Source organism: Myotis myotis, unplaced genomic scaffold, assembly GCF_014108235.1.
Source record: "Myotis myotis isolate mMyoMyo1 unplaced genomic scaffold, mMyoMyo1.p scaffold_m19_p_19, whole genome shotgun sequence".
Taxonomy (NCBI): domain Eukaryota; kingdom Metazoa; phylum Chordata; class Mammalia; order Chiroptera; family Vespertilionidae; genus Myotis; species Myotis myotis.
The window spans coordinates 37,102,088-37,240,054 of record NW_023416323.1 but is presented as its reverse complement, the minus strand read 5'-3'; the positions used below and the strand labels follow the sequence as shown (position 1 = coordinate 37,240,054).

The following is a 137,967-nucleotide window of genomic DNA, read 5'->3' as shown; positions in this document are numbered from 1 at the left end:
AAGCCTGTCTGTTAAGTCCCTAACAAGGGAACAGATGGGACGGCCCCCCTGGGCACACGCAAACAAGGCTGGCAACGAGGGTGACGCTCCCCGATCTTACCCTCTTACCCGCACACTGGCAGCCTCCTCAGCCCCACCTCAGCGCCTCCCTGCCAGTTCACTCCCTCTCTCCCGGCCCCCTGGATCCAAGACCCTCCCAAGTGGGAGGCCCAAGTGGTCTGCTTCATCCTGTAAAGTCTGGTCTGGGGCCCGCTCCCTGGCACTGGCCCCCATCAGCCCTGCCTCACCCGGGCTCTGTCAGTCAGAGATGGGTCTCCATGGCCTGCCCGGGGGCTACCTTGCCCGCCGCCCCCCCCCCCCCCCCCCCCCAGCAAGGACCAGCTCCACAGAGTCCCCTCCAAGACGACAGCAGGCTGGCCCCGGCTGTGGGGCCACAGCATGGAAGGCCCCTTCCAGAGCACACGACAAGGGAACACCAGCCCCGGGGTTCCCTCACAGCAGCCCGCAGGGGGGCACAGCCAGGAGCCTGAATCCAGCTGGATGGGTAGCTTGGGCAAGCCACGTCACATCTCTGTGCCTCAGTTTCCCCGTTAGTAAAAAAACAACAAGGATATACCACCTACTTTTTTTGTTGTTAATCCTCACATGAGGATATTTTTCCATTGATTTTTAGAGAGAGTGGAAGGGAGACAGAGAGAGAAACATCGATGTGAGAGAGACACACCAATTGGTTGCCTCCCGCACGCACTCCGGGCTGGGATCAAGCCTGCAACTGAGGTACATGCCCTTGACCGGAATTGAACCCGGGACCCTTCAATCTGAGGGCCGATGCTCTATCCACTCTGCCGAACCAGCCAGGGCAAACCCACCTGCTTTAAATGAGAAAATAAATCCACCAGGCTCCTGCCCGCCCACTTTGGAACCAGAGCTTCTGCCTCGGAAATCGGGGCCGTTTTCATTTCAAGAGCTGCCGCCCAGCCAAAGGCTGCGGAACCACCATCACCACCCATCACCCACCTGCCCAGGGCGGGCCTCTCCTTCCTGGCGCCACCAGCTACCTTCCCAGCGGCATCCGCTCAGTGACTGGGTTGCCACGCTCTCAGGAGCACCCCTGCCGTGTCTGTCCATAGGCCCACACCTGACCCTAGAACCAGACCCACAGAAATACCAGCAGACGAGCAACCTTCCATGGGAAGCCTGGGTGGCAAAGGGCAAGGGCAAGTACAGCAAAGGGGATTGGGGAGGGAGGGAGGGGGGAGAGCCAACAGACGGACCACAGATTTGACAGGCGATGGGATCAGGTGGGGCAGTGGGGGGCCTGGAAGCAGCCGGGCCCCAGAGGGAATGCATGGTTTAAGCTGGAGAAATGGCCCCAGGTGAGCTGTGCAGGCCAGGAACTGCCGTCTGGGGCCACTTCCCCTTGTCTCCTGAGCCCCCACCGGCTCGGCCTCTCACCAGCCTGCAGCAGAGAAGGTCTGTTCTGAGCACCCAGAGAGGCTAGGCAGGGTGACCAGCAGCCCCCTCACCACTGCAGGGGGAACAAGGGCCCCCATGTCCCGTCCCAGCTGAGACAGCACCAACCCTGCCCCCCTTCACAGAGAGCAGGGCTGAGCCGGCCCTCTCCCCAGGAAAGGGCAGGTGTCCTGTGGGAGGGGGCAGGGGGACTCTGTGGTGCCCAGCAGAGGGAGGGCCGGGGCTCCCCTGCCCAGCTGCCCCATGGGGCAGCTTCCCTAAGCACCCCCTCTGAGCACCTGGATTCTGCCCGGAGGCTTTGGCTCCAGAACAAACGCTACGCCTGCTGTTGGCAACCAATGACAGAGCAGCGGTGCTGCCTGCCTGGCTGGGCCTCCCACCCGTGAGAGATGGGATCTTATCAGGGCTTGAGGACATCCCTACCTGGACACCTGGCTCCCGGTTGTCTCACTCTCTCCACCCCGCCACAGAGACCCCGTGGGCAGGATTCTCACCAGCACCAGGTCTGGCCCTCTCTCCCAGAGTGTGATTTATATCGGATCCAGGAGGGGTCCCCCTTCTGCCTCCCTCCGCCCCCTCCCCTCCCCCTGCAAATTCCCACAAGGAACCAACATCTAAAACACTGCAGGCCTCATCCAAAGGTGGGTGACAAAGAGATCGAACACCCAGATGGGCAGAGGAACCATGGGACGGGGGACATCTGAACAGTCCTGTCTCCTGGCCCTTAAGTTAGAAAAGTGATGTTGTTTCCACACCAGCCGGACGCTCTGCTCTCCCCTGGTCCCCGCCCACCCCACCCTTGTCTCCCCCTGCGCTGGCCTTTCTTCTTCTTTTTAATTTTTATTGATTTCAGAGAGGAAGAGAGAGGAGAAAGGAAGGGAGAGGGAGAGATAGAAACATCAACGATGAGAGAGGATCACTGATCGCTGCCTCCTGCATGCCCCCGTACTGGGGATGGAGCCTGCAACCCCGCATGTGCCCTTGACCGGAATCGAACCTGGGACCCTTCAGTTCGCAGGCCGATGCTCTATCCACTGAACCAAACCGGGCAGGGCCCTGGCCTTTTTTCTTTCTCAACCTGCCTAACTCCTGCCCACACAGAACACTGCTGCTGTTCCCTGCCTACAACACTGTTCCCTCAGATGATCCCAAGTTCATTCTGCCACTTCATTCAGGTCTCAACTCAAAGGTCGCCCCTTCGAGAGGCCTTCCCTGACCACCCTGGCCACAGGAGCCCCGCCAGTCAGCCTCTGTCACAACATCCGGTTTCACTGCCCACACTACGCGCATCATGGAAGGATTTTCTTGTTCCTTCAACAGCTCATTGGCTCCTCGACGGCTCAGGCTCCTAGACCGCCCTCGAATGTCTGCTCCCTGAGGCCTTGTTCTGTCTGGTGAACAGCTCCATCCCAGCACCTAGCTAGGATGGTGCCTAGTGTGGAGTGGGAGCTGGATATCTGGGAACCGAAAGCAGGCTTCTCTCCAGGACTTGTCGCCTGCTCGTCCTGTCGCCCGCTACCCCCTGGCCGGATCCGCTCACCGTCCACAGGTGTAACTTCCAGGGTGTGAGGGGCCCCACCTCCCTGGACCCCAGGGCTTCCCCAGTGCCCATGGTCATGGCCAGCAAACTGTTGCTGCTGGGGAAGCAGCAGGGCACCAGACCCACAGCTGGTTCAACGCTGCCTGGGGGAGGAAACGCTGCTGACACTGGCCAGGCCTGGCTGGGAGCCTCTCCCCACCCCTCCAGCAGGGTGGCTGGGTGAGGTCATGACCAGCCCTGCTGTCCTGCCTGCCGGGAGGGAAGGGCTGGAAGTAGCCAGCTTCCACGCACAGAGAGGCAAGCGGCTGGCCAGGAGGGGGCACAGCTCTGGGACCCACCCCTGGTGGGGGGACAGGAATGGCTGCATGGAGGCCCTGCTCTGCTCACATCACCCAGGTGCCCAGACTCCACCCCTGTCCCTCTGCAGTGACAGAAAGCACTGGACTGGAAGCAGGGCCTTGGCGGTCCTGGGGGAGGTGGACAGGAACCCCTAGGGCCAGGGGAGAAAGGTTCAAGGACAGCAGACAGCTGGCCAAGAGGTTAAGTTGTAGGTGGGCAGTGGGGACAGGTGAAGGTGGGCAGTGGGGGCGGGGGCAGCGGAGGTGGGGGTGGTCAGTGTGGGGGCAGGGGAGGTAGAGAAAAGTATCCTGGGATTTGGGGGAGCTGAGAGAGCAGGAAAGTGGGGTGCAGAAAGTGGGGGCTGCCTGGCCTGGGTTATGCCCCTGGGGGGACAGCAGACCTGAGGGCAGGGAGCAGAGGGTCTGGGCTACTCGGATGGGTGTATGTGGGGTAGGGGTGAGATCAGGACGAACCCGGGCCCTCTGCAGAGGGGGAGCTCAGGGTAAGTTTCTAGGGCCTGGGTTGACTTTGGGGGAGCAGGTCCCAGAGCTCCCCGCCCTCTGCCTCCGAATAGGAAGGGCTCCTGGGCCCCCCCTCCCCGCCTCGCGCCCCTAGTTACCTGGGAGCCGCGGCCCGGGCCGGGGGCGCTTGCAGGGCGTCACGGCGGGGCCGGCGGTGGCGGCGGGGCGGCGGCGCCGGGCTCCGGGCGGAGACGGCAAGGAGGCGCGGCCGCCCGGCTGGGCTCCGGCGGGGACTAGGGTGCGCTCCCCCTGCGCCCCGCCCCGCCCCTACCCAGCGCCGGCCCTGCCCACGCCCCGCCCACGCCCCGGGGCCGGCCCCGCCCCGCCCCGCCCCCGCCGTATTCCTCTGAGCCGCAGGGCACTCGCCGCCGACCTCCCTCCACCCCCTCCCCGCGCGCCTCCGCGACCCACACGTCGCCCTCGGTGCCGGGCTCAGCCCACCACCCCTCTCTGGGCCCCAAATCCCGATCTCACAGCGCCTCTCAGCCCCTGGAAGCTGAACTCCACATCAGCTCCCCGCCCCCCAATTTCATCTCCCAGCCTGTTCAGGACTCGCACCCCCCCATTGCTGCCCTACCCCCTACAGGACTCCCTGGACCCTCACAGCCCAGTTGCCCCCAGGGCCCCCAGGGACCTCCTTAGCGCGCCGCTCGGGGCGCCCCCACTACACCCACCCCTCACACACGTAGTAGCATCAGCGCCTCCATCTGATGCCAGCTCCCCTAGAGGTGGGCCATCAGCCCCTCCTTGCCTCCCCCAGAGCTCCCATTCTGCCCCCCCCCCACCCCAGACTTTGCAGGGTCCAAACCCCATTCCCCTTGGTCACCCCCCCCCCCGCCCACTTCGTCACCCCCCACACACACACACACTCGCTCACCTCACTGCCCCTCCAGTCCCTGCAGGTGCTGGGTCACTGCCCAACGGGCTCGCACAGCCCAGGCGGGATGGGGAAGTCACATGGGCCTCTCCTGGGGGGAATGCCTCACCTCCTAGTTTCCAGCCTGCGCCCTCTTACACCCGCCTTCTCACAGTGACGTCCTGGGCCGGAGACACCACATCACCTGAAACTGGTTAGAAATGCGAGCTCCGGGCCCAGCCCAGCTATGACGTCAGACTGGGAGCAGCACCTGTTTTCCAAAGCCCCCAGGTGTCTCCCATGCCCGCTCACCGCTGCTTCAGACCAACCGCGCAGGACAAAACCATTGTCCAGGTTGCTCAGAGGGGCAGGTCTGACGCTGCCAGGGTCCCAGAACCTCAGCATCACCCATGGGGTCCAGGCCCCTGCCCCTGAGACCTGGGCCTCCTCCTTGCTCAGGGAGCTGCTTCTTAGGGAGCTGCTTCTCTTCCCCCCAATTTCCCTGGATGGTCCCCGTGACCATGAGGGGAGCCCCACGGACTCCTGGAGGCTTCCTGTCCTGGGCCTGAGCTCAGCAGCCCCAGACTTCCGGGGGAGGAGGAGGTGGCCGCCCCAGTCCCTGCGCCTAAGCTGGCCTGGATCTCGACCTCCTGACCTCCCCAGGCCTCTTCCAAACTTGACCCCACCTGCTTTGCTTCAAACCACAGCCCATAAAGCCCCCAGCACTTGATCCATCAAAGAAAACTGTTTCGCCACCAGGAACCTCTGGAGGAATTTTGGCCATCCCAACACACACACACCCCCCAAAAAACTGTTCTCAATAAAAAGTTACCTTCTCTAGAGCGGCGTTTCCCAAACTTCTTCACTCTCTCATTCTCATATTATTGTTCAAGCCACTCTCCGTCTGTCCTATAGGCACCTAAATTTTTTTTTCATTAAACTTTTTGAGGTATTTGTAGATTCCCATGCAATTATAAGATAGGATACAAAGCATAGAGGGGATAAAGGGTGATGGGAAAAATAAAATGAAAAAAAAATTATATATATATATATATATATATATATATATATATATATATATATATTACAGAGAAATTCTGTGTACCCGTTCTAGTCCCTCCAGTGGTCACACGTCGCAAAACCAGAGTACAATATCACAGCCCAGATATTGACATTGAAACGGTCAAGATATTGAACATTTTCATCACCACAAAGTTGCCCTTTTACATCCACACCCACTTCCCTCCCACTCTCACACCTCCTTAACCTCTGGCAGCCGCTACTCATTTGTAACATCGATGTGGCCGTTGGTAACATTTTCTCAAATGTTATAAAATTGGAGTCATAAGTGTGTAATCTTTGGGGGCTTCGCTTTTCTGCACTCAGCATAATTCTTTGGCGGTTCACCCCAGGTGTCACATGTATCAATTGTTCATTCCTTTCCCTGCCGAGAAGTAGTCCATGGTATGGATGTGCCACAGTGTGTCTATTTGTACACCCATCGAAGGACATCTGGGTTGTTTCCGCTTTGGGGCTATTATGAGTAAAACTGCTATAAACACTCAAGTACAGGTTTTTATGGGAACATAGGTCTTGACTGCCTAGGACAGTTACCGGGTCCTATGGTCATTGCATGTTTCGTGAAAAAACTGCCAAGTTGTTTTTCCAGAGTGGCCATACCATTTTACATACCCACCAGGAATGGATGAGCGATCTAGTTTCTTCACACCCTCGCCCGTATTTGTTATTGTCACTACATTCCCGCCCCCCCCCCCCAGCCTTTCTGATCAGCATGTGGTGATATCCCTTGGTGGTTTTAACTGGCATATCCCTAATGGCTAATGATGATGTTGAGCATCCTTTTGTGTGCTAATGTGCCACAGGTATATCTTCTTCAGGGCAATATTTCTTCATGTCTTTTGCCCATGTCCTAATCTGAGTACAGTATTTGCTTTTTCACTATTGAGTTTTGAGAGTTCTTTGTCTATTCTAGATACGAGTCCTTTTTCAGATATACGGTTTACAAACGTTTTCTCCCAGTCCGTAGCTTAGTTTTTCATCCACCTAACAAGGTCTTCCACTAAGCAGAAGTTTTTCATTTCAATGAAGTTCAAATGATCAATTTTTCCTTTTATGGATTGGGCTTTCGATGCCATGTGTACGAATTCTTTGCCCACACCTTGATCCTACAGATTTTCTCCTATGTTTTATTCTAAAAGTTCTATAGTTTTATGTTTTGTATTTAAAGCCTGTGATCCCTTTGGAGTTACACTTTGTCTGAGGTGTGAGGTGTGAGGCTTGGGTTGGTGTTGTGTTTTTTTGTTTTGTTTTGTTTCTTTTTGTTTTGCCTGTGGATGTGCAATTGTTCCAGCACCATTTGTTGTAACGTCCCCCTTTCTCCCATTGAAATGCTTGTGCAGCTTTGTCAAAAGTCATTTGGGTCTGCCCTAGCCGGTTGGCTCAGTGGATAGAACGTCGGCTTGTGGACTAAAGGGTCCTGGGTTCGATTCCGGTCAAGGGCACATGCCCAGGTTTCGGGCTCAATCCCCAGTGGGGGCATGCAGGAGGCAGCCAATCCATGATTCGCTCTCATCATTGATGTTTCTAGCTCTCTCTCCCTCTCCCTTCCTCTTTGAAATAAAAATATATTTTTTAAAAAAATCACTTGGGTCTATTTTGGGTTCTCTGCTCTGTTCCATTGATCTATGTGTCTATCCTCTGCTAAAAGCACACGGTCTTGGTTGTAAGTTATGAAATCAGGTAAAATGACCCCTCCCACCTTATGCTTTTTCAAAATCGTTTTAGCTAGTTTAGTTCTGTTGCCTTTCCATTTACATTTTAGAATCATCAATATACTTAGAAAATCTTGGTAGGACTCCAATAGAAATTACATTAGACTTATTTACCAGTTTGAAGAGAATTGACATTTTTACTATTTGAGTCTTTGATTTCTTTCATCAGTGTGAATGTAGTTTCATGCAAGTCCTACAGACGTTTTGCTAGATGTATACCCAAGAATTTAACATCAATTTTGGCAAATTTAAATGCTATTATATTTTTAACTTTGCTATGCATGTGTACATTGCTAGTGTATAGAAATGAATGTTTTTGTATGTTTATCTTGTACTTTGCAACCTTGCTGAACTCTTATTAGTTCTAGGAGTTTGGGGATTTGGGAGTAGATTCCTTGAGATTTTCTACATAGATAATCATGTCATCTAGAGTTTTTTTCTTCCTTTCCTATCTGTATGTATTTTAGTTGCTTTTCTTGCCTTATTGCAGTGGCTAGAGCTTTCAGCACTATCTATACTAATAAAAGGGTAATATGCTAAATAGACTGGGAGACCTTCTGGGAGACCTTCCAGATGTTCTTCCAGACAAAGCCATGGTGGCGTGGCCAAGCCAGAGGCGGTTAGGGGCGGGCGATCAGGCCAGGAGGGGAGGGCAGTTGGGGGTGATCAGGACGGCGGAGGTGGGAGAGCAGTTGGAGGAGGGTGGGCCAGCAGGGGAGGGCAGTTGGAGATGATCAGGCCGGCAAGGGGAGCAGTTAGGCGTCAATCAGGCTGGCAGGGGAGTGGTTAGGGGGTGATCAGGCTGGCAGGCAGAAGTGGTTAGGGGCAATCAGGCAGGCAGGCAGGTGAGCGGTTGGGAGCCAGCAGTCCTGGATTGTGAGAGGGATGCTGATAGGAGAGGGTGCAGGCCGGACTGAGGGACTCCCCACTACCTCAAACTCAGTGCACGAATTTCATGCACCGGGCCACTAGTGTTGAATAAAAGCAGTAAGAACTGACATACTTGCCTTGTTCTTGATCATAGGGGAAAAGCATTCCGTTTCTTGAGTGGAGTGTTCTATCAATACCAATTACACCACCTGTTACCTGGTGGGGTTGTTGAGTTCTCCTATATTTTTGGTGATTACCTAGTTGTTCTATCAATAGTTAAGAGAGGGGGGTTGATCCTTCCAACCATGATTGTAAATTTGTCCATTTCTCCTGCAGTTCTAACAGTTTTTTGTTTCACATATATTGTAGTTCTGCTGGTTGGTGCATACACAGTTAGGATTGCGATGTCTTCTTGATAGATTGTCCTTTTATTATTATATACTATCCCTCTCTGTCTCTGTAATTTTCTTTCCTCTGAAGTCTAGTCACTCCTGCTTTCCTTTAGTGCTTGATTAATGCTTATATGATATATCTTTTTCCATTCTTTGATTTTTAACCTACCTGTATCATTATATCTGAAGTGAATCATTTGGAGATAACATATAGGTGTTTTTTTTTCCTTTTTTTTCCCATATAGGTTTTTTTTTTTTTTTAATGTCATGCTTTTTAAACCCAATCTGCCAATATCTATCTTTTACTTGGTATATTTAGACCATTTGCAATGACTATAATTCTTGACATGGCAGAGTTTCAATCTACCTTTTATTTTTTGTTTTCTGTTTGTTCTCTGTTTTTCATTTCTGTGCTTTCTTTTTTCTGCCTTCCTGTAAGCTACCTAAACATTTCTTGGAATTCCATTTGATTTACCTATTTTGGTTTTTAGTGCATCTATTTGTATAGCTTTTTAGTGGTTGCTCTCGGTATTACATTATGTCTATATAACTTTTCACAGTCTACTGGAGTGATAATTTTGCCAGTTTGAGTGAAGTAGAGAAATCTTACCTCCCTTTAGGTCTCTTTGCCTTCCCAAATTGATAATATAATTGTCTTTAAGATTCGCTCTCTATACATTTAGAACCACATCAGATAGTATGGTCATCTTTGCTTTAACTATGGAACATAATTTAGAGAATTCAAGAGGAGAAAGCAAGCCTATTGTATTTAACCATATTTTCACTTCCCATGTTCTTTCACCTCTTCTAATGTTCCATGGCTCCTTTTATAGTTTCCTGTGTTTGTAGAATTTCTTTTAGTCATTTTTTAAGAGTACATTCTCTTAGTTTTCCTTCATCTGAAAACTTCTACATTGGCCCTTCATTCCCGAAGAACATTTTCACTGAGTGTGGAAAAGAACTGTCAGCATTTTTAAAATATTGTCTCACTTCCTTCTGGCCTCCATGGTCTCTGATACGAAGTCTGCCATTATTGAAATTGTTTCTCCCCTATATGTAAGGTGTTGTTTTTCTCTGGTTGCTTTCAATGCTTTTCTCTTTATCTTCCGTTCTCAGAAGTTTAATTATAATGTGTCTTGGAGTGGATCTCTTTGGGTTGTCTTCTTTGGGATTTACTCAACTTCTCGGATCTGTAGCTTTACATCTTCTATCACATGTGGGAAGTGTTCAGCCATTACTTCAAGTACTTTTCCAGCCCTGCCCTCTTTCCCCTCTCCTTCAAGGACTCTGGTGACACAAACAATAGATCTTTTGTTATAGTCTCACAAGTCCCTGAAGCTCTTCGAGTCCTCCCACCTCCCACCCCTACCTGCCTCCCTATTACCTCCAGTCTATTTTCTCTCTGTTGTTCAAACTGGACAATTTCTATTGTTCCATCTTCCAGTTCACTGACTCTTTCCTCTATCTTCTTTATTCTGCTATCGAGCCTGCCCGCTGAGCTTTCAATTTCAGTGATTGTATTTTTGAGTTCTAAAATTTCCATTTGGTTCTCTTTACACCTCCTGTGTGTTTGCTGAGGCTTTGTTTTCATTTGCTTTGTAATTGCTCACTGAAGCATTTTTACCATGGCTGGTTTAAACTCTTGGTCAGAGAACTCTAACATCTCTGCCATCCCCATGTTGGAATCCATTGGTTGTCATTTTTTCATTCAATTTGAGGTCTTTCTGATTCTTGATATGAGTGGTTTTTCAAAATCTGGACATTTTCCTATCATGAGACTCCAGGTCTTGTTTAAGCCTTCTGTTTGGTACTGCACCAGCAGGGGCAGGGGGGCACACCTGGTTACAGCCGGGGGAGGGAGAAGTCCAGGCTTTCTCCGTGGCCTCTGCTGACACCTGGTAGGGGCAGCCTCATCCCTACGGGGCAGGGGTGTTCTCTGCTGACTCCACAGTGGGGGTGGCCTCATTGCCCACATTGCCTGACTCTCCGTTAGACCCCCTCTGACACCCCCGCTGTAACGGTATTTCCCAAGCCCCAGCCACGCAGCCACTCCTGTGCTATTATTTGCTCAATATATTTCTTCTTTAAATCACCTCACATGTTTTTTCTATTTGCCTCGAGAACGAGCCACATAAATAAAACACCTTGAAAATAAAATAAATGCATGACACGTGTGCTGGCGAATATTGCTCGCCCGAAAAGCTCTAAGGCTTTTGTTAAAAAGGAGTTGAACCCTGACCGGTTTGTCTCAGCGGATAGAGCGTCGGCCTGCGGACTCAAGGGTCCCAGGTTCGATTCCGATCAAGGGCATGTACCTTGGTTGAGGGCACATCCCCAGTGGGGAGTGTGCAGGAGGCAGCTGATCAATGTTCCTCTCTCACTGATGTTTCTAACTCTCTATCCCTCTCCCTTCCTCTCTGTAAAAAAATCAATAAAATATATTTAAAAAAAAAAAAGGCGTTGAGCAAGTGTTAGAGAGGTGCTACGCCCACACTGCCACCTGGCTGAGGCTCTCTCCTTAAGAACGGGGTCAGAGGTTGGGAAGAAAAATGAGTAGGGAATCGCTTTCTCACAGTTCGCCCCATGTCCGTCCGGACCATTTTGTGGAGTGTGACCTGCACCATTCTACTGACCATGGTGGTGGTGGTGTGAGCCCATTCTTGGGGAAACACCGTTCTAGCCTATTGAACCTCACGGTAGCAATCCAGGGTAGCCATCACAACCCCCATTTCACAGATAGAAAAACTGAGGCAAGTAGCAGAATCTGTCCACGATGATGCAGCCATGCCAGGACTTGAAGAGGAGACTGTGGAACCTCTGTTTCTTGGGGCCTTGACATAACCTAGAAGGACAGGGATCCCCAGTCCATGTCCATCCCCACAGGGCCTCCTGCAAGGTCCTCACTCCCCCCACCTCCCTCCCCTGCTCTTCACAGAGCAGAGTCCCTGGGATCCCAGGTAAAGAATCCCAGGCAACCCCACCCCATCACAGCCATCAAACTGGTGGATTCTTTTCAATGGCTGTTGGTGAGAAGTTGGCGAGAGCCCAGGGCCCCTCCGCTGCACGGAGCACCGAGATCTGGGCCCGTTTGTCCATTAGGATGAGGCCCTGAACTGTCTCCCTCCCCCCAGCTCAACAGTGACACAAACCAGCCTCCAGGGAACCTTCACATCAAAGGACTGACCCTGAGCGGGTGCAGAGGAAGGAGATGGGGCCCTCTTGCTCCCTCTGCTTCCTCCAGAGGCGGCTGGGGACGGGGAGATTTCCGAGGGATGCAGAGAGCAGCTCTCAGGAAGGTGGGGCACCCCAGCCCCGGCACCTCCCAGGGCACGGTGCTCTCTGGGCTGCTGTCCTGAGCGCAAGTGTGATGTGTGCTACGCGAACAGCAGGCCTGGCGAGTGTTCCCTGGACAGGCATGCCAGCCAGCAGCCTTCCCTCCGTCGCCGACTCACTGATTCAGTCAACAAACATCTGAGCACTGCTCTGTGCCCAGGCACTGAGCGCTGGGGACACCGTGGTTGACAAGAGCAACCTGTGCCCTTGAGTTCACGGGCTAGTGACAGTGACAGGCATCGGCCTAAGAACCCCACAGCTGCAGGTGCAACTGTGGAAAGGGCAGCGAGGGCCGCCAGGTGCTGGAAGAGGCCGGGGAGGTCTGACCTGTCTGGGAAGCCAATGGAGGAGGAAGTGACTCTTAAGGTGAAAGCAAATGGGAGAGTTACCCCAGTGGAGACTGGAGGGAGAGTGCTGTGAGTCAGCGGGTGCAAAGGCCCTGTGGCAGGAGGGCCTGCGCTGTGAGAGAGCGAGTGTGGGAGGAGGCCAGAGCGGCTGGAAAGCAGAGGGAAGAGGGGACGCGAAGTGCTCAGGGAGGCTGCCCACGAAGAGACTTGAAGGCCAGTTCAAGGGTTTGGTCTCCTTCCTGAGGGACGGGGAGCTAATCAACCATTTGGTTTTAAACAGGAAACGGGAAAGAATCCAATTAGCATTTTTTAAAAATCCTTCAGGCTGCCCTTAGAGAATAGATGGAGGGCCTCAGTGGGCTTGTGGGGAGCCAGGCAGGAAGGGAAGGTGAGTCTTACAGGAGGGAGCTGGTGGGGCTGGGGTAGGGAGGGGGCTGGTGGCAGGGGCAGATCTGAGAGGGCCTCCGAATGTCAAGTGTCCCTGCTCCCCGGCGATTGGCTGCTGGGAGCTGGGAGGGTCGGGGATAAGAAAGAAGCAAGACAATGACCCTGAGACTCACATTATGGCTTCGATTCCTCCACATGTAGCGAGAGAAAGCCCAGCCCACCACCTATACCACATTCAGATCTGACTTCTCACTCCCCCTCTTCTGTCTGAAGGTCAGGCCAGCCTCCCCCTGGAGAAACACACCCTCGTTTCATCATTTATTTAACCAGCCCCGACCGCTGGCCATGTAGCTGTCTCGTTCTTGCCTTTGTAAACCGTACCACGATGGGCACTTGTGTGGCTAAATATTTGCACCCACACTTAAGCATTGCAGACTTCCTTAGGACCGCCTTCTAGGAGGGATCTGTCTTTGTTTCAGCTGCATCTTGCCAAGGGGATCTCTGCCCCCGCTGCCCTCAGAGGCGGTGCTTGGAGGGAGCAAACCTCCCCAGAGCCCAGAAGGTCAAAGCCGTGCACCTTCCATATCCGCTGCCTGAAAAACAGCCTATTGACCGAAGGCACTAGGAACCCCCGGATCATGGACATGAGTTTGTGCCTCGTTTGCTCTGCGGTGCCCATCCTTCCACTGGAGTGGCACTTGTCTAGGGGAGACACAGGGATTTGAGGACCACCCTGCCTCCCCAGGATCTGAAATGCCTGGAGCAGTCATCCCCCCCTACCCCCTAAGCTGTTCATCCCCTGTGCTGCCCAACCCCCACCCCCCCCAACCCTGCATCAGGGAGGAGAGCCAGGGGAGTTTCTGAACTGGGGGACTGACCATGGTTAAAGGCGGGGCGCAGTCCTGGGGCCCACCCTGTGGCCATTTCCTGAGGCTGGTCGGTCCCTTGACAATGAAACCCACTTACTATGGGGCCTGGTGCATTAAATGAAAATGTGGGACCCCCTTTAAAAACTATTAATAATTTCTTGTGGTGGGGGAGGCAGAGGAGGGTAGGTGGAGGTGGAAGATGGCATAGAGCAGTGGTTCTCAACCTTCTGGCCCTTTAAATACAGTTCCTCATGTGATCCAACCATAAAATTATTTTCGTTGCTACTTCCTAACTGTAATGTTGCTACTGTTACGAATCGTAATGTAAATATCTGATATGCAGGATGGTCTTAGGCGACCCCTGTGAAAGGGTCGTTCGACCGCCAAAGGGGTCGCAACCCACAGGTTGAGAACCGCTGGCATAGGAGGATAAATGGTGATGGGAAAAATGAAATGAAATTTTAAAAATTATTAATTCCTTCTAGGTGGCAACAATACAGCATCACACCCAGTGCGGAGCCCTGTGAGCCCACAGGCCCCATGCCCAGGAGGCCCGCGCCTGCCTGGCCAGCCTCTCCCTCCCAGAAAAGAGGCCCCAGGAGCATGGGGTGGCAGAGAGACAGCGAGGGAGGCCAGCTCACGGGCAAGACACCTATGAAAGGGCCCAGGGCCAGGCAGCCGAGGCTGAGCCCATTTTCGCTGCCGCTGCTGCCGCCAGGGACCCTCTGGGGCTCCGTGGAAGCTGGCTGGCTGTCAGGCTGATGCAGTGGACGGAGGGGTGGCGGAGACACAGACGCAGCCCGGACCTGCAGACAGGTGCACGCAGAACACCCAGGCTTTGCAGCAGAGCGTGGAGCTGACTCAGAGCTGTCGGGGAGGGAGGGAGGGAGGAGAAAAGACGTGGCCAGGTCACCTTGGGGAGGGCTGGGTGGGCATCGATTTGAGGGCTGCCACACAGCCAGGAGAGGGAGCCTAGACGTCCCGGTTCTGCACTCACAGCCGCCCCTGGAGATGGGCCAGTGTCACCCCCCTGCACAGATGAGGAAACCGAGGCCCAGAGAGGGAAAGTGGCAGAACCCAGAGCTCCCGACTCCCACTCACCAGCACTCCCTGGTCCACTTCCAGCAGCCAGATCCGGATATGGACAGAGCGGGAACAGACGCCTGGAATAGTGGGCGACTGGCCTTTAGTGGGGCGGGGGGCGAGGGGCGGGGCCCAGGGGTCCCAATTCCCTGGGGGGGGGCTCTACCTCACAGCAGTTGCCCCTTGGAGCCCTCCCCTCCTGCTCCTCCAAACTCCACAAAGGCTGTCCCCTGGGGCGGGCATGTGTGTGACAAGCCTGGTCTCAGGCCACAGCCCCTCTCCTGGTCCTGGGCGGCCCCCAGGTGTTTGTCCCTGGCGCCTTGGTTGCCCTTTTGGAAGCAGCCCTTCCACTCTATCTGGGTTTGATTGTCCATAAAAAAATTAATGGTCCCGGTGAATAAAGCAGCATAACAACAGAGGAAGGCTTTTTAGACAATCAATTAAAAGCCTAGCAGAGGGATTATCTCACTGAAATATCAATTTTTAATAGAGCCGCATCTCTGAGTTTCCTCTCAAAAAACCTGGCATAGTCCACTTGCCTGCCCTGGGTTATAACTTTACCTCTTGTTGCCTTTGACCGACCTGAGCCTGCGGACTGGCCTTGGGCGTGAGAGGGGGGGGCGTGGAAGGTCATTCCTTCATTTGTTCATCTACTCGCTCATCGTGCATTCATTCACCAGATGTGTAGCGAGCTCCTGTTAGGTGTCAGGCATAGGTGCTGGGGGCACCAAGGTGACCACAAAGGACCACATTCTAGCCTTCAGGGGACTTGCAGGCTAGCCAGGGAGCGGAAAGCCAGCCCCAGCCAGGTGGGTAAGTCGGTAATTACACCGGGAGAAGCCAGCCATCTGGAACCATCCATGTCAAGGGACCAAGCGGAGGTTCATGGGTGTGTTACATGCAAAGCACAGAAGCCTTGGGTGTAGTGGTTACCAGCATCCGCGCAGGAGAGCGGGCGGTGGAGGCCCTGGTTCAGATCTGCTTCTTAGCTGCTCTGAGACCTCAGGATGCGGCTAAGGGTCTCAAGCTTGGTTTTCTCACCTGGAATCACCTCACTGGCTGTCATGAGCATCAAAGGAAGTAACAGGCAGACAGCCTGGCGTAGCATCTCTTTGCTCTCTCTGACTCTACCCTCACTGCTTGGCAGCTTCCTCAGTTTACCCCTCAGGGACTGGGCAATCAGATAAACTTGATCTGATAGAGTAGTCTCACCGGCCAGATTCCCAAGGGATTTCGTTACAGACCTAACTCCCGTCTGTCAGTCGCTGGGGTGGGTTGGTGGGGAGGGGAGGGTGGTCCAGGAACAAAGGGGCCTTTGGTCTCCCAGGGGTACCCCCAAGCCCCACCCCATCCTGGAATGACGATACCTGGGCCACTGGGCGAGTGATCAGGCGGAGGTTTCTGTTATTGGACTGAGAGCTGGGGGAGCTGAGTGTGGCTGAGGGGAGTGGTCCACGCGGGCAGAGTTAGATCCTGGACAAGGATCCCCCCTCCAGCGTGGGCGGTGCGCTTCTCCTGGTCTCCACACAGACATGGCAGGCGACCTTGACGAGAGTGGACAAACAATACTGCTGGCTGCTGACGCCCATGCTGTGGGCTTGACAAGTGTCCTTTCTAATCGTCGCGGCACCGTGTGACACAGGTGGAAACTGAGGCTCAGGAGGCGGAGCTTCTTGCCTGGTTGGGGGTGCAGGAGAATCTGCACCTGTTTGGCTGCTCTCTCTCTTGAGTTATTATAATGAAGGTCAAAGGCGTGAAGGAGTAAGACCTTCTTTGAAGGATTGGGCTTCCCAGGAGAGGGTGGCTGGGTGCCCTTGGAGGAGCTACTTTGCTCAGTGGGCCTCAGTGTACTCACCTAGGAAATGGGTCCCCTCCTCCTACCTGCCCAGGTGGGCGTGGGCTGAAAGGGCCTTGGGGAGTGCCCTGCAGGGAAGGGGGCTGAGGACAGCGTCTGTCTGCACCAGCTCACTCTTCTCTCCCTCCCTCCTGTGAACATACGGAGACCTGCTCTGAGCCGGCTCAGGCCCGGGCCGAGGACTGTCTCCGAGAGCACGTGGCCTTTGCAGCCGTCCTGATTCGATGCTGGCCCTGTCATTTACTGGCCGGTCCCTTTCCTCTCTGGGCCTTGGTTTCCCCACCTTGTTGTCCACCTCCTGGGTCACTGTGACGATGACAATGAAAGGCACCACCGAGGGGACCCGGGCTCTGAAGGCTCCGCTCCTTCCCGGGGATCCCAGAGTCCTGGAGGCGCCTAGACGTCCAGAGGGAGCCTAGACTGCTCTCAGGCGAGGAGCCACACGGTCATTGTGAAGCCATCACCCAATCTGACCACGGCTGCTCTGGCCCAGGGCAGGTACAAGGCGGTGCTGGGAAAGCCAGTCCCAGCCAGTGGGGGAGGGAGAGACGCCGACAGGGTAGCCAGGGGCTGTGCACTGTATCCTAGATCAGCAGGGACCTGAGACCACGGCCGCTTGGGGAACGTGCTTAAGAGTGAATCTGGAGCACTCCACGCACCGGATGTGGAGGAGGCTGTGTTTGCCCAGCAGTGGGAGCCCCGGCTGGTTCCTCAGTGGGGGAGGGGCGGCCAGGATGCTCCTCTGACGTGGGGGAAGCCTGGGAAATGGGAAAACCGGAGGAGGCCTCGTGTTTACACCTCTTCAGGCCCCCTCCCCAGGGGCCGGGGGGAGTCTGAGCACCGTGGAGGGCGCCCCCAGAGCATCTGGGCCTGGGGGCCGCCAGGACTGGGAGGCTTTCCAGGGAGCCTGGGCTCTACTGGGAGGCGCCCGCCTGGGGCCTGGGAGGCAGCTGGCATCGCCTAACCCTGCAATTAGCAGCTGAGGAGGCTGGTGGGTGGTGGTGGTGGTGGTGGCGGTAGAGTGTGTGGGGGGCGGGCTGACAGCTACAGCTGGTGCCGCCTCAGCCTCCGGCCCCCTCACTCACTGCCCCAGAGCGGAGGGGTGCCCGCGTGGCTGTGGGGCCCCAGGCACAGGGCACTGAGGTCTTGGGAGGGGATGCAGAGCATAAGGAAAGCCAGAAAAATAACAGTAACAGTAAAGTCATATTATTGGATGTGGGTTTGGACAAGCCGGTTGCTTTTGTTCCCATTTAACAGATCAGGAAACAACAGCCTAGAGAGTTACAGGGGCTTGCTAGAAAGCTCACAGCCCATCAGGAAGCAGCTGGGTCTAGAAGCCAGGCTTGTCTGGAAGGCTGGGGCACAAGGGGCTCACTCTTGGGTACGGGTTTGAGGCAGGGAACCCCAGGGCTGGGCAAAAACCACCTCAGCTGGAGAGCTGGGGAGGCCAAGCCTTTAGAACAGATTCCAGGGCCCTGAGCTTCAGGCTGCAGGGGGAGGAGGGGCAGGATCTGGCCGAGCCGGTTCTCCAGCCTGTCCAGGCACCTGAGGAGGCGGAGGCGGGACCGGCTACCCCCGGGCTACTGTGGCTTTCTTGGAAGGCTTAGCTGACCAGCAGAAAGACCCAACAGAACCAGTCCAGCAGGTATTGCAGTGGGACTGGGGTGGGGAGCGGGGAGGGGAAGTCCGGGGTGGGGGTGGTTCTGGCTTTAACCTTTTACCATCCCATCCATCCATCCATCCATCCATCCATCCATCCATCCATCCATCCATCCATCTTTCTTTCCTTCCTTTTAGGATGCCCACTAGGCCCAGGGCACTGTGCTGGCTGCCGAGGGGAGTTTTTGCCCCATAGGACAGAGCATCTGGTGGGGCCGGAGAAGCAGACAAGTGACAACCCACTAATGCTCTCAGAATGAAGTGAACTTCGAAGGGCTGGTGGGACCCTGGTGGGGGAGGGGCCATCAGGCTGGCAGTGAGGAAGCTCATCTTGGCTGCAGGGCCCTGGAGGGGGGCTGGAGTGGCACCGCGTGGGGCCTGGCCTTGGAGGGGCATCGTGAGGAGTGAGGGTCTGGCCTGCGGCAGCTGAGCTAGAATGAGGGTGTCGCCACTCACCAGCTGTGTGGCCCTGGGGTCGTCACTCGCTCCTTGGAGCCTCTGCATCCTCAGTGGGAACTGAGGATGGCAGTGCCTGCCTCACGGGTAGGAAAGCCCATGGCATGGCTTGGGACCTTAGCGGCCGTCCCCGAGTGGTGACGAGGAACCTGTCAGAGTTCTGAGGGCACGAGTGACACGTTTCCTCACCTGTGCACAGAGGAAAAACACTCGCAGGCCTCCAGGGGCCAGGCAGTCACAGAAATGAGGTGGGTGTAGGGTGAGGCTGCAGAGCCTGGTGGGGACCGCGGCCCACGGGGTAACTCTGTGCCCAGGGCAGGGGGCGCCCGCCGCTCAGCCCCGCAGCTGTGTCCGTGCGGGAGTGTGAGCTCAGTGCCTCCAAGACGCTGCCTTCTCAAGAGAAAGAAAGCTCTATTTTTATGAGAAAATCCCATGACTAATATTAGCGATGCATTCGTTTCTACAGCATCGTGCGAGCCAAAGCTGCCACTTCTGTTGGCAGATGCCGCCCCCACCACCATGACCACAGGGAGGGGAGACCTGCGCAGGGAGGTAGCCCGCAGTCCAGGCCCGGACCATCTTGCAGCCCTTTGTCTGTGGCTGCCTCCCCTTGAGTCTTGGGTTTCCCTTGGATAAAGGAGGTGGGAGGCCAGACCCCCTCCTCACTGACATTCTCCGGAGCCGCCCCGCCCACAAGCAGGGGCTGGAATGGGGCCCCTGCTCAACACTATCTCGCTGGAGGTGCCAGGGAGTCTGGGGGAGCCAGCCGCTGGTCTGCTCTGTGTCTGGGAATGGCATGTCTGCCCGGGGGCCTGGGGGGGGGGGGGGCGGCTCTCAGGGCTGCTGTCAGTGAGGGCCTGGTTCCTAGCTCCCAGGGGTCAGAGGGCAGCATTTTCCAGCCTCTTCTGGGGCCCACTTCCTGTTTGGCAGAGAAAACAGAAAGACCCCTGGCAAGAAATGGTCTTCTTCCCGCAGCCCCTTTTCCGATAGCCCTGGCTTATGGGGAAAGACCCACTGGGGGGGATCCCCATGGCTGGGTGTCCCCAACTCCATCCACTCCCCTTGGAGCACAGGAGGGGACAGGGGCCTCCCTGTCATGACAGCAACCGCCACCTCAGGCATCGCTAGTTTAGGCCTGGTAACAGGCCAATACTCAATGCCCGGATTTATGACCCCCAGCTGGGCTCCTGGGCCTGCTTCTCCCCGCCTGTCAGCCCCCAAGGCTCATGGCTTCCAATGGTTGTGGCCTCAGGGGTCCCTCAAAATCCTTGGATGCTGCTCCCCACCCCTAGCAGGGAGCCCAGCCTCTCCTTGCACACCCCTGACACAGGGAACTCACCACCTCCCGCCTGCTAGCACAATTCTGACGGAGCCTCCGGTCGCAGAAATCAGGCACCGGGGCTTCTCTAAAGGGTCTCATCACGGGCAGGTGTCTTGAATGCCACCTCGATTTGCCAAGGTTCAGAACTGTGTGCTGCTGTGTTAATAACAGTTCCCACCAGGTTTAATGTAGGTCTGTTGGTTACAGAGGACTTAGAGATTAAGTATCCAAAATAAAATTAAAATTACCTATAATTTCACTACCTAGAGCAGGGCCGGGGAAAAGATAAAAGGATTTCTTATTTCTGGTGTTTACACTTACTTCTGGGTAAACTACCAGTCACCTGAACTTCATCCCTCCCAGCTGGCATATCCCTTCTCTCCAGGGCATACCTTCGAGTCCTTCAATAACAACGAACGTTTACTGAGCTCCAGATGAACCCACCTGATTCTCAGGATAGCTCTGTGAGACATCGGATTTACAGACAGAGAAACTGAGGCTCAGAGAGGGCAAGGAACTTCCCCAGAGTTGCACAGCCAGGAAGGGGCAGAGCTGAGATTTGAATCCATCGATGCCAGACTTAAGTCTCCTCTTCTCCAGAGAACACGTGCACCATCCTGTCTCCTTCCCCTCATAGGAGCTGGATCCCGGACCATTCCGCAGCTCAGATGCTCATTCGTTCATTCTTTCTCACATTCATGCACTCATTCATTCATGCACTCATTAAGTCACTTGATCTTTCTGAACTTACGTTCGGTGCCAAGTGTAGGCCGATGCTGTCCCCCACACCGCCTGCCCAGATCTCAGGCCTCCACCCCAAGAACCTCAACTCATTTATTATTACAAAAGACTGGGTTTATCACATTGTACTATGAACAGTTCCCGTCCAGCCCCCAAGGCTCAGAGAGGCAGCCTGGGTTGGGGACCCAATGACCCTCTCTTGACACCCCATCCGCCCTCCATGGAAGTCCTGGCAGGTGGGGGAGCCTAGACCAGGCCTTGGGGCGGTATAGTGTTTATAGCACCAGGCATATATATAAAAATATATCTATATATATAAACATAGGCCGTGGCTTCCCTTGGTAGGGGTGCTCCCAGGGTGAGGACAGGTAGCTGCATCAGTGAGTGGCCGGTCAGCCCGAGCACCCAGGGGGGCTGTGGCCTTGGGCCAGTCCTGCCAGCCCTGGAGCTCTAGGCCACCTGGATCTGTAGGTCCTCGTCCTCGTCCAGGTCGCTGGCTCCATCCCCGGCCTCCTCAGGGCCAAAGCGAGCGCTGCGGATCTTTCCAAAGAGGGGGGCGTTCTGCTGCTGCCTTCGGAGCCTGGGGGGTGACAGCGGGGTCAGGGTGTGGGATTCATCCCACCTCCACTGCCAGGCACCAGGTTGGGCCTTTTACAAACATTACCTCATTACACCCTCCTCCCAGAGGTCCCTGAAAAGACAGGAGGTGCTATTATCACCTCCATTTTACAGACAAAGAAACCGAGGCAGGTGAGTAATTTGCTCAGAGTAATTTGCGAGCGGGGGTGGGGGTGGGGGTGGGCTGGGGGCTGGGAGAGGTGAGCGGCTGCCCAAGGTCACGCTGCTGGGAGTCCAACCCCAGCCCGGCTCTAAAGACCACAGGGGGGCCTGGAGGGGGGTGGTGTCTCAGCCCCCTACATCCCCAGTGTCTACGAGAAAGCGCCCCACCCCAGTTCCTCTCACATTAAAGTTCCAAAGCCAACATGTACCAGGCGAACCTGGGCCCTGGGAAGAGCTGCAGAGGCGGCGATACCCATCCCCCCGCAGAGTGGCTGCCTGGCGGCATCTTACAGGAAACATGAATTATTAACACGGCGGGAGGGGCGCAGCCAGGGGCCTCCATTACGGCGCTGTGATTTAGTGCGCCGTCCCCGGAACATTAAAGCACGAAAAGTTGGAAAAGAAAATGAAGCAGCGGTCCTGGGCGGCCGCGCCCTCCCCATGGAAGCACTTGAGAGGCTGGGCAGCGCCTGCCTGTCCATTTTGGGAGTTTATGGCTCCCGGAGAATGCGGCCAAGGCGGCGGGAGAGCCCTGGGGCCAGGCGGCCTTTTACGGGGTGCGTGCTGGGGCGGGGGAGTGGGCAGCGCTGGCCAGACACAGCCAGAGGGACCTGGACTCATGCCTGGGCCCCGGCCCAACACTTGAGAGGTCACATCCCAAGCAGAAGGGGGAACTGAGGCTTGGTTGGCCACGTCACCCGGCTGTTAGGCCTGGCTCCACAGGCTGTACCCTTCCCAGAAACTCCGCACACAGCAGCACATAGTAGGCGCTTAGTACATAAGGGCTCAGATGGCAGATGGCCAAGGGTGGGGGTGTGGCTGTGGAAGGGCCGACCCTCTTGGGCCTTAGTTTCCTCATCTGCCGACCCCCTAGAAAAAAGATCTCCCCCTTCCCGTCTTACAGGGGCTCGATTCTTGCAGCACAGTATCTGACCCACGATGAGCGCCCCCACCCAGGAGCCACAGTAACAGCAGCAGCTGGCAGTTGTCCAGCTTTCATGATGCGCCAGGCACTTTTACAAACACACACCAGCTCCTTTCATTCTAACAACCAAGAGGTAAGAGCTGCCATCGTCCCCATTTTACAGATGCGGAAACTGACACAGAGAGGGTCAGTCAGTGCCCCAGGATCACACAGCGAGGAGGGACAGGGCCAGGATGCCCACCACCCAGGCAGCCTGGCTGCAGAGCCCAGGCTCCCTCTAGTCCATGAAATAAGAGGAGGGGAGTAAGGGCCTGCCCGGGGCCCAGCCCAGGAAGAGTGGGTCAGGGTTGTGGTTATGAGGCGCCCCAGGTAGGGGGCTTGTGAAGTGGGGAGGGCTTGGACCTGGTGCTCTCTGATATCTTATGGCTCTAAGGGGTGTCAGAGAGAGGGTGCTGGGATAGGGGAGTTGGGGGAGAAAGGCAGAATGTGCCGGCGGGTTCCCCAGACCCTGTGGTCTGTCTGAGGACTCGGGCCCATCATCAGGCTGGGGGTCCTCCAGGTCCTCTCATCCCAGCTGGCCTGGGGTCCACCCAGCCCAGGACCCTGAGGGCTGCTTGTTTGTCTTGTCAGTGGCTTCTCAGGCCCATGGGCCCTACCTATTACCCCACCTTGGCCCTGACCTGTTTGGCCACCCTTCCTGCTCTCTGGCTACAGGAGACAATTCCAGGGTCCCAGCTGGTCTCACTTCCTGCTCTCACTCCCCTTCCCTGGTTTCCTGGCCCGGCCCTTCCTGCCTGGAGGGGACAGGATTTTGGCCCCAGGGAGCCCGGCCCTCTTCCTTCTCCCCCTTCTCCTCTAGCTGAGCTCGGACCCTGCCCCGGAGGGGAGGAGGGGGGCGGGTTTCCTTTAGCTGGAAGTCTTTCTGCCCTGCTTCTGTGCCCTGGCCAGGAATCCTCTCCCTGATGGAGCCCCATCCCCCCAGGGGTGCACGTGGGGACCCACCTGGACTGCACGTGCTCTAGCTGCACCTGCAGGTTCTCGCTCTGCTCCGTCTGCTCGTCCAGCGACCGCTGCAGCTTCCGTGCCTGGTTGTGGGCCTCGTCCAGCTGGGGGGCGAGCAGGGCCAACAGCATGGGGTCACCTTGGCTGGGCCAGCCTGGCCTGCCTCCTGCCATTCACCCGTGGGGATGTTCTTCCTGGAGAGCAGGCCCTGTCCTCTGAGGCCTAGACCAAGGCCCACCTCCTCCAGGGAAGCATCCCTTGTGCTCCTCTCCACCCCTGTTGCCCCTCCCTCCTAAGCCCTCCCCTCCTCCCATACTCCACGCTACTGGCCCACCCATCAACCCACCTACCCATCTACCCTCATCCATCTGTCCATGTGACCATTCACCCATGGAACTATCCATCTGCCCATGAAGATACCACTTACCCACTCACCATTCATTAATCTACTTAGCCACCCCTTCACCTTGCCTGTCCACGTGTCCTTCCATTCTCCCAGACACACCTATCTCTCCATCTCTCCATCCTACTGTCCTTCTTTCCCTGTCCATTCATTCTTCCTCCCACGGATCCAGTCAGTGGTCTATCCATCTTTCCACTGTCATCCATCTTTGCATATACTCACCCATCATCCATCGATCCACCCAATCACCCAGCAGACATCTGTTGCCACATCTCATCCATCCATCCTTCCTCCCGCCTTCTCCCTCTCCCATTCATCTGTCCACCTGGTCCCTCATCCATCTGTTCATCCATTCCTGGAGTGATCCTTCTGTCTTTCCATTTAACCACCTACAGTCTACCCACTCATCCACCAATTAATCTATTCAACCTCTCATCAACCTCATCTGTCCATTTTTCTTCCCACCCTCCTACCCACACACCAATCTACCATCCATGCATCCATCCCCCACCCACCCTCTCTACCCTGTGCACATCCTGAGAGTCAGGCTCATGCCGCGCGCCGGGGACTCAGCATGGAGTGACACTCCTACCGTAGCTGGCTGTCTGGAGGCCGCCCTCTGGGCCCCAGCGGTGCTCACCTCGTCCTCAGCCTGGGCCAGCTCCTTCTTGAGCTCCTCCACCCGCAGCCGCAGCTTCTTCACCTCCGCCTCGTGCTGCTCCACCCGCCGGTTGGCATGTGCCAATTCTGCCACCTTCTCCTGGAACTGTTTCTTCAGCTTGCCATGCACGTGCTTCAGGTCTGCCAGCTCCTGCAGGGAGCAGAGGTGAGGGGAGGGCTCAGTGTCCGAGGGCACCGTGTCAGGCAGGTCTAGGGGTGCTGGTGTCCCCTCTCCCCAGAATCTCTCCACCTGGTGTCTGAAATACCAGCACTAGAGGTTTGGCTGGGTAGCTGGAGGCTAGAGGTGCCATCCAGTGAGGTGAGAAGGTCTGGGTGGGTGACTCAGTGGCTCCATGTTGCACGTGTAACTTTGAGGTGCCCAATGGGAATGACATGGGAAGTCCAGCAGGCTATTGGAGCTGAGTCAGGTTTTTGGGGAGGGATGAGGTCTGGAGTCTTCGGTGCAAACATTTGTTGCATAAATAGAAGGGCTGTTGAGAGGATTGGACAAAAAGGGCTGTTGACATGATGGACAAAAAGCACTGGCGTAGGGCCTACAGTAGGTGCTCAATAAATGCAGGTCTGCAGTGATCACTGAGCCTGACCCAGAGTGGGTGCCCAGGAGGAGCAGCTTCTGTCCTTAGTTGTCACTTCAGGGGTCCCCGGGTCCCTGTGGGCCGACACTGGACACACAGTAGGGTCTCTGCCCTGGCTGGATGGGGAGGCAGGGCCACCCCGGTCCTGGCCACGCCACCCACTGCCCCACCTTGTTCTTCTCGAAGAGTGCAGCCTGGCTGGCCCGCAGGTCGCAGTCCAGTGCGCTGGCTGTCTGGCGCCGCCGGCGGGCCAGGGCCTCCTCCAGGTCCCCGACCTGCGCCCGCAGCTTCTTGTTCTCCCGCTCCAGGCCCAGCTTCTCGGTCTCCAGCCGCTCGCGGCGACCCCACTCGGCTGCATTCTCTGCCTGCAGCCGCTCCATCTGGAACAGGGCAGGACAGGGTGAGGGTCCCTGGGGAAGGGGCACGGAAGGGCCGGAGCTGGCCTCCCCCCACCCCCCACTCCTCCTGGAGTCATTTCTGGCTCCAGGAAGCAGGTCCAGATGCAGTGGCTATAATTAACCTGGGCTATTTCACGTGTGCAGGATGTGAGGGCACTTCTGGTCTCTGTGTGGGAGAGGAACTGCCCCCTGCAGATTAGGGTACCCCCTGGGGTGTGCCTGGACCCCTTAGAGCACAGGCCTCTTTCAAGGGCCCCTGGACCCCCAGCCCTCCCAGGTCCTGGGCAGAGGCCCCACCTCGCCCCTCAGCTCAGCCATCTTCCTGTCCATGCTGGACCTCGCCCCCAGCTCGTCCTCCAGGTCTTCGGACATGCGGCCCAGCTCGTCCTGGTGAGCCTCCTTCAGGATGCTGAGCTGCGGGAAACAGCCCAGCCTGGTTACGTGACCAGCACCCAGAACCAGCTCTGAGAGTGGGCACTGGTGAGAAGTGCCCAGCAAAGAGGTGGTACCCAAATGGGCCACCGGGTGTGCAGAACGGACCTTGAATCTGACCACTTGTAGGAAATGACATCTCTCATTTCCTACCTCATTACCATCTAGCCCCCCAGTCTCCCCTCCTAGCCCCTCATCAACCCATTTTCCACAATAGTCGCCTAGCGCAGTGGTTGGCAAACCGCGGCTCGCGAGCCACATGCGGCTCTCTGGCCCCTTGAGTGTGGCTCTTCCACAAAATACCGACTTCTGCGCATGGGCCACGAAGTTTCAATCGCACTGTATGTGCGCGCCCGCACGTGGTATTTTGTGGAAGAGCCACACTCAAGGGGCCAAAGAGCCGCATGTGGCTCGCGAGCCGCGGTTTGGCGCCCACGGGCCTAGAGTGAGCTTTTAAGAAGATAAATACAATCATGTCCCCATCCCGGGTTCCTTAGGGTAAGGACTGACCCCTCCCTACGGTCTCACAAAGCCCTCCCACCTCTTTCCTTTAGTTCATTGTGTGGCCTCCTTTCTAAGCCTCAAATACACCCTGTCCACCCCAGGGCCTTTGCACATGTGGCTCCCTCTGCCTCATACACTTTTTCTGAGGTATTTTGCCGCACGGACTCTTCTCATTCTCAGGCTTTGGCCTAAATGCCCCCTGCTCAGGGAGGCCTCTGTCCTCCCCACCTGCAGGGGGTGCCTCCTCCACTTGCCACCCTCCCTGCCCCACCAGAATGGGAGCTTGGGAGGACAGAGAGTTGTCTGTCCACCTCTGTACCCCTGTATGGCCTTGGCGTGGGGGAGCCCTCCATGGACACTGGCTGAACACAGTCTGCGTGTGGGGGCAGGGTTGGCCGCATCAGAAAACCCTGGGGCGCTTTGACATCGTGCAGAGTCGCTATTGACAGCAGTAAAAGCCAACAAAATACCGCGCCGTGCCTGTGAGGACAGGGATGGCCTTGCATACATATGGTGAGGGAAAGAAGTCAGATGCAAAAGCGAATCTTTGTAAGTAATCTGTGAGACTGCCCGTTTGTGTTTTATTCACTTTCCGCAAGTGATCACACTTCACAATTTGGGAAAATTAAGAAGACAGATTCCTAAACCCAAGTCCCAAAGATGATGATCCAGGAGGATGAGGGTGGGTCTGGGAATCTATTTTAGAAGCTTCCCTAAGGCCAGGGTCCCTTCCCGGGCAGATGCAGGCCCTGAGGTCTGTGGTCCTCCCGCCTTCGGAAACGCAGCCGATCCAGCCAGCTTTCTCGGGGTGGCTGTGCCCCCTGGTGGCCGTGGGGGCCTGCACAGGAGGTGGGAAGGGCTGCCTGCTCTGAGTCCGCCGTCCTGTGCTGGTGAAGCTGAGTCCCCTTTCTGCTGGCTGGAGCCTCAGTTTCCTCACTTATGAAATGGGGACAGCCGCCTGACAGCCACGAGGCTTCAGTGAGACCTCACACACAGTAGGCACCCACTGAATGCACCATCGGACGCCGCCCCTTCGTCCTGGTCTACCAAGCTCTCCTTGCAACCTCACCTCTCACTGGCTCATTTTCTGGACAACGTTAGGCTTGTTCTGGCCTCAGGACCTTTGCATTTGCTGTGCCTTCTGCTAGGAACTTTGCTCTCGTATCTTCTCAGGGTGGCTTCTTCTAATCCTCTTAGGTCTTGCCTCAAACGTCACCTTCTTAGGCCTTTCCTGACCCACCACCTCATCCTTATACTGCTTTGACTACTTCATAGCTCATTAATGTATCTGCCTGGTTCCTGCCAGTCCTCCCCTGATCCTCTTCCTCAAGACAGGGACATTGCCCACCTCGGCACTCAGAACAGTGCGTGGCCGGTGCTTGACAATCAATGAATTCCCTTCTTTTATGCACTCCCACTGCTGAAATTCAACAGCACAATGCTGCTTCCTCCAGGAAGCCCTCCCTGGTCTCCAAGACTCACTTGCTTGAGCATCTCCTGCTTGGTCTTGCTCAGCTCCTCATACTTTATCTTCCACTGGCTGAGTTCCCCCTCCAGCTTCTCAATGTTTCTGCTCAGTGCCAGTTTATCCCTGGGGAGGGGAGAGAGAGAGGCAGACATGAGGATGAGCCCACCGGCGCCCTCTGCTCAGAGTCCTCCTATGCACTCTGCACCTGCAGAACCCATGGCCAAAGTCCTTGCCTTGGCATTCAAGATCCTGGCATCCCACACTGAGGCAGGCACCTCGTTTTGGATTTCTCCTGGAACTATACCCCTCCCACGAGTGCATGGTGTGAGGAGGTGGCCAGGCCTCCATGGCCCTGGCCACCCCTGGCAGATGCCTCCCTCTCCCTGGGCCCCAGGATCATTTGCCAAATAGGATCCCGGCTTCTGTTTCAAGTACTGTGGTTCCCGGCAAGGCTTGGCTTGAAAACGTGGTTCTGCAGTTAGAAAAGCTGGAAAACACTGTCCAATGGCCCTCAGATCTAGGGGTCCCCTCTTGTCATCATCACTGGGTGGGATTCCCAAGTTCTCCCATGACCCTGTGCAGGAATGAGGCGCCATGGTAACAAGCACTGTGCCTGGCTCCAGCACATAGTTAGTGCTCAACCAACAGCTGCACTTACCGTTACTCAGCACACTGCGCTTCCCCATCCCACACCACGCCCGGCTCCCTTTCTGAGGGTCTAATATTTCGCGACTCGAACACAGTGTTCTGAGAGGAGACAATGCCACCCTCTAAGAGGCATGTTAGAAACCCACGGGGATGTTTTTCATTGTCACGATGACAGGGTCATTTAGTGGGCAGGGACCAGGGGTACCTGATACCTGGCAGTGCCCAGGACATCCTGCCCATCCAGGAATTACGCTGCATCTGGTAATGTGTACATGACATCCTGGAGGTAAAAAGGATCTCGAACCTCACTCTGATTTGCATATTACATATTATTTCAATTAATCTATATATATAAAAGCCTAAACGACCGTGATGACCTGCTGGTAGCTATGACGCATACTGACCACCAGGGGGCAGACGCTCAATGCAGGAGCTGCCCCCTGGTGGTCAGTGCACTCCCACAGCCAACCTTCCGCGACCCCTCCCCGCCAGCCTGCTGGCTCCAGTCGCCCCAGTTGGGACTGGGCGAGACAGCCCCAATTGCCCGGATAGCTGGCCAGGCTGAGGGACCCCACCTGTGCACGAATTTGTGCACCAGGCCTCTAGTAATAATAATAATAAAATAGAAAACTAGCATGGGGTCCTTGGGCAGAGCACACTGTTCTAATGCTGCAGGATTCAAGCCCAAATAGAACCACTCCCCTTCGGCGAGTCTCACGCTCTGTGACACTGATGTTCATGCTGTGGTGCTGGGGGTGCCGGCCCACCCCCCTGGCACCTGCCTGCCCACCCGCTGGCACCTGCCGGCCCACCCCCTGGCACCTGCCTGCCCCAGCACTCACTCTCGTTCCTTGAGCAGCACCTTCTGGGACTCATCCAGCCGCAGTCGTAGGGCAGTCAACTTGGAGGCCTCCTCCTCCATGGCAGCTGTGTCCTCCCAGGGCAGCCGGCTGCGCTCCTGGCGGCCTGAGCTGCCCCGTGGGCCCCCGGTCCCCGCACTGCGTGTCTCCCAGCAGCCCTCGGGCTCCTCTGGTCTGCTCTTCAGCAGGTTCTCCACCAGCTCCAGCTCCTGCGGGGACCAAGGAGGAACAGTGGCAGCTGAGTCCTCTTGGCCTCTCCCAGGCCCTGGGTCTGGAATCAGCCTGGTGGGTAAGCTTGGGCAAGTCACACAGCCCTTCTGGGCCCCACATCCCTGTTTTGTAGCCTGCCCCTGCATCCTAGAAAGGGGGGGACACAGCCTCCTCTGGGCCTCCCCTTTCTCCTGGAACTGCACAAGAGTCGGCCACTAGGGTTCCCTGCATCCTGGAAGATTTCCCAGGAGAGGTAGTGAGCTCCCTGTCACTGTAAGCATGCAAACATATGTTGGGACATTGGTGTGGATCAGTGTAGAAGCAGGGGATTCCTACAACGAACAGGAACTAAATTCTTTCTAAAGGAATTCTGGCTTTAAGGTCCCATTTTTCAGGTGCAAACACGAAGGCACTGCAAGACAGGTGACATGGTAGAGATGCACAGTAAGGCGGCCCTGTGAGCAGAACTGGCTCCCAGACAGGAAGCGGTGAGGCATTATTAACCCAATGCCAATCCCCTCTCCCCTCTGTCCCCCTGTCCTTCCCTGTCCACCCCCAAGGCCTGCCTTGGCCACAAACCCCAGATACCCTGTTCCAGCCTGCCTTCCCCAAGGCCCCTCCAGACGAGGGGGCCACTCCCTTCCCTGTCTGGCTCTCCGTGTCACTACTGGACTGGGACAGTGGCTCCGAGGACTCCCCAAGGACTGAGATTCTCCTCCTGTATCTCGGAGTCTGGGGGGTGGGTGGGCCTCAGGTGCCACCTGGTCCAAAGCCCTATGTCACAAACAGGGAAACAGGGAGGGAAGGGACTTGTTCTGGTCTCAGAGCAAAGCGGCTGGGCTGGCAAACAAACTCAGGCTGCAACCCAGGGCTCTCCCCGCCGCACCTGCCACCTCCTGGGCTGTGACTGACAACCAGGACAAGGACAGGACAGGAGGAGACCTGAGGCTGGCTGGCAGGGGCTGTCATGGGCTGCCCCACAGCAGAGCAATGACTGCCGCCCCCAAACACCAGGCAAGCCCGGGGAAGAGGTAGCAGGGCCCACTCCAGCCTACAGGGGTGAAGGGAGCTGGGCAGGGGAGGGAGGGGACTTGGCAGGGGAGGAAAGGGGTAACCAGAATCTTAGCTAGAGTCTGGGATGGAGCTAGAAGCAACCCCAGCCTGGACTCTGTCCCTAGATGGCCGCTGGTGACAGGCTTGCTGGCTCAGGGGGACGCTGCCCTCCACACCCACCATCAACGCTCCAGCCATACTGATTATTACCATGGACTCTGGAGTTCACCTGGGTTCAATTCCCCAGCAACTTGCCTCCAGCTGGGAGACATTGGGACTTAACCTCTCCGCCTCGGTGTGGTCCTCCATAAAGCAAACACCTCCGGGGGTTGCTGTGAGAATGAACTAGATCAGTGATGGTGAACCTATGACACGCGAACTCATTTTTTTGGTTGATTTTTCTTTGTTAAATGGCATTTAAATATATAAAATAAATATCAAAAATATAAGTCTTTGTTTTACTATGGTTGCAAATATCAAAAAAATTTCTATATGTGACACGGCACCAAAGTTAGGGTTTTTCAAAATGCTGACACGGGAGCTCAAAAGGTTCGCCATCACTGAACTAGATGATGCACACAGAGCTGAGCCTCCGGGTAGGTGCCCATTGACTGACAGGAGCTGTTGCTGCCAGTTCCCCGATGCACCAGGTGCGCCACTGCCACACCTGGAGGGACTACCTGTCTTCACTTTTCACAGCCAATTCCTCTGCATCCTTTTAGTGACTTAGTCTCAGTTTAAACGGGACCGCTTTCGGGAGAGCCTGATCCGGGACTCTTCCATGTTCCTAGTGCCTCCCAGCCCCCCCACCCCTCGGCTTTAATTGGTGCTTGTGTTTACCTCTCCCCCCAAATTCAAGTTGAACGAATGAATGGGCTCAGCTCTGCTACTGATGGATGCCTTCCAGGCAAGTACTTAGTTAGATCCTACTCTGGCTCAAATGGGCTGATTCCCTGGTGCTGCTGACCACTCAGGTGTGGGAGTGGAGGGACCACCAGAACCCAGGACTCTGCCCCAGGGGTCTCGGGAACGGAGGTGACTGGAGACCCCCCCGCCCCCCAGGGTCAACCCACAGGAGTGAAACCTCTTAGGGCACCAGGCCCTCACCATTCCTGGCTCTGGGCCGGGCAGCCTCCACTTCTGCCCACATCAGCCAGCCCCTCCCACTTTCGGACCCAAAGGGCTTGAGCCCCGCCCGGCAGCTCCGCCTCCTCCACACACCTGGCTGCTCTGGGGCCTCTCGGACCCCACGTCTCGCACCGGCTCGTGCTCCCGCTCGGGCTCCGTCTCGGGTCCGTCGGGCGTCGGGTCGGCGGCTCCGCGGGCGCCCCGCAGCCGCGCCAGCTCCCGGCCCCGCGCCTCGCACTCGCCCTGCGCCTCCTGGCGCTCGCGGCGGGCGCCCGCCAGCTCCTTGGTGAGCGCGTCCAGGCGCTGGCGCAGCTGGCGCACTTCCTCGCGCGCGCGGTTGCGCTCGGCGCGCACCTTGCTCCACTTCTCCCGCCAGTTGGCCGTGCAGTCCGACCACCAGCGCATGGTCTTCTCCATCTGCGCCGCCCGCGCGCGCGCCTCCTCCAGCTCCCGCAGGCGCAGCTCCTCCCGGCTCTCCCAGTCCCCGTCGGCGAGCAGCGCGGGCGCCGGCGGCAGCGCCAGCGCGGGGGACGGGCCCGGGGAGGGCGTGCCGCTGGGCGGCGTGGGCGGCAGCGAGTCCACCGGCCCCATGCGCTCGGGTGACGGGCTGCCGAGGATGGTCAGAAGGCTGCCTTTGGACAGCTGCGGGGACTCGGCCAGCCGGGGGCTCGGCCCGTGGCTCATGGTGCAAGCGGGCTGGTGGGCCCCGGACTTGAACTTGGGCTGGACTCAGGGGCAGCGAGGGGGACGTCCGGCAGCTGCGATACCACTGTGCATGATGACACCGCTACCCCCTGCTCTCCTGGCCACCGGGTGGGGGGTGCCTCCTGGGACCTGTGGGAGGGTGCACCGTTAGTAGACTGTGGCACCGCCTGTCCTCATCCATAACAGCAGCCATGGGGAGGGCATAACCGGCAGAGAGAACAGCGCGGCAAAGGCAGGGGGAGAGGAAATGGTGGAAGAACCCTGTGAGGCTGGAATGGTGAGCAAGGGCCTGCAGCCGCTTTCTCACTGGTCTCCAGACTCCCTGCTTTAGTCCCTTCAACCTGCTGTAGTGGCAGCTGATCTGCAGTATTGATCTGCTGTCCCTGACCTTCAGGTCCCCTCTGACACACTGAGCAACTACTACTCCCCCATCGCCATCCCGAACACAGCATGCTTCCATGCTGGCCCTCCTGCCTCTTCCTACATTGGGCCAACTCTTCTCATCCTTAAAACTTATCTGAGATATCACCTCAGGTCAGGTGATCGACCCCTGACCCCTGCCTGCTCCCCATTCTCACCCCAGCCTGTGAGTTTGCTGAGGCCAGAAGCTGGTACCTGGCCAATGTTTTAGTCTTAGCACATGATGACAATGACATTTGTGGAGGGCCCACTTACAGGCCAGGTACCATGCCTTATGCGAATTATCTCATTTATTTATCTCAACAGACTCGAGAGAAGTGACTGACATTTACTGAAGAGGAGAGGAAGGCTCCACAAGGTTAAGACCCAGAGCTGACAGATATGGTATCTGGGAGTCCAAATGCAATCTCTGGGGAGGTGTCGGGCTCTGCAGTTCATAGGCCACATCCCCTTTAAAATAAATCAGACACATGGCCCTCCCTGTCCATAACCTGCCACATTCTCCCTCCAGGTGGCCTCCTTCTGACCACCTCCGGCAGGAGACATCGTGACCTTCCTTCCCCGCTCAGCTAGCCTGTCCCTCACCCCACCCCTAAGGCCCACCCTGATCTCTATCCCTTCCTTTTCAGAGCGACCAATCGGAGCACTTCTCAACCCTGGCTGGTCCCCACACTGCCTGCCAACCCTGCGTCCCCTCTTCCAGTCTCCAACCCCCTCACTCTTGGCAGGTGATTGAATGTCAGTGAAAAGGTAAGCCACCAGATTGGCATTCCCTCCCTGCCCGCCCCAAGCCCCCAGGTCCTCTCTTCTCTGTCCCTAACAGGATAGTTGCTTTAAATGCAGTCTCCGGGCCCCACCCCTAGAGAGTCAAGTTCAGTAGATAGGAGGCTGGGAATTGTATTTTAATAGTCCAAGTTTAGGACATTTGGGTATTTGTGATGCCTTGTCACCGCCCATGATCCATACACACAAATGTATACGTCTCAACCCCAGTAATATCTGCACAAAGTCATGCACCCAGACACAACCATGCAGGTGAGGTTCCATTTCCCAGAATGCCACTGACTCCCCAAAGGACCCCTGGCAGGCTGAGTGCCCTCTCTGTGACTCAGTCTCTCCTCCTGTGCAATGAGGTAGCTGGCTGTGACCCCATGAGTGTTCACAGACAGCTGTGCACACCCAGGCACATTGGCAGGTACCGTCCATCCCCCATCCCATACACCCAGACACAGATACAAAGACACACAGGCAGGCACGTGCACACTCAGAGATGGACCCGATGCACGCACAGCTCTACGGATGCACAGAGAGATGCTCACCTGTAGAGAGTCCCGGACACGCGTGAAGGCATACACATGCCAACACACGGATGGATACACACAGAGACAGGCAAAGACACTCACTGTTAAGTGGATGCACACACTCACACACACACACAAACATGCATACGGACACTCACTCTCCTCTCCCCATTTTCCTGGCCAGACTCCACGTGGAGAAGCTCTTGGAAAAGAAAAACAATGTGAGAGCCTGCGGGGGAGGGGAAGGCGGCAGGAAATCCAAGTGCCAGCCAGGCAGCCTGGGCTGTGCTAGAAATGGGGGATGGAGGCGGGTAGGGGGTCCTGGGGCCCAGGCCCTCTCTGCTGGGCCCTTCCTGTAGCCCCTAAACTGAGAGGGTAACAGGGAGGAGGCCACTGCCACACCCTCTCTGCCTCTGGGCGGGGCCAGGCCTGGCACGGGCTCGGCAGGGAGGGGGTGGCCTGCTCCTTCCAGGAATCCCAAGCCTGTCGCAAAAGGGGCAGGGCGGCGCCACCCAGGCCCCTAATGGCTTCCAGGCGCCCACGCTAAAGGCAGGGGTGAGCTTCAGGCTCAGCTCCTGTGCCCCTTTTTGGCAACCTGGTCTGGCCCTTCCTGGAGGCTGGGGGAGGAGGAAGGACAGCAGCGGGGACAGAGGGGATCTGAACAGCCAGCCCTCCTGCTCTTCTTCCAGTGGCCCCCGGAGGGTGCATATGCCCACGTGTGGGAAGGAGTGGGGGCCCGGGTCCCAAGGTTGGTTTTCTGGAGAAACCCATCCCCTAGCCCACCAGGAACCCTGCACACCCACAAATTCAACCGGACCCTGCGAAGCAACGCACCCCTCTCCTCACCCCCCACCACCCCTCTCACATAACACAGCCTTGGGGACAAAAGCCCACAGAGTCCCTGGTAACGCGCACACTCACACACAACACAGGTCCAGCTTGGCTACGGAGACAGGCGGCCCTGCCCGCTGCCCTTACCCTCCAGGCTCAGTGTCTCCTTCCCATCGCTGTGCCTTTATGGGTGCAGGGTGGCTTCCTGAGCCCCCCAGGAAGCAGGTCCAGGAGGTTCCAGCCACTGCAGACCACAGGGACACTTCCTCACTCCACCTTCCCCTCTCCTGCCTCCCACCAGCCAGGTGGCTCTATTCCTGCTCTAACCCTCAGACTCTGAACGCCCCCGCCCCCAAATCCTTCAAGCTCAATCCCCTCACCCTCAGGAAATGCCTTGACCTTCCCAGCCCCACCGCCTGCCCAGGGAGCACAGCCCTACAACCCTCCACCGCCAGAGCTGGCCAGCTGCCCCTTGCAGCTCAGGCCTCCGCCCACCCAGGCGGGACTCTTGTGCCACCCAGAGCTTCTAGGACAGGCCCGGCATTGAGGACTGGCTTCAATTTGGCTGGGAGGGTGGAGAGCAGAGGCTGAACTGTAACCTGCGTACCCTTAGCTGGGCAACAGGGCTGAGTGGGACCCAGAGCTCCCCAACCCCAGCCCTCAGCCATCCTCACTGCTCCAGACAGCTGCTGGCCACACTCTAGAACGGAAGCAAGAATGCTTTCACATGATACTTGCTTCAGGCTAGGCCCTCATCAGGTTTGTCTACAGGAAGTGATCAGTGGTTCCTGCTGCCTGTGGACTGGTCTGGAACATCTCTCCCTTGTTTCTCCACCAGCAAACTCCTACACATCCTTCAAGACCCACCTTCAGTTTCCACTCCTCTGGGACGGCTTCCCTGACCTCGTAACAGATTATGTTAATGATCCCAAAGCACTGGCGCCTCCCTGTTTTTCAGCAATGGCCACATTGTGAAGTCCACAAGGGCACCTTGGTCTTGCGGGCTGTCAGCACAGGGCCCTGCCAACAGCAGATGCTGCATTAATGCTTCCCGGGCTATGGACGAAAGATGGACAGGTAGGAGTCCCCTTGCGACCAGGGGGAGTTGAGTCATTCTAAGGATCAGGAGTCACTTTGTGGCAGGCTCCGAGACAGGTGGGTGCCTGAGCCTGTCTGTGGCCAAGGTCAGGGTCAGAGGTCATCTTATGGCCAAGTCAGTGGTCAAGCCTCTTACCTGAAGAAGCCGAATAGGCCCATAGAGGGACAACATTGTGTTTTGTCCTAAGCATGTTTAGATGACTCTCAATATCCAATGAGGGGAGTGAGCCATGCTGAAGCCTGGATGGGGGCCAGCTGGGGGGACTAGGGGTGTGCCTGGTGGCCCAACTCCTCCCTCCAGCTCAGAAACCCCCTATGTCCCCCCAGAACCTTTCAGGTGGCGCTATGGGGCTGGCCCAGGGCCACAGGCCTGGCTGTGGGCAGGGAGCAGAGCCCAGCAGGAAACCGCAGAGGACAGCCTGATTGGATAAGTGCAGGGTCCCAGGCTGGTCAGCCACAAATTGTGGGCACCTGTCTCTCTGACCTGCTGCCTGGGCTCCAGCCACTGGACCTCCAGGAGAGGATGGAGGGAGGCAAGCGGAACCTGAGCCCTGGCATGGGCACCCTTGGACTGTCTCAGATACCCCCATCTCAGACGGAGGAGCCACAAAGATAGGCCGGGTCACTAACTATAACATTTCTTTACAAATGGCCCCTCTGAGTCCGAGGGGAGCAGCTACTCCCCACATCTACAGAGGACCAGCAGCAAAGTAGTGTGTGTGTGTGTGGGGGGGGGGGGGGCGGGGGGCGTTGGGGCACCTCTACAATGGGGTCCTCATGCATCTGGCCAAGCGGTCAACCATAGCTGGTATGGAAGAGGGTGGGAGCCCTCGGTGGGAGTCTCAGCAGCTCCTCGATCTATTCATGTTTGCAGAGAAGACATCCCTCGAGTCCCACTCTGCCACCGCTATGCTGTGTGACATCTGCAAGTCCCTATCCTCTCTGGGCCGGGCTTCTTACCCGAACGATGGGGCAGGGCGCTAACCAGATTCCTAGAAGTTCTGTCCAACAAGTGGGCAGACCTTGTGCCAACTTGAACCAATCCAACGCCACAGCCCTGAACAACCCTCACTCAAGACAGAAGCCGAAGCCCAGAAGGGGAGCTGGCTGGTCGGACATCCCCGTGGGCACATCAGAGCGGCGGGCAACCGGGGCCCCCTCCTTTTTCCTGGCCCTTAGCCGTCGCCCCACCTGCCCCGGCTCCCTACGGAAACCCGCTTTCCGCCTTTCCCCGGCCTGAATGCCCACTTCCTCGCCCCGTCCAGGACCAGGGCAGGGCCGCCCCGCACCCCCTAGCGGCGGGCGGAGGGGGCTCCCGGCCGCGCGGCGCTGTCCCGCCCACCACACCGCGAGGTCCCCATTGGCAGCCGGGCGAGGGGACCCGGGCTCCGATTGGCCCGCGCCGCCCGTCCATCCCGCACTCGCCCTGGTGACTACGTTGTGTCCCCCGGGAGAGTTCCAAGTTCTGCCCCGCCCGCAGCCCCCTCCCGTCCGGCCGGGCATCCGTGGGCGGCCCTGCACCCCCACCCCCCGACCCGCAGCCCCTCCGCACCGGAGGCCCAGGGGCCGGACGCGGGGGAACCCGGGGAGGCGGCTAGGAAGTTCTGCTCAGCGTTTGCTGCGGGCGCAGGAGCCCCCCGCTGCGCCCCTCTCTCCAGCACGCCCCCAACTTAACCCCTTGCCTCCCGCGGAAGATCGCGGCCTGGAGGGGGTTCCCGGGACGCGGGGACTTTCCGCCCCTGGCACTGCCGCTCCCCGCTCACCTCGGCCAGGGACCCGCGGGCTCCGGACGTCCGACCCGCCGCTGCAGGGCGGAGCGGGCGCGGGGCTGGCTGCGGCCGTCGCCGGGAGGGCCGCGGAGTCTCCTCCTCCCTCGGGGGGAGGGGGGGTGAGGGGAGGGAGAGGAGACGGCGGGGGCGGTGGGGCGCCCGGGTAGCTGCAGCCGGGCCGTGACCCTGGCCCGCTGAGATGCTGGGGTGGGGGCGCCCGCCCAACTTGGGGGCGAGGGGCGCGCGCCTGGGCGGCGGGGTCTGCTACAGAGCGGGCGGGACCCCGACGGAGGCCCCACCCCCGCATGGGGCCGAGGGTGGGGGGCGGGAGGCAGGGGCCGGAGACCCCGCGGGGCTGGGCTCCGCTTTCCCGCCTCAGGATCCCGAGCGCCAACGAAGGACTAGGCACCCCCTTTCTTCTCCTCCTCCCCCCCCCCCCCCGCCCGCAGCAGTGGGCACTGCGGGTCCCGGGCTCAGCACGTGGAGCCCCAGGATGACGTTCACTTTTGTTAACTGCTTTCTGCTCCCGAGCGGACGTGGAGCGGCGAGGCTCTGCCCGGCTAGGGCCCAGACGCCTTGAGAGTTTGGGGGTTGGGGGTTGGGGTGGGGGGGGTGTCTGCGGATTTGGCGGGAAGGGGCGGGGCAGATCTGGGAGGGCCCTTCACCATATACTGTGCCCTGGAGGGCAGACTGGGGTGAATCCCTCCAGAAAGAAGACCAAAAACTCAGAAATTGTGTGTGTGTGTGTGGGGGGGGGGGGGGGGGGAACCTGGCGGGACTGGGACTTGACCTCGAAAAATAAACCAAAAAATGCCGAAGATATATTAGTGTTTAACCCATTGCACGCCTTAGAATGATGGAAGCATCAAAAAGGTCATTTTTTTGCAAAAAAAATATTTGAGGGTCCTCTCGAGAAGGTCAAGGTCACTTATCTTACAGAGATTTTCTTCCTCTGTGGTTAGCGGCTGCTCGTTTCTATGGCATTGCTTCCATCAGCTTCCCGAAATCCCCACCTCTTTTGCAAGACCTGCAGTTTCACTCTTCTTCATTTGCTTTGCGTTCCTATGGTGAAACCTTGGTAGCTCCTGACAGCTAGAGACCGATTTGGATGGGGATATGCGATGTTTGAGAGGGAACTAACCTGTAAATGTTGCTGCCCGGGCTCCAAGGGCAGCTTAGGGTGCATCTGGGACCTGTGAGGTTTAGATAGAGAGGACGCAGAGGACCCGATGTCCCCATTTTAAAGCTGGGGGGATGCGCAGGGAGGCCGTTGGCTCAGACATACCCAAACCCCCAAAGCCACTAAGCACAGCCTTGGACCAAGAGCCCAGAGTTCCTTCCAGAGTTCCCAGAGGGGAGGCAGGGAGGAGGCGGAGGAGGTGAGTTGATGGTGACCCTAAACTCCAATTGTAGCGCCATTACAGTTGGGTCTTCCCTCTTAAGAGAGGAAGCAAAAATACTTGTCCTAGCCTGACCAGTGTGGCTCAGTGGTTGAGCTTCGACTCATGAACTAGGAGGTCACGGTTCTATTCCCTGGTCAGGGGTCAGGGTTGAGGGCTTGATCCCCAGTAGGGGGCGTGCAGGAGGCAGCCAGTCAATGAGTCTCTCTCATCACTGATGTTTCTATCTCCCTCTCCCTCTCTCTGAAATCAATAAAAACACATTTAAAAAAAATACTTGTCCTGCCCTGACCGGTTGGGATCAGTGGATAGAGTGTCGGCCTGCGAACTGAAGGGTCCCAGGTTTGATTCCGGTCAAGGGCATGTACCGTGGTTGCAGGCACATCCCCAGTGGGGGGCGTGCAGGAGGCGGCTGATGGATGCTTCTCTCTCATCGATGTTTCTGATTCTCTGTCCCACTCCCTTCCTCTCTGTGGAAAATCAATAAAATATATTAAAAAAAAAATACTTGTCCTAGGGATGTCTCTTTCAGAGTGAGGGGTTGGGGGAGCCACCCATTCTTGGAACCACGATGGGTGCTGACCGCAGGCTTGGCAGTTCACATGAATTACCTGTTTTACACCCACCCTGTGAGCTGGGCGTCGGTAACACCATCTCCTAGTGAGAAAAGTGAGGAGCGGAAGTCAAGCGGCAGGCCCACGGTCACAGGGCTGGGGGCTCAGAGCCCAGATCTGACTCAGTTTACCAATGTCACCCTGTTCCTAAAACCACACTTCCAGGCAGCCTTCAGATGAAGTGCTAATGGGGTGTCAGCCCCCAGGGCCCACCCCCCAGGAGTTTCTCTCCCCAACTCAGCTCCGTGGGGTTTTAGACTGAGGCTTGTGTCAGCATTTCCCACACTTCTCTGTCCTGTATCTGCCCCCATTTTTGCCATCGACACTTGGCACTGGTGCCATTAGTTACTTAGCTTATCTTTTTTTTTAAATCGTTTTACATTCTAGAACATTACATGTATTTTAGGGATGGGAAATTTGTATCGGTTGGCATAAACAGAAGAAAACCATAAAAATAAATATCATGTAAGCGAGACATCTTTAATCCAGCTAGAGACTTTTTCTTTGTTAAAAAGGGGCATGATATGTGCACCCACCTTTACAATGGCCAACAGCTAGAAGCAACTCGGGTCTGCTGGTGAAACAAAATGTGGTGCATACAAAGGAATATTGCTCAGCCTGAGCAGGGGAGGAAATTCTGGCCCATGCTGCAGCATGAATGACATCATGCTAAGTCAGTGGTTCTCAACCTTCCCAATGCCGCGACCCTTTAATACAGCTCCTCATGTTGTGGTGACCCCCAACTTCATTGTTACAAATTGAACATCATGAAAGCATAGTGATGAATCACAAAAACAATATGTAATTATATATGTGTTTTCCGATGGTCTTAGACGACCCCTGTGAAAGGGTCATTCGACCCCCAAAGGGGTTGCGACCCACAGATTAGAACCGCTGTGCTAAGTGAAGTAAGCCTGCCACGAAAGGACAAATACTGGATGTTTATGTGGGGTACCTAGAGTAGTTAGATGCCTAGACAGGAAGCAGAATGTGGTTGCCATTCCAAGTTATGTTATGCTAGATGCAAAAAGACAGTAGACGGGTTCAATTAAGGTAAAGAGTGGCTTTTGTCAGGGAAGATCCTAGCCTCGGACGTGACTACCTGCCAGAAACTGCTTGTAGTTAACAAGTTTTAATTTCAGACCATCCTTGGTGGTTACTTTAGGTCTCTGAGTTTGTAAGGTTGCCACACCGGCCTCTGCTGAGTTTTAGTATGTGGCCCCTTTTCAACCAAAGGAGCCACACTCGCCGCTGGCTTTTGAGCTGGGGGGTGTCTTGGCCTGAGTTCTCTTCCCAACTGAGCCGGAGCCAGGTGAAGCTGGCACAGATCCCGGAGGGAAAACTGGGCTTGGGTCTACAGGACCTCCTCCCAGGCCCTGAGAGCAGCTGCCTGGGCTCGCACGCAGCCCGGGAGGAAGGCTGCCGGTGCTGCAACCCTGGTGGTAGCCAGGAAACCTCAGAAAGGAAGGGCCTGGAGGTCAAATCTGGGTGCTGGTCACGGAAAACTCAAGTGCAGACCCAGCGGGAGGGTGGGCCAAGGGTCAGGACACAGGTCATAGGGAACCCTGCAAAGCCTTTGCACTGCAGCTGGGGTTTGGGGGGGGACCTGTGCTCCCCTGAAACCTCCCTGCCTCCCAGGGGCAGGTCCCCTCTCCTTCCCACAGAGGCTGCCTGAGCTCCCTGAGGGCTGGGCTTAGGCTGATGCTGGAAGGTCCCTGGGCTGCGGGCAGAGAAGGGACCATGCTGGGACCTGCCCTCTTCTCCTTGCTACACCCCGACCCCCAGGGGTAGGAAGCAGGTTTCTGAGTCAGAATTTTCCCAGGGAGTCTGGATGGGGCCCAGACAGGGGAGAGACACTGTCTTCCCACCAACGCATCAGACACCTCCCCCTGTCCCTTAGGGTCCCCGGGAGGAAGTGGCTGGTGGAGGACAGGCTTGTCCAGGCCCCTGGATCGAGGAGAAGCTGGCCAGCCTTCCAGCCCCACTCTTCTGGCCACGTTTTCTGAGCCCTGCCCTTGGTGAGTCCCTTCCCCAGGGGCTCTGTCCTTGTCCGTTCCAGGCCTCAGGCTCCCCACCTGTGGGTCACTGAGGGCTTATGGAGTACTTACGGTGACTGTGCAGCATCGCCTTGTATAATAAGTCCCACACTGCCCCATGCCGTGGTGCTGTCACTATGTCCGTTTTACAGGGGGAAACTGAGGTTTCAGTGCCAGGCAGGTGTGTCTGTAAGTGGTGGGCCTGGCGTTTGAACCCAGGCAGTCTGCCCAGCCCTTGCCTGCGGTCCTTGCCTCACCAATCTCATCGACTGTCAGGTCAGGCAGGGGTCATTCTCCCTTTCCTACAGATGGGGAAACTGAGGCTCAGAGAGGTGGCGCCCCTTGCCCACGGCTGCAGAGCTGAGGTGGGCCTTGGAGCGCGCTGGCCAGCCTTCCTCCCTCCCCCACAGACTCCGAGCACCCGCCTGCTGCGGGCCCCGGGTCTCCAGATCAAAGGCGGATAGCTGTCGGTGCAGAGGAAGCAAAAGGCCTCTGGCGGGAAAGAAGAAGTGAAGCTAGAGCGCGGTATGCGGTGGGGTGAAGAGAGCAGAGAGAAGTGTAGGGGTTTGCGGGCGTGGGGTGAACAGAGCAGAGAGGAGATCCCGGCACAAGGTGCTACTTCCCCTTCCTCCTGCAGAGGGGAGAAGGCAGCGAGACTGCAGGCAGACCAGGCGGACGGCAGCCGATTCACAGGTCAGCTCCTCCTCTGGGCCTCTCTCTCCCCACTCCCCAGCTCTCTTCCTCCTCTGCAGGTTCCCAGCAGGCACTGGCCAGGCCCCGACCCCGGCGGTACTAGGCTGGGGACTTGCCCGGAGCTGCAAGCCTGGCACCTACCTTCATGCCGTTCACCAGTTTCTGGGCTCCCCGTGGCAACTTTGAATGGAGGGGAATGTAGAGATGGATGTTTTTTGGGGGGGAAAAAAAGGCAATTTAAATTAAGGGGTTGGTAGGTGCTGAGCTCAAATGTTAACTCTCCCCCTGTGGCCTGGGGCAAGCTATTGGACCTTTCTCTTCTGGACCTCAGTGTCCTCATCTGTCAAATGGGGCTAGTCCAGTTACCTGCACTTCAGGTGACCAGATCAAGTGCTGGCAGAGGGTTTGTTTGGCTGAGCAAATTGGAGCTGGGCAGTTCCTCTTGCAGGGGCCCGGACTGGAGCCTGGGGACAGAGCGTCCCAGGGAAATGGCTCCGGTGCTGTCTGGGTCTCAGACGCCCTGTTGGGCTTGGGCATGGTCTTGCTTTCCCTACCTGTGAAATGGGCCAATAACCACACCTGTCAGGGCTTGTCTGCAAAGACCACGGGGCCAGGGTGAGGCCGGAGGTGGGGCTCCAGCTGGTGGCTGTCAGGAGCAGCTGTTGGAAGCGATGGGTGGGGCTCCGCAGGCCCTGATGCCTTGGGGAGAGGGTGGGCTGCGGGTGCGGGGTCAGCTCCCGGAGGAAGGCAGGGGCTCCCGAGATGTACTCCTGGCCAGGGCCCTCGGCTCAGGCGCTGATTCCCAGCCATGTGCCATGGAAAAGGTTGTTTGAGTCTCTCTCCCTGGGAAATAGGTCTCCGTGGCCTCACGTTACAGATGAGAAAACCCGAAGCACAAGGGAGGTCAGGGTACTTGCTGGGGGTTGTGTTGGCGTCACAGCCCCGCCCTGAAAACCGGAACTGGCTGTCAAATTTGCATCCTCCAAAGGCTCTGCTGCAAAGGTCTCCTTATCTCTCCCCTGGCTCAATAGGGCCTCACTCGCCCACGCAGCAGCTCAGCTGCTGGGAGGCTGCCAGGGGCGGGGGCAGCTTCTGACTTGGAGTCTGGAGCCATGGGCTGGAGTCCCAGCTTGACCTCTGGGGAACACCAGGCACACCCCTGTGCCGTGCTCAGCCCCCCCCCGCCCCCCCCAACCACCCCTCCACCCCGCATCCCCCACCCCGTCCATTGGGACCCCCTTGGAAGTCAGGTCAGGGTTTCCTGTTTCCCAAGGGCCCTCTGTTAGGTGGATGCCAAGAGGAACCAGCCCAGCTGAACAAAGTGAAAGTGAACGTGGTGGGTGGGGTCTGCAGGCAGGCTCACCAGCTATCTCAGCCGGTGATGAAAGAAAATGAGATTGGTTTAAGGGAAAGGGGGTGGGGGATGGGCTCTCCAAAGGGAAGGGCTGCCCAGCACCCAGCCAAGCGGACCCTGGGTGGGTGATGGCAGCAGCCAGGAGCTGCAGTTTCACTCCGATATGCAGTCCCTGGCGGGACACTTGTCCTGAGTGGGTCTGGGGGCTGAGTGGGTGGGCGTGGAATGTGGGCTTGGAATGCGGGTGGAATGCAGGTGATCAGGTGTCTTCAGGATAATTTCCGATCCTTGTATGGTCTGACTCCTGGAGTCCAGTGGGTTTTTTTCTGGTCTTTTGTTCTCCTGTGGCGGGAAGCTTACAAATGGCCGTTAAGGATTGTATTGCCCTACAGTCCTAACATCCTCTGTTATGAATTGCAGGGCAATGGGTAGATGGAGGTGGCCAAGGGTGTGGGGTGACAGGGATGGCAGTTGATGGAGATGGCCAAGGGTGTGGGGTGATGGGGGTGGTGGGTTGATGGAGATGGGCAAGGGTATGGGGTGATGGGGGTGGTGGGTTGATGGAGATGGCCAAGGGTGTGGGGTGATGGGGGGGGTGGGTTGATGGAGATGGCCAAGGGTGTGGGGTGACGGGGGTGGTGGTTGATGGAGATGGCCAAGGGTGTGGGGTGACGGGGGTGGTGGTTGATGGAGATGGCCAAGGGTGTGGGGTGACGGGGGTGGTGGGTTGATGGAGATGGCCAAGGGTGTGGGGTGATGGGGGTGGTGGGTTGATGGAGATGGCCAAGGGTGTGGGGTGACGGGGGTGGTGGATTGATGGAGATGGCCAAGGGTGTGGGGTGACGGGGGTGGTGGGTTGATGGAGATGGCCAAGGGTGTGGGGTGACGGGGGTGGTGGATTGATGGAGATGGCCAAGGGTGTGGGGTGATGAGGGGTGGTGGTTGATGGAGATGGCCAAGGGTGTGGGGTGACGGGGGTGGTGGGTTGATGGAGATGGCCAAGGGTGTGGGGGATCAGTGGGCGGTGCCTCTCGGGGGATGGCGACTGGGATGTTGGGGTTGCAAGCAGAAGTGAAGATGGTGGTTTGCTCCTGAGAAAGGGGGGGAAACCACAGCTTCTATTTGGGGAGCCTGGAGAAGCGTCACTTCTGCTTCCGCCTGATTTCCCCAGCTGCGTGGTGAGGTCAGTCTCTTCTTCCCTCTGTGTCAGCCTTGAGGTCCAGAGATCCTGGGGGTCATATCTACACCACCATCTGGGCCTCAGTGTCCCCATTCCTACTTTGAGAGGGTGGACACGATGGCCTAAGGCAGTGGTCGGCAAACTGCGGCCCCTTGAGTGTGGCTCTTCCACAAACTACCACGTGCGGGCGTGCGCGTACAGTGCGATGGAAACTTCGTGGCGACGCTCAAGGGGCCAAAGAGCCGCATGTGGCTCGAGAGCTGCAGTTGGCCGACCACTGGCCTCAGGTCTTTTCTGCAGGTCCCCAGCTTTCTCACCTGAAACATTTCAAACCTTCCTGTGGTTTCATTCAGTGGCTTCCTTTCACACCTTTCCCCCCATCTCCTCTCTGTACACACACACACACACACACACACACACACACACACACATTAATAATAACGTGAAGACAAATGAATGACCACCGGGGGGGAAAAACACCCAGAATCCATACCTCACACTGTAGTCCAAGGTTCAATGCATATGGACCAGAGATTATGTAGTAAATAATGAAACCTTAAAACTACTAGGAGAAACGTAAAGGAATCCCTTCATAATGTTAGAGTGGGAAGGCCTTTTTAGCAATGACTCAAAAACCAGAAGCCCAAACAGAACATACTAGTAATTTTTATTACAGCTCTTGGGGGTGTGGGTGAGGTGGTGGGTGTGGAGGGAGAGAGAGAGAGAGAAAAAAAGAAAAAACTCATGGACATGGGCCAAAACAATTATATGTACGTGTACACGGCAAAAGGCCGTGTATAAAGGCAAAAGGCAAAAATGACAAACCAGGATAAAGATTTGCAACTCAAATAATAAACAAAGAGCTAATTTTCCTATTAGGTAAAGATTTTTCTAGGAATTGACAAGGAAAAGTCTAGCCCAATATAAATGGTTAAACAAACTGGGGTCGATTCATGCCGAGAAATACAATTCAGCGTTTGAAATGACTGATACACACAATAAGCCCCAAACAAGGGCAGTCCTGGCTAGGTGGCTCTGATGGTTGGAGCATCATCCCATACACCAAAAGGTTTCGGGTTTGACTCCAGGGATGGGCACATATCCAGGTGGCAGGTTCGATCCCTGGTTGGGACCCGTGAGGGAGGCAGCTGATTGAAGTTTCTCTCTCTCCAAAATTAAAATTTTTTCCCTCCAATTTGTTTTTTTGTTGTGAAGAGAATACATGTTTGTTATAGAAAATTCAACTTGTAAATAAGAAAGTAAAAGCCCTCTTCTTTCAAATATCATTATTAACATCTTGGCATCCATTTTTCTAGGTATCCTCATGGGCTAAAACATGCATAGGAACATAATTTTCCAGAAATGTGATTTTATTATGTGTGTTATTTTCAACTTTTTCTTTCCACTCCATGCTGCTTCTCTCTCTCTCTTTTTAAAAAAGATGTTTTTAATTGATTTTAGAGAGAGAGGAAGGGAGAGTAGGAGAGAGAGATCAATGATGAGAGAGAATCATTGATCGGCTACCTCCTGCATGCCCCACACTGGGGATTGAGCCCGAAACAAGGGCATATGCCCTGACCAGGAATCGAACCGTGATCTCCGGGTTCATAGGTCGACGCTCAACCACTGAGCCACACCAGCTGGGCTCCCATGGTAATATCTTGCATACCTCTCGTACAATATCAAAACCAGGAAATGGACTTTGGTACAATTTACACACTTTATTCAGATTTCATCTGTTTTATACACACTCATTTGTCTGTGCGTGTGTGTGTTTAGTTCTGTGCAATTTGATGACGTATGTAACCCAAACCACAATCAAGATACAAAACCATCACTGAACAGTATGCAACATTTTGAGATTGGCTTTTTTGGGGGTGTAGTCAGCATAATTCCATGGAGACCCATCCAAGTTGCGTGTATCCATCGTTTCAATTGCTGATTTGTCTTTCACGGCAGGAATGGACCCCAGTTTATTTAACCATCTCCCCACGGAAGGGATATTGGGAGCAGTTCCAGTGTCGGGTAATTGCGAACAAAGCTGCTATGAAGTTCCTATTGTGTGAACATGGATTTTTATTTCTCTGGGATAAATGCCCAGATGTGCGGTGGCTGGGTCATATGGTAGGTGCGTGTTCAGTTTTATAAGAAACAGCCAAACTGTTTTCCAAAGTGGCATTGAACTGTACCCATGTACTGGTTAATAATGCAGATTTTTTTCAATAGATGGAGTTACACGTATGTTGACATATATGCGATTCGATATGTTTTCATGCTATTTTGTTGTCTTGCTCCTTCTGATGACCACTTGTTCCGATCGAAGGCACATGCACTTTCTGAGCAGCACTTCAAAACGTACGAAGAAGTGGAAAATTGGGTCTCTGAATGGTCTGCCTCAAAACAAGAAAAGTTCTATTGGGACGGTCTCCACAAATTATCTGGAAGATGGGGGAAATGTGTAGCTAGCGATGGACATTACTTTGAATGAAGCACTTTTGATGTTTCTCTTGAAATTATCGTGTTTTCTTTGATTACAAAATTTAACCAGTAAATGGTCAATCCGAATTTTTAACCGGTACCGGTTAATAATGCGGATACTGGTTAAAAAGTCAGATTGACGCTTTACTGGTTAATACTGCGGATTTTATAATCAAAGAAAATAGAAACATCAAAAGTGCTTCATTCAAAGTAATGTCCATCGCTAGCTACACATTTTCCCCATCTTCCAGGTAATTTGTGGATACCATCCCAATAGAACTTTTCTTGTTTTGAGGCAAACCATTCAGAGACCCAATTTTCCACGTCTTCTTACGTTTTGAAGTGCTGCTCAGAAAGTGCGTGTGCCTTCGATCGGAACAAGTGGTAACAAGAAGGAGCGAGGTCTGGTGAATACGGCGGGTGGGTTCATACTTCCCAGGCAAGATCTCTTAACGTGTCTTTAACTGGTTTTGAAGTGTGTGATGGTGCGTCATCATGAAGCAAAATTACTTTGCTGTGTCTTCTGGCCCATTCTGGTGGTTTTATGATCAAAGCGTGGTTCAAATTGATTATTTGTTGTTGGTAGCGATCAGTATTAATGGTTTCACCTGGTTTTGGAAGCTCATAATACACCACACCTTCCTGATCCCACCAAACACAGAGCATTGTCTTCTTTCCAAAGCGATTTGGCCTTGCTGTCGATGTTGATGGTTGACCTGGATCGACCCATGATTTTGTGCATTTGGGATTCTCAGAATAAATCCACTTTTCATCGCCAGCCATAATTGGATGCAAAAAAAGACTTTCTTTTGTGCTGTTGAAGCAACATTTTACTGATGACTTTTCGGTTTTCCATTTGTCTTTCATTCAGTTGATGTGGCACCCATTTTCGTTTCTTTAAAATCTTTCCCATTGCTTGTAAATGACCGGAAATTGTTTGCTGAGCAACGTTTAATCTGTCTGCAAGTTGTTTTTGACTCATCCAATAATGCTTGTAATTGTTGGTCTTCAAACTTTTTCGGTTGACCTGGACGTTCTTTGTCTTTCACATCGAAATCATCACTTTTAAAGCATTTAAACCAGCGTTCACAAGTATCTTGAGATGGAGCATGTTCACCATAAGCTTTCCGAAGTGTTCAGCAGCACTTTTCTTCAAAATAAAGTAATGAATTAAAACTTCCCGTAAATGCTCTTTTTTTTGGCACGAAATTTGACATTTTTAAGCGTAAAAATATCTATGATGTTAACACCTTCAGAAATTTTGACATATGAAAGTTTTGAAGCTTATTGTCAATACAACAAAATAGCATACATATCAAATTGCATATATATCAACATATGTGTAACTCCATCTATCGAAAAAATCTGCATTATTAACGGTACACCTAGTAATTTATTTAACAATTTCTTTATGGGTAGACATTTACATAGTTTCCATTTTTTCTTTATGATTAACAATTGTATTTATAAATATCTCTCAATCGCCAGGCCAGCCTGGCTCAGTGGTTGAGCGTCGACCATTCCTGCTCAGGGCACAGGCCTGGGTTGCAGGCTCGATCCCCAGTGTGGGGCATGCAGGAGGCAGCCGATCCATGATTCTGTCTCATTGGGGATTGAGAGTAAGGGAGAAAGAGATAGGAACATCAATGATAAGAGAGAATCATGGATCGGCTGCCTCCTGCACGCCCCACACTGAGGTTTGAGCCTGCAACCACGACATGTGCCCTGAGAGGGAATTGAACCGTGACCTCCCTGTTCATAGGCTGACGGTCAACCACTGAGTCAGGCCGACCAGGCGATAAAAATATATTTTTCGAAAAATGTCTCTCTATGTATACATTCCTGGCTTGCCCTATTATTTCTATAGGATAAATTCATAAAAATGGGTTTCCTGGGTCAGAGGATAAGCAGAATGAAAAGTTTGTAGGCGTCACCCACCGATTCCCTTGAGATGTTAGATTCTTTATTTGCATTTCCCTAAGGACCTCGCTTGGTGGTATTTCTAAGAATTTTTGCCTAACCTAAAGTCAGAAAGATTTTCTCCTTTCCCCCCCAAGAAGTTTTATACTTTGTTTTGATATTTCAATCTATGATCCATTTTGAGTTAAATTTTGTATATGCTGCAACGTATGGGTCCAAGTTCTTTTTCGTTTTTGGCATGGAATATCCATTTATTCCAGAACCACTTATTGGAAAGACTATCTTCTCTCCATCAAATTACCTTTGCATCTTGGTCAAAACTCAATTTATCATATTTATCTGGATATACTTTTGGACGCTATTCTGTTTCATTCATCTGTATGTCTAGCCGTATGCCAGGAACACACTACCTTGATTACTGTAGCTTTATACTGAGCCCTGAAATCACTAGTGTGATGCCAACTTTGTTCTTCCTTTTCAAAATTGTCTTGGCTATTGCAGGTCCTTTTTGTTTGTTTGTTTTTAATCCTCTCCCAAGGATATTTTTCCATTGATTTTTAGAGAGAGTGGAAGAGAGGGGGAAAGACAGAAACATTGATGTGAAAGAAACACATCGATTGGCTGCCTCCTGCATGAGCCCTGACTGGGGCCCAGGCTGGGGAGGAACCTGCAACCAAGGTACATGCCCTTGACCAGAATCGAACCCGGGACCCTTTGGTTCGCAGGCCAATGCTCTATCCATTGAGCCAAACCGGCTAGGGCTAGGTCCTTTGCTTTTTAATATAAATTTTAGAATCAGCTTGTCAATTTCTACAAAATACCCAGCAGGGATTTTGATTTTGATTTGATTTATATTCATGAGGGGTACTGGTCTGTGGTTTTCTTGTGATGCCCATGGCTGTTTTGGGCACCACACTAATATTGGCATAAAATGAGTTTGGAAGCATTCCAGCCTCCTTTATTTTCTGAAAGGATATGTTTACGATCTTGTTATTTCTTTCTTTGCCTTTTACTTATTTTTTCCTGGAAGAATTTTTGTAGAATTCGTATTATCATTAAATATGTTTTTATTGATTTTCGAGAGAGAGGAAGGGAGAGGGAGAGAGGAAAACATCGATGTGAGAGTGAAGCATAGATCGGCTGCATCCCTCCCATATGCACCCAGTAGAAAACGGTGGGAAGAAATAGACTCCCCTAGTATCTGGGGCCCCCAAGGGGCCCCAAACTGCCAGTCTAGTTCACAGTCTTTAATAATTCATTACGATATCAGTTGTTTTCTTATTTTTTCTTTTTCTTTTTTGGTGGCAACTTCCTCTCCCTCTGTCAAAGGTGAAACAGTTCATCCTTGAAGGGCTCGTTGGCCACAAGCCCGCCAGTTTCCTCGGTGACCTGGTGCCCGCCGCTCTCCAAAAGGCTCAGAAAGTAATTTTGTTCATTGCTTGGCTTTCTCCAGCGCCACGGCGGGGGCGATGTTCTCCTGTGGCTCGCGACATCGCCAGTGGGAGTTGAAATCATTGTCATATGGTTTTCACACAATTAGAAAAAGGAAACCTCCCCTTCCGTGTTTTCATTATGACTGTATAAATTTTATCCCCGGTTAAGTCAATGTGTGGAGCAAGATTACATGTTCTTCCTTGTACAACTTGTTTTTTTTCTGAAATTAACGGCTCATTTTTATCTTTCATTTGCAAGCTTTTTATAGGGCATTTCTCAAAATAATTTTCTTAGGTGTCCAAACCCGCTAGCTAGTCCGTTTATTCTCTTCCTCCTTCTTTTATTCTTCGAGGCCGCCTTCTGGAGCCTTCTTGGCGCCTGCTGCCGTCTGAACAGGATGTGTCCTCGTCCTGCTGTCCAGCCATCAACCCGGGCCTTCTCTCACCCATTCTCTGAGGAGTAGCCTCACCGCTCCTCGTGGGGGCGCGGTTTCTGGAACCCTAAGTCTTCTCCCATGATTTACTCCCTCATTTTGGTGGCGCACATCCTCCGGCAGCCTCCTGGGGGAGTGGGTGGCATGTTTTAAAAGACCTAGTGGTCTTGGCTGACCACGCCTCTTTAAGAGCAGAGCACTATAAACTCATTTGCCTGGCAGGGCTCCGTGACTGCTGAAGCTTCGCCGTAAGTTTGGTCCTGGCCATTTTATCGAGGAACACCAAAGCATCAGTTACTAGCCCGGCTGGCATGGCGCAGTGATTAAGCATCGACCTGTGAACCAGGAGGTCACGGTCCAATTCCCGATCAGGGCACATGCCCAGGTTGGGGGCCCGATCCCCAGTGTGGGGTGTGCAGGAGGCAGCCAATCCATGATTCTCTCTCATCATTGATGTTCCTCTCTCTCTCTCTCTCTCTCTCTCTCTCTCTCTCTCTCTCTCTCTCTCTCTATCTCTCTCTCCCTCTCCCTTCCTCTCTGAAATCAATAAAAAAAAATACTATATATATATTTAAAAACACCAGTAACTGTAGGATACTGTTCTTGAAATGGTGAGCTCTTCAGAGCAGACTTCTCTCCTGTTTGGGCATCATCACCATGGCTGCTGTGGTCTCCTGGGGGCTGCGTGGAGGAGGAGGCAGGGTGGGGACATGGCTTCATTGTACCAGTGACACCCGCCTTTGCTCTCAGGTCCTCTACGTGCACCATCTCCCGGGAGAGAACTGTGCTGGGGTGGGCTGAGGATGGCCGTGTGGTGAGGAGGGCTCCCGGCGAGTCAAGGGCCCGAGGAGAGCTGCGGGCCAAGGTGGTCATCTGAAAGACTCACAGCCAAGCACCCCACTCTCAGCCTCGCCCTCCATCCCTGCCTTCCGAGGTTCCTGCTGCATCTGCGTCTCAAGGGCTTGCAAGGTCGTGAGGCTTGAGCTGGCTGGCTGCCCACGGTCCCTTCCCCCCACCCCGCCACCCCGCTCCCCACTGCGGGCACTCGGGTTAGACGTGCTGGGCTCTGCTGCATTTCTCACCTGGTTGGTAGCCTCCTAGTTTTGCCGACGACACTGGTCTGCCGTTGTCGTCTGTCCCATCGCGTGTCTGTGTGGCTTGGTGTCTGTTTTATTTACTTACTCTCCTTTTCATGGAGCTTCTGAGGAGAGCCATACGTTGGCTGCCCTTAAGCAGAAGTTTATTAGTTCGTTTTTTTTTGAAATATATATTTTTATTGATTTCAGAGAAGAAGGAAGAGGGAGAGAGAGATCGAAACATCAATAATGAGACTCATCAATCGGCTGCCTCCTCCACACCCCCCACCGGGGACCGAGCCCACAACCCAGGGATGTGCCCTTGACCGGAATCAGACCTGGGACCTTCAGTCCCCAGGCCAACGCTCTATCCACTGAGCCAAACGAGCCAGGGCTATTAGTTCATTTTAAAACCGAGGAGCCCTAGCTAGTTTGGCTCAGAGGATAGAGCTGGGGCCTGAGGAGTAATGGGTCTTAGGTTTGATTCCGGTCAAGGGCTCATGCCTTGGTTGCAGTCTCCATCCCCAGCCCTGGTCAGGAAGCCACTTGATGTGTCTCTCACATCCATGTTCCTCTCTCTCTCTGTCTCTCCCTTCCACTTTTTCTAAAATTCAATGGAAAAATACCCTCCAATGAGGATTAACAACAACAAAATTTAAAACCGAGGAAAATGAGGGCGGAGAGGGCTAGATCCTTGCTCAAAGTCACATGATGGGTTAACAACAGGCTTGGACAGGGTTAGGGGTTGCTTGCTCCCAAGCAACTTCCCCCAGGTGAGGTCAGAGCCGTGGGGGAAGCCCCTAGAAAACCCATTTTTTGGGGAGGGTGGAGTGACTCAGGCAGAACTGCCAATGGCAGGCGTTAGGAACTTGTCAAGGATTCTGGATTCACAGAGCCCTGGCTTCAGGCGGCCTCAAGCGGAGCTCTCTGAGCCTCGGTCTCCTCATCTGCGAAAGGCAGGAGTCATGGGGATCAAACAAGATGCTGTGTGTCCCCCCCCTTGGGACATGCCAGACCCCAAGAAGTCCGAGGTCACCCTCTGACCTGGGGGGTGACACGCGCCCCCTTCCAGGGCAGGAGCTGGTTGGTGGAGGAGACCTGGCCGGGACATGGATTGCCGTGCGGTCCTTTTCCTTTGCCTGGGCTTTGTAACGTCTCAGAGCGGGGAAGAAGGTGAGAGGCAGCCCTTGCCCAGACCCCTGGCTGGGACGGGAAAGGGAAGGCCTCGGACCAAGGGAGATTGAGAGGGCGGTGAACCAGCCGTCTCAGCCGGGGTGGGGGAGTCACAGGCCCTGGGGCCGGGGGCAGCTCCGGACAGAGGCTGAGGTGGGGGTCTGGCCCGCTTCCCACAGAGGGAGCCCAAGAACCCCTGCGCTGGATGAAGAGAATGGAGCAGGTGCCCAGGAGACAAACCTCAACTAACCCTGCCCAGTGAGTTGTGTGTCCCTCCTCGCCACCTAGAGGCAGCTGTGCCTCCCACTCCACGCTTGTAGCTTGAATCAGTGGTCCAAAGTTGGTCTAGTGTAGACTATTAAATATATATATATATATATACATATATATACACACACATATTGAGTGGCCAGAGTATTATGACCGGCCAGATTATTATGACCACCCCATCAGTACTTCATTGACACTTCCAAAAATACTGAATATTGAAACCTTCCTAAGCAAATACCCTCAAGGTTTTATTATTATTATTATTTGCATAACTAATTCACTTCATTGTACTGACGGGGTGGTCATAATAATCTGGCCGGTCATAATAATCTGGCCACTCAGATTACACACACACTGATTTCAGAGAGGAAAGGAGAGGGAGAAAGAAGTAGAAACATCAATGATGGTAGAGAATCACTGATTGACTGCCTCCCGCACACCCCCTCCTGGGGATGGAGCCTGCAACCCGGGCATGTGCCCTGAGTAGGAATTGAACCGTGACCTCCTGGTTCATAGGTCGACTGCTGAGTCATGCCAGCCTGGCTAGTGTAGACTATTAATTCATTTATTCAACATGCATTCATTGAGGGCCTACTATGTGCCTGACACTAGGCTCTGGAGGTGCAGGATAGACATATCTCATTGCCCCCATCAAGTTTACTATGTGGTTGGGGGCCCTTAACCAGGGGTGTCATGAAGCCAGGTGCAGAATCATGGATTGCTGTGCATATTTCTTAGAAGGGGCTCTAAAACTCAGGCTAGTCTCTCGAGTCTGTGACCTAAAGGCCGAGCAGCTCTGGCTGAGAGGCCAATGCTGACGACTGGCCAGGGAAGCCTGGGGACTATGGGGCACTTCAATCAGTCAACATGGAGCAGCCAAGGAAGGCTTCCTGGAGGAGGTGTCAACAAACTGGGACCTGATCCAGAGTTAATCAGGAGAAGGAAATGAGTGGGGTGGGGAGGTAAGAGTGTGCCAGGGACACTGTATGTGCAAAAGCCCACAGGCGGGAGTGACATGAGTGTGGGTGGGGAAAGCCCTATGCTCTCAGGCTGTCTGGACCCCCACTCAGCCTACCCCCTTTCCAAGATCTGGTCACCTCTCTCGCCCTCAGTCTCGTCCATGGTCTGGAGTACAGCCTGCTGAATGCCACCTTCCAGGGCTCCAACCTCACCTTGCAGACGTCCACCATTCAGACGCTGGCCTTCAAGCTGGGCTGCGACTTTGCCGGCCTCTCGCTGTACAGCGATGCTCTGGATCGCGAACCCCAGGTCAGAGATGGCCAGGACATGGGGGGTGGCCAGGGCCTCCACCCCTGAAATCCTGCAGGGGTGTAAGGTCTGAACTTTCCCCAGGATCCATCCATCAGGGCTCTGTCCCAGTAGCTGAGTTGCCTTTTCTGTAAAATGGGGCTGGTGTTCCTCATGTGAGTGACAGAAATGGGGGTGTTTGATGGCCCCTCTACGTCAGCGTCCTCGTCCTGCCTCTGCAGGGATGGTGGGTGGCGGCAGCGGCAGCCGTGGGAGAGGCCAGGGGATGGGGCTCCTTTGAGGATGCTGGTGTGATTCCTGCTGAATGCCTGGGTGCTGGGGGGTCGGTTGGGGGGAAGCTCCATCCTCTGGGGACCCAGTTGGTGAGGCAAGTGACCCAAATTCAAGGCCAGAGCTGCCCGGAGGGAAGACCTGGATCTCGGCAAGTTTGGAGGAGGTGCAGCCAGGAGGAGGGTTTTGCAGCGGGAGGCTCCGGGGAAAGAAATGCCGGGGTGAGGCCGGGAGGGCTTCACAGGGAGTGGGGGCCAGGGAAGGTGTTGGGCTGACCTGGAGGCCCTGGGACCCGAGCTCAGCCTCGCTGGCCCTCCGCAGGCCGCCAGGGCCAGGCATGCCATGCAGTTCCCCACTGAGCTGACGAAGCAGGCCTGCAGGACACGCCGCAGGGAGCTGCGTCTCATCTGCATGTACTTCTTCAACAACAGGTTTTTCCCGGTCAGTGCCATGGGGGGCCCAGCAGGATGGCACTGGCCTCTTCCTGGGGGCCCTGCAGCATCCACGCCACCACCGGGGCTCTGGGTGGGGACCAGCATCAGAGGGACCAGCCCACTGTGCCACCGGAACCGCCATGGCCTCTCTCCGGCCTCAGTGTCAGCAGAATGGTGGGAGGCAGTGATAACAATGTGCAAACGAGACCTAAGAAACCTACTTCTGTATGTGCATGTCCCTAGGCAGGAGGCAGAACAAGGCCCCAAGGTCCCTGTCCTCAGAGAACCCTCGATCTTGACAGTTACACTAGGACCTTAGAGACTTAATTTTAGCTCAAGGTTGATTATAACCACAGAGATGCAAAGTGATGGGTGAGGCAGGGTGGGGTCGGGGTTGTTCCCATGGGCAATCCGGGAGGGCTTCTGGAGAAGGTGTCTTTTAACCTTGGCATGGAAAGTGAGTTAGGATAGTGGTAAAGTGGAGGGTACACAGAGGGGAGGTGGAGCAGGGGGTGGTCAGAGGACAGCTTTCCAGGCGGAGGGGGCGGCATGTGCAAAGGCCCGGAGGTTGGCTCATGTTGGCCATATGAAAGCATGCTACTCCTCTCAGCCAGGGAGGAGGGCCTGGAGAAGGGGGGCTCTGGGACCTCGTCCAGGTGTCCTCACGTCCCCTCTAGTCAGCCCTTCTTCTGTCACCCTTCCAGAATGACAACTCATCTCTGCTCAACGACTATGTCCTGGGGGCCCAGCTGGGCAGTGAACACGTGGACAACCTCATGGAGCCCATCAACATCAGCCTCTGGCACAACCAAAGCCTGGTACCGTGGGGACGTCCCCATTTCCACCCCGTCCTGCCCCTTTAAGACTGTCCTGGTGCACACGGGTTTGCCAAACTCAAACCTGCGGGACCATCTTGGAAACAAATGGTTTTAAATCCATCACACTTTGAAAATTCTTACCAAAGAAATGAGAGAGCGAAGCTTCTACTCATGGCATTAGTCAGGATTCTTTGAGTGGCAGGTGATAGAAAACCAACTCCAGCAACTCAAGCACAAAAGATAACTTATTGGCTCGTGTACATGGAATGTCCAGGGCAGGGCTGGCTTCAGGCACGGCTGGATCCAGGGGCTGATATGGTGCCATCAGGACTCAGTCTCTCTCCATCTCTCAGCAATGGTTTCCTGCCTTGGCTCTCCACTCGGTGGCACGAAGGCAGCTGAAGGGTCGGACTTTCTTCCCCTCTTCTCAGAGGGTCTTCCTTGCCAGGTCCCTGAATGGCGTCCTAAAGGTCCAGTTTGGTCACATGTCCATCCCTCAACTGTCACTGTGCCCAGGAGGATGGACTGTGTGGATTGGCCAGGCCTGGGTCACAGGGCCCAGGGGCCAGGCTGGATTCATCTGACCTGCCCTTGTGGGCGGGGTGGGCCCTTAAGAGAAGTGCAGACACTGATACGGGAAGCAGGAGGTAGGGCTGCAGGCCCCTGCCCTTCTGTCCCTGGCATTCCGAAAAGCCCTAGAGCCTGTGTGCTCCGGCCCCATATTCCCATCAGCCTCCTCTCTGCACTCTCGATTTCACCATCATCCTTTCCTTTCATTCCTCTGGGCCTTGGCCGCTGTGGTCCCCTCCATCCTGTTGTAACCCAGCATGTCCTCCAAGGCCTCAGTCCCCGAATCGTCCCTTGCCTCCTCAGGACTCCTCTGCCCCTCCTGTGGTTTTCCATGGCACCGTCTGTGTCATATCCCCACCCTCCACCCACATGGCTTGGTGTCATGGTTGCCTGTGGACGAATCTCTCTCCCCCCACTGGGAAGGCTCTGGACCACCGTTATTCCCCACAGGGAGGAGGCAGAAGGGGACAGTTGATTATAGAGCACCAACTGTAGACGCCAGAGCTGGGCACTCAAGATTCCTCATTGCCTTTAATTTTTCCACTATCCTTATGACTTGGTATAAATGGTCCCATTTTGCAGATGAATAAACTGAGGCTCAGAGAACCTATGTGTGTGCCCAAGTCACTCTTAGAGTCCATGGTGGAGGCGGGGCTAGAATCTGGGTCTGCCTGATGGCAAAGCCCAGCCAGTACCTGGTAAAAGGTTGACAAGGATGCAGTCGAGTCAGCTTTGGCCCCCACGATTTCCAGACCCTGACCCCTCCCCTGGACCCCTTGGATGCACCCAACTCCTGCATCTCCCCTTAGGAAGACTACAACGTGACCTGTGTCTTCTGGAAGGAGGGAGCCAGCGAGCTCCACTGGGGGCTCTGGAGCCCTGAGGGCTGTCGCACAGAGCAGCCCTCACCTTCCCAGGTGCTCTGTCGCTGCAACCACCTCAGCTACTTTGCTGTTCTCATGGTATGTGTGCTTGCAGCCGGGCTGAGGGTGGTCAGAGTTGCAGAAGGCCCCCGAGTTGCTTCTCAGGACAGACTAGCAGGGCAAAGGCTGGAAATCCAACTCAAATGAGCTTGGGGGTGGGGTGGAAAGTGATGGGTTTATGTTCCTGAAAAGGCTGGGTTAGGCTTCAGGTATGGCTTGATCCAGGGGCTCACTATCACCAAGACAGGCCTCACGTCCTACTAGCTTTTAGGCCAGTGGAATGATAGCCTCTCTGACTCATTTCTGCCGGTCACATTCTTGTGATTGAGTCCCACCAGCCTAGAGTGTGTCACCTGCCTATCCCTTAACCAATCGCTGTGGACAGGAGGAGGGAGGGCTCTCACGGGCCAGGAGTGGTGCACCTGTGCACAGCAGTGGGAGAAGCGGTGGGTCCACCTACATGTATGGACAGTGAGGGAAGGGAGGCTCTCGCAGAGGCAGGGGAGATCTCGCAGGGACAGTGGAGGTGGGAGACGGGATTTGGGAGGTTGGAAAGCCAGTGTCTGCCATGGCTTTTTTTTTTCTTTTTTAAATATGTTTTATTGATTTTTTACAGAGAGGAAGAGAGAGTGATAGAGTTAGAAACATCAATGAGCGAGAAACATTGATCAGCTGCCTCCTGCACACCCCCTACTGGGGATGTGCTTGCAGCCAAGGTACATGCCCTTGACCGGAATCGAACCTGGGACCCTTGAGTCCGCAGGCCGACGCTCTATCCACTGAGCCAAACCGGTTAGGGCTGCCACGGCTTTTTTTCGAGCCAGGACCATGGTGAGGATTGTGGGGCAATGGGGTCGGACCTGGGGTCTTGGCAGGTCTCCGATTGAGCCTGGCGGGAGGCATTTCCATGCCCTGGTCTCCAGTCCCCCGTCTCTCCCACAGCAATTCTCCCCAGCCCCGCTCCCGGCGGAGCTGCTGGCACCTCTCACCTACATTTCCTTCGTGGGCTGCAGCATCTCCATCGTGGCCTCCCTGCTCACCCTCCTGCTGCACTTCCACGCCAGGTATGCCCCGGTGCCAGGCCTGCCCACCACGGCTGCTCAGCACTTCTCCTTCGTTTCTGCTTGGTCCCCCAGAGTGGGATGGGTTTCTCCAGAGGGCGGGGGCCGCAAGGCAGGGGACCAGCCTCACCGCGTGGCTGCTGGTGGCTCCCTGCCCGCCTCGACCTGTGTCCCCGTCACTGTGTGTCTCTGAGCCCAGGCCTGGGTGGTGTCCCCAGGCCACCAAGGGCCACGCTCCCACCCACAGGAAGCAGAGTAACTTCATCACACGCATCCACATGCACCTGCATGCCTCCGTGCTGCTCCTGAATGTCGCCTTCCTGCTGAGCCCCGCGCTGGCCTTGCCCTCCGTGCCCGGGGCAGCATGCGTGGCACTGGGCGCCATCCTGCACTTCGCGCTGCTCAGCTGCCTCACCTGGATGGCCATCGAAGGCTTCAACCTCTACCTTCTCCTGGGGCGTGTCTACAACATCTACGTCCGGAGATACGTGCTCAAGCTCTGCGCAGTGGGCTGGGGTAAGCCCAGCCTCCCTCCCTCCTGCTCCCCGAGACTTCCAGCTGCACTGAGCATCTGCCCGCCTGTCCTTCTCCTTCCCTTCCTCCTCCTCATCATGACCACTGCAGGACCACCGTCATCATCCCGCCAACACTCACCACCACTTCCTACGTTACTGTTCTTATCTCACGTCCACCTCCAACACCACTGTGTCTGCCATGGCTTTAACCTCCACCACCTCTACCCCCAACACCACCATCACCTCCACCACCTCTACCTCCACCACCTCTACCTCCAACACCTCTACCTCCAACACCTCTACCTCCAACACCTCTACCTCCAACACCAATACCACATCCAACACCTCTTCCTCCACCACCTCTACCCCCAACACCACCATCACCTCCACCACCTCTTCCTCCACCACCTCTACCTCCACCACCTCTTCCTCCACCACCTCTACATCCACTACCTCTATCTCCAACACCTCTACCTCCAACACCACCATCACCTCCACCACCTCTACCTCCACCACCTCTACCTCCAACACCTCTACCTCCACCACCATCACCTCCACCACCTCTTCCTCCACCACCTCTACCTCCAACACCTCTACCTCCAACACCAATACCACCTCCAACACCAATACCACCTCCACCACCTCTACCTCCACCACCTCTACCTCCAACACCAATACCACCTCCAACACCAATACCACCTCCAACACCAATACCACCTCCACCACCTCTACCTCCAACACCAATACCACCTCCAACACCTCTACCTCCACCACCATCACCTCCACCACCTCTTCCTCCACCACCTCTATCTCCAACACCAATACCACCTCCAACACCAATACCACCTCCAACACCAATACCACCTCCACCACCTCTACCTCCACCACCTCTACCTCCAACACCAATACCACCTCCAACACCAATACCACCTCCACCACCTCTACCTCCAACACCAATACCACCTCCAACACCTCTTCCTCCACCACCTCTACCTCCACCACCATCACCTCCACCACCTCTACCTCCAACACCAATACCACCTCCAACACCTCTACCTCCACCACCATCACCTCCACCACCTCTTCCTCCACCACCTCTTCCTCCACCACCTCTACCTCCAACACCAATACCACCTCCAACACCAATACCACCTCCAACACCAATACCACCTCCACCACCTCTACCTCCACCACCTCTACCTCCAACACCAATACCACCTCCAACACCAATACCACCTCCACCACCTCTACCTCCAACACCAATACCACCTCCAACACCTCTTCCTCCACCACCTCTACCTCCACCACCATCACCTCCACCACCTCTACCTCCACCACCTCTGCCTCCATCACCACCATCATCTCCATCACCATCACCTCCACCACCTTTACCTCCATCACCTCCACTACTTCTCTCTCCACCACCTCTACCTCCAACACCACCGTTACCTCCACCACCATTTTAACTACATCTCCCCCCACCCCACCCTCCATCATCGCCACCATCCTCATCCTCACCTTCACCACTATCTCGGGCACCACTGTCATTGTTTCTCTAGCACCATCCTAGCCCCTCTATGACCTGTTCCTCAATCCTCTCTCCCTTTAGTTCCCAGTCACCACCTCCCAGTGTGGCCACCACTGCTGCCACCCCTGTCCCACCTCAGAGCCCTCACCCCCATCACCTGGGAGAACAGCCTTCTCTGAGATCTCCAGGCTGATTGCTCTGAAGCTGGACCACAGGACGGGCTGGGGGCTCGGAACAGACTCTCTCTACCCACCCCTCTCCCAGTGGAGTTCTGTCTCAGCAGCCACAGGGACCCACCACCAGTCCGTCCCTGGGGTCTCCTGGCAGATGCTGAGCCTCTGTCCCTCTCCTCAGGGGTCCCTGCCCTCCTGGTGCTGCTCCTCCTTGCCATCAAGAGCTCAGCTTACGGCCGCCACACGATCCCTCTCTCCCACAGCCAGGGGAACAGCACGGGCTTCCAGCACATGTCCATGTGAGTGCGCGCCAGGCTGTGGCAGGCTCCTGGGGGCCCTGAACAGGGTGTCTGCAGGCAGGGCCCTGGCTGTGTCTTCTGAAAGGGGGTGCCTGGAGCCCTGAGGTGGCTGCAACCACCTGCACTACTTGGCTGTTCTCATGCTGACAGTCAGGGGCACAGGCTCTGGGCTCAGACCAGAGGGCTTCAAGTCCCATCTTTGCCTCTGACTAGTGTGTGTTCCTAAGCCAGAGCCTCGGTTTCCTCATCTGTAGAATGGGGATGATTGCAGACCTGCCTCATGATAGAGTCATCATGAGGATTGACTGGGCTAATCTCTCGAAAGTATGTGACACCGTGTCTGACTGTGGCAAAGGCAACACAGGTCATGAGGGTGTCCTGGGGAGGCAAAGGGCTGGGAAGGAGGCACGGGGGGCTGTAGGCAGGGGCCCAGGTGGCAGGTGGGTCCTGTCCTGGAGGCCTGGCCGGAAAGCCGGCCCAGGACTTCACCCGTGTGCAGTCAGGCAAGGAACAGGAGGCCTGTGCTGAGACACTGGCCAGGGTTCAAGAGGCAGTCCCGAGGCCCAAGAGCCCGCGGTTTCCCCAGTCCCAGAGCCACAGCGCCCTGACCTTCGCCCTCCCCTGCAGATGCTGGGTGCGGAACCCCGGGGTGCACCACGTCCTGGTCATGGGCTACGGTGGCCTCACGACCCTTTTCAACCTGGTGGTGCTGGCCTGGGCACTGCGGACCCTGCGCAGACTGAAGGCGCGGGAGGAGGCGCCAGGCTCGCGGGCCTGCAGGGACACCGTCACCGTGCTGGGCCTCACCGTGCTGCTGGGCACCACCTGGGCCCTGGCCTTCTTCTCCTTTGGCGTCTTCCTGCTGCCCCAGCTCTTCCTCTTTACCATCTTCAACTCTCTCTACGGTGGGTCCTGGGGGCGGCCTGGGGGAGGCGGGGTGGTGGCGTGCACACCTGGTAGGTGTTCACTGCGGAAAGGCTCAGGTCCAGGGCGAGTCAGGGGCTGACGTCCAGCCCCAGGAGGAGCTGGTGAGGGGCTACGTCCCCCCAGAGCAGGAGGTGCCGCTTTGCAACCTGCACAAAGGCTCCCTCTAGACTAGCAGTGGCCGGACCTCCCGCTCCCATGCTCCACCCCTCCTGGCCTCCAGCAGCAAAGAATCCCAAGAATGAGTGCAGGGCCTCAGGGAGGCCCAACTCACCCAACCAAGGAGGATCCTGGGAGAGGCCACGATGCCCCCGCGATGCGCTCACTGACCAGCCCTTTGCTTGCAGGGTTCTTCCTCTTCCTGTGGTTCTGCTCCCAGAGGTGTCATGCGGAGGCCGAGAAGGAGGCCGAGAAGGAGGCGTTCAGCACCTCCCAGATGATGCACTAGTCTGCACCGCGGCCGGATCCCCAGCCGCTCCAGCTGCCTGCATCTGAGGCCCTGGCTTCCGCCAGAGAGGGTGGCAGGCCAGCTGCTGGACACCAGAGCCCTGTGCCCTCTAGGGAGGCTGTCCACCTCCGTGGCTTCCCCGGCCCAGACGGAAATGCCCAGACTGTGCCCTTGGCATTCTACTCGGGGGCAGGTCCAACCCCATGGGGGGCAACAAACTTCGCCCTGGTGCCTGGCTTATGGACAGAGCTCTGGCTTGGGAGCCAGGAGGCCATGTTACCCGGCCTGGCTCAGGGTCTTACTGTGTGATGTTGGGCCTGTCACTTCTCATGGACCCTCGGTTTCCGCATCTGACACGAAGCAGATGGCTCTGGTCCTGCCTAGACTGAGAGCTTTGTGAAGCCTGAGTAAGGCCGGGGAGGAGGAGGGTCACAGTGGGCCCCGTTAACTGCATCGTCCGGCTGGGCCACCCCCCTATGCTCAAGGCCTCTTTCCCTTTAATCCCCCCAAAACTATAATGACCCCAACTCCACGGCCACAGTTCTCAGAGATCAGGAAGCCCCGTCCTTCCCAGAGGCCTCCCCTCCCTCCAGACCTCCCAAGTCTCCAAGGCCATTTAGACCAGCGGCCAGGGCCACGGGGCTTCCAGGGGTAGAAGGGGTTGCCTCTTTGCCCTACACCTGAGCCAGCTGGGCCTCCGTGGCCGGCTATTTGACAAATGGATAGAATTGGATTTCCCTCGCTAGGCCTAGGGTGTGGGTTCTAAATCCAAGGTCAGGCCCTTGACCTATCTGTTCTACCGAGTGGGAAACTGATGAAGCCGGAGCCTTTCCGAGACTGCACACCAGGGGGCGCTGTTGACCTGCGCTCAGAGGCTATTGGCACCAGAACCGCTCCTGGAAATGCTGGGATGGCCGGTCTGGGAACAGGACCCACCAGAGGGAGGGGTTCTGCCTCCAGGACTGCGCCTGCTGAGTGCCCAGGAGGAGGGCTGTCAGCGCTGTTCACAGCCATTTCCCTCTTTACCCAACACAGCGGCCTCTCTGGCTCTTGGGTCTTGTGCTCTGGGCACACCTCTCAGCGCCCAGCTCCGGGCCATGGGACAGGTTTTAATGACTTTGAATGGCACAGGGAAGGAATGGAAGCTGGATCCCTCTGGTTATGCCCTCTGTTCATTCCTTGATGCAAACGGCCCTTCACGCGGTGGTCAGTGGCTCTGGAGCCGGACTGGTGGGGCTCAAATGCCAGCTCTGCCACGAGCCATCAACCTCCTTGTGCCTTAGTTTCCCCGCCTGTAAATAGGGGCAACAGGGGGACTGATTTTGAAGGTTCAATGAAATACTCCATATAAAGAGGCTGAGCACAGAGTAAGAGCGCAATAAATGTTACTATGGTGACGGTGAGCACTTTGGCTATTATGACTAACGGCGTCAGGTGAGTCTCAGAGGCCAACCTGTCCAAGCCCCAGGTCTGCTCAGCATCCCGGGCCCAGCTCCTCGTGGGGTATGTTCTGCCGCCCCTCGGCCTGGCCACCTCCTCCCCCTCCCCCAGAGTGCCCTCTGCTCCAGCCTCGCTGGCCTTCTGCTGTTTTAGGAACCTTCCCCACACAACTCAGCCTCCAGGCTGTTGCCACCTGTCCCCACCCTTCCATTCCCGGATCCTCCGCTCTACTTAAATACCTGACGGCCCTTGGTCACTTCTTCCAGGAAATCGCTCTAATTGCCCCGTAGAGAAAGTGTCTTTCCCGCTCTGACTCCAAGCAGAGTGTGCCCCCACCTCTATCAGGATGATGTGAGCCCCCATTTGAGTCCCCCTAGTTTAGCCAGCCTTGACCTGTACAACGCTCCCCAGGTCTTGGGGTGGCTCCCATGCTAATTAGGGTGCTCAGGGATCATGGAAACTCTCAGGCCCTCTCTTGGGCAGCTCCGGGGAGCGGTGACCTAGGTTGGGTTGGCAGCCTAGTGATGGGGAGGCCTTGCCCGGACCTCCCTTTTCACCCCTCGCTGGGGCCTGGGGTCTAAGCCCAGGGCTACTCAAGAGAGGATGTGGCCACGGTGACACGAAATGGGTTTGGTGGTTCCAGGAAACGGCCCCAGAATTGTGGCCTGGAACCCCATTGGGGTCCAGGCTTTGGGGTGGGACCACTTCCGGGAAATGCCCCACCATATGTGGGGGCAGGGATGAGTGAAATTTATTAGGTGTCAATTTACTTCAATAAAACCGACTTTAAAAAAAATGATAGAAGAAAGAGAAATGCACAAATCTACCATCAACATGGGCTATTTCAAATGCGTCTCTTATTATTGATAGGAAAGCTGGAAAATTTGGACCAGACATAGATTTGAACAGCAGGCGTACACAGCTCGATCTAATGGACATTGATTGCAGCCTGCGTCCCACAGTCATATTGGTCTCAGCACTTATGGCCCATTTTAAAATATTGATTGCAGACTAGCTTAGAAAAGCTCCCAAACTTTCAAAGAACGGACATTATACAGAGCACATTCTCTGACGTCAATACAATGAAGTTAGACAGTAATGACAAAAAATAATTTAAGAAAAGCCCGTATATTTAGATACTTGTCCCAGGGATAAACAGATTGACCGGAGGACGGGAAAGGGAGTCTGGAGACAGACGGAGGCATGTTTGAAGTGGAAGCTCGCAGACCCGCGGGCGGGAGGGGCTGTTGGGCACACGGAGCGGCAGAATGGGCTGTGCACGAGGGGAAAATGTGCAACAGGATTGCTGCTCCACAGCATACTCAGCAACCAGCGCAAACACAGCGCGATGTGCGTGAACAGACTGGGGGGCGCGAAAACGCCACCTTTCATTGTTAATTTCACATTAACTCTAACGCCCCCATCCTCCGCCTGAACGGGCCATTCGGTCAGTGGTTTGGAGAAGGCCCGCGAGTTCAATGACAACCTGGGAGGCCTCTGTTGCTCCTGGAAAGAATCTGGGGAGAGGGCCTGTGGCTCAACTTCCGTCCCTCATGGTCACTGTTGATGTCCTTGGACTCAAGCCCAGGGGGTCTCTCTTTTTTTTAAAAAAAAAAAATATTTTATTGATTTTTTTTTTTTTTTACAGAGAGGAAGGAAGAGGGATAGACAGTTAGAAACATTGATCAGCTGCCTTCTGCACACCCCCTACTGGGGATGTGCCCGCAACCAAGGTGCATGCCCTTGACCGGAATCGAACCTGGGACCTTTCAGTCCGCAGGCTGATGCTCTATCCACTGAGCCAAACCAGTCAGGGCGGGGTCTCTCTATTTTTTTAAAAAAATTTATTTGTACTTATTTTTTGTTAATCCTCACCTGAGATATTTTTTCCTTTGATACTTTTTAGAGCGTGTATAAGGGAGAGAGAGAGAGACAGAGAGAGAAACATTGATGTGAGAGAGACACATCAATTGGTTGCCGCCCACTGGGATGGAGCCTGCAACCGAGGTACGTGTCCTTGACGGGAATCGAACCCATGATCTTTCAGTCGAGGGCCGATGCTCTAACCACTGAGCAACCAGCCAGGGCCCACGGGGTCTCTTATGCTGCCTCCTGCCCAGCCCCTCCCCAGGCATCCTGGTCCGGGGGAAGCTTTGCTGAGACCCAGAAGCTGCCTCTCAGAGATGCCCCAGACCTTCCTCCCAGCTGTCCCCACCGGTGGGAACCTCTAGTCTCAGGCAGGTCCTGGCTTCATCCCCTCCCGCCCCCCAGGCTCCCAAGGTTGCAGGAGCACCCCCACCCCCCCCGCCCCCCCAGAGCTGGAGCCTGGGGCTTGGGTCTGGCTATTTCCTTGGGCGGGGGTGTTAGGGCAGGGTGGGGGTGTTAGGGCAGGGTGAGGGGTGCAACCCCTTTCTTATGAGAAGCTTTCTTATGAGAGGGGACTACTAGCTGAGACCTCAGTGTTGAATAGGATGGGCCAGGGAGTGGGGGAGGGGGTGAAGTGTTTTGGGCAAGGCTTGGGTTGGGGTTGAGGTGCGAAGAGGAAAGAGAGAGCATGTGGGCTTGGTGGCAGTGGGAGGGGCAAGAGAGAAACCAAAAGGGTAAGAAGGGGCGGAGGGAGAGGCGAGGCTCTGAGAGGTGTTGGAGGTGGAACCCACAGGGCGGAATGCCTGACTGGACATCGGGTTGGAGTGGGGAGTCATCAAAGCTCGTACTTAGGGTCCTGGGTAGTTGGGGTGGCCTGACTCTAACTTGGGTGTGGAGCCCAAGAAGGAACAAGTGATGTGTGTGTGTGTGTGTGTGTGTGTGTGTGTGTGTGTGTGTCAGTTTTATTGATTTAATTATTTACTTTTATTTTTATTTTTTTGTACGACAAAAAATCGTACACCTATGGATGAGGACAGTGGGGGGTGGGGGATAAGGGCAGAGGGTGGGGTGGGAACCAAGTGGAGGGGAGCTATGGGGGGAAAAAAGAGGAACAACTGTAATAATCTGAATAAAGATTACAGAAAAAATAAAAACTAACTCTCTATCCCTCTCCCTTTCTCTCTGTAAAAAATCAATAAAATATATATTTTTAAAAAAAGAAAGAATACCTTTCAGCATTTCATATAGTACTGGTTTGGTGGTGATGAACTCCTTTAGCTTTTTCTTATCTGTGAAGCTCTTTATCTGACCTTCAATTCTGAATGATAGCTTTGCTGGGTAAAGTAATCTTGGTTGTAGGTTCTTGCTATTCATCCCTTTGAATATTTCTTGCCACTCTCTTCTGGCCTGCAAAGTTTCTGTTGAGAAATCAGCTGACAATTGTATGGGTACTCCCTTGTAGGTAACTGACTTTTTTTCTCTTGTTGCTTTTAAGATTCTCTCTTTGTCTTTTGCCCTTGGCATTTTAATTATGATGTGTCTTGGTGTGGTCCTCTTTGGATTCCTTTTGTTTGGGGTTCTCTGCACTTACTGGACTTGTAAGTCTATTTCTTTTACCAGGTAGGGGAAGTTTTCTGTCATTATTTCTTCAAATAGGTTTTCAATATCTTGCTCTCTCTCTTCTTCTGGCACCCCCATAATTCGGATGTTGGTACGCTTGAAGTTGTCCCAGAGGCTCTTTACACTATCTTCGTATTTTTGGATTCTTTTTTCTTTTTGCTTTTCCAGTTGGGTGTTTTTTACTTCTTCGTACTTCAAATCTTTGACTTGATTTTTGTGATCCTCTAGTCTGCTGTTTGATCTCTGTATAATATTCTTTATTTCAGTCAGTGTATGCTTAATTTCTAGTTGGTCCTTTTTCATATCCTTGAGAGTCTCACTAGACTTATCGAGGGTCTTACTAAATTTATCGGCGGTTTCTAGAAAATTCTTGAAAAACCTTAAAAGCGTGGTTTTGAACTCTATATCCAGTAGTTTGCTTTCCTCCATTTCTGTCCTTTGTGACCTGTTTCTTTGTCTCCACATTTTTTATGCTTCCCTGTGTTGACAGAGTGGCTTTCTGTGCTAGGTGTCCTATAGGGCCCAGTGGCTCAGCCTCCCCAATTACCTGAGGTGGACACTCTTGGTGCACCTCTTTGTGGGCTGTGTGCACAGTCTTGTTGTAGTTAAGCTTTGATTGTAGTTGGTATCACTGGGAGGAATTGACCTCCAGGCCAATTGGCTATGAGAATCAGCTGTGTCTACAGTGGGAGAACTTCTGTGCTGGAGGCACCCTTATGGGGCAAGACTTGCTTCAGTGGGTCTTTGGTGCTCACTGAGTCTGCCCCCTGAGTGTGTCCCTTATGGATCTGAGGAGTTGTAATCTGGATGGTCCCACTCTGACCACTGGGTACACTGGCACTTGGATCTCTAAGGAGGTGCTAATTTAGCCTCTGCCTGAGGCTACCCAGCAGGAGCTACAGAGAGATCTGCAGATTCCTCTTCTTTGTTTGGGATTTGGAGGTGCCCAGATGAGGCCCAGCTGTGAAGCAATGCAAGCTGCTGTGGGGCCTCGGCCTTCTTTTGGGTGTTCTGGGTCTCTCTGACCCAGCTGCAGTTTGTTAGGTAATTTTAGATTGCAAAGGGCCAGTTCATTCATATGCAAAAGCCTCTGCTCACAGCTTGGGTGGGGCGGGGTCTCAGGGAATCAACAGGGTGGAGCAAACAGCTATGGCTGATCCTCAGCCCTGCCCTAAGAGGTCCTGGGTCTCAATGCCCTGTGGTAATCACTGCAAGCACCTCTGAGAGAAAGCCGACCTCAAGTTCCACCTGCTGCCAGACAGTCCAGTTTCTCCCCATATGAGTTTGGGTCCCCAGAGGCTCGCCCAGAACTGGAGTCAGTGCCGTCGGGAGCTTGTGTCTCCCTCCAGATTGAAAAAGACAACCACGTCGTCAGTTGCCAGCCCTTTCCGCGTGTGCCTCCGTACCTCTGCACTTTACTTCCGCACCTTATCTGAGTTTCAGTGTGCTTTTCTCTTTCCTTCTAGTTGTAGAATTTCCACTCAGCCAGCCTTCCTGTGGTTCTGGATGATGTCCGTTTTGTCTTTTAGTTGTGTTTTTGAAGTGGTTGTGCGAGGCAGCAATTTACGGTGTTTACCTATGCCACCACCTTGGTTCCATTTCCTAATTATTTACTTTTAAAGATTAAAAAGATTGTGAACTAGAGAACACGCACAGGGTATACACACAATTTCACAAACATTATAAAGCAAATGCCCCAGTCACCGCCAGCCCAGAACCCCAGCCCCTCCTCCATCCCACAGCTCCCTGCCCTGGCGAGGGAAGCGTCCTGATGTGCGAGGAACCACTTCCTCACTTTTGATAGCTTTTCCACTTGAAGCTGCATCGCTGAACAATAGAGGTCTGGTTTGGCCTGTTTTGGAAGATGGTGTAAACAGAACCCGCCTTCCTTCCACTCACCGTTCTGTTTGCCAGGGTCATCTGGGTCGCTGTGACCCAGACGTGTATCCTTGTTCCTTGCTGTCTGCTATTCCAGTGAGGACCTCACCCCATGGTGTGAGCCCAGTCTCCTGCTCATGGATGTCTGGGAGGTTTGCAGGCGGGGCTATTACTGGGACAATGCTCCACGAGCATTTGCCTATGTAAGCCCTCTTGCATATGTATTTATGGTTTTCTCTCCAAGCTATATATCCGGAAGCAGAACTTCTGGGCGACAGGCTGTAGGTATCTTCAACTTCACGGGACGATGCCAGCTTCCTGAAGGGGCAAAACACAGTTGGAGTCCCACCCACCTGGTGAGGTTCCCAGGCTCCCGGGTACCACACTTGGTACTGCTCACTTCTGGCAATCTGCTGAGTGTGTGGCGATATCTCATTGCTTTTGCAAATTGCACATTCAAGGCAATGCGTTAGAGAGAGCATCTCTTCGTTTACTTATTGGCCGATCGATTTCCTCTTTTTGTTAAAAGTGTCTATTCAAATCCTTTGCCTGCTTTCTACCGGGTTGTTTGTTGTTGTGACAGATGCCTCGGGTGCCAGTGTCACTCTGACTTCAGCCACTGTGTGGAGGACAAGTCTCCCACTGTCAGAGAGCCAGGCTGTCTACATGCTACCCCAGGGTCTTCTCCAACACTGTGGAAAAGACTGGAAGCGGGGGGGGGGCGGGTGCACTAGCTGATGGAAAGGTACTCCAGCCTCCCGACCTTCCTAGCAGGGACTCCAGCCCCTCAGAGGTCACGGAGGCCCCACTGAGCAGGTGGGCTGTGAGCTAGGCAGGGTGCTCCCCTGAGGACCACCTCATGCCTCTCTCGGGTTATGAGAGGTCTCCAGGAGCCTGCTCCGGACAGCGCCTGGGCCAATGGGAGCGTGGTCCTTCGGTGGAGCAGCCAATGGAAAGCGCGCTTGGAGGGGTGGGCAGAGCATCTGGGTTGCACCTGGAGCGCATCTTGCTGGCCCACTGTCCCTGTAGGGGCGGCATATGCCTCTGCTCCCACCCAGCGTGAGCCCAGGGGAGGAGAAGTCTGTGTCCGCCTTCGATGGCAGTCTGGGGAGACTAGTCCAGCCAGAGAACCTGGGCGAGTAGAGGATAATTTTTCCTCCCTGGCATCTGATGGACCATAGTTTATGTATTGATTCTCCTATTGAATGATCTCTTTCTTTTTTTGATTTTTGTTAATCCTCACCCAAGGATATTTTTTCCACTGATTTCTTTTTTCTTTTTACAAATTGGGAGGGAGGGAGAGAGAGAGAGAGAGAGACATCAAGGTGAGAGACACATTGATTGGTTGCCTCCTGCACACACCTGACCAGTGAACCTGTGACTCTTTGGTGAAGGGGGAGCCACATGGGCCAGGGCAAGGTTACAGGTACTTTTTTTTATACCAATATTATCCGGGGTTATCTGTGTGCCCAGCCAGATCACAGGAGCACTAAAAAAAAAGCACAGCATTTTCTCTAGCTGGTCTCAGAGATGTGGAGGGTGTGAGGGACTTGACTTGTTGTTGCTGGAGGGGCCACACGGAAAGCATGAGAAGGGGTGCGGGCAGCCAGTAGGAGCAAAGACCAGGCTTGGTGAGAGCCAGCAAGAAAAGGGGACGTTAGTCCTACAATGAACGGCACGGGACCCCCGTATTCAGCAAAGAGCTTTGATGTAGACTTGTTCCCAGCGCCCCCAGAAAGCCGGGAAGCCCTGCTGAGTGGGTACCATGATTTCAACCCAGGCAGAGAGCCAGCTGAGCCATTCTGAGCCCAATGGGTTTCCAGAACTGTGAGCTAACAGATGGGTGTTGTCCAAAGCCATTATGTTGTGATTCTTAGGGCAGCAGTAAAGATAACAAATACAATGTGTATGTGTGAAACAAATAGACTTGTACCCACTAAAAAAAACACCAAAAAACAAAATACGCCCTTTATCAGATTTAGGAAGTTCCTTTCTATTTTTAGTCTGCTAAGCCTTTTTGTTTTTTTAATCAAGAGTGGATATTGAATTTTGTTGAGCACCTCTTTTGTGTATATTTCAATGGTGATTAGAGTATTTGCCTTTGATCTATTGATGTTGTGAATTACACATTTTCCCCCTTAAGGTTAAATTTGCCTGGCAAAAGCCAATTTTAATTTTTGTTGACTTTCTTAATTGTATGTTTACTTTCTATTTTTATTAATTAGTGTTATTCTATTTATATATATTTTTGCCTTATACTTTAAGGTTTAATTTAATCTTTATTCTCTATTTTCTTGAGATGGATGCTCACCTAATTAAGGTTAAGCCTTTATTCTTTTGTAATATATGTTATATATTTCCCTATAAGTATTACTTTAGAAAAATTTACTACCAGTCTTGATAGGTGCTATTTTCATTACTGTTCTGTTAGAAATATTTTTATTCTGTAATTGCAATTTCTCCTTTGACCCATATGTTATTAAAAAGGGTGTCTTTCACCATCGCCACCCCCTTCCATGCCCAGGCCTCATCGTCCCTATGACAGAGAGTAAGGGTCTCTTGGCTGTGAAGAAAAATGTTACCCATGATCGCCTTGTGTTGGTTAAAGAAAGGACAATCTGATCTGGCTGGGAGTTGTATGCCCCCGGGACCTGGGAGTCAACCTTGGGATGCGGTCCATTCTCATGCAAAGATTAACCACCTTGTTGCCCAAGCAATGGAGTCCCTCCCCAGCCTCCTACTTCCCCATGCCTGTAATCCCTACTTCCCCACACCTATCATCCATGTTTCCCTGTGTTATCTTTGTCTTACCCTATAGAAGCAGCTGGCTTCTGGGGGGCTGCAGAGCAGATTTTTGTGGATGGCCTGCTGTTCTCCCATCCTGCCGGGAGGATTGGAATAAACACACATATATGATTCAACCCTGTCTCTGCTGAATTGGCTCAAGTAGCGACAGGCAGCCCGGACCCATTGGTTGTCCAGTTACAGATGGGCCTGAAATGTGTACTTCACACTTGTGATGTGCAGGGTTCTGTTTATGCTCATTAATTCCAGTTTATTAAATCAGCTCTTCAAATCTATGTCCTTGTCTCCTTTCTCTATGAAATTGCAACCGGTATCTTAAAACCTCCGATTATGACTTTTGATTTGTCTATTTTCCCATGTAGTCCTAGGAAGTTTTGCTTTGTCTATTTTGAGCTTGTGTTATTAGGTATATACAAATTTAATATTACGTCCTTCTAGTCAAATGAACTTTTATCATTATCTTCTCCGCAGGTAATGCTTTTTGCCTTAAAGTCTACTTTGTATTTTTTTTAAATATATTTTATTGATTTTTTTTTTTTTACAGAGAGGAAGGGAGAGGGATAGAGAGTTAGAAACATTGATCAGCCGCCTCCTGCACACCCCCTCCTGGAGATGTGCCCGTAACCAAGGTACATGCCCTTGACAGGAATCGAACCTGGACCCATCAGTCCACAGGCCAACACTCTATCTACTGAGCCAAACCGGTTAGGGCTCTACTTTGTATTTCAGGAGTATAGCTGCATCAGCTTTCTCTTTACTACTATTGACTGTTATTACTTGAAACTCTTCTCTATTCTTATGTTTTAGATGTGTCTGTTCATTTTCAAACAGCATAATCCTTCCCCCCAACACATCTGAAAATCTTTGCCTTTTAACTAGAGCATTTTGTCCATTGATAATTAGTGTAAAAATATAAGTATGGGCCAATTACATGCAATGTGTATCTGCTACAAATACTTAGAATTAAATCCACCCTCCTGTTTTTTGCCACTTATCTCACTCCTTTTAATCTTTTCTCTGAGCTTTAAAAAATTGTATTTTATCATTTCATTTCATTCCCTTAACTAGTCTGAAATGATATACCAGACTATTGCCCTTGGGGTGGCAAAGGGCATGAGTCGGTCTGTAGCTACTAGTTTCCTTCCCCTTTGCTCCTGCTCTCCCCAGTCCCCCGGTGTTCCGGGCCGGGAGGAGGGGGGTGGGGGGTATGATTTAGTTCTGGCTCACCCTTTCCCCGAGGTGAAGGTCCCAGTCTACATCTAGAGGCTTTGCTTTAAGACGCTCCGACCTTGACTGGCCCTTGGCCTTCACTTCCATCCTGCTCACCCTGAAAACCCCAAACCTGAACCCAAGCCCCCGGCATCTACAAATGCCCTGAATACCAGAAGGGGCTTTGGTGGTTCTGTCATTTCGCTTACATCTCTGGGTTTATATTTTCCCCTTGAATTCGCCTGCTATCTCCCCATGGTCTTTCTTCCTTCCTTCCTTCTTTCCTTCCTTCCTTCCTTCCTTCCTTTCACTTTAAGATATTTTCCTCAGCATTTTAAACCGTGTTCGGGGGGGAAGCAAGTCTGCCATCCGGCCATGGGAATCTCAAGATCCATTTTAGATGCACTGAGTTTGGGGGTCTAAGGGGACACATTCGTCAAATGGCCACATCACGTGGAGTTGCATGAAAGAAAATATTCTTCTTATAATGCTAGTTTCTATACATGTCCAACCTATATCTTCTCACCATTGCTAGGAATCGGTGCTCTCTGAGATGGGGTGAGCGGAAATGAGTTAGATACGGCGGACAGAACTCAGGGAAGGTCAGACGACTTCGTTCCTTGGGGAGACAGATAAGTGGGCAATTCCCAACCACTGGCACATCTGGCAGGGACCTCTCCTATGTCCGTCTGTCCTACGAGCCATCAGTTGCCCTAAGAGCCTCCTTTCTCCGCCCCTGTGGCTGGCTTATGAGACGGGGCCGGTGGGGTGGGCTGGTTGAGAGCATGGCCTCTGAAGCCAGGCTGGCCGGGTGGGAATCCCAGCTCTGTCCCCACTGACTGGCTGTGTGACCGTGGCCTGGTCTGTTTCCTCTCTGGGCCTCAGTTTCCCCACTGGTGAACTAAGAGGGAAGGGCCAGTCATCCCTCTTCTGCCTATAGCTCTATCTGACCTTTGGAGATGGGGGGTGTTATGGCCAAGTGCCCAAGTCTATATCGGGAGGTTATGACTTTGGGGATCATGGTTGCCATGGTTACCCAAAAAGGGCCGGGGGACGTGTAATGAAATGAGTTGAAGCTGCTCGCAGAACCCACAAGCTGGAGAACGGCGGAGCCTCAAACCCATGGCTCTTGAAAAGGTGTTACCCACCAGCTGGCTTGGGGAAGCAGCTTCGCACGGGAAGGGGTGTGTGACAGCTGCTGTAACCCTCTGGCTGTAGCTCAGGCAGGCAGGCCTTCCTCCCTTGGCCTCCATCTCTAAGTTCTGGATCCTCCCTCAGCTGCTCACCTACCTCTTTCGTATCTGTGGTTCTTCCCGTGAGGCAATAACAATGTGATCTTAGGCGATACAGGGAGATTCATTTTTTTAAAAATACCTTTTTTGTATGTTTTTATTGATTTCAGAGAAGAAGGGAGAGGGAGAGATGGAAACATCAATGATGAGAGAGAATCATTGATCGGCTGCTTCCTACATGCCCCACACCGGGGATCGAGCCCTGACGGGGAATCAGACTGAGACCTCCTGAGTCATAGGCCGACTCAACCACTGAGCCACACCAGTCAGGCAGGGAGATTCATTTTTCATTTTCGTCTCATTAATAGCCTTTCCTTAATGGTGGGATGTGACCCTGGCTATTTGAACACTGGGGCATTATGCTTTCTTTGAAAAGCAATCCTTTTTGCATTCAATTAAAAAAGATCCAGAGATCTAAAAGAACATATTAAGTAAATATTTGGCAGACTTGGTTTGTAGACTTGGAAAAAACCGCGAGAACGAACTTGCCTGCCTGACGTTGGGGAGACCTGGCCTGGGTTACCCACTCTCTTTGAACCAAACAGGTCCAAGGAGGTGTTTGTCACCCCAAGAGAGAAGTCCTTGTCTGGAGGGGAAGTTGGCCTTCCTTCCAGCCAACGGGCTCGACTCCTCTGACAGTGTTATCAGTGTACCACATGCACACGGTTCAAAAAAAAATGATGGTTGCCTGCGGGTGGGCGTGGAGGGGAGGTTGACAGCAAAGGGGCACAAAGGAACGTTCTGGAAAGATAAAAATGTTGCATAACTTGATTGGTGTTTGTTACATAAATGCACATGTGTGTCAAGTCACCGACCTGTTTTCTTAAAATGTGGAAGTTCCATTGTAGCTTTAAAAAGCTGATTTGAAAACAAAATAAAGCCAAAGACACCGATATTTATTCAGATCAGGAGCCACTCAGATTCATGGTCAGTTCTGAGATCTGGGACCTGTGCTTTGCTGCCCATACACCCCAGGGAGCCACACTGCGGGGGCAGAGCAGGGATCTGGTTGGAGTGTGGGATCTGGTTGGAGTGTGGGATCTGGTTGGAGCGCTCTTTTGGTTTTGGTTTTTGGATTTGGGGGGGATGGTTTGCTTTTCTTGTTGCCTGTCACTGTGGGTTGTCTTAACGGCGGTGTTTTTAATTTGGAATATTGTGCTTAGAGAAATGTGCATAGGAATCACCCTGCTCTCTAATTGCATGCTCCTTCCTGTTTCTATCATTGCTTCTACTATTTTGCAATTGGAGTGGTTTTGTCAAAGGCCTGGTCACTAGGATAAGATCTCCTACGTGCAAGCTTTCATGTTGCTACATCATAAAAATTCTACTCGGAAAGATCTGAATTGATGAAGGGGGAAGGTCTCACTGCCCTCCCAGAGAGTAAAAGAAAAAGGTGATGAAATAAATCTTTTAAACACTCTGAATCCTCCTCCTAGAGACCCCTGGGAACAAATGGGGAAATTCAGACCACCCCCAAACCCTGTGCAGGCGGGGAAGCAGCTGGGGGAGAGGGGGGCCCGGGGGCCAGTGCCCCACCTCAATATAAAGGGAAACAAGTAGTACTTGCAAGTTCAAGCCTCTGGAGGTTGGGGGGTGTGGGAGGTGGGCGGAGGAGGGGCCTGCTATCTCCACCCGCCTATCGGCCCCCACCTTTCCTCCAGCCTCCTAAGAGTTGTCAAGGTCATGTTATCTCTGTTATGCCTCTTAAAAATGTAAGCGTTATTTTCCAGCGGAAAACAAGCCCGTTCCTGAAAGCTATGAAATGCGTTCATAAATTTGCCGATCTAAAGAATGCTAATTGCTTGCATTTTTTGGTTGTCACTCAAAATTAGGGTTTCTCAGAACTGAGAATTCTACTTCAGTCAAAAGGAAACGATATGGTTTTGGTCATTGAAAGTAGGTTGCCCTGAAATTGATTATTTCTGAAAGAGTTAAGAAGAAATAAACTGGCCCTGGCCGGCTCTGCTCAGTGGTGAGAGCATTGGCCCACCGATTCCTGGTCAAGGGCAGGTGCCTCAGTTGCAGGTGCAATCCCCGCCCGGGCTGGTCAGGGTGCATGCGGGAGGCAACCAGTTGATGTGTCTCTCTTACACCGATGTTTCTCTCTCTCTCTCTCTCTCTCTCTCTCTCTCTCTCTCTCTCTCTCTCTCTCTTTTTGCTCCCGTCCACTCTCTCTCTGAAGATCAATGGAAAAAATATCATTGGGTGAGGATTAAAAAAATAAATAAATAAACGGAAAGGGACTAGGAAAGTTGCAGCAGGTTCGAGTAAGTTGCAGAGAGGGTCTGTGCCAGTGAAAGAAGAACCATGTAGAGGGAAGAATACTCAGGAAGGGAAATGGAAATGGGGAAAAAGAAGAAAGAAAAAGAAAGGCACATAGAGAGCCAAGTGGAGGGTAATTTTTATGGCAACTGAAAAGACCAGGAAGCTCCCTTTGATGTTTTGAAATCAATGGTAATTTCCCCAAAGGGACACCGGGTACAATTGACAGTAGGGAACAAATTAATTGATTATTTTAGTCTGATGTACTTTCATTTCTAATTCTGAATGTTATCTTAAAATGTTATTACAAAATAAGCAAATTCCTTTGTCAACTGCATTAAAATCAAACCCATAACCACGCCATTTTAAGTATTTTTTTGTCATGTAGAGACAGTCATTACCTTGCTCTGATGCATTTGCAAAAGCGTTACATTTTCTGACTTCTTCTGAAATATGAATTCCTGAGAACAAATTTTCAGATAATACCTTTAAAAATAGATAAAAATGTATAAACTCTAAGGAGTAACTGGATTCGAAGAAATACTGGCAAATAATCAGAATAAATAAGAATGGATTATGGGACTGAATGAACTGAGGATGATTATTATTCTTATGATGTTCAAAATAATGCTGAATTAAAAAACAACAACTTGTTTTCTTAGAGCAATTTGGTAAATTATACCTTGATAAGCAATATTAAAGCATTTATATTTTTCTCCCTGCTTGATCCCTCCAGAATTTGGAAACTCTTAATGAGTAAATATTATTACTTTGATGGCAATATGTTTATTTGCATGAATCCAAATAGGAAACTGATTGTTTCATAACAGGACACACAAATCCAGTTTCTAATTGTTGTTTTATTAGCCAAAGCTTTGACTGGAATGTCATGTCTGAGAAAGACATGCCTAGACTCTGGATGTCAGCGAAAGCTTTAAGGAAAGAAGATTGACTTTGAAGCCCATAAAAACCTCTTGGAAAAATGGCCTGGTACCTTACTTATTCATTTGGTTCATGGCAGTCTTTCTATGAATGTAAGGGATGAAGGTTCTTTCCCGGGAGATGGCAAGGGAAGAACCTCAAGACATTTTGGGGACCTCGAGAACTTGAGGAATTTACCTAAAACTATAGGTATTTCAGGAAGACGAAAACCATGAATTTAAAGTTGAATGTACCTACCTATATAGTGTAAGTTTAAAAAATTTGGCTCTCAAAAGAAATTTCAATCGTTGTACTGTTGATATTTGGCTCTGTTGACTAATGAGTTTGCCGACCACTGGCCTAATGAGTTTGGTTTTTGTGGCAGCAGGCAGCAGAACTTGGGTTCTGGTAACTGTATGACTATGAGAAAATGGGCACTTTGATTGGTGAGGATCTCAATGGGTATTTCACCACTTTTTAAGAGGGATAATTTAGCAGTATGTACAAAAGTTTCTTTTTAAAATTGATTTTAGCTGTAGCTGGTTTGGCTCAGTGGATAGAGCATTGGCCTGTGGACCAAAGGGTCCCAGGTTCGATTCTGGTCAAGGGCATGTACCTTGGTTGCAGGCTCCTCCCCAGCCCAGATCCTGCAGGAGGTAACCAATCAATGTGTTTCTCTCTCTCTTCCAATCTCTTTAAAAATCAATGGAAAAATACCCTCGGGTGAGGATTAACAACAATAACAACAAAAATGATTTTAGATAGAGAAAGAGAGAGTGAGAAAGGGAAACTGCCTGCATTTCCTTCAATAGGAGGTTATGTATAAATACATTTTATATTCTGTGCAGTGGAATTCTTGCATCAATTAGAATGAAACAGAACTCTATGTACGGATCTGGAACAGTAGCCATAATGTCTTGGCAAGAAGAAAGAAGGCAAGTAGCACAAACTATGTATAGCTGGATAACCCTATTTTTATAAAAACAATTGCATGTATGAGTTATAGATATCCTATATAATAAAAGGCTAATAGGCAAATGGTTGTGATGCCCTCACACCATAACGACCGATCAGCAGGAGGCTGCATGCGCAGCAGGCGTGGGTGGGCGAGGCCCGGGAATGTGATGCTGTTATTGTTTACTTATTAATAAATTTATATATTATTTTCATATATATTTCACTAATCTTCTTTAATCTCTGACACTTCTATTATAGAGAAAGGGCAAATAGCAATATTAAAATATTTCCTCTAGCCGAAACCGGTTTGGCTCAGTGGATAGAGCGTCGGCTTGCAGACTGAAGGGTCCCAGGTTCGATTCCGGTCAAGGGCATGTACCTGGGTTGCGGGCACATCCCCAGTAGGAGATGTGCAGGAGGCGGCTGATCGATGTTCCTCTCTCATCGATGTTTCTAACTCTCTATCTCTCTCCCTTCCTCTCTGTAAAAAATCAATAAAATATATTTTAAAAAAATAAAATATTTCCTCTAATTAATTCCCCATTAATGTGCATGAATTTTGTGCACCAGGCCACTAGTATATAATAATGTCTCACAATCACACATGCCGGCACCATGGAGTTATTGTTATGCCTATTCTATTGATGAAGAAAATGAGGCCCAGAGTGGTCAAGTAACTTGCCCCAGGTGGCACAGCTGGTCAGTTGCAGAGCAGCCTGGCTCCACAGCTGGAACACTTGACCTTATTTTGGGTTCACAGGCCAAAAACACTTCTGTTAACAGGGAGGGCCTCTCAAAACAACACTGGGGAGGCCAAAAAGTCACTTTTTAATACATACTTTTAGTGAAGAGATATTAATCAACCTGCAGTGGTAAAAAGGACTTATCAAAAGGCCCAGGTTCCTGCAAACCCCCTCCTCAGAGGCCCCACTCTAACAGTTTTAGTTCACGTGGTGGTTATGTTCAGAGCAATAAATAAGCAGCTTCTACCTCTTCCTGATTTATTAACCTTGGACATGCTCTACTGACTTCTGTAAGCTCTGGGAAAAATAACAGACTAGCTTTTGTGTTTCTTTTCCTGTTGCGCTATTTGCTGCTCTGACTCTAGGCTGGTCCCTGGGCTGGGCACTGGACCGTTGTGTTGCTAGGACCAGGCCCCCCGAGGCTCAGGTTGGAGAGACTCGCCCCAGGTCCCCGCGAGTCGGATGGAAGGGGCACTGGACCCTTGGTCCGCGTGTCTCCAGGGACCGGCTATTTCTGTGACGCCCTGTGGCCCACCTCCCTCACTCAGGCAGCGGCTCAGCGTGGCCGGGCGGGGTGGCCCTGGCCGAGAGCCCGCAGGAGGCTGTTTGCGGAGCTGCGGGTGCAGCCTCCTGGTGTTTGGCCAGCCAAGGGTTTTGTTCTCTGCCTCTGACGGGCCCAGACTTTGGCCTTCTGGGCCTCTGCCTTCCAGATCTCTGCCCCCAAGTACCCTCACCTCCAGGGGAAGGGCTGAGCCACCAACAGAGGCTGATGGCGAGTCGGGTGCCTGGTACCCAAGATCCTGGGGAGGAAAGCCCCGCCCTCTGCGTTTCCTGACCCTGGAGTCACCTGGTGGGAGAAGCTTGAAAACAATTTCCCAAAGCTGGGCAACGCCCCAAACCAGTTAAATCAGAAACTTCGGGGGGGGAGGCCATGGATCTGGACGGAAGGAGCCCAGAGCGGACAGTGACTTGCTGGTGGTTGCATAGCAACCCGGGGCTGAGTACTTGGGAGTCGGGCCTGAAGGCCTGCTGAGCGTGGCGAGCGTGGCTGAGTGCGGGCGATGAGGGAATGCAGGGCTGTGGGGACAGAGGCAGAGGGAATGGCACGTGAAGTGGGTGGCAGAGCTGTGGCCCTGGCCTGTGGGTTGTGGGGACAGCCTTCCTAGCAGCACCTGACACGACATAGACAGGGGGGCGGTGGGCAGGGGTCTGTGCTCCCAGTGAAATGCGGGGTCCTTGGGCCGGCGTGGCTCAGTGGTTGAGCGTCGACCTATGAACCAGGAGGTCACCGTTCGGTTCCTGCTCAGGGCACATGCCCAGGTGGCGGGTCCATCCCCAGTGTGGGGCGCGCAGGAGGCAGCCGGTCCATGATGCTCTCTCATCATTGATGTGTCTCTCTCTCTCCCTCTCCCTTCCTCTCTGAAGTCAATACAAACATATTTAATTTAAAGACAAAGAGATGCAGGGTCCGTGGCACGGACAGCGAGCCCCTCCTTAAATTTTGCTCCCTCGGTGCCTCCGGGACCCACTCTGCACCAGACACGCTCACTGCTGGGGCGCGGCCGCCCCTTCCCTTCCGTGTGACTGGCCTCCCTCGGGGCTGCGGCAGGGCGGGGTGTGCACTGAGGGAAGTGAGTCTGCCGTGTGCTGGGCTGGCGCGGAAGCACAGACAGCCTCTCTGAGTCAGGAGCCGTGCCTGCCCGCCGCCCATTTCCTCCGCTGGAGCTCTGGCTCCGGTTTTGGTTCTGCTATGAGTGGGCATAACTTCAGCGGCATCCCGCTCTCTCCCGTCAGCTGTTTTCTGAAGATGCAGCCCTCCAAGTGGCCTACCTCGGGGCTGGCCACAGCATCCGGGAGCAGCCCCTGCGTGGGCCTCTACTGGGCTCTATTAATATACATCACGTACACAGAGACCTATGGGTTTTGTTCTGTTTTGATTGGGCTATTGCACATAGCAGTAGGACAGCCACAGTGGAAATAATTGTAAAACGGAAAGAGACACCCGCCACCTGCCAGCTGGCTTTGCTTTCTAATAGCATCGCTTCCCTGCTTGTGAGACGAAGCCAGGGGTGGGCCGCACAACCCCCGCAATGAGGTAGCGACAGGTTACAGACAGGGAGACTGGGGCACCTCCTCAAGGTCGTACAGCTGATGGGGCCGATCACAGGGCTGGCTCTGGAGCTGTGGGCTTGTACACCCACATCTGGCCATGGAGATCACCTTCTTCCAGATGTGGCCCAAATGAAGGCAAGTTTTCCTGTTGTTCTAATGGAAGGAGCGGAGGCCAAGTCCATTCAACAGAGAGGACCACCAAAGACCAGAGGAGTTCCAAAGCTCAGTGATTGGCCCTGGCTGGTTAGAGCATTGGCCCGTGGACTGAAAGAGAGGTCATGGGTTCGATTCTGATCAAGGTCACGTACCTTGGTTGCTGGCTCCATCCCTGGCCCAGGGCAGGGACCAGGCAGAAGGCAACCAATTGGTGTGTCTCTCTCACATCAATGTTTCTCTCTCTCTGTCTCTCCCTCTCCCTTCCACTCTCTCTGAAAATCAATGGAAAAAATATCGTGGGGTGAGGATTAACAACAACAACAAAAACACACCAAAGCTCAGTGATCGGAATGCCCTCTGCATTTGGACGCGGCAAACACTTCCTGAGTCCTTGCCGTGCGCGGCCACCACTGGGAGCCCGCCAGCATTTCCTCCCAGAACCTCACTGCGTCAGGGAGCGATACGCTATCACCCCCACATGCAGATAAGCAAGCCCAGGCAAAGCGAGGTCACTGCCTGGCCCGTGGAGCTGGGATCCCCACGCCCAGCCACAGCTCTGCTGCCTGCCCTGTGGGCAGTTTGTGTTTTCAAACACAAGGTCCTGGCAGCCAGCAGTTGGTTCTGGGAACCGACACATGAGTTAGTACAAACTGGCCCATATGAACGGAAAATAACTGTAGAGCCCATTTAGTCCTCCCCATGAACGTGGCAGGTGGCTTCCCTGCCACACTCTGCCTGAGCACTTCCTTGCTTTCTCCTAGAAACAGGGAGCTCACTCCCTGAAGTCGTGAGCAGCACTGGCTCTCACAGGGAGCTTGGAGACTGAGCCTGAGGTCCTCCTGGAGGATGCGATGTCAGAGATGGGGGCCCTTTGTGCCCCCCCCGACTTTTCTCATGCCCCGAGGAGGAAGGGGTCTGCACTGAGGGGGAGCGGTGAGCAAAGGGAGGCCTGGATCAGACTGCCTGGGTATGACCTCAGATGTGTTACCTAACATTCCCCCACTTTTTCGTTCTTGTTGTTAATCCTCACCTGATGATATTTTCCCACTGATATTTAGAGAGAGTGGAAAGAAAGAGACAAAGAGAGAAACATCGATGTGAGAGAGACACACGGATTGGCAGCCTCCCCTTTGCGCCCCGACTGGGGCTGGGGAGCGAGCATGCAACCGAGGCACGTGCCCTTGACTAGAATCGAACCGGGACCCTTCAGTCTGTGGGCCAATGCTCTAACCACTGAGCAAAACTGGCTAGGGCACATTCCCCCACTTTTATCAGTAAAAGCTGCATTAAAGAGTGGCTCCTGCCTCACGGGCTGTAATGAGGATCAAGGTCCTGGAGGAGGGAACCTAGAGGCCAAGCTCCCAGCCCCCCAGGTGCTCCGCAGATTCCTGCTCTGGCAGGGCACCTCCTGGCCCCAGCCCCATGCCTCCCTGGGCCTCTGGAAGGCAAGCAGGGCAAAGCGTGTATTTCTGTCTTTCTCTCTATTTCCTCCCTCCCACCTTCCCTCCCTCCCTCCCTTCTTTCCTCCCTTCCTTCCTTCCTTCCTTCCTTCCTTCCTTCCTTCCTTCCTTCCTTCCTTCCTTCCCTCCTTCCTTTTTCTTCACCAAGGATATTTTCCCATTGATTTGCAGAGAGAGTGGAAGGGAGGGGGAGAGACAGAGAGAAACATCGACATAAGAGAGCTACATAGATCAGCTACCTCCCGCATGCGCTGGGACCAGGGCCAGGGATCAAGCCTACAACCGAAGTACATGCCCTTGACTGGAATCAAACCTGGGACCCTTAAGTCCGCGGCCCACGCTCTATCCACTGAGCCAAACCGGCCAGGGCAATGTATTTCTTAATTTAACAGATGTCCTGCGGCACAGAGAGGTTAAGCAACCTTCCCAAGTGCGCCCAGCAAGTGAGGGCCTGAGCCCAGGGCTCCAGCCACAGCCCCCGCTGCTCACGTGGCAGGGCCTGGTGATTGCATCACATGCCAGGGGCTGAGGGCAGATGGAGTGGGCGGGGGGTGGAGTGTGGGTGTCAGAAGTGGGGTCACTGGGGCACTGGGACTCCCCTGGTGTCCTTATCAGGGTGGGTGCATCTCGGGAGCCCGGGGGAAACTCCGGGGCATCAGGAGGCAGGCGGCCTTCCTGTCGGTCCCTTTTGCTCTCAGACACTGTCTGTCCTGGTGCCCCCTCACCCGTGCCAGCCTGTGGGGGTGGGGGACGCAGCCTCTTGCTGATGCAGAAGTAGCATCAGCAGCTGGAAGTTTGCCAGGAGGAAGAGGGGGGGGGGGATGTGAACGGAGGTGCCGGGGCTGGCCAGGCAAGGCTGGGGCCAGTGGTCCAGGCAGAGGCTGGCAAGCATCTCCGTGGGCATCTCTGGGGGGTGGAGGGCAGGCCCTGCCTGGACCACTCCCCTCGGGACCCTCTGGGGACCTGGAGCAGCTGCCCTGTCCCTGTCCCTGCCCCCACCCTGTGCCTGTGCCTGCTGTGTGCCCTGCGGGACCTGGATGTTCTGAGAACAGACGCTGTGTCCCACCCCCGCGCCCCTCTCCTCTGAACCCTGTGCCTCCTGCCTGCAGCGCTCTGTGGGCTGTGGCCTTGTTTTTATTGCAGGCAGGTGAGTCTGGGCCCAGACTCCAGGTGGGGCCAGAGCTCAGGCAGGAAGGAACTTGCAGAGCTGGTATTTACATATGGGGAGCGGCACCCCCCAACTGCCCTGGGGGTGCTTCTGAGGCTCAGAAACATTCAATGACACCTCCCGACCTGCCACTCATCCTGGGGCCGTTGATAGGCCCACAGCCCATGTGTCCATGAGTAGAGGTGCCAACGCCAAAAGCCCATGGAGGGTCCAGCCGGCGTGGCTCAGTGGTTGAGCATCGACCTCTGAACCAGGAGGTCCCGGTTTTATTCCTGGTCAGGGCACATGCCCAGGTTTCGGGCTCGATCCCCAGTGTGGGGCGTGCAGGAGGCAGCTGATCATGATTCTCTCTCATCATTGATGTTTCTCTCTCTCTCTCTCCCTCTCCCTTCCTTCCTGAAACCAATAAATGTAGATTAAAAAAGAACAGCCCATGGAGGGCTGAGGGGATGGTGGGGTGCACCGCACCCAAGGGGCCAGGTGAGTCCTGCCTGGAAACCCAGGAGCGAGCCCGGGAGGCGGCAGCCCTGGCAGCGGGGCGGCCGGAAATGGTGCAAGATGGACAGGCGGGGCCTCCCGGTAGCCACCTGCCCGGACAAGCTCACACGGGAACAGTGAACCTGGGAGGAGCTGGGAGGGGAGGAGCGGCTTCTGCTTAGACACAAAGGTAAGAAGCTGCTGGCCCTTTTGACCCTGACCTTCAGTTCCATGACCTGAAGGTGCGTCTGAGACCTGGCCCTGAACCTGCTCAGGGTTCTGGGCTGATCTGGGGGCCCTGGCTCTCCTATCCCCTGAGTGGGAGCTGGGTGTGCTCACCTGGTGTCATTCTGGCCCAGGGAAGCTGGCAGGGTGGGGGGTGCGCTGCCAGTGCCCAGACCGGGGTGGAGGGTGGGGAGGCTGTAGGCGGTTGAGGGCCAGGGCGAGTTGTGCACCCTGACATGCATGCGGAGGCAGAGCCTGTGCCTGCTCTCGCCCCTTTGCCCAGAGCCTGCCTCCTGCTGGGACCCAGGGGGAACCGGTTTGGGAGCAGGTTGGCCGGGGTTGTTTAACTTGTGACCAAGAGGAGGAAGGCGGCCTCTGCTGGTGAACTGGGTGGAAGGGGCAGGGGCCAGGCCTGGGTGGTGCCTGCCTGTCTGGCCAGCCCGGGGTCCTCCGGCCTCTCCACAGCCCCGTCCCCCTTAGCACAGCCCTTCCCGCCTTGTCTGCGAGAGGCCGGAGGGGGAAGGCAAATTGCTTTCCGACTGGCCGGGCCCCTGCAATGAGACTCCCGAGGACGCACCAGGACGGGGAGCCCCCCTGGAGGCGAAGGCCCGTGCGGCTGCGGGACCCTGGGCCAGGCCTTGCCTTTCTGGGCGGCTTCCTCATCTACCAGGAGAGAGGTGGGCAGGGGCAGTGTCTGAACACAGAGATGGAGCAGTGTCCCAGATCCCCCCCCCCCCCCCCCCCCCGGCTACCCCGCCTCCTGGCCCACTGCAGCCAGACAGAGGGCGGTGCTGGAGCCAGCGGCCTGGCGCCCAACCCGCTCTGCCCCCGCAGTGTGGCTCCCTGGGGTGTATGGGCAGCAATATGGTCCCCCACGTTTCTGCTGTTAATGAGGCCACCCTGCTGTCAGCCTTCCTCCATTATGCCTCCGGAGCCAGCTGCGCCCCGGCACTCAGCGGGGAACCCCCGGGGCTCCCTGGCTGCCCATGCAGAGGCACACGCAGAAGGAGGTGCTCCCGGTGGCATGGGCGGGGGCTGTCTCTCAGGGCGAGGCTCGGAGCTCTGGGGGTTTCCCCCAAGTCCACCCAACTCCAACTCTCATTCACCAACAAAGGAGTGGTGGCAGCCCTGGTTTTCATGGGAGGAAACTGAGGCAGCCTCTTTATGATCCCCCACATGATCCCCTGCAGCCCACACCTTAGCACAGAGCTTTGCTGGGCACCACTCTGGGTGTGTGTGTGTGTGTGGCAGGAGGGGTGGGGCATGGGGGAGGTCAAAGTCAAGATCCTGGGCCCTGCCACCCCATGGCAGTCAAGTGAGATGGCACATTGTCACCTCAAGATGATGCAAAGGCTGCCATCTCTGCACGCAGAGGGCAGTGGATAAACCCTCCTGGGCCTCACTTGCCGCCTCAGTGTGGGAGTGACAATGCCCCACTCCCTACCAAAGACACCTGGACCAAGGCTCGGGCATCTGAGCAGCCGCCCCCCCAAACCTCACAGGCCAGGGCCAGGAAGCTGCCGACAGGGCACAAGCGTGGTGGCACCGGCAGCAGCTGGCATGGCCGGTCTGGGACCTCCTGGCAGGGAGGGAGGCTCCTCTGGAGGAGTTAGAAGCCTCTTCCGCTTCTTGCGCTGGGGGGTGTGCATTTTAAAGAAACCCCAGGCCCGGCCGGTGCGGCTCAGTGGTTGAACATTGACTTATGAACCAGGAGGTCACGGTTCGATTCCCAGTCAGGCACATGCCGGGTTTGCGGGCTCCATCCCCAGTGAGGGGCGTGCAGGAGGCAGCCAATCCATGATTCTCTCTCATCATCGATGTTTCTATCTCCCTCTCCCTCTCCCTCTCCCTTCATCTCTGAAATCAATAAAAATATATATATAAAAAATAAAAGAAATCCCAGGATAGTGGCAGTGCCTGAGCCTCCACTTACACCTGCGGGGACTGAGGCAGACAGTTCAGATCTGGACAGTTTGATGCCTGTTTGCAGGCTGCCCCATTTTAAGGGCTTTGGGGAAATGCCAGGAGGAGTCTAGGTGTGGAGAGGGGCAGTTTGGAGCCCCCCAGTCACCGGTCTCCCTCAGGCCTGAGCAGGGTGCCTTGGGCCCCTTGGGAAGACCAGCCCTGCCCCACTCAGCTCCGATCTCCTGACATTACAGGTGGCCAGGGCTCACCTGAGGGACCCAGGCCTCTGGATGCGCGACCCTGCACCAGTTCCCACGGCAGGAGTGGCCCAGGCTGACGGGCACGGGAATGGGGAGAGGGCTTGTGGCCCCATCTTTGGCGGGTCCATCCTGGCCCTGGTCTCAGGGATCCGGAAGGCTGGGAGGCAGGAGTGTGGCCACAGTGACCTTCAGGCCTGTTCTGGCTGGATCCAACCCTCCTGCCAAGTGCATGTGGGAGCTGGGCTGAGGTCAGACATTCCGTCATGCCTAGGAAGAGGGGGCGGCCGCCCTGTCTACCTTCTATCTCAGGCAGCCGGGCACCCAGGCGTGCCCGCCTCCTGGGAAGGTCAGCAGGGGTGGTGCTGGGAGGCCCAGCCAGCCTGAACTCTCTCTAAGCACCTGTGTTCTGTGGTGCCTTCTCCAGCTGGACAGGAACTGGGTGACTGTGGCGGGCGAGATGTCTGTGTGCCGGGCTGTCTGGGCTGGGCCCAAGGTCACTTCTTGTTGGCAAGTGGTCAAGATGCCACTGGAGCCCAGCTACAGGGGATCACTGTGGCTCAGTGGTTGAGCGTTGACCTATGAACCAGCAGCTCACAGTTCGATTCCTGGTCAGGGCACATGCCCGGGTTACAGGCTGGATCCCCAGTGGGGGGCGTGCAGGAGGCAGCCGATCTGTGATGCTCTCTCATCATTGATGTTTCTCTCCCTCTCTCCCTCACCCTTCCTCTCTCTGAAATCGATAAAAAACATATTTAGGAAGAAAATTTAAAAAGATGCCACTGGAACCAGGAAGGGAGAGGAAACTGACTTAAAGTCAGATCCTGGCTCAAATCCTGTGTGACCTGGGACTGGCCCCCGTCCCTCTCTGAGCCTCAGCAGGTGGAGCGAGGCTTCCTTGACAAGGTATCGGAAGGAAATACCAAGCCATGCGCCTTCTGCACAGTCAGTGCTCAACAGGGACACAAGGGCACTGGGTCTGAACCTGCGGGGAGCGGGGGAGAGAGGTCAGAGCTGGAGACAGGTGTGGACAGAGGAGTCCAGCGGCCGGGAGTGACTTGCTCTCCCAAGCCCCAGTGCTTTTGAAATCTGATCCAGGTAATATGGGCGGGGTCCCTGTCTGGGCCCCACCCCAGCGGGAGCCAATGAGGGTGCGCCTGCCCTCGGAGCTCCAAATAAGGAATCAGAAAACAGGCTTGGACCTGGGCCTTGCGTTCCATCATCGGAGCTGCACGAACTTCTTGCACCCCAAGCCTGGGCTTGACTCTCTGTTAGACTTGCCCCATTTTAATGGCCAACGCTTCCCCCCGCTCCCCCCACGTCTTGGATTCGTCAGGCTCCCTGCTTCTTCTCCAGTTGGGGGATGAGCGGAGGGTGGGGGAGGCAGGCCTCGGGCACAGGGCACACAGCTCCCTTTGTGACTGTGGCTGAGTCACATGGGCAATGCCATCCCCCTGGGCCCTGGGGCGGGTGTGATGGGAGATGGCGTTATTGTGGGGCTGGGGCTGCCCCCACGCCTGTGGCCGGGAATCTTTCCCACGGGAATGAACGAACGGGAAGGTGGCTGGGAGCACTGGTTGAAAAGCCAGTGGTCTGGGTTCAAATGCTGACTCTGCTGATGACGTGCTGTGAAGCCTTGGGAAGGTTCTCTCTCTGGGCCTCAGTTTCCATCTCTGTGAAATGGGACCGATGGTGACTGTTTTGTAGAAGAGATCCTGACGTGAAAGGGCTTGTAAGCTTGGAGTGCTGGGCTTGGGGGCTTTGCGTTGACATTATGATAATCATCTTGCCATTGGCTCAGTATTTGTTGAGCATCTACTATGTGCCGGGCGTGGCACTCAATGGTTTACAAGGCCACTCTGCTCGCAAGGAGAGAACGTGGACTTGAGCTGCTCTTGTCCAATAAAAACTCACCTCCCAGCAGGCAGTGGTTGGCTGTGACCCTCCCACAGGGGGCACAGCTCCGCACTGTCTGCCAGGCTGGCTCACACCACCCTGAGCGGAGGCTCAGAGACAGAGGAGGGGAGGACTATGGGAACAGCGGGCCTCGGGCACAGCGGGCACCGTGGATCTGTTTTCTCACCCTGGCCTGGGGCCCACACATGCTCTGAACCGTGAAACCCTCAGAGACACATCAGGTGCTCACTCGTGCCTGGGCCGCGAGATTTATCAGATTTACGGACGTGGCCTTGTTTACTATTCCTGGTGGCGCTGCTATGGTCTGCAGTTGAGTCACCAGCTGGCAGAGCTGGGAGTGGAAGCCACTTGGCCTGAGTCCAGAGTTTGGGCTTCTAACCTCTCAGCGGCAGCGCGGCCCCCTCTCCTCCGTCCTTTAAAACGAAGGCCTTTCTGCCCGGCTGGCGTGGCTCAGTGTTTGGGTGTTGACCTAAGAACCAGGAGGTGGCGGTTTGAGTCTCGGTCAGGCCGTATGCCCGGGTTGCAGGCTCGATCCCCAGTGTGGGGTGTACAGGAGGCAGCCGATCCATGATTCTCTCTCATCATTGTATTTCTATCTCTCTCTCCCTCTCCATTTCTCTCTGAAATATATTATATATATATATCTTGTGAGCAGAGTGGCCTTGTAAACCATTGAGCGCCACGCCCGGCACATAGTAGATGCTCAATAAAATCAAATGAAGGCCTTTCTGCACTCCCCACCCTGTCTCTGGCCACTGTCCCCTCCTCCAGTAATGCTCATGACCTTTTCTGGTCCTGGGGACCCCAGCCCTTCACCCTGAGCCCCAGCAATGTGTATCCAGCTGCCTGTTGAGAGGCTCCCCTACATGTCACAGGCACACCCCCATTCCACTGAGCCCAAGGGCAGCCTCTTCTCTGCGCCCCATCTTGAGCCCCCCATTATTCAGGGTGGTTTCTGGCATCTTTTCCTCTCACCTGCGTGTGGGAGGTGGGGTCCTCGCCCTGCTCTGGTTTTCTGGACCCCAGCGCCTCCCTCTGCTTCCATATTCTCCAGCGGCCGGCTGGACCCTCCACCGTCCCAGCCCACCGTTGCTGGTGTCCAGACCAGGGCACCTCCTGCTCTATCCCATGCCGGGTCCCCTGCGCACCTGGTTCAAATACACACTCTCACTCAGCAGGCCTGGGGCCCACCGGGAGCCGGGGTTTCCAATACGTTCTCGGGCCGCGCTGAGGGCCTGCGGGCCATGTTTGCGTGCTGATCACGCCCCTCCCGACCAAAGACCTTCCCTGGTTTCCCAGTGCCTTGGATGAAACCCCATTCAAAGCAAACTCCACGCTTCCAACATCTCCCAGAATCTGCCCCTACTCCCCTAACCAGATCCCACCTCCTTCCAAGACGGGCTCCCGTGTCCCAGTCCCCTCTCCACCTCTGCCAATGCTGTTCCCTCCACCTGGAATGCCCTTCCAGCTGGTCTCTGTTTATCAAAACCCCTCCTTCAAGACCCAGCCGGGGCTCTGGGGCCAACTGGCTTGGTTCAAACCCTGGCTCCATCCCTGAAAGGCTACACCCTCTCTGTGCCTGTCCCGCTTCTGTGAAGTGGGGACAGTGACTGTTGTGATACATATGAAGAACCTAGAAGGACCTGGCACCTAGTGGGTGCTCCCAGCCACACGCCAGCTGTGCGGTCTGGGCTGCGTCACCTGGTTTCTAACGCACCAGTGGGACCCCGGCCACGGAGCTGGGAGGGTGAAATTAGGATGGCCCAGGTCAAGCAGTGCCTTACACAGTGAACCCTATACAGCACCCTACTACGTGAACCGCTTAGTAGGACTAGTGATGGGCAGTGTTGTGATTAATGATCATTTATGTAGATTCTGTCCTTTGACTCCCAGAGCCTTCTGGGAGTTCCATGGTGCCCATAACTGACTGGTGTCATCCCAATGTGAGTCATCCTTGGAGCTGGGGCCTGCTCCCCACCTTCGCCCTGCACATAGTAGGTCTCTGAGAAGCCCGATGGTGAAAGGGCGGCCAGAGCTTGGCAAACCAACTCCTGCCCTGGCCAGGCTGCCTCGCAGGTCTTTCCTAGGTGGCAGCTGGCTCCAGGTCTCTGTGGCCCTGGCTTGGGCACCCAGAGAGCGGCACCTCCAGCTCTCCACCTGTGCCCAGCTGGCCAGCACCCTCTGGGGGTGTGGTTGGGTCATTGCTGCCCTGCTGGCTGGATTGCAGGGAACAGCTGATGGTGCCCCACCTAGCCTATGGCTCAGCCCTGAAGGACAGACCTGGGGGAAGCAGAGGCTTAGAGGGGGTGACTTGCTTGGGACACGGCATGTAAGGGACTCCCCATCTCTTCCTGGATAGCTTGCTTTTGCTCTCTGTTCCCGGCCCACACTGGGGGCTCTGGCCCTGATAATGAGGGAGTGCCCACTGCAGCCCTGGGAGGGAGGACAGGCCGAGTGCCCACCGCGCCTGCGCCTGCCGCCAGGGCATCAGCCACAGTCTGGACAGCAGGGCTGACACCCGCCCAGGAGAGCACAGCGCTGCCTCCTGGAAGCTCTGGGTGGGGCCTCGCTGTACCCCCGACCGGGCAGCTTGATGGCCGTGCTTCCTCCTGGCAGCAATCCCCCCCCCCCCAGAAAGTCCCATTCACACTGCAGCAGGCGGCCTGAGCACCCCATGTGCCCAGATCTGGGGAGGCTGCACTTGTGAGTGAGCAGGAGCCAGACTGCTGGGCGGCGTCCTACCTTCAGCACTTCCAGCAGCGTGGCTTAGGCAACTTCATTCCCTTCTCTGAGCTCCATTTCTGGTCCTGCGCTCTCCCTGCCTCATCACCACATTCACAGCAGCTATGCCTTGGGGGTTGTCGGGTACCAGGCACTGGTCTGAGCGACACTCGCCCCTCACCGCTGTGCTCGCGATGGCAGCGCGGGAGGGAAAAGTCTGGAAGGTAGTAAACGGTCAGTAAGTGTAATCATCATTAGTGTCACTGTTGTGGCTACATACCCCCATAATGCGAAGTCCTCACGGCACCTGTGACTTGGCAATCACTGACCCACGCGGTGGGATGAGGGAATGCAGGGAGCCCCGCCCCTTGGGGTGGCCACCGCCGTCTGAGGCCTCCCAGGACCTCAGCAGCCAGCGAGCTGCCAGCAGTGATCAGCAAGGGGGCGGGGCACCGGCCCATCCCCAGATCCCTCACTGAGTTTGGAGCCACCAGGACCGGTGTTCTACTCAGCCTCGGTGTCCTCTCTGGCCTCGCAGATGGACTAAGGGGTGCCATCTCCAGAAGCCCCCGGCGTCTCAGAGCCCAGAACCTGCGTCTGGGATGTTGACACTGTGCGTGCCTGGCGAGCACTGCGCTGGGTCCCTGTGCTGGGAGGACTGAGGCTCAGGGAGACTCAAGGTCAGGTGGCCAGTCGTGCATGGACTGGCTGGCTGCATGCCAGGCGCTTGATCCCCCCCAACCCCGTGCCTTCCGCTCTGCCGGTCATTGGTCATTGCCGGCTCCTGTCGGCTGCCAAGGAGGCTGGACACTCCTTCAGGAAGGGGCAGTTGTCGCCTGGGCCTGGCAGTGGGGGGGGGGGGGGCGGGCAGCATCAAAGTGCCCGTTGCCCTAGCAACCCTGGCCTCTGGGCACTTTGGGGAGAACAGCCCTGGGAAGCAGCGGATGGAGGGTGAGGAGGCAGCGCTCTCCCTGGATGGTGTCTGTCCCTGAAACCGGGCACCTATCTGCCCGAACGAGGGGTGAGGCTGCGGTGCCCCCTTGCCCAGTGCTGAGTCACAGGCATCCCCCAGGGTCCCTGCCTCAGCTCCCAGCCCTGCCCCCTTCTCAGCCTCCCTCTGAGAAATCCATGACTCACTAATGGTCCGTCATCCCTAGCCCAGCTAGGGAGGAGGGAGGAGGGAGGAGGGAGGAGTCATCTGGAGGGGGCATCCCCCCACCAAACACCCAGCACTTCCCAGGCTCCTCCTCCTCCACACTGGCAGCCTGCCCGCAGGCCCTGCGAGGAGGGGCTGGGAGCCGCCACACACAGGCTGCAGCTCCCTCCGCAGCAGGACGGGCAGGTTAAGCCTCGGAGGTGAATCTTGAAAGGCCCATCAGCCGCCTGACCCTACCCGGACCCCCGCCTGGCACCAGGTACCAGATCAAGGAGGGAGGAGGGGTGGGGTAGAATGGGGACTTGGGAGGCCTTGGTATCTGGGTGGGAGCCCAGAGGAGCATTGCTGTAGGGGGGTCTCTAGAGTTGGGGGTAGATGGACAGGGAGACGCCTGGGAAGGGGACGGGGCCTGAGGGGATGAAACCTCTCAGAACCACTAGTCAGTCCTGTGTTAGCTGGGGAAACTGAGGCTCAGAGTGGCATATTCACTGGGCACGGGAGGCTGGGTCCGCTCCCTGGGCGGTGAGTTGAGTTACTCCTGCCCCGGTGGCACAGAGGGGGAGCCGGGCTCTGAGCGGGCAGGTGGCTTATTGGCGGTTCCCTAAGGAGAGCGAGCCAGGGTCCAGGCTCGGGGAGAGGCTGCGGGGGGCTGGGCACCCGGCCCTCACTCAGGGCAGTGTCACCTGCGGCTGCCTGGGCTGGGTCCGGCCCCCAAGTGAGCTCGTCCTCAGGGGCGTCCTTGGGAGGAGGGGGTCTTGGCGTGGGAACCGGGCAGATAGATGAGGAAGCAGAGGCTGAGGGCTGGGAAGCGCACTGCCAGTTAAACCACCAGACCCCTGGCTCCCGCCTGCGGGGCACAGATAGGGCCTTCCCACCCACCCTCCCACCCACCGGGGCGACCCTGTTCCATCTGGGGAAGCCGCTGGTTCCTGTCCTCCCGCCTCCCCACCAGCCTCCTTCCTGTGGTGCTGAGCTGGGGTCTCCCAGGGCCCCACAGGAGGGGGCGTGGGGGGGCCATGACCCCAGGCAGGGCCCCTCTTGCCACCCCCCCGCCCCGACCCCTGCTCCCACTTCCCCTCCCTGCCTGCAGCAGCTCTGGCCTGGGGAGGCCGGGTAGGGAGCAATAGTCTCTGTGCTCCCGAGGGCCAAGGGAGTTACACATACAAACATTTGTTGAGCACCTACTGTGTGCCGGGCACTCTGCTAGGGGTGGGGGACATGGCAGTGAACGGGATGAATGGGTGTCTTACAGTCATGGGCCAGCCCCAGGGGCCTGTGTGGACCCTGAGAGCAGAGGGTGGTTCCTTGAGGTGGAGCCTGAGTGAGAAGTGTCATCGTCCGTCTGTGAGAGCCGCTGCTGGCTGCTGAGCTGGGTCGCAGAACTGAGGCCGGCAGAGGTGGGACTGGCCCCTGGGGCCAGATCTGACCTCGTTAGCTGCAGGGACTCTGAGATCTCTCTCTGGGGCTCAGTTCCTGCAGCTGCTAAATGGGCGTATGAGGTGACAATAGCTGCCCTGCACCCGTGGCTCCGAGGTGTCAGGTCATGAGGGACACCACCCCAGGCAGGGTCTGTGGGGGAGAGGCCCAGCCAGGCAGCCTGCACTGTCGCTGCCCTGGGCCACGGGGCAGGGGCCAGTCACTTGGCTGGGACACCCACATCTTGTCAGGGACACAAACGAACAGGACAGTTGGGCTCTGAGGCTGAGGAGTGAGATAAGCTGGAGGGGGCGGAGGGAGCTGCTGCCTGGGAGCCTGGGGCTCAGCGGAGGACGACGGAGGACGCTGGGCTGGGCTTGGGGACTGGTAAGGAGGGAGAGAGGGTTTAAGTGCACGTGTGAGGGGGGGATGGATTCCTGGTAGAGGAAACTGCATGGGGAAAGGTGTGGAAATAGTGAGGGCCTGGGGGAATGGGGCAGGCGGTGGCACTGGAGACCTGGCACGGGGCATGTCCTGGTGGCTGGGCGCCAGGTGGGCAGCTCTGCTCTGCCCTGCGGGGGAGGGGATGGTGGGGGGACTTGCGCAGCTCTGCACACAGGGCCAGCTGCAGCCCAGCAGAATGGGGAGGGCAGGGTGTGTGGTGTGGGGCTCACGGTGCGTGCTTGGGGGACAGTGTGTGGGTGGTGGGAGCTGTGCCCATTTCAGGGGTGTGGGTGGGCTCCCACATGGCACGGGCGAAGAGTCAGGGGCAGAGCGGGTGGGGGCGTGAGGGGAAGGTGACAATAGAGCCCCAAATCCAATCCTCCCCCCCCCCAGAGCTTAGCAGGCTCTGCACCCCCAGCGCCAACGAGGGGCTCTGCGGACCCCTCCTTCTGACTCACAGCAGATGGGGGAATCACGTGAGCAAACCTGGCAGCTGGGGGGCTGGGACCCCTGGGGACAGGCAGATGGCAGGGGCGGAGGGGAGGGGAGCAGGGTTGGCACAAAGGGGCCTCTCACACAGGGTGGGTGGGGTGGGTGGGGCGGGTTCTGGCTGGCTCTGGCTCTGCAGTGCTGCCCTCCCCCATCTGTCTCATGCCCCATCGGGAGCTCCTGAAGTTCTGGGGAGCCCTTTGGATTCTGGGGTCAGGCCTGGGCAGCTGGGCAGAGGGACCCCGGGTTGGGGAGGAGCGTGGCACGTAGTTTCTGACCCCTGCTCGGTCCCAGCCTGCCCTGGCATCCTCCGGCCCTCAGAGCCTGGTCGCCGGGGCTCAGTGCTCCGCACGCACCTTCCTTCCTACGCAGCAGGTATTGATGCGGAGCCACCTAGAGACGAGGACACAGGCGCAGGAGGCTCACCTGTGGGTGACCCCTCGTGTTGGTGGCTCTAGAGTCTGGGCTCTTGTCCACTGAGCTCTCCTGGCCCCTCGGGGGGGAGGGGGCTCCTGGGCCCGGCCAGGTCTGTGCTGGGTGCCCTTGTCTCGAACCCCATCCCTGCTGCTGCCCACATCCTCCAGGACCCACAGGGAGAGCGAGGCCGCTTGTTGGGGAGAGCCTGGCTGTGTTCCTCTCCGGGTGTGTGCACTTGGGCGCCTGCCTCCGGTTCCTCACCTGGAAAGTATCTGCCTGGGAGCTGTTGTGAGGACGATGGGCTTGCTGTGGCCCGCATAGATGCTGGCCTTACCACGGTCTCCCCATGGGCAGGTGGGCGCACGGAGGCCAGGGAATCTTATAATAGCTCAGGGACTTTCCCTGGCCTCCCACCTAGGAGAGCTGGGGCCACCTGGGCTTCGGGAAGCCCCCCTCGGCCCCCGAGCCTGACTTGAGCTTTGGTGGGGAGGCCTGTGGGTGGGCACACGTTCCTGGGCTGATAGGCTCAGATGGTTTGTGGTGAGCTTGGCAGCTCCCGGCAGAGATCAAAGCCGAGCCCCGGAAGAGCCGGCCTTGGGGTGGGGGCCTCACTGCCCGGAAGCCAGCCCAGCTCCAGCCCCTGAAAGGCTGCAGTTCTGCAGCTAATGGCTCCACGCGGCTCCCCAGGCTCAGGGCCGCTTCGCCGACCTCCGGAGCGAGCAGCAGTGGGAGGCCAGCCGCCTCGGCCTTCTCTCGGTCCCTCCCCTCCTGGCCTCCCCGGGAAGCGCTGGCCTTACCGCTCTCGGCCCCCGGGGGTAAGCGGGGCTGGCGGACTGCTGCCCACCCTCCCAGCCTCCTGGGCCTCCCTGTCCTTACCTGCACACAGGGACGCCAGTGCCGCCCCGGGCAGGGTTGTTGCTGGAATTTGGGCCATAAATCACAGCACAGAGAGGACTTACTCAGCTGAAGGCTTTGTCTTTGAAGCTGGGGGTGGTTGAGTTAGAACTAAGTGCAAATCCTTGAAAAGTGACCTTGAGCCTGGCTGGCCTGGCTCAGTGGTTGAGTGTTGACCTATGAACCAGGAGGTCACGGTTCGATTCCCGGTCAGGGCACATGCCCGGGTTGCGAGCTTGATCCCAGTGTGGGGCGTGCAGGAGGCCGCTGATCAATGATTCTCTCTCATCATTGAGGTTTCTCTCTCTCGCCTCTCCCTTCCTCTCTGAAATCAATAATACATACATATGTATATGTGTATATATGTGTATGTGTGTGTGTGTATGTGTGTGTGTGTGTGTGTGTGTGTGTATATGAAAAGTGACCTTGAGCAAGTGCCTTAAAATCCCTCAGGCTGTGCAATGGGGATGGAGGGACCTGAACTCAACTAGGATTAACTGTGACAGCCACATGCTGTAGGGACTCCAGGCAGAAGAGCCTTCCCCCACGTCCCAGACCTCGGCTCCTCCTTCGCCCAGCTCAGCTGTTCCCTGGGAGAGGCTGCACCAGGCGGGGCGAGCTTGGTGCGGCTTGGTTCTGTCCCAGCTCCATCCGCTGTGTGAACTTGGACAGGTGTCCTCGCCTCTCTGTGCCTCACGTTTTCCTCCTCTTTGGAATGAGGATGGTAAGGGCACCTTGAGTCTGGGCTCTTGTGCCCCTTGGGGGGGAGGGGGCTTTCGTGAGGAATGCCAGTGGCTTTCGTGAGCCACTAGGTCCTGGGTGCTGAGGACGGTGCCTGGCACACCACAGCGACGCTGTCACTGCCACCCCCTGGGCCAGCCCAGCCCTCTGCTGGAGCAGCGGTGAGCGCACCGGGGCACCATGGCCTGTCCTTCCATGCCGTCACTGGAAAGGCACCAGGAACCCGCGGCCCTGAGCACTCTCACCCAGTGAGGTCTCAATCGGCCCTGTGGCTCCAGGCTGTTGGCCAGCACTGGGACTCTCTCCTGCTGCCTGAGCCCCAAGGCCTGACCGGCTTGGCCACTGTCCTGGCCTGCAGGGGAGGCGTGCGTTCAAGTGGGGCCGGTTTCCTGGGGCTGTGTCTGCTGGGCTGAGTTCTCGTGGCCCCCGGGGGCTGCGCTGGGTGGCTGACCCCTCTGGCTCCCTGGCCAAGTCTGGCCCTCAGCGTGTGGCTGCGTCTTGTGTCTCTGACCCTGTGTCGGGGGACAACTGCCCAGACCCACCTGCCTTGTGGGTGACAAATGCGCGGGGTGAACCCCAGGGGCCGGCTGGGGCAGTGAGTCACGCCTGGCCCCGCGCCCTCTGCCCGCTGCTTCTCTGGCTGTGTCACCATCGGGGCCTGTGTCAGACCCTTCGGGCAACTCATGACCCAGCCCCCTCCGCCTGGGGGATCCGCCTCCATGACCAACAAAGACGCTCATTCAGTCCCAGGTGCTGTTAGGCCTCAGAGATTTAAATTTTTATCCTCATGGCACAGATGGGGAAGCAGGTTCCGGGTCCCCGGGCCAGTCAGAGGGTCCGGGGGGCCTAAACCCGGGTCTCCTGCCCCCCAGCCTGGACCTTTTCCCCATGACACCACCCGTGGAATTCTCCATCGAGGCAGTGAGTTCCGTGATGCTCTCTCATCCCTGCAGGTGTTACGTGTGGCAGGGAAGTTGTAGAGGGAACTTGGGCACATGCGGGACTCTTCATGGCCCTCAGGGAAAGGCACCCACTCCCACATTCGTCCCGGGATTACGTCCCTGGCAGTGCCCCGGCCACTCTCGCTGCATCGGCCAGTGTTTGTGGGCGGGTGGCGAAACCCTCCGTGGCCTTGCCTGTCACCGGGCCGGACTTCCCCATTAGTGCCCCTGATGCCATCTCCCGGGGCTCCTACCAGCCTGCTCATGGCTCAGAGAGCCGGATGGGAAGCCCAGGGGGAGGCAGGGCCTCAGGGGCGTGGACCGCAGTGAGGCTGGAGGGTGTGAGGGAGGCGTGGGGAAGGGGGGCCACCCACCTCCTAAACCGTCAGGGAGCTGATGCGGCCCTTCGCTCTCCCTATCCAAGGGGCCTGCACCTGGGCAGGGGCGTCCCTAACCTCGAGGGACTCCCCCCTCCACCCACCTGCACGTGACCTTGCCTTGGAGAGCGGTGGCAGTGGGCGGGGCCGGAAGGAATCCTCTTGTTTTCTCAAAGCTGAACTTATCCTTTGTCCCCGTGACCGCGCCCGCCGCACCCGCCAGGGCTCTGCCACCTGCGAGCACATCCCAAACCAACGGGCAGCGCCTGCTCTCCAGCTTCCGGCTGGGAGTCGAGCACGCCCAGGTCCTGGTGCCTGGACTGGCGAGGGGGAGCTGGGCCCAGGTGCAGCCCCCATGGCCAGGACCAGGGGCAGGGGATGGCATTGCTCCCTCCGGAGACCCTGCTGCAGGTGCCAGCATGCCTGGGTGCCCCGTCTTTGCTCCCCAACCTGTTTGGGGAGCCAGAGGGGCAGCTGCAGTCACTGCTGTCCAGGCGACATGGGACCATAGGGGGAGGGGACCGGCCCCTATTCGTGGGCCTTTTGGTCCTGCGTGTCCGCCTCCCCAAGGATAGGAAGGCTGGCATGCTGGAGCTGGCGAATGCCCAGAGGGTGGGTGGCACGTGGAGGAGGGAGTAGAGTGGGTCTCTAGCTTGTTACGTTGGCAGTGTTGCTGTCCTGAGCCGGTTCTGTGACTTCTGAAACGAGCGCCTCCTATTTTGGCCCCCGCCTCCGCGCTGGTCGGCCGTGCTGTGTTGTTAAGCGAGGATCAGTCATCTCTTTGGCAGAGACTTGGCTCTGGGCAGCAAGGAGCTAGGAGCTATTGTAAGTACTTTTATTTTTTATTATTTAAAAATTTTTTTTTTTTTACTGATTTCAGAGAGAGGAAGGGAGAGACAGAGAGAGATAGAAACATCAGTGATGGGAGAGAATCATGGACCGGCTGCCTCCTGCACACCCCACACTGGGGATCGAGCCCCAACCTGGGCCTGTGCCCTGACAGGGAATTGAACCGTGAGCTCCTGGTTCATAGATCGACGCTCCACCCCTGAGCCACGCCGGCCGGGCTCTTGTAGGTATTTTTGTTATTATAAGAGCCTAGTGACTGGGGGTGGGACCTCGATGCTGTGCCTCGGTTTCTCTGTGTTGCTGCGGTTCACGAGCAGAAGTGTGTGTAAAAGGCCAGGGGTGCCCATGTGTGCCCTCCCTGGCTCCCCTGAGCCGCAGCCCCTCCAGCCCCTTTAAGCACAGGGGCTCTGGAGCCCACAGCGACTGCCTCCCGGCCCAGCAGGCCCTGGAATCTTTTCCAGGACAAGGTTCTACCGAGAACAGCAGCCCCTTTCTTTGCTTTCTCTTCCGCTTCCTCCGGGGACCAAAAATAGTGCGTGAATGGGTCTCAGCTCTGCGCCAGCAGCAAGACAATAGCTGCCTCCTGACCCAGGCAGGCCTCCTGGCTCTGGGCCATGGGGTGGGGGTGGGGGGGCAAGGTGCAGGGGACGGGGGTGCGTGGCCGCTCCGGCCTCATGGCCCCAAGCCCCTGCTGTCTTTCCCATGACCTCTGCCAGAAATCATCCCGCATCCCCTCTGTTTCCTTGGGGCTCAATGGCCAAGGGGTTTTCCCGCTGGCGCTGGGAGGGTGGTCGGAGGTGCTTGGCTGAAATCGGGGCCCTTAGCCCCCTGAGCACCCCCCCCCCCCCCCGGTCTCCCGAGCCGGCTGTTGGTCTGGCGCCCAAGGCCTCGGTGGAGACAGCCCTGGTTCTCTTCTGTGCCCCGTCTGGCACAAGCGGGCCACCCCGTGGTTCTGATTTTCTTTTCCTTTTGACTCAGTGGGACTTTCTAGAGGTCAAAGGGATGTGCCCTCTGGGGAGGAAGTGAGCTCCCTGTCACAAAGGTGATCAAATAAAGTTTGCACGTCACTGGATTAGTCAAGCCTCGGATGGACATTGGGTCTTCGTGTCTTCATGTCTCCGGGGAGATCATGGCTTGAATTCCATACCCCTCTCTTACTGGCTAGGTGGCCTTGAGCGAGCCAGAGCACTCCCTGAGCCTCTGTTTCCCCATCTGTAAGACGGGTTCGGCAGGGCTAACTTGCTGAGTGGTGGAAATGGACCTCCAACATGCTCAGTGTAGTGCCTGCCACACAGATGGAGTTTCAGAAGCATGGCCTCTGTTCTCCTTCCTCCCAGGACTGGTATTTACTCTGGGACACAGAGAGGAGGGTCTGAACCCCTCTTGGCTCCCAGGGAGCTCAGGGGGGGAAAAGCAAGGAGAATCCCTAGCCCCAGAGCTCTCTCAGAAGGAAGGTTCCTGCTGGGCTGTGGCAATCTGGGAAGGCTTCCTGGAGGAAGTGGCTCCGTAGGAAGCTTCTGGAAAAGGATGGTACACATTGTACACTATGGCAGCCCATGGTGAGGTTTAGAGAAGTGTCCAGCCTGGGTTGAGGTCAAGGCCACAGACTGGAGCTTCCACAGCCAAATGCAGCTGACAGGAGGCATTCTTGGTCACAGGGTTAGCTCCCCACTGGGCTCTAAAAAGATGTGGGTTTGAAGTGAATGTTGACAAACTTAGGCAAGTGTTCTCCATAACCTGCTTTCTTAAACCCTGCCCTTCCTCCCGCCAGCTCCCAGCCTGGCCTGGCCAGCATCTGAGTGAGTTGGGGTAAGAGACAAGTTAGGGGGCCTGCGCCATGTTGGGTCGGAGCCGGGCAGTGACGTAGTTGCTGAAGCTGCCAACGGTTGCCAGGGAACGGTTGCCAGGGGCTGCTGTCACCTGCGCCCCTTCTCCCGCGCTGGCTGGCGGGTTGGCGGCTTGCAGCCTGGCTTCCCATGCTACCCCCTTTGTTTGAAGCTCCATGAGGGTGAGGGGGCAGGGGCTGCGGGTCTCCTCTGGCCTCTTGGACGAGAAGCTGACCCAGCACCCCAGCGGCTGTGCCTGCCAACGAGGTGAGCCCTTGGCTCACTCCAAGCTCTTTCCGTATTTACAGTCCACTTGATTCCTGGGAGGAGTCCAGGTAGGATTCTTCCTGCAACCTCCTCCCTCTCCCCTCCTCCCTCCTCCCTCTCATTCTGGGTCCTGCTTCCCTCTCTTTCCCCAAACCACTTCCCACCCCCTCTTTCCTTTCCCTTCTTCACCCCTCCCCTCCCTTCTATCTTTCTCCTCTCCCTTCTCTTCCTTACACCCCTCCATTACCCTCCCTTCCCCCTTCCCTTCCCCTCTTCCCCTCTTTCTCTTTTTTCCTCCATTCCCCCCTTCCCTCCTCCCTCTTCTCCCCAACACTGATAGTGTAGCTGGTGGGTGGGGTGGGGGTGGGGCTGGGCTGGCATAAGGGCCTGGGCGGGGGTGGGGGTGGGGAACCATACAAGTTACTGTAAGGGGACTCGGTGTATTTAACACCCCCCAGAACAGGGAGGAAGTGGTTCGGGGTGAGATCTTCACAACTGCACCCCTCCCCTCAGTCACACTCCAGCTGAAATTATTTTCCATCCCTGGGTCGCAGCCCAGGGTCGAAGCCAAGCCTCAGGGGGTCGAGGCCTGCAGAGGGCAGAGCATAGGGGCAGAGCTGGGACAGGTCACCTGGGGGTTCTGACAGCCCCAGCACCAGGGCCCTGGGAGCTATTAAACTAACCCCAACGAAACACATTTTTTGCCATCTTTTACTGTGAAATTCACAGCCTCTTTTATTGCGAATTTCAAAGAGAAGCTTTTTACAGCCAGGTAAGACCCAGGGGAAATGGGCAGCAAAATCAAGGGCATGAGTCCTGAGTGGGGAGCGGGCCCTAAGGTTGAGCCGCAGCTCCGCCTCTTGCTAGCTGTGTGATCTCCAGCTGGGGCCTCAGTTTCCTCATCTATTAAATGGGTATAATGGCACTTGTCTCATAAGGGCTCGGGGAGGGTTAAATGTGTTCGCTGTGTAGAGAGCTTAGAATCGAGTCTTGCATTTTCCAAGAGCTGAAGGAATGCTAGCTGTGTCGCTGGAGGTAGTGAGCACCCTGCCCATGGGGGTATGCAAACTATCTGGACCTGGCGAGGCTGTGCTGTGTGCTCCGTGAGCTGGATGGGATCTTGGTCTGCGCTTCCCTGGAGGAGGGCTCCGGGCACCGTGTCCAGGACTTGGGACTTGAGCCCGAGCCTGGCCCAGGCCCCCAGGCCTCGTTGGGGAGGACACCTGGCTGGGCGTCCTGTCTGCCCCTGACCCAGGGGCCAGGGACCTGGAGGAGGAGAAAAGAAAGGGAGGGCTGGTGGTGACCTTGGGAACACCCAGGATCCTGTGCTTCAAGGACAGGTGCTCTGTGGAGCTCAGGGCCACTGAACAGCAGCCTCCAGGAAGCAGGAGGGGGGTGGGGTGGGGGGGCGTCACTGGCCTTGGGTGCGGTGGGAGCACAGATGGGGAAGGGGAACTGAGCCAGACGGCTGAGGTCCGACTGTGGTTCCCCAGAGGAGCCTGGCCAGGAGGGAGGAGGCGGCCGCCCAGCACCGTTGCCCTGGCTGCCAGCTGGAGGTGAGCCCTTCCTTCTCCGTAAGCTCCAGAGGCGCTGGCCGCTGAGAAGGCAGGCGGGGGCCCGGGATCGCACCTACTAACTCGCCAGAGGAGGCCCCGGCAGGGACTGACTGCCCCGAAGGTCCAGGGACAGGTAGCCGCAGAGCTGGCTCCGGACCTGGCACGGCTCGCTCTTGCCACCCTGCCTGGGAGTGGGCGTTTCTGGGCAGGTGCTGACCGGTGCGTGCCCTGGGGTTTACGGAGTCCGGCCGCAGCGGCTCCTTGGGGGGAGGGCTGGGGGGACTTGGCCGTGGACTGGGCTGGCCTAGAGCATGGAGCTACCCTGCACTGCTCATGAAGCAATCTGGTCCCCAGCCCCACACCAGGCTCGGCCGGATCGGGGACCCTCTTAATTCCTCCTCCTCCCTTAGGATCTAGGTCTCCTTAATCCTCCATAAAATTCTCAGAGGCTTTGATTCTCAGCTCCCCAAAGTTCTTGCATCCTCATGTTCTCTTTCTTTTTCTCTCTCTTCCCCTCCCTCCCTCCCTCCCTCCCTCCCTCCCTCCCTCCCTCCCTGTCCATTCCACATTCTAAGTGTCTCAGCTGCTTGAGGTAAGGCGAGGGCCCAGCTGGCTGTGGTTGACTCTAATGGAAGAGCCAACCCGGGGACAGGGCTGGCAGTGCCCTTTCTCCAGGAGCTGGCGATGCCGGCCGGAGGGAGGTGGGATGGGGCGAGTGTACCCCAGGCTCTCCGGGGACCTCTTGCCTGGAAGTGTCAAGGATAATGATGAGCGGCCCTGGGGACCATCACCGCCTACAGGGCTCCTGCAGCCCATCTTGCGCCGGCTAATGGCCTTGGGGGCCGCTCAGAGGGGAGCGGGCACTGGAGGCCGGGATCGGGTGGTGTGTGTGTACAGGCTTCCTATCCGTGTGGTGGCAAGATTTCTGAGAGCCTGTTTTCATGTGGATAATGGTTATCCATGCGAAAGGAAAAAAGAAAAAAAGGATGGTAACATTGAACTGGGAAACCAAGGCCCATCAAGCTCTGTGGATTTCCTTCCTGCGGGACTTACCAGAACCTTCCGTGTGCTAACAGACAAGACCAGGTAGGGCCTGCATCCCTTCTCTAACTTGGGAAGTAGTCCTTCAGAGGAAGTGCTCTCAGGGTAAACTCAGGGGACAGTCCCAGAGGGGGGGAAGGGACTCCGGGGACCACCGTGGCGGCAAGCGCGGCTTTCAAGGTGGGATGGAGTCCTGGTGGCTCGTTACTGGCTGTGAGATCCGGGGCATCGCTCAGCCTCTTTGGACCTCAGTTTCCTTCTCTGTGAAGCAGGGGCAGAGTAGCATGCGCTGCACAGCGTCGGTGAGGGTTGAATGAGAAGCTGTGGACACGCTTTGCCCAGCACCAGCACGATTTGAGCACCGACCCAGAGGGAGCTGCCCTCCCCCTCCCCTCGCGGGGGCTCCAGGGTCCTTGTCACTGTGCCAGGGAGACCCCTATTCACTCCCATCACCACCCAGTGCTGTTGCTGTTGTTTTTTTTTTTATCCTCATCCAAGAAGTGAGGATATTTTTTCCATTGAGTTTTAGAGAGGGTAGAAGGGAGGGGGGATGGAGGGGGGAGAGAGAGAGAGAGACATCGATGTGAAAGACACACCGATTGGCTGCCTCCTGCATGCACCCCGACTGGGGGCAGCGATCAGACTCGCCACCCACGTACGCGCCCTTGGCCAGGATTAGAGGGCTGGCGCTCTAACCACTGAGCGCACTGGCCAGGGCACCACCTGGTGTCCTGCCCAGGACCGTGTGGCTGGAGTACGGAGGTTGTCAAGATGGGGATGCGGAGGCCGGAGGCTCAGGGCGTTGGGACCTGCACAGACGTGTCTTGAGGCCGGTATCCCCGCGCGTGCAAAGGCTCAGAGGTGGGAACCCGCAAACCCAGCTCCTCTCCGGGTGGGTGACTATGTTGGCCCCTCTGGGGTTTTAAGCAAATGCTGCGGTTCCGATAGAGCAGCTGCAGGGGGCAACCGGCTCCTGGGAGAACTGAGTCTCCAACTGGCAGGGGCGCCCCCCTCCTCCCCCTTCTCCCACAGGGCGGGGCCCGCTGGACTTGGCCGGGCCGGGCGGCCGCGAGGAGGTGGCTGCAGGCATGCGAGGCTCGCCCTGGGCCATGTGTGCGCCAGCCTTTGGCCTCCGCCTGTCTCGGGGGAAGGCTGCTCGCTTCATTTCTCTTCTCCTTACTGTAGACAGATTCCTAAAACCTGAAGTCACTGAGCTTCCCCAGCAATGCCAGGTCACCCTTCCTGGCGGGAGGCCCTGTGTGGTCACCCGGCTTGGGCCTCGGTCCCCCCACTTGCGAGGGGGAACAGAGGGAGGAGAGAGAGGCTGGGTGTCTGCGAGCCGTGCTCCCAGGAGCCCTGGGCTGGGGGGGGGTGGGGTGGGGCGCTAGGCTGGGAGTGGGGTGTGGCCCTGGGTCCCACCAGGGTGAGGGGGCAGCTCCTTTGACACGCTGGGTACAGGTGTTTCTATGCAAGGCTGACTTACCAAATAGTTTGTAAACCGCGGGGGGAGGGTCCTCTCAGCCCCCAACCCATCCCCCCCAGGAAGCACCTGCAAGGGGTCCCCCCTGTTCTGCCCTAACTGCCGTCCCAGCTGGAGGCCATCTGAGCAGCTCCCGGCTCCTCCTCAGGGCCAGCCCGCCCCCCTCACAGCCTCTTCCCCTTTCTCCCCTCTGCTCCCTGCATGTGCACACGCGGTAAACGCGCTGGCGTGCACACCCACACGCCCACCCACGGGCACACTTACACTCTCCAGGTCTCACCCTCGCCCTCACCCACCCTCTCCCTGTCCCTCTCCCAAGGCCCTCTGCCTGGGGCTCAGGGGGACCCACCAGCTGCTGATACTGTCCCCCCTCCCCGCCCCCCACTAGAAGCAGCTGAGGACCAGGCTGGGGCAGGGAAGCGGGGCTGGGTCCTCTCCTCCTGTCCTCCCCCCAGGCTATTGCCGAAGCCCCACAGGGGGTCCCTCCCTCCTTGGCTGCCTTCTCCCCACCGGCCTCCTCCTGCCGGCTGTCTTGGGAGGCCCCGTCTAGGTTCCAGAAAAGTGACACATCTCGCCATCGGGGTGACAAGAGGTTCCGCCTGGACACAGCCTGCTGGCCCCCGGCCCAGGCTCTGCCACTTACCCGTGGAGTGATCTGGGCCAGGCCCCACCCCTCTCAGAGCTTCTCCAGAAAACAGGCTCCGGGTTTGATCCCAGGCTTGCCCGCCCCCCCCCCCCCCCCCCCCCCGTCCCGTGGTCCCAAGTCTGCAAGGGTTGGCCACTGGGACTGGAGGGACTCTTGCTAAATCTAGCTCCCCAGTCCCAGCCCAGACTCTCTGGGTCCTAACCGGGGGTGGGGGTGGGGGGTGGGGCGAGAGAGGGGAGAGGGGGGCTGTGAAAATGCATTTTAGTCAACTCCCTTGGGGGCTCTGACCCACACCACAGGCAGGTTTGGGCCCCTCTGATGTGACCTGTGACAACAGGGTTGGGTATTGGTAACCCCCCCAAGAGTTGAGAAGTGAATTCTGGTGGGGGATGGGGGGTTGGGTAGAGCTTCCAGGAGAGGGTGTGTGTGAAGTGACTCAGATGAGTGGAGCTGTCGCAGGGGTCGGGAGGCAGAGGGACAGGAGGTGGGTGAGGCAGTGTCTGCATAGGGAAGGAGGAGAGGGGCGGGGACCAGGCCCCCAGCATCCTCCTGGAGGGGTGCCTGCCAGGGAAGGCTTTACCCCAGGGCCGCCAGGTCCTGTCCACTCAACTTCCACCTCCGTCCTCTGAGGAAATGGCTTTTCCAGGAGCAGGGCCCGGACTAGCGGTGACTCGGTGACTCGTGGCTGGACACGGTGGGCAGAGGAAGTGACTCAGGCCCCGGGGGGAGAAAGTGAGCTGTGGGTCTCTGCCCATGGCCCCCTCCCCACCGCGAGATGGGCAGGGCTGGGCCTGAGCTGGAGCTGGAGCTTGAGCCCCTTCTGACCCAGACAAGCCCTGGGTACCCGCTGCTCCCCCTGATCCTGGGGGATCCCGTGACGGTGGCCCCCGTTGTGTCAGGCTGGGCCTAACTGTTCTCTCTGCGTGTGTTTAGGAAAAGCCTGAGGTCAGGGACAGCTGCTCTGGGAGGGGAGCTGGGGGGTGGGGGCTCCCCGAGGGGCTCGGCCCCCAAACCCTCTCTCCCAGGCTGGAGTTCTCTGCACTGCCTATAGTGCCCCCCACTTTCTCTCCTTTGCTTTGGGGATCTTCCACACCAAGGGCATGTGCAACCCGGGGAGCTTTGTCTGCAAAGAGTTCTCTAGAGCGAGACCCAGGGCCCCGTCTTGACTCCCCCCGTGGTGATCATGGAACAGATAGCCCTTCTCTAGCCTGTTTCCTCATCTGCAAAATGGCCAAGCAGTGGGACCAGCCTCGCCAGGTGGCTCGGGGGATTTCATGGGCTAGTGTAGAGGGTGCTCTGCTGTTGTCATCGAGCCTGGCCAGTGCTGTGTGAGGGGAGACGAGGGTCTGGCCTGGGGACCAGCAGTTGGTTGGCTCTAAGAGTATCTGATGGCCGAGGCCTGTCCAGCTCTGTGGGTCCCCAGATCCAGAGACCGGGGATAAGGTTCTGGCCACGCGGCCCATGTGGAGGTTCAGGTATGGGGTTCAGCCTGCAGAACACAGACCCCCCTCATTCCCACTGAGCCAGGTGGGGGCACGTGGGGTGGGGACCAGGGCATCCTGGAGGTGCTGGAGTGTGTGGCCTGCATCATGGGAACTGACTGTACTGTTAAGTGGGCAGCGTGGGGTGGCAGACGTGCCCTCCCCCTGCCCGATCTGGGTTGGGGTCTTCTCCTGTCCCATCCGCTCTCCTGTCCCCCGGGTTCTGCGGGCAGCCTCAGGTCCGGCTGGGAGGAGGGACTTTTCTGGGTGGGGTTTCGGTCTTCCCGTTGTGCTCCGGGAAGGAAGCTTCATGCTCTGAGAATTTCCCGGCACGGTGCTGCGGAGGCCACGGACACGGGCTGGGGCTGGGAGGCGGGGGGTGGGGGGGAGGACACAGGAAGGGCCTGTGACAGCCGGGAGATAGATATTTATTTAATACATTTTTATTGGTGTCAGAGAGGAAAGAGAGGGAGAGAGAGCTAGAAACATCAATGATGAGAGCAAATCATTGGTCTGCTGCCTCCTGCATGCCCCCGACTGGGGATCGAGCCCGCAACCCGGGCATGTGCCCTGACCGGGAATCGAACCGTGACCTCCTCGTTCATATGTCAATGTTCTGGGGGTATAGCTCAGTGGTAGAGCATTTGACTGCATATGTCAATGTTCAACCCCTGAGCCACGCCGGCCGGGCACATACAGAGGTATTTAGCTGACACAGGTGGCTTCTACCGCACACATGGCCCTGTTCTAAATCCTTTACGGCTATCAACTCATTTAATTCTTGCAATGACCGCTGAGGTGGCCTTGATTTTTAGTGCTATTTACAATGAGGAAACTGCGACCCTGTCCTGGGACCTAGTCTACGGACAGTGGTCCCTCACTTCGAAGGTCAGTGTGCCAGAGAGATGCGTGCCTGCCGGCCAGCTCCATCCTCGCCTGCTGTGTGATGCCAGGAAGTCGTTGGCCCTCTCTAGGCCTCAAATCTAAGAGCCATAATGTGGTCGGGGTGAAGGGGTTCAATGGGGGGGGGGGGGGGGGCAAGGGGACATCTGTAATACTTTCAACAATAAAGATACATTTAAAATAGAATAAAATAAACGCCATAACATGGAGAATGTGGGCCACCTTCTCAAAGTGATGTGCGAACTACGAGTTCACAGCATAAAGCAGAGGTCACAGCAAGGGAGGCTGCCTGGAAGAGGTGACATCTGGATAGGGAGTCAGAGGTAGACAGCGACAGAGGCTGGCTGAGAGGAGAAGGAAAGGGGGGGGGGGGCGGAGGGACATATTTCTGTCCTGGATGCTGCGTTTCCTTCCTCTGGTCTGGGTGGCAGAAGGCAGTTTCAAAAGGGTTCAAAATGTTCAGAGCGGCCACAGAGTGAAACCTTAAAAATCACAACCTCGGAAACAGTGGCCGTTCCCTAAAACACTTTCACATCCTTCTTCTAAGGGGTCCTGTGATGCCACCGGAGCAGGACGATGAGCCCGATTGACCAGTGATGGGATTGATGAGGCCCAAGAAATGAGGGTTCCATTACACGTAGAAGACTAGCTGTAACTTGAGGGGGGCAGGTTAGTTTGAGGAAGGCTCGGCCCAAGCAGGAGACAATGAGCTCTTGCCTGGGTCACACCTCCCTTTAACACTACCCTCAACTAGGCCATTTAAATGCCACCTCTTCCTGGAAGCCCTCCTTGGTTTCCACCAAACTCTCACTCCTCCCGTGCGCCCAGGTTGCCAGGCTTCCCTTCGTCTGGCCTGTGGCAGGTGATTGCATCTGTCACCATGACCATATGCAGTTCCCCACAGGATGAGGGTGCCTGTCTGCGTCTGGCACCACCCAACTTGGTTAGAGGGCCAAATGGCAGCGGCAAAGACCAAGCCACCTGGCATCTCTCTGTGCGTGCCAGGCACACAGGTTCTCTGCCAGGCACCACAGTTCTGACCAGGCAGGAAGAACTCCTGGCTTCTGGGCAAGTCACTTAACCCCCTGGACCTCAGTATGGCCCACGTCACAGGGTTGGAGAGGATTAATATAGGTATGAGGGTGGGGTGGGCCAGCACAGGCTGGCAGAGAGTAGGTGCTCAGCTAATAGAGGCCATGGGGGGTCAGAAGTGACCCCTCCACCCCGGGGTGGAGGTGGAGGTGGAAGTGAGGGTAGTTGGGCCACCCCCCACTTGAGCCATAAGGTTGAGTGTCTCCCCTTCAGATTGGGACAGTCTCACAGCGGCACCAGACACCCAGAGCCCTGGAAACTGGCTCCCCCTGGTGGTCACGATGGGAAGCGCCCTTCCCCTCTGGCCCCTGTAGAGGGCGCCATGGACGCGCTGATTCTTCACTCTTCTTTCACTTGTTCACCCCACCTCCCTGCTCTCCGTTGTCCACAGAGATGGATTGGGAGGGAGCTCCCTGGCGGGCTGAGAAGGGCGTGCACCATCCTGCACCTCCTGGGAGGCTAGTAAAGGGCGCCCTGGCCAGTGGTGGGAACCAAAGGAGGCCAGGACCGCCAGCAGAGGGATTTGAGGAAGGCTTCCTGGAGGAGGTGTCCTCTGAGCTGGGTGTTGGGGGTGGGGATGGTGAGGTTCCTGGGGAGGACTCTGAGAGCCCCTTTCTCCTGAGTCGCCTCCAGGTGGCGCTGTGGAGCCTTCCTCACCAGATCCTAGCGAAGACGACCCTAGCCTTGCCCTGCTGGGTTCAGAGAGACCCCATTTTCTGTGACTTCTACAGGGTCCTGTGGCAAGCAAGAGGTGCAGCCAGGGCTTGAACTTGGCCGGGCTCTGGTCAGCCACAGCCTGTTTTTTACAAAAAAAAAAAATTTTTTTTAAAATTGATTTCAGAGAGGAAGGGAGAGAGAGATAGAAATATCAATGATGAGAAAGAATCATGGATCGGCTGCCTCCTGCACGCCCCACACTGGGGATCGAGCCTGTAACCCGGGCCTGTGCCCTGACTGGGAATCGAACCCTGACCTCCTGGTTCATAGGTCGCTGCTCATCCATTGAACCACACCAGCGGGGCCAGCCACAGCCTCTTGATGCTCAGCTTCTGGCAGGTTTGGGGGGTCCGCGGGCTCTTTCCACACTTGCCTCCCCACCTCACACCCCCCATGCTACACGGCCTCCCCTCTGCAGGGCTGGCTCAGCCTCCCTGTGGGTCAGGCCCCTGGCTAACATCCCTGCTGTCTTTCAGGCAGTGACTTCCCAGGGTGACTCCTAAGGCGGACGATGGCTGCCCCAGCGCAGGTGCAGACGGGGCCGCTGCTGCTGGGTCTGCTGCTCCTGGTTCAAGGTAGGCTTTCCTGGGACGGCTGGGACTGGCATCAAAGAGCCCCATGCCTAGGCCAGCGGCCAGTGCACCCCTAAGCCCTCGAGCAGGCACAGGCCTGCAGACACCGCTTAGCAAGTAGATGGTACCTTTGAGAGAAGAGGAAGGTCCCCCCCCTCTTTTTTTTAAAAGAATAGTTTATTGATTTTTAGAGAGAGGAATGGAGAAGAGAGAAACATCGATCGGCTGCCTCCTGCATGCCCCCTACTGGGGACTGAGCCTGCAACCCAGGCATGTGAGCTGGCTGGGAATGGAACCAGCTACTTTTCGGAGCATGGGACAACCCCCAAACAACTGAACCACACCGGCCAGGGCAGGGCACCCCCTTTTCTCTGGCAGATGTAGTTTCCTGATGCACAGCTTGGGATGGGGATCATGGACTGGGTGTCCACCCCACTCACTTTGGAGCCAGAGCTTCCTTGTGCAATGCCCAAAAACCTGTCTATAGCAGCATGGCCTCATCAGATACCTGATTGCTATTTAAAAATGCTTTGCCTTAGAAATGATGACTTTTGAGTTCTTTCTTTTCATATTTTGAAGCCAATGATTTTTGAGCAAGGCCACTCACATTTTTTGTAGGCCCTCTGTGGTGCTGACCTTTGAAATGTGTGTGGGTCCCAGATACTGGGCCCCTGTGTTCTGGTCCCCAGGCCTGCCCCTCCCACGGCCCCTGCCCCAGAGTCCCATCTGCAGTGTCTGCCTCCTCAGGTGCCCATGCTGGGGGCTTCCGGGAGGACTTCCGCTTCTGCGGCCAGCGGAACCAGACGCAGAAGAGCAGCCTCCGTTACGAGCGGTGGACACAGCTGCGCATCTCCGTCGAGAACTCCGAGGAGGCCCTCACAGTCCACGCCCCCTTCCCTGGAGTCCCCGGGGCTTCCCACTTCTTCCCCGACCCCAGGGGCCTCTACCATTTCTGCCTCTCCTGGAACCGCCACGCTGGGGAATTGCACCTGCTCTACGGCAAGAACGACTTCCTGCTGAGTGACCAAGCCTCCCGCCTCCTGTGCTTCCAGGGCCAGGAGCCGATCCTGGCCCAGGGCCCCCGGATGCTCGCCACCTCGGTCAGCTCCTGGTGGAGCCCCCAGAACACCAGCCTGCCCAGTGCTGTCGGCTTCACCTTCTCCTTCCACGGTAAGCCAGGCAGGAACAGCTTGTGCAAAGGCCCTGAGGCAGGGAAGGCAGTAGAACGCAAAGCAGGCTGGGAAACGGACAGGCTCTGAGGTCCGCTCATGGAGCGGCGGCTTTGTTCACAGGCAGTGGGGAGCCACTGAAGGTGCCTGAGGAGGGGGAGGGTGTGATCCAAGGTGTGTTTCAGGAGATTTGCGGGAAGGGAGCGGTGAGGGTGGAGGGGGCCAAGTCCCATCCGGAGGCTGCGGGAAAGGCCCAGGTGAAGGAAGATGGAGTCTGAACAGGATGGGAACAGAGCGAATGGAAAGAAGGGACTGGCTGTCAGGAGCCAGAGGATGTTTGTCCCCATTTCACAGAGGGGGAAACTGAGGCACGGAGAGGCACAGAGTTGCACAGCCAGTAAGTGAGGGAGCCAGGGTGTGAACCCAGCAGCTGATTGGCATGGGGCGGGGTGTGGAGAAGAGCAAGAGAAATCAAAGTTCTGGAAAGCGGTGAGGCTGTCTCTGAGGGGTGAAGACCGTGTGTGACCCCCCCCCCCAACCCCGCCGGGTGTGACCAGTGTGATGTGGCCCCACCTCCCTTTAAGTACTGGATGGGGGGCAGGGAGGAGAGGGTGTTCAGAAGGAGCTGGAGGCTTTATTGGGGGGTCTAGGATTTCCCTGATTCTCTTTCTTCCAGGCAGGTCTGGCTTGGGGTGGGGGCTCTCAGAGGTAGGGGCTGGGGGACATGACACTTTGAAGATGTTAGCAGCTCCAGGCCCATGAAAATGCTGGGCGAGCAGGCTGGCTTTTGGCGCCGGCGCTGTCCAGTGCAGCAGACCAGGCGGGGTCGTCAATGGGGTGCCTCACCCCCAGGCTGGGATTCTGTCCCCGCCAGGGAGGGTTTAAGGCCAAGCAGGCCCAGCTGCAAGGAGCAGCCTGAAGGATAGATCTGGCCTGGCCTCACTTGGCCTGTAGAGAGGGTTGTTTTTTGTTTTTGTTTTTTAAATGAGTCAAAGGTTCAAATCACCTAAAAATCAGGCTTTCCTCCTTATAAATTCGGATGTGGCTCCCCAGGGCCTGTCTTCCTTGATGGCGGAGGATGTTTGTCCCCATTTCACAGAGGGGGAAACTGAGGCACAGAGAGGCACAGGTCCCCCACCCCTCAACATGTGCCCGTCCCCGTTTGACCACCCAAGTCTGCAGCCCTGGGGTGCAGGGGACCCAGGCGCAGGGCCTGGAACCTGGTGTCAGGGAGGCTGCGGGTGTGGAGTCCCCAGAGCCACCACATGAGCCCCCCCCTCCCCCAATCCCTCTTGAAGGGACCCTGGCAGGGCTCTCCCAGCTCCTGTGTGTAGTCAGCAGGGCCCCTGGGTGGGGGTGCCCCATGTCACTCGGCCAGGGTGGCTGGAGGTTCCTGGCTGGCCGGCCGCCTCTCTGTGAGTGGGGAGCCCAGCCCACCTGGTAGAGCCTCCATTTTTCCTTCCATAAAATGGGAATGAAGCTTTCCGAGTAGTGGGAGGATTGAGAGGCTCATGAGTGTGGCAGGGACCTCAACCAATAGCCTTAGGTGGGTCTGTCTCCCCAGATCCTCCCCACACGGCCTCCCACAATGCCTCGGTGGACCTGTGCGAGCTGAAACGGGACCTCCAGCGGCTCAGCCAGCTTCTGAAGGCTCCGGGAAAGAGCCCAAGGAGGCCCTCAGCCACCCCCACCCACTCCAGCCAGTGAGTGTGCACCTGGGCAGGCTGGGGACTGGAGTGGGAGGCCGGGTGGAGACCTCGCCTGGGGCTGGAACTTTCTTCTTGTCTTTCCATCTCCTCGTGGAGGAGCTGGGATTCAGCCTGCAGGCCACGCCCCACCTGCCTGAGTGTGGGACAAACACCACGCCTGCCGTCCAGGACAGGATGCCCAAGCCCTCTCCCCAGCAGTGAAGGACGAAGGATGGGCCCATTTTACAGTTCAGCAGACTGAGGCCCGGGGATAGTAGGGCTGCTCCACGGCCTCAGAGTAGGTCCGTCTAGGCAGAACTGGGCCCAGGACAGGCCCCCACCCCCACCTCCCTTTCCTGTTTGCCCGGATGTTCCCGCTTCCTCTCTCCCTCCTGCAGGTCATCCTCTCTGTTTTTCTCTCCTGACCCCTCTCTCCTCTCCCCTGACCCCCTTTCCCTCTCCCCATCTGCCTCTTTCCTGTGTATCTCCCTGTGGCTCCCTGCTCTCCAGCCTGGACACCCCCCCCCAACCCCCCAGGAGTCACCACCTCTCTCCCCCCCCCGCCAGGCAGCTGCAGAGCCTGGAGTCGAAGCTGACCTCCCTGAGGTTCACAGGGGACACGGTGTCCTTCGAGGAGGAGCGGGTCAACGCCACAGTGTGGAAGCTCCAGCCCACAGCCGGCCTGCGGGACCTGCACCTCCACTCCCGGCAGGAGGTCAGGGCTCGGATCTGCCAGGGCGGGGAGCAGATGTGGAGGCCGGGGAGGGGCGTGCTAGATGTGTGCTGACAAGGAGGGAGCCAGGCCCAAAGAATTCCCTTGGTCAGGGGCTACCCCTTGGTGGTGGTGGGGGGGGGGGGGCTGGTCCCTGCACGAGGGCACATCTGTGCGGACAGAGACCGCCCCCAGAACACCTGTGCATGAGATGCACACCCCACACACGAGGATGCTAAAGGCAGGATTGGCGTCTGAAGCCCGAGGACAGGATACCGTGGGATTGTCTCAGGCCTGTTTGCCCCTGGGGGCCTGGGCTCTAACCAGAAGCTCCCCGGCTAATGCTGTCGCCCATGAAGGAGGGGGGAGAAGGGCTGCTGTGAGTCAGGCAGCAGCCGGGAAAGTGTCTGTGTGGGAGGGAGTGGGGGGGCGTGGGGTCTGCCTCTGGCTGACCCTAAGGACACTCTGTCTGCAGGAGGGTCCGGGGGAGATCCTGGAGTACTCGGTGCTGCTGCCCCGCGCGCTCTTCCAGACCAAAGGCCGGAGGGGGGAGGCTGCCCAGAGACTCCTCCTGGTGGACTTCAGCAGCCAAGCCCTGTTCCAGGTACGCCCCCCCCCCCCCCCCCCGGGAAAAGCCCTATCTGTCTGACGGAAAGATGCAAGGAAGGCGTGGAGCCCAGCCCCTCCTCCAGAGTCAGAGCCCTTCCTTACAAAGCCAGAAATTGGCCCGCACTGTGCACATCTCCCTGGGGGGGTCTGAGTGGCATTGTTCTCACTAAAGTGTAAATGACTACACGTGCAATCACTGTTCCCAACGGGAGACCCAGCATGCCAGCGACAGGAGCTAGAGAGCCTAGGGGATTCTGGGCCTTTCTTCTCAGCCCCGAACCGCCCCCCCCCCCCAACCTCATATCTAGGACAAGAATTCCAGCCAAGTCTTGGGGGAGAAGGTCTTGGGTATTGTTGTGCCGAACACCAAGGTCGCCAACCTCTCAGAGCCCGTGGTGCTCACCTTCCAGCACCAGCCACAGCCGGTGAGTGTGAGCAAACTGGCCAGGAGACGGGGTCCCCTTTGGCCATGTTTTCCTTTCTTTCCTTTCCCCCTCTCTTCTGAATCACTGGTCTTCAACGAAATGATCGACTGGCCAATCAGCCAGTCAGGTCCAACTCGGGGGGGAGGAGGCGTGTGTCCTAACACTGACTTCCTGTCTGGCCCACGAAGGGGTGGACTGTAATGGATGCACTCTCCCTTCTGGTCCCTACAGAAGAACGTGACGCTGCAATGTGTATTCTGGGTTGAAGGCTCGGCATGTGAGTGTGGAGGGGTCTGCCCTGGGCAGGTACCTGGAGGGTGGGGGGCATGGGGTTAATCCGGGAGGGCTTCCTGGACAAGGTGGGCTTTGAAGAGGGAGTGGTGGCAGATGAGGGATCTGCCGGGTGGAGCAAAGGCTCGGGAGAATGATACAGTCATACATTTGGGGGTTCAGTGGGGTCCTGGGAGACTGGGCTTGATCAGAGCCCCTTGCTGTCCCCTCCCCAGTGACCGGCCCAGGGAGCTGGAGCAGCGCCGGGTGCAAGACCATCAGCAGAGAGATGCAGACGTCCTGCCGCTGCGACCACCTGACCTACTTCGCAGTTCTGATGGTGAGCTCTTGCTGTGTGCCCGCCACCCCTCAGATAGTCTGTCACCCATTCCTCACAACAACCCCCGAGGTGGCTCCTGTTCTCCCATTTTATAGATAATGAAACGGAGGCTCAGAGAGGTTAAGCAATTTACCCGAGGTCACACAGCTCCTAAGGAAAGGAGCTGGTCCCTACAACCCCTGCCGTTTATCGCCAAGTTCTGGCGCATGACAAAAATGCAGATTCCTGGCCCTGACCTAGAATGCCGATTCCTCGGGGCTGGGGTGGGGCTAGGAGAGTGTTTCTAAGGAGCCCTCAAGGGGGTACCGAGGTCCAGAGTGGAGGCCCTTGGGTGGGCATGAGTTCCCCCAAGATCTCAGAAGCTTTGTGTCCAAGGTCTGTGTTCTCAGAATCTTAGAACCCAGAATCTGAGGGACCAGAGTGGCCGTCAGCTCTTCCTGGGGGCAGGTGCTTTCTCCATCCCAGGCACCTTAATCCTGCGTTGAATGTTGTAGAAAACTAATCAGTGCCCGGGCAGAAGAGGGTACCTGGTGAGGGCTCCTGGCCTTTGTGGGTCAGGGACCCGTTGGGGAATGTGCTGAAAGCTATAGGCCCCTTGAGCAGGTAGCCAGGGACGTAGGTGCCGAAGACCTCCACCACCAGTCGGTAGAGGTTGTAGCCCTCCAGGCCCATCCAGGAGAGGCAGGCGAGCAGGGAGAAAATGTACTCACAGGACCCTCAGAAAATGTACTCACAGGACCGCAGTCTGCTCAGTCTGGGGAGGGGGTTCACAGACCCTTGAGGCCCCCCCACGGACCACGGGCTCATGGAAGGGGCACACCAAGGTAGCACTGACCTGTCTCGTGGACCCAGGTGGCCTCCGTGGAGGTGGATGCCGTGCACAAGCACTACCTGACCCTCCTGTCCTACGTGGGCTGTGTCATCTCTGCCCTGGCCTGCGTCTTCACCATCGCCGCCTACCTCTTCTCCAGGTAGGACTGGGGAGGGCGGCAGAGGGGAGGGAGGCCCGTTTCAGGCCCCCAGGCCAGGACCCACCACCATGGAGATCTGCCCTGGAGATGGGTATGGTGGTGGGAGCCGTGAGAGGTGCTGGCTGCTGGCCCCTGGGCACCGCCTTCCCTCCTCAGATCTGTGGTGTGTGGGTAACAGCATTTCCCCCTGACTTTGGGAGCATCTGGTGGGTTGCAGTGGCTGATTTGTCTATTTTGCTGTCTGGCTAAGGCTGCTGTTAAATGCACATAGTAGGTGCACAGGGACAAGTGGGGAATGGCTTGGCTGCAGTCAGAAATCTGTGTGTGTGTGAGGTTGTTTGTGTGTGTGTAGTCTGGGAAGGCTGCCTGGAGGAGGAGGAGCAGGTACTCCCTCCCTCCTTCCCACACTGGTCACAGGATAACCATTCCTCTTGTCCCCCCCTCACCCCCCATGCAGGAGGAAGTCTCGGGATTACACCATCAAGGTGCACATGAACCTGCTGCTGGCTGTCTTCCTGCTGGATGTGAGCTTCCTGCTCAGTGAGCCGGTGGCCCTGACAGGCTCCGAGGCTGGCTGCCGCGCCAGCGCCATCTTCCTACACTTCTCCCTGCTCGCCTGCCTCTCCTGGATGGGCCTGGAGGGCTACAACCTCTACCGACTGGTGGTGGAGGTCTTCGGCACCTACGTCCCTGGCTACCTGCTCAAGCTGAGCATCGTGGGCTGGGGTAAGTCGGTGCAGGGTGTTGGTGGGCCCCCAGACCTGCCCTGGCTTCTGGCCAAACCAGGCACCTGGCTGTGCTTCTCCACCCAGCTCTCTGGCGGCTTCCTCACTGCTTCCCTCCCCCTCCCCCATCCTCAGGCCTCACCAGAAGGCAGGGGAGGGGTGAGCCTCACAGGGTGGGAGATGGAGCTTCACCCTTTGCTGTCCACAGGCTTCCCCGCCTTCCTGGTGACCTTGGTGGCACTGGTGGACATTAACAACTACGGCTCCATCATCCTGTCTGTGCAAAGGACTCCAGAGAGTGTCATCTATCCTTCCATGTGAGTGGCTGTGTGTGGTGGGGGCAGGAGTTTGGGCCTCGGAGTGCTTCACCTTTGTACCATCTATATTATTACTTGCTTTAATATTTTCCTTTAAATCATCTAACTGTTGATTTAAAGATATATTTTTTTAAAATTATCAACTACAAATCGGAAGCCAGCATCACTGTCAGACACAGCGAGTAATCATACAGACAAACACGGGGACGAGGAAGCCCTGGTCCCAAATGCTGGCTGATGGCTGTGAGCCGGAGGCCGGCTCTTTGTTGAAAAGGGAGACTAGCAAGAGTAAGAGGCAATAAAAACATATCAGCACCCAACGGAGTGCTCCCGAGAAGGCATAAAGGAGATTTGAGGACAGAGTGACTTTTCACCCCATGAGCCCCTGGTGTTTAAAGCAGTTCCCCTGCACCCCACTGGGCCCCCCAGCCCGGCACTGAGCCCCCACCCTGGTCCGCAGGTGCTGGATCCGGGATTCCCTGGTCAGCCACATCACCAACCTGGGCCTCTTCAGCCTGGTGTTTCTGTTCAACGCGGCCATGCTGGCCACGATGGTGGTGCAGATGCTGCGGCTGCACCCGCACACCCAGAAGTGGCCCCACGTGCTGACGCTGCTGGGCCTCAGCCTGGTCCTCGGCCTGCCCTGGGCCCTGGTCTTCTTCTCCTTTGCTTCCGGCACCTTCCAGCTGGTCGTCCTCTACTTCTTCAGCATCATGACCTCCTTCCAAGGTAGGCGTGGCCTGGTGTCGTGGGTGACCGCGGGGTCACGTCGGTGCCGGGAGCCTGTGTCCAGAGGAGGGCAGAGGGCAGGGGGCAGATCTGAGTCGAGGTGACTCTGGGAGGGAGACGTTGGGGGGATGCTGCCGCCCGCCAGCTGAGCCCCGTGTCCCTCGCCGCCCACAGGCTTCCTCATCTTCCTCTGGTACTGGTCCATGCGGCTGCAGGCCCAGGGCGGGCCCTCCCCTCTGAAGAGCAGCTCGGACAGCACCCGGCTCCCCATCACCTCGGGCAGCACCTCGTCCAGCTGCATCTAGGTCGCCAGCCCGCCACCTGGTGTGAGGGAGTGGCGATGCGGCCTCGCACCACGGCCGGCGCCCCTGCCGCCGGCCCCGGGACCTCAGGGGGCTGGAGCTGTCGCATGGCGGCCGGACTCTGGGGCTGGGCCTTCTGAAGTGGCCCTCGGACCACCTGGCTCTTGGGCTCCCTCTCAAGGGGCTCACGAGTGGGACCATCCTCCTGGCCGCCCTCGCCTGGGGCTGAAGGCCGGGCTGAACTCGCCCGCCCTGGGCTCAGCCCTCGTGGCTGGGGGTCGGGAACCGCCGGCCCCGGAGTCGGATCGTGGACCTTGGAGGCCTGGCAGAGGCTTTGGCCTTGTGTCTCTGCCCAGGACGGAAGTGGGCCGTGGCTATCCTGTTTCTGGTGACCACCAGGAGGGCACTCTGCAGCCTCTGTCATTTTAACCCAAGGGTGGCACCCAGGGTGAAAGGGATTGGGGCCGAGCTTCAGACTTCGGCAGGAGGAGACTCCTACCTCCACCCCTACCAGCAGCAGCTGCCCTGCCGCTGAGCTCAGGGCTTTGTGCTCTGTCAGCTTCCCAACCCACCCTCTCCCCTCCCCTGTCCTCCACTCACAGCCCAGGGTCCCCAATTCTAATGGTGTATTTTGGGTCGTGGTTCCCCAGAGCTGCCCTGTGCCTGCTGTAAACCTTTACCTACTGCCCGGGCCTTTGCAGGCCCCTGACTCAGGCTTAGGATAGGTGTTCTGGGCTAGTTCCGTTTGTCCACCGGGGCCTCTCTATAAGCTGCATCACCCTCGTTCACTGCCAAGCCCATACCTCTCGGGGGATCTCAGCTGCCCCCAAGGCCCGCTGGTGGCAGAAACCGTGGCACATGGTGGAGTAAGTCTGTTTCCACCCCAGCACGCTGCAGACAGAGGCGTATCTCAGCTGGTGACACCAGCCTAGAGCCCATCGCAGTTCACTCTGCTGGACACAGAGGGTCAGACCTGGTCACCACCACCCCCACCCCCACCCCTGTGACCTCCTAGCCAGTGTGTGAGGTGCGCACGAGACCAGAGCTCCTGGAGCTACAGGCATGGGGTCAGGGGAGCCATCTGCCTGGCGGGAAATCCAGGAAGACTTCCTGCAGGAGGCAGCATTGGATCTGCATCTCAGCCTTAGCGATGGGGAGGATTTTCTTTGTAGTTACTAATTCATTTGCCTTTGATATTAAAAAGGAAGTGATATTCATTGTAGAGAATTTGGAAAGCGTAGAAGAGTGTAAAGAAGAAAATAAAGGTCTGCTGTTGTCGTCACCTAACAAATGGATGTAAACATTTTGGGGCGCTGCCCCCGAGTTTTCTTCTCTACTTCTGTTAAAAGTCACTGATTGGGAAACGTGAATGAGAGAAGAGGACTATGTGTGTGTGTGGGGGGGGGGCGTGGGGGGGGCGACAAAACAAAACACCTACTGGACAAGGGGAAGGATGAATGGCAACTGGGTGTCAGTGTTGGGAGGCAGTGGGGAGCGGTGGGGTCTGTGGTGAACTGGACATGACAAACCCACACCGAGGGGCTCATCTCCAGCCGGTCACTGCCTCGCAGGGACGAGAGCCTGTGTAGCCAGACCACCTGCCTTTGATGAGAAACGAGAAATCCACCTTATGGTGGTGTCAAATCCCTGGATTTTAAAATGGTGGCCGATCCAAAAAAATTCGCTGGCCCAGGGAATCACACTTGAGGGCTGAATTCAGCTCTCGGCTGGTCCGCGTGGTGCGTGTCACCAGTTTCTGGACCAGCTGTGAGGTACTGGGGCTGCAAGGATGAAATGACTGAACGATTCTCCCATCACCCACCGTCTCCAGCCTTGCGCGGCCAAATCTGCCCACCCCATCCCGTGACACAGGTGAGGCAGGTCAAACACTCTGTCCGCGTGAGTTCTGGGAGCAGTCGTGTTGGATGGTTGCTATTCGTGCCCCGGCCTCCAAGGACGGTGCAGGTCCGCCAAGGTCCGCCTCCGAGCTTTCTGCCCTCCGCGGTCTCCTCCCTCCGCTCCCAGCTGCCCTGGGAGGTGTGTGTGAGGTGTGCCTGGGACCCTCTGAGGATTTGGGTGCCCGGACGAGTCTCCGGGGGGGGGGGGGGGCTCAGCAGGTAACAATTCACAGAGCCCTTGTCCACGGCCGGGGACCTGGGGTGGGAAGGCCGGCAGGCTGCTGGGTGGGGAGGGGGGGCAGGCCCAGTGGCTCCCATCTGTCCTCCCAGAGGACACGCCTGGGGCCCCATGCCAGATTTCTGCCTGCCACCACACCCCACAAGTGACCCCGACATGCCCTCCCCAGCCCTCCTCAGGCCCAGAGGGTCCAGCTGGGGACCGAGTCCTGTCCAGACGCCATGTGGGAGGAAGTGGAAATAGAGGTCAGTCGGGGCTGGGCGGGTCCCCATGAGGCACCCAAAGCAGAGCAGGTCTGGCTCTGGCCTGAGCTGGAGGGGAGACTGATCACATGCACCTTCTTGGCGGGGTGCCCTTTACCTTCTGATCTCAAAGTGGCGGTGGACCCATGCCAAGGGCCTTGGCCTCATCCGCAGGCTTCCTTGGGGCCACCAGAGTTGGGGACGAAGTGGCCAGCCCCTCCCTTCCTTCATGCCTGACCCCATGTGTGTTTGCTGCCCCGACTTCCTGCCTGGGCCACCGGATCATGGGACAGTCAGACAATGATAGAGATGATAATGGCCATGCCAAATGACCAAACAATTCACTGGCATCATCTCATGAGATCCCCACGCGCCTCTGAGAGGCTCAGAGTAACGGACAGCTCAGGAAAGCCAGGAAGTGGCCAGGACAGACATCAGCCCAGGCCTGGCCAATCCCCAGAGCCCATGCTCCGGTCCCCGCCCCCTCCCGGCCTGCCTCTCTTGGTGAGAAAGGGCCCGGACCCCTGGGCTGGCTCCCTCTCTTCTCCCAGCCCCCAGCAGGCATGGATTTGAGCCTGGCTTTGTTCGAACCATAGGTACCATAGGCGTGAGCAAGAGAGCACAAGTTCCATCCACGTTGAGCCTCATCCCTGTAGCCAGGCTGTGTGCCCGCGTGTATGGGCCTCCTCAAACTCTGACCCGGTCCTGGGAGGCAGCCCATAGCCGTTTGCTTTACAGAGGAGGAGACAGAGGCTCAGAGAGGCCCCCAGCTTGTGAGAGGAAGGTCTGAGCTGGGTGTGCCTGACTCCAAAGCCCGTGCTCACCACCACTCCCCAGTGGCCGGCTCTTGGGAGGCCTCTGTGACCACTGGGCCGCAGCCCCACCGCACCCTCTGAGGCAAGGCCAGGAGCGCGTCCCCGGTGGGTTCAGCAGCTCCTGCCCAGTCGGGCTCCCTCTGCAGGTGGTCACAGAATGGGGTGAGACGGGAGCACTGCCCAGTTCCCCACACCTTTCACAACCCAACCGATGGCGCCATGGAGCAGGAAGGATTACAAAGAGGCCACAGGAAGCTCTGACGCTGCGGGGGAGGGTGGGGGCAGGAGGGTTCTGCAGAGCCTGGGACCAGAGGACACACGGCCACAGGGCTCCCTCCAGAGTGGACAAGGCTGGCCAAGGATGGTGCCGCCCAGGGCCCTGGGGGCACTGCTTCTCTTGCTCCTCCTGCTCCTGGCCTCAGGTGAGCGACTGGCTCCTCATGCCCTCCTGCCAAGCCCGGAGATCCCATGCCAGGGGCAAGGGTGGGTAGGGAGGGGGCTTGAGTTAGATGCCATCCTGGAAAACTTTGGTTCTCCGGGCCTCAGGTCGGTGCCCTGGGGATGGAGGGAGCATGGAGAGTGCTCCCCACTATGCCACCTGCACTATGGCTCCCTGGCAGGCCTGGCCCTGGGACACAGGTGGGCTCTGGGACATGGGTGGACCTGGGACATAGATGGGCTCTAGGACATGGGTGGGCCTGGGACACAGTTGGGCCCTGGACAAGCTCTTCTCCAGCTGGCCTCTGAGCTCTGGGAAGTGGCAGGGGAGCTGTAGAGCCTGAGGCCTGGCAGGGCTTACACTGCCCTCCCACCACCCTCCTCCGGCCCGCCTCCCTGTCCCCACAATGGCCCCACAGTCCTCGGGCACCCAAACCAGGAACAAGACTCGTCCCGCCCGCCTCACTCGGCCTTGCACACATGTGGCCGTTGTCCAGGGGCAGTTTGGAAACCCCAGGCCTTGTCCTTGCTGGTCCCTTTCCCAGGAAAGCTGTGCTCCAGCCCCTGCCCACCTGGCCAGCTCTCATTCATTTCCCTGCTGCTCTGGGAAGCCCGTGGTGATCCCTCAGGCAGAGGGGGGAAAAACCTACTGCGGGAGCTTTATCTGGACAAGGGGGAGGCAACTTGGTGTCGGTGCTGGGGAGGCAGTGGGGAGCGGTGGGGTCTGTGGTGAACTGGACTTGACAAACCCACACCGAGGGGGCAGCTGCTGCTCATCTCCAGCGGTCACTGCCTTGCAGGGATGAGAGCCCGTGCAGCCAGACCACCTGCCTTTGATGAGAAATGAACACCTACAATGGGTTATGTCCTTTATGATCTCTAATCTCCCTGCAAAACCCATTGGCCTCATTTGACTGATGAGAAGATTAAGCCTCAGAGGGATTAAGTAACTTGTCTGAGGCCACACAGCTTGCATGTGACCCAAAGCTTCCTCTCCAGCCCCTGTCCCAGGTGAAAGGGAACGGAACTGGAAGTCATGGAAGCTGGTTGCTAGTCCTGGAGCTATCTCCAGCTAGCTGGTGACCTTGCCCCAGTCACTATGCTACAGGGGGCCTCCGTTTGCTGTATCCCCTACTCCAGGAGGTCGCCATGAGGGTTGTAATGGAAATGGGGGAGAATGAGGCAAACCAAGACCAATACATTCATAAGGCCACAGTTGCAAGGGCTTTGGAAAGTCTGATGTAAAACAACTGCAAAAAGCCAGGCAGACTTCCTGGACGAGGTGCAAAAGGGTACTATCACTAACATATTAAACCTTTTATCTACAGAGCCACATGCCCAAGCCCCCCATTTGTACACACTTTCTCCAAAGCATCCCACTGGCCCTGTAAGAAGGAGTGGGGGAGGGGGGGATGGAGTGAGGGGGAAGGGGAAGGGTCCTTTCACCTTGGACCCGAGGCCCAGGGAAGGTATGATCCAGCTCCAGTGCACACTGTCAGTGTGAATGGGCGGAGCTGGGGTTCCAGCCCATACCACAGACCCTGGAGCCCTTGCTGCCCCTTCACACTCTGCGTCCCTCCCTTAGGTGAGAAAGATTTCAAGAACAAATCTGAGCAAACAGCACAGTATGAGGAGCCCAGGAACGTCTGCCTGGGGCTTGTCAATAAGGACCATTACGATCCCTTTGAGCTGATGAGCACTGCAAAGTGCTTCAACAACTGCGCGCAGCTGGGGAGCGCCTCCTGTCATCTGGGTAACTTGCAGAGGTAACAAGGCTCTCTGAGCGGAAGCAGGGATCTGGGGTTCCTGCAGGGGTGGGGAGGAGGGACGGGACGGAGCTATCAGCCCCCACGACCCCAGAAAATGCTGCTCCCATCTCGCCCTTCCACCTTGTTGTTGGACACGCATATCTCTCTGACCCTGAGACGCCTCTGACTCAGTGGATACAGAGATAAATCGGCCCCCGTCCCTGCCATTGGGAGTTGTGAAGGGACAGACACAGGCCCAAACGGTGATGACTCCAGAGTGTGGTCCTACAGAAGGGGGAACAAGGGACCAGGTTAGCTCAAAGGAAAAATATCTGCCAAAGCTTCCTAGAGGAGGGAACCCAGGAAAGGGCTTTGAAGGTTGCATAGGAGTTTTCCAGTTGCACCCAAACAATGTTAGGAGATACGGGCAACCGAACTTCAGGGAGTATTGAGGAAGAACACCAGTGCTTTGAACTGTGAAAGAATAACGTGCTGGCGATGGAAGTAACAATGGGGAGGTGGGGCGGGTTGGGGATAGAACTGAAAATATAAGTCGGGACCAAAATATGAAGGGTTGTATAAGCTACACCAATGTGAGAAGGGGCGGGCCACTGCTGTATTTTATTTTTTAATATATTTCTATTGATTTCAGGGTGGAAGGGAGAGGGAGAGAGAGATAGAAACATCAATGATGAGAGAGAATCATTGATTGGCTGCCTCCTGCACGTTGGACCGAGTCGCAACCCAGGCGTGTGCCCTTGACCGGAATAGAACCCGGGACAACTTTGGTCCGCAGGCTAACGCTCTTTCCACTGAGCCAAACCAGCTAGGGCTGTATGTATGTCTTGTCTTTTTATTTCCCTAATGATATCTTTTGAAGATCCAAACGTTTACTTTGAATGAAGCCCGGTGTAAATTGTGTGTGTGTGTTTGCTGTCATATCAAAGACATTTCCTCTAGCCCAAGGTGGCAAGGATTTTCTCCTAAGTTTTCTTCTACAAGTATATGGTTCTAGCTCTTATAATTAGGTTGTGCATTTGGAGTTACGTTTTTGTGTACAGTGTGAGGTAAATGTCTAACTTTACATTATTATTATTACTACTACCTTTACATGTGGATATCTAATGTTTTGGCACCATTTATTGAAAAGACGATGCTTTCTCCACTGAGTTGCTTTTGGAGGGCATTCCATTGAAGAGCTAAGTGGAGCCTTAGCCGGTTTGGCTCAGTGGATAGAGCGTCAGCCTGTGACCAAAGGGTCCTGGTTTGATTCCAGTCAAGGATATGTATTTTGGCTGCAGGCTCCTCCCCGGCCCAGACCCTGGGCAGGGCGTGTGCAGGAGGCAACCAATCAATGTGTTTCTCTCACATCGATGTTGATGTTTCTCTCCATCTTTCCCTCTCCAACTCTCTCTTAAAAAAAAAAAAAATCAATGGAAAAATATCCTCGGGTGAGGATTAACAACAAAATAACCCCCCCTCCCCCCGCAAATCAAACAATGAAAGAGTTCAGGGGAAGCTCCTGGAATGTCTTCTCCCAAGCTGGTAAACCAGAAACGAAGCTACATCCCTGCAGAGAGTAATGCCCCTGTGACAGATTTGAAAGAAGCAGGGGTGGCGATACCTGTTCCATCTCCATTGAGCTCTCCGGAGTCAGGCTGGTCTCGGAGGATGGCTGTGGACCAGCGTGAACGTAACCGCATGGCGAGTCCAATGACAGCTGCTGTCCCAGACGGATGTGTTCACTCGAACAAATCAACACAGCCCCTGGCAATGGGTACCCAGCTATTACCCGGCGGATACTTTTTCCTCCGTACCAGTTCGCAAGGACCTGGCAGAGCCAACAGTGTTCTGTCGCGATGTTTCCTCGGGACTGTGTCAGTTCCCCGCTCCTTGCTGTCATCATGTGCTTCACAGAGACCTTATTGATCTTGACATTCAGCAAAGCATCCCTAGTCTGCATTATGCCGATTAGATTTGAGGAGCAGAAAGCGACACGTACTTAAGATGCCCGAGGAAGACATAAGTGAACTAGAGGATGGGAGATAAAGCCCACAAGAATTCAGGGGCCCATCATCTCATTGCATTTTCTGGGCATTCGCATGTCTGGAGAATGGCAAGATGTCCCCTCCAACGTAAAAGGCGAGTTGTTTAATGTCACACCACTTAACCATGAAAAAACAACCACCAGCAGGCACAATGTGGAAAGATAGGTATTCGGCAAACATGAAACTAAAGGAATCTAAGTAGCTATACTAGTATCAGGCAGGCAAGATGGTACTTAAGTGGGTGTCGATGTTGTCATTAAAAATTCATTGGTATAGCGAGGCTTTAGACTTTTTGAAAATGTTACATTTCACACCTAAAATAATTTTTTAAGTGCTCTGAGAAGCAGATGAGGAAATATTTCCCTGAGAAAGCAAATGGGGCTGTTTTAGGAGGCCACGGAATTTTTTTTAAGTGCATGAGGTGAAACATATAATGAAATACAATTCACGATTTTATTCGGTAATCATGACTATCACGATACTTCTTTTTAAAAATATTTTTATTGATTTCAGAGAGGAAGGAAGAAGGAGAGAGAGATAGAAACATCAATGATGAGAGAGAATCATTGACCGGCTGCCTCTTGCACGCCCCCCCTCTGGGGATCAAGCCTGCAACCTGGGCATGTGCTCTTGACCGGAATCGAACCTGGGACCCTTTAGTCTGCAGGCTAACGCTCTATCCACTGAGCCAAACAGGCCAGGGCCTCAATACTTCTTTGTTTCCATTTTTAAAAGGTAAACAGAAGCTAGACTCAATTGATGTGGTTCAATCAATGGATTTGGACAGCCTCGCCCCACTGCCTCTGGCTTGATGGTGTTCTAATTGCCTGCTACACTCAAGCACATTTGCACATCTCTGCCTGGCTTACTCTTTACATTACACAATATTTTTTCTGTGGTTTCTTGGTTTTTGCCTTGGTAACGGTGAGCGTTCAAAAATGATGTCAAAATAAGAGCCTCCTTTTGTGTTCCTGGCGAGCCCTCCATAGCTACTCCTTTCCAACAGCCTTGATCTGGCTGTATCTGCCCCCCACCCCATGCCTCCCTTCCCATTGCTGTCTCAGGCCTAGCCCGAGCAGCAGATCTTAAGACCCTAGGTTTAAGAAAAACAACCACCTGGCGTGCATGGAAGTTTCAGTACCACGGAGAGCGCCGCAGCCTGGCCTCGCCTTGCTGTTTTAGCGGAGGCCAGGGAGCTGTGGTAAAGTAAATGCCAATTAACTTCTATGTTCTGTGAGGTTCGACAGCAGCTCAGCTCCCATAGGTCAGTTTCCACACAGCTCCGTCCTCAACGACCGAATTCCCGGTATGCAGTGGGTACTCAATAGATGCGAGGAGGCGCTCACCCACGCCGCGCAATTACCATCGCGCTGTTTAAAAGGCTCAGAGGAATTCCTCCAAAGCAGATATGCGAAGACCAGCACGCATAGAAAAAGATGCTCAACATCATTGCACATCAGGGAAATGCAAATTAAAACCGCAATGAGATGCCACTTTATACCTACAATGAAGAGCAAAATGAAAATAAGTATTGGCAAGGACATGAGGAAATGGGAGCATACCTCGTTGGCGGGAATGTAAAATGGTGCAGGCTGTGGAAAACAGCCTGACAATTCCTCAGAAAGTTAAGCAAAGCTTTACCACCGACTTCACTCCTAGGTTTGTACCCAAAAGGACGGAAAACAAATCCTCAAACAAAAGCTTGTCTGTGAATGTTCATAGCAGCCCTAGTCACAATAACCCAAGCATGGAAACGATCCAAATGTCCATCAATGGGTAAATGGATAAACAAAATGTGATCTATCCATACAATGAGATATTATTCGCCCATAAAAAAGGAATGAAATACTTGTACAAGCTGCAATATGGATGACCCTTGAAGACATGATGCTAAGTAAAAAAAAGCCAGGCACAAAAGGTCAGGTGCCATATAATTCCATTTATATAAAATATTGAGAATTGGCAAATGTATACAGAAACCAGATTAATGGTTGCCAGGGGCTAGGGGAGGAGGGAAGAGAATGACTGCTTGAAGGGTATGGGATGATGCTTTGTACACCTTAGAAAAATATTTTTATTGATTTCAGAGAGGAAGGGAGAGAGAGAGAGAGAGAGAGAGAGAGAGAGAGAGAGAGAGGGAGAATGAATGATGATGATGATGATGAGAGAATCATTGATCGGCTGCTTCCTGCATGCCCTATTCCGGAAATCAAGCCCACAACCTGGACATGTGCCCTGACTGGGAATCAAACCGTGACCTTCTGGCTCATAGGTCCACGTACACTTTAAAGTAGTGAAAATGATACATTTTATGTTATATGGAAGTTTTTACAAAAAGACAAACACGTGAAATACTCAGAGGGACTGCTGGCTGGAATCCCTCAGACAAGCTTGGGCTGTTCCCTCGCCACCCCTCTTCTCGGTGCTCCCAGGGTCTTCCCGCTGCTATTCGGAGTCACCCCTCCCGCCCCAAGAGCCTGATGATCATGGCCCATGGTCTCTCTCCTCCCTTCATCCAGGTTGGGGGCCAGGTGAGTGGGGGGCTCAGCTGGCAAGGCCCCACATTGCCCCTGCCCCCGGCCCCTTGCAGATACTGGTTGGACTACGAGACCTATCTGGTGGAGAGGAGTCTGAGGGGGATGGTGGATTTGCCTTTTCTGAAGGCTTTTGTCAAGAACGTCAGCACCAGCATCGCAGAAGACCTGCACTTCTCTCTGAACCTCTCTCAGGTGAAGCGTCCCCGCCCCTGCTGGCTGGCTCTGGCCGGTTTCCTCAGGCATGGCTTTCGGAATTCTGGGGGAGTCACGGTCTGGGCTTGGTGCCCAGCAAAACCTAGCCCTCCTGTGTCCCGGCAGGGCCCCTCCGACTTGCTAATGGGCGCTGGTGAGTTAAGTGGATGAGCGGGTCCTGGTAACAGATTGTCCAGATTTCTAGGACGAGACCCCTGGGAGGTCTCCTTGTTACTCCCATTCTCCGGATTGGGAAAACTGAGGCCCCGTGAGTGTCCAGGGGCTCACAGCCTGAACAGAGCAGAGCTTGGGCTGTGCCCCCAGGTGTCCTGCCTCTCAGAGCGGAAGTCCTCAGGTGCCGCCTCTCCACCGGGTGTGCCTCAGTTTCCCTCCCCCCTGGGGGAGTGGCAGGACCTGTGTTGGGGGCTGGAATCCTTGGGTCAAGAAGGAGCCACTGGGTCTGTGGTTACAGATTCCGGGGCAGATGACGGAGGACAAGCACCAGTTCCCCGCCAGAGTCCGGCTGCCCAGGAGCCTGTTCGCCTCCCTGCAGGGCAGCAGGCCGGTGGTCCCCTTGGCCGTATCTGTGCTGGACGTCGGCCCGGGGAACCTCTTCAAGGTGAGACGCTGGATGGAGGGCAGGGCAGCTCTGAGGCTCCCCAGGCAATGCTTGTCTTCTGGGGGGTCTTCCTCGAGGAACCCCCTGGCGATGGAGAAGGCGAAGAGCCTCAGCAGCTCACGGCCACCCAGACCGGTCTCTAGAGCCTGTGGCTTTCAGACTCACACTGGCCCACACACTCAGATATTCGGACCCCACATACCAGTGACCTTGGACTGTATGTGTATCCCAAGTGTGCCCGTGTCCCTGTGGGTCCCTGTGCATGCACACACATGCATGTCTTTCCTATTCCTGGTACACACACAGTCCACATGAGCGAGTGTGCCTGTACCCATGCAGGTGTGTCCCATGCGTGTCCCAGAGGCATATATGTGCTCCCAAGCAGACGTGTGCATGCCCAGTGCTGGTGTGGCCAGGGCCTTCAGTAGTGGGGTACTTACCCCCGTAGGCACCCACCGCCCCCATTTCTGGGCTGATGTTTCTCCTGGCCCCGTGCCCCTCCAGTTAAGAGGCAGAGGAGTCTGGAGGCCAGGTGTGAAGAGTGCCTGGCTTTGTGACCAGCCCGAGCAGGAGGCCATAGGGAGCAACAGGGAGGATGTCACCCCTGACTCCTTGGTCCTCTGGCCCCTGGTCCAGACTTTGCCCTCCAGACAAGGACCATGGGTCCTGGAGGCTCCCAGGAACCCTGCCACGGCTGAGTTGAGACAGCCCTTCTGCAGCCTGGCCCCCCATCTCCCCTCCACAGGGCCCCCAGCTCAGCCTGGAGGACGAGGGCAGCGTGGTGAACAACCGCCTGGTGGGCTTGAGTTTGGGCCGGATGCGTGTCACGGCGCTGCCGGAGCCTGTGGAGATCAACTTCTCGCACCCACGCCAGCCTCCGGTGAGCTCCCACCCAGGCCGGCAGTGACGCAGGGGCAGACAGGCAGGTGGGCACCCCTGGGCACACGGACAGACAAGCACAGGACTCCGCACCGTCCGCCCTCCACATCCACCCAGGAGAAGCCGTTAGGACCGCACACACAATTGTGCCCAGGGGATGCGTGCCCACCCTGTGTGCGGATGCCCACATGCCTCCGGAACCCTCCCAGTCACGTGCTCACAGAGGTGCACACAGGACCTGGCACACCCACATGCATGCACACGGCATTACACACCCACCCACAGACATGCAACCTTCCCACCCACCTCCCGTCAGCATACCCAGGCCCCTCATGTGCCGATCCAGGGGCCATCAACGGTGTGGCCTGCGTTCCTCTGTGACCACCATGCTCCCGTGTGAGCCTTGCACACACATGCTAGGAGGAGGGAGCATGCGGTCCTCCCCCTCCCCTCCCATGCCCTTCTCTCCCCTCTCCCAGCCTCCCCCTGCCTCTCTCCTGACTCCCATTCTCTGGTTTCAGAACATGACCCTCACCTGTGTATTCTGGGATGTGACTAAAGGTAAGGCCTGGAGGACCTCCTCTGGGTGAGACAGGTGGCGGGAATATGGACTCCCTTTGGGGTGCAGGGCTCTACCCACAGGGCCCCTCCCCTCTTTGCCCTCCTCTTTGTTCCCCTCCCCCCTCTCTGATCCCTCCTCTTCCTTCTCCCCTCCCTCCCCTCCTGATGGTCCTCTCCCCTCCTCTCCAGGGTCAACAGGAGACTGGTCTTCGGAGGGCTGCTCCACGGAGCCCGGAGCGCAGGCGACAGTCTGCCGCTGTGACCACCTGACCTTCTTCGCCCTGCTGCTGGTAACGCCCTCCCCACCCCCAGCACATCAGAAGGGGCCCAGACTCCTGTCCTGGGAGGGGCCATGGCCTTTGGGGGTAGGTGGGCCTGGCCGCCAGCTGATGGGGTCCTGGTTGGGGGTGTTGCCCACAGAGGCCGACCCTGGACAAGGCCACTGCGCAGGTCCTCGTGCGAATCTCCCAGGTTGGCTGTGGCGCCTCCATGGTTTTCCTGGCCTTCACCATTGTCTTCTACGTGGCCCTGAGGTGGGTGACCCATCCCCACTCCCTCCTGTCCTCAAAGGCAGCACACGGTGCCGGGCCAAAGGCACCCTGGTCGTGCAAAATCATATTGACATCCTCTCCAAACCTTTAGTGTCCTCATCCGTAAAATAGGGCCGGAGGTTGCCATGTGCTGGGTCATTTCAGTTACAAGTGGCAGAGACTCAAAGCCCATGGCTTACACATCCCAGGGAGTGTGGGGGCCCGGTAATGGAAAGACCCCAGTGAGCTCACGGCAGGTGCGGTTCGATCCAGGACCAGGTCCCTGGGAGTCGGTCTCCCTCTGCTTCTCATACTTAGCTCTCTCCTTTGTCAATCGTCCCCGGCAGCTTCTCCACCCCCAGGGGCCTCCGGGAGCCCAGGCTTGCATCACAGGCTCTCAGCTGTCCTGACGGTTAACATCGTGCACGGAGCCCCAGAACTGAAGTCTTTCAAATATTTTTAAACAATTATGTAGCCCGCCCGGCGTGGCTCAGTGGTTGAGTGTTGATGTATGAACCAGGAGGTCAGGGCTCGATTCCCGGTCAGGACACAAGCCCAGGTGGCGAGCTCGATCCCCCAATGGGGGGCGTGCAGGAGGCAGCCGACCAATGGTTCTCTCTCATCGTTGATGTTTCTCTCTCTCTCCCTCTCTCCCTTCTGCTCTGAAATCAATAAAAATACATTTACAAATAAATAAATAATTATAGACTAGCAGGAAGTGGTGAACACAGCACCTAGAGTCCCCTGCTTTCTTCACCCAGCTTTCCCCAAAGATGGCATTTTCTATCCTCCTAGTACCATTTCAAAACCAGGCAAGGACAGCAGGATGCATCCAGGGAATGGCAAGTTACGCCGTTGGGCTGAAGCATCGAGTTGAGGGAGGGAGGAGACCGGCAGGATCCGGGTGGCCATGGGAGGGCTCCTGGGCCGGAACCGGAGGGCCCTCACTCTGGCCGCGGCAGGGGCGGAACAGAGGAGGCGGGGAGGAGAGGCCCGGTGATGCTGCGGCCCTTGCAGCCCCTTGCTGGCCCTCCCCCCCCACCCCCCAGGTTCTCCTGGAAGAGGTTCAAGTCAGAAGATGCCCCTAAGATCCACGTGGCCCTGAGCGTCAGCCTGTTTCTCGTGAACCTGGCCTTCTTCATCGATGTGGGGCATGGCCCACAGGGGCCCCATGCTGCCTGCGTGGCCCGGGGGGCCATCTTCCACTACTTCCTGCTCTGTGTCTTCACCTGGATGGTCCTGGAATCCTTCCACCTCTACCTGCTCGTCATCAGGGTCTTCAACACCTACTTCGGGCACTACTTCCTGAAGCTGAGCCTCGTGGGCTGGGGTAGGTGTGGGTGGGCTGGGGTAGGTGTGGCCGGGCTGGGGAAGGTGTGGCCGGGCGGGGGGGGGGGGGGGGTGGGCTGACCGGGGGAGGTGTGGCCGGGCCGGGCAGAGGGACTGGCTCCGGGATGTGCGTTCCAGCAATGCCGTGCCTCCTCCCCCGCCCAGGCCTGCCAGTCCTCATGGTCATCGGCACCTGGAGTGCCAGCAGCTATGGCCTCTACACCATCCAAGACCAGGACAACAGGACCTCACTGGAGCTGTGAGTGGTGGCTGTGGGGGTAGGAGTGACGCTGGGTCCCTGGCTGCACATATGGAGGCCAGAGGGAGGTGGGGAGAGGAGGGACCCAGGAAGTCAAGGCGAAGGATCCTCCTATCCGCAGGGGTAAACTGAGGCCTGGAGAGAGGATATGCAGTGTTCGAGGGGTCCTGAGAAGGAGGAGAGAGACCCAGAGCAGGAGGCGGGATGCCTTGCTCTGGCCTGGTCCACCACCAGTCCATCTGGCACTTGGGGACATGTTTTTTTTATTGATTTTTTACAGAGAGGAAGGGAGAGAGATAGAGAGTTAGAAACATCGATGAGAGAGAAACATCGATCAGCTGCCTCCTGCACACCCCCTACTGGGGATGTGCCCGCAACCAAGGTACATGCCCTTGACCGGAATCGAACCTGGGACCCTTCAGTCCACAGGCTGATGCTCTATCACTGAGCCACACCGGTTAGGGCTGGGGACATGTTTTTAAAAGTGCCCCCTACCCCCAATCTGACAGGCCAGGCACTCAGCTGGATTTCAGCCCCCACCTGTCCCCTCAGCCAGGTGCCCTTGCTCAGGGCACAACCTGCTCACATATCCCCAGCAGCTCTGGTCCTATCTAGGCTCTGCCTCTGCATTGCTGTGTGACTTTGGGCAAGCTCGTCCTCTCTCTGGGCCTCAGTCTCCTCATCTGTACAATGGGGTGGAGGGCTGACAGACATGCTCTTTTGGACTTTCACCCCTACAGTGCAGGGAGCAGTGGGGCAGAGCCAAGCCCCTCCCAGGGCGTCTGTCTTGGGCCCATGGCTCTGTGCTAAGAGGGGCTGGTCATGTCCCCTGGACTCAAATGCAGGGGCCACAGGGTAGACCATAAGTTAAGTGCATGTGGCAGCCGGCGGGGTGGGGGCGGGGGGGCTGCATTAGACTGGCAGTCACACACCGTCTAATGGGCAGCTGCCAGGCATGTGTGCTGTTGTTTGTGTTTTGTTGTTGTTTTTTTGAGTGTGTGGTGTATTTTTTATTGTTTAAAGTATTACATGTGTCTCCTTTTCCCCCGATCCCCGCCCCCCCCCCCCCCCGCCCCAGGCATGTGGTTTTACAACAGAAGCAGAAATCTGGGTGCTTATGCCAAACCTCCTACTTTTTAAACGATGGTCATTAATTCATTTTTTTTTTACAACATCATGTGGGGCATATCTTTTCTACAACATATCTTTGGGGCCCAATTGACCCTTTTGCACCCACTAGTCTAAAGAGACAGCAGAACCCTAGCCGGTTTGGCTCAGTGGATAGAGTGCTGGCCTGTGGACTCAAGGGACCCAGGTTCGATTCCGGTCAAGGGCACAGAGGGAGGCGTGCAGGCGGCAGCTGATCAATGATTCTCTCTCATCACGGATGTTCTATCTCTCTCTCCTTCTCCTTTCCTCTCTGAAATCGATAAAAATATATTTAAAAATGAAAATAAAATAAAAAAGAGACACCAGACCGGAACCTCCCAGAGCCCCTCCCCCAGGAGAGGGGGTGGCTGGGTGGAGACGGGAAGGGCGTCTTCTTGGTCGCTGAAGGTCAGTCTGGGGAGACAGCCCAGGGCTCGCTGGTCAGCAGGACCTGGCCCCGTCCCAATGGCCACCCACCTCCCCCAGGTGCTGGTTCCAGGAGAAAACTGCCCTCTACGCCACCGTCCACGGCTACTTCCTCGTCACCTTCCTCTTCAGCGCAGTGGTGCTGGGCCTGCTGGCCTGGAAGATCTTCACTCTGTCGAGTGCCACGGCCGGCAAGGAGCAGCGGCAGCACTGGAAGGGGGTCCTCACCTTGCTGGGCCTCTCGAGCCTGGTGGGCATGACCTGGGGGCTGGCCATCCTCACGCCGCTGGGGCTGTCCACCATCTACATCTTCGCACTGTTCAACTCCTTACAAGGTGAGGCTCCTGGGCCCGGGAGGTGGCGGCTGCCCCGTCTGCACCCGGGGCGGGAGGTGGGGATGGGAGGCAGGGAGAGAGTGGTTGGCAGGAAACAGGATTCCATGAGGCCAGCTCAGGTCAGGGCTGCTGACTGTAAATATCGGACCCAGGCCTCTCCCCAGACCCTCGGGGCAGAAAGGCTGGCTGGCCTCAGGGGAGCTGCTGCCAGGCTCAGGAAAAGCCCTCCAAACCAAAGCAGAGATTTTCTCCATCTTTTTCTCTGGAGCCACCATGCATCCTCTCACCTTCTTCTCTCTCCGCTGGCCCGTTCCTACCCGTGGCCCCCAATATAGTCACCTCAACCCAGGAGGACCTGCCAAGTCTAGTGACGACGGTCTGATTAGGTCTCTTCCAGTTCTTAGGAGTGTCAAGGATCTGATGGGGCCACCTTAGACAGATAGAAACATCAATGATGAGAGAGATTCATGGATTGGTGGCCTCCTGCACGCCCCACACTGAGGATGGAACCCGGGCATGTGCCCCCACCAGGAATCGAACCGTGACCTCCTGGTTCATAGGTTGATGCTCAACCACCGAGCCACGCTGGCTGGGCACCCTTCATATTTAAACCTGAACTCCAAGATGCCTTTTTGATTCTTTTTCCGGTTTCATTTTTGCCCCATTTCCCCATAAATTCTTGAACTTTTACTATGGTGCTATTTCTCTTCTGGGCAGCTGCCGCCAGGCCGCCCAGCACCCTGTCCCCACCCCCACCCCCTCACTCCGGGCTCCCCCCTGCCCTCTCCTCCTCAGGTGTCTTCATCTTCTGCTGGTTCACCGTCCTCTACTTCCCGAGCCAGACCACCGTGTCCTCCTCCTCCGGCACCGCCCGGGCTGAGCAGACCCACACGGCGTCGCAATGACAGGACTCGGCTCTGACCCACTGTGTGCACCTGGACAGCTCCCGGCCTCCCTCTGGGCCTCCGTCTCCACGTCTGTACAGTGTGGCTGGGGAGGGAGGGAGAGGGACGGGGCAACCACATGATCTCAGAGGTCCCACCCAGATCGGCTCTGGTATCAGAATCCCCCAATCCAGGACTGCAGGGGTTCAAGGTTCCCATAACCCTGAGCCTCCTACCAGCACAGAACAGCACCCTCACCCCTGCTGCTCTGCACACCCCCACCCTCCACCCCACCCCACTCCACCCCACCCCTGCCTTCATAGAGAAGCAGCCTATCTCTGCCATTGCCCACCGTCTGGTCTCAGTAAGAGGAGAGTCTGTTGCTGGCACGGCCCCTCCAAGGAGCCCAGCCTCCCCTTCCTCCCTGTTGTCACTGCCTCTCTACCCGCTGGCTTCCCTGCTCGTGGTGAGGGGGCATTGAGGAGGCGTCAGCCCCTCAGGCACCAGGTCGTTGTGAACTGGAGGTTTGTTTGGGGGCTTGGGCCAGTCCCACCATGGCCTATTATCAC

General features: G+C 56.2%; 5 protein-coding genes across 12 annotated transcripts in view; 3 read left to right on the top strand and 2 right to left on the bottom strand.

Moving 5' to 3' along the window:
• The window catches only part of DOK4 (docking protein 4), a 12,909-nt gene extending 8,821 nt beyond the window's left edge, over positions 1–4,088 (bottom strand). Inside the window, exon 1 of one of the 2 annotated variants that reach the window (XM_036345789.1) lies at positions 3,972–4,088. The gene's annotated coding sequence lies outside the window, so the exon portion shown is untranslated. The remainder of the gene's footprint in view (positions 1–3,971) is intronic. The other variant, XM_036345788.1, reaches the window with a different exon arrangement.
• A 16,825-nt stretch (positions 4,089–20,913) lies between these two features.
• CCDC102A (coiled-coil domain containing 102A) lies at positions 20,914–38,103 on the bottom strand. 3 transcript variants are annotated; one of them, XM_036346945.1, is made up of 9 exons: positions 38,020–38,103; positions 31,995–32,735; positions 29,493–29,719; positions 28,017–28,125; positions 25,896–26,012; positions 25,371–25,580; positions 24,585–24,755; positions 23,542–23,645; positions 20,914–21,414 (listed from the first exon to the last, which is right to left on the bottom strand). In XM_036346945.1, the coding sequence occupies exons 2-9, from the start codon at positions 32,583–32,585 to the stop codon at positions 21,285–21,287; spliced, it is 1,659 nt and encodes a 552-aa protein (XP_036202838.1). In that variant the 5' UTR covers positions 32,586–32,735; positions 38,020–38,103; the 3' UTR covers positions 20,914–21,284. The 3 variants fall into 3 exon arrangements, with proteins under 3 accessions (XP_036202838.1, XP_036202839.1, XP_036202840.1); XM_036346946.1 differs by lacking the exon at positions 38,020–38,103 and adding an exon at positions 35,306–35,387; XM_036346947.1 differs by lacking the exon at positions 25,896–26,012.
• A 4,555-nt stretch (positions 38,104–42,658) lies between these two features.
• ADGRG5 (adhesion G protein-coupled receptor G5) lies at positions 42,659–64,715 on the top strand. The gene is made up of 12 exons (XM_036346878.1): positions 42,659–42,768; positions 53,716–53,816; positions 53,996–54,074; positions 55,199–55,355; positions 55,947–56,066; positions 56,764–56,877; positions 58,257–58,409; positions 59,313–59,434; positions 59,679–59,947; positions 61,829–61,946; positions 62,574–62,851; positions 63,218–64,715. The coding sequence occupies exons 2-12, from the start codon at positions 53,753–53,755 to the stop codon at positions 63,316–63,318; spliced, it is 1,575 nt and encodes a 524-aa protein (XP_036202771.1). The 5' UTR covers positions 42,659–42,768; positions 53,716–53,752; the 3' UTR covers positions 63,319–64,715.
• A 21,097-nt stretch (positions 64,716–85,812) lies between these two features.
• On the top strand, positions 85,813–121,562 carry ADGRG1 (adhesion G protein-coupled receptor G1). Of its 5 annotated transcripts, XM_036345673.1 has the most exons (15): positions 93,987–94,124; positions 110,181–110,302; positions 111,919–112,017; positions 112,762–113,184; positions 114,730–114,886; positions 115,439–115,586; positions 116,059–116,187; positions 116,501–116,617; positions 116,849–116,894; positions 117,124–117,227; positions 118,080–118,198; positions 118,656–118,924; positions 119,132–119,240; positions 119,701–119,969; positions 120,144–121,562. In XM_036345673.1, the coding sequence occupies exons 3-15, from the start codon at positions 111,954–111,956 to the stop codon at positions 120,272–120,274; spliced, it is 2,085 nt and encodes a 694-aa protein (XP_036201566.1). In that variant the 5' UTR covers positions 93,987–94,124; positions 110,181–110,302; positions 111,919–111,953; the 3' UTR covers positions 120,275–121,562. The 5 variants fall into 5 exon arrangements, with proteins under 5 accessions (XP_036201565.1, XP_036201568.1, XP_036201564.1 ...); XM_036345672.1 differs by lacking the exons at positions 93,987–94,124; positions 110,181–110,302 and adding an exon at positions 85,813–85,874; XM_036345675.1 differs by lacking the exon at positions 110,181–110,302 and having other exon boundaries at positions 93,968–94,124; positions 114,748–114,886.
• A 930-nt stretch (positions 121,563–122,492) lies between these two features.
• ADGRG3 (adhesion G protein-coupled receptor G3) lies at positions 122,493–137,701 on the top strand. The gene is made up of 12 exons (XM_036346844.1): positions 122,493–123,886; positions 125,488–125,668; positions 130,289–130,427; positions 130,900–131,046; positions 131,792–131,926; positions 132,447–132,486; positions 132,676–132,776; positions 132,907–133,019; positions 134,066–134,346; positions 134,511–134,604; positions 136,240–136,514; positions 137,310–137,701. The coding sequence occupies exons 1-12, from the start codon at positions 123,676–123,678 to the stop codon at positions 137,417–137,419; spliced, it is 1,827 nt and encodes a 608-aa protein (XP_036202737.1). The 5' UTR covers positions 122,493–123,675; the 3' UTR covers positions 137,420–137,701.
• The last annotated feature ends 266 nt before the right edge of the window (positions 137,702–137,967 follow it).

Coding starts and splice junctions, on each gene's coding strand:
- CCDC102A (XM_036346945.1), bottom strand. CDS start 32,585: ATGAGCCACGGGCCGAGCCCCCGGCTGGCCGAGTCCCCGCAGCTGTCC. Junction 25,581..25,895: donor TGGCTGAGCTGAGGGGCGAG/GTGGGGCCTCTG, acceptor GCCCTGTTCCAG/ATGGAGCGGCTGCAGGCAGA. Junction 21,415..23,541: donor CTAGAGCACGTGCAGTCCAG/GTGGGTCCCCAC, acceptor GTCACCCCCCAG/GCTCCGAAGGCAGCAGCAGA.
- ADGRG5 (XM_036346878.1), top strand. CDS start 53,753: ATGGATTGCCGTGCGGTCCTTTTCCTTTGCCTGGGCTTTGTAACGTCT. Junction 53,817..53,995: donor GTCTCAGAGCGGGGAAGAAG/GTGAGAGGCAGC, acceptor CGCTTCCCACAG/AGGGAGCCCAAGAACCCCTG. Junction 56,067..56,763: donor TCAACAACAGGTTTTTCCCG/GTCAGTGCCATG, acceptor TCACCCTTCCAG/AATGACAACTCATCTCTGCT.
- ADGRG1 (XM_036345672.1), top strand. CDS start 111,954: ATGGCTGCCCCAGCGCAGGTGCAGACGGGGCCGCTGCTGCTGGGTCTG. Junction 118,199..118,655: donor GCCGCCTACCTCTTCTCCAG/GTAGGACTGGGG, acceptor CCCCCCATGCAG/GAGGAAGTCTCGGGATTACA. Junction 118,925..119,131: donor GCTGAGCATCGTGGGCTGGG/GTAAGTCGGTGC, acceptor TGCTGTCCACAG/GCTTCCCCGCCTTCCTGGTG.
- ADGRG3 (XM_036346844.1), top strand. CDS start 123,676: ATGGCGCCATGGAGCAGGAAGGATTACAAAGAGGCCACAGGAAGCTCT. Junction 125,669..130,288: donor CATCTGGGTAACTTGCAGAG/GTAACAAGGCTC, acceptor GGCCCCTTGCAG/ATACTGGTTGGACTACGAGA. Junction 134,605..136,239: donor AACAGGACCTCACTGGAGCT/GTGAGTGGTGGC, acceptor CACCTCCCCCAG/GTGCTGGTTCCAGGAGAAAA.